The sequence below is a fragment of the Eptesicus fuscus genome, chromosome 13 (assembly GCF_027574615.1).
Source record: "Eptesicus fuscus isolate TK198812 chromosome 13, DD_ASM_mEF_20220401, whole genome shotgun sequence".
In the NCBI taxonomy this organism is placed as follows: Eukaryota; Metazoa; Chordata; class Mammalia; order Chiroptera; family Vespertilionidae; genus Eptesicus; species Eptesicus fuscus.
In genome coordinates this window covers 83,574,385-83,710,990 of record NC_072485.1, presented here as the reverse complement: position 1 = coordinate 83,710,990, position 136,606 = coordinate 83,574,385, and the positions used below count along the sequence as shown (strand labels likewise).

Genomic DNA, 136,606 nt, shown 5'->3' with positions numbered 1-136,606 from the left:
ACCCTGTTTTTTGCCACGTGGTAGAATGACTGATGAGAACAAATTCCATGACAAATCACATAAAAGCACCTTCTTCTGAAAGACACCCCAGACCACCTGCACACAAACCAGAGGAGGCCCCGCGCAGCCGGACGAGGGAGTTACGGACCCCAGGCCGGGCTGGAGGGGACGCGCGTCCATGAATAAGACAAGTGCACGGCAGTCCGGGCGGGTGCGCGTGGGGAGGGCGTCGGCCGGAGGAGCCGTGGCCACCGTGTGTCCTGGTGGCTGCAGGCGCTGCGTGGGGCATGCGGGGTGGGCCCAGGACTCGCACCTTCTCCGAGGGACTCCGCAGGCTGTCGGGGGGCGCCGGGCAGGGACCCCACTGCCACTCACACTCGTAGACATCGGGCGGGCGCAGGCCACGCCCCGGCACCCAGTGTAACAGAGCCACGACCCCGGGCAGGCCCGGCTGCCGTGACTCCCCCTCCCCCGCAGTCGGGCCCCATGCAGACGCGGGGGTGGGGGGTGCCTGGTGCACCCACACCACTCTGGTCGAGGGGGCACCCCCGCCCCCCAAACGGGCTCTCTGGCTTAGAAGCTCCGGAAACACAGGCCCCGGAGGGGCCGCCTGGCACGTTCCCGCCAACGGAATCCTGAGAAGACGCACCTGCTCCCGGGCTGTGCCTGCGCCCGCCCCGCCCACGGGACCCGGCCTGCAGGGCCGAGCCGTGCAGACGCCCCGCTGATGCCCGGCGTCCGGGACAGGCGGCGTGTTGCCTCGGGAGCTCCTGGGAGCCCGGCCGCAGCCACCTTGGCCTGGCACCGCCTCCACCCGCCCAGAGCCGCCCACACCCAGAGCAGGGGCCCGGCACCCCCACCACGCGGAGGCCGGCCCTGCACACGCGGGTGCGCCCGGGCTGGTGGGGAGCAGGTGTGGGCGTGCGTGCCCCTGCGCGGCGGCCGGAACTTGACCCCCGCACTTCAAACCTATCGATGACTCCTCGGTGAAGCTGGTACAACCCCCCATCCCCCAACTAAAGAGAAATCATTACAGGGGGGCAAGGGGGATAAGGACACATATGTAACGCCTTAATCAATAAAGAAAACATTACCTATATATATAAAAGCCTAAGCCACCATTATGACCGGTCAACCAGACAACCGGACGACCGGCCAGTAGCCATGATGTGCGCTGACCGTCAGGGAGCAGACGCTAAACACGGGAGCTGCCCCTGGTGGTCAGTGCATTCCCACAGCCAACCTCCCGCCCCCCTCCCCCCGCAGCCAGCTGGCCCAGACCCGATCGGGACTGGGAGAGCGGGCCCTGATCAGCCCAATTGCAGGCCAGGCCAAGGGACCCCACCTGTGCATGAATTTGTGCACCAGGCCTCCAGTAAAAAATAAAAATAAAGAAATCAGCCAAAACTGGTTTGGCTCGGTGGATAGAGCGTCGGCCTGCGGACTGAAGGGTCCCAGGTTCGATTCCTATCAAGGGCATGTACCTTGGTTGCGGGCACATCCCCAGTAGGGGGTGTGCAGGAGGCAGCTGATCGATGTTTCTCTCTCATCGATGTTTCTAACTCTCTATCCCTCTCTCTTCCTCTCTGTAAAAAATCAATAAAATATATTTTAAAAAATAAAATAAAATAAAGAAATCATTACCATGGCCTCTCGCCAGCATCGTGGCCCCAGGTGATGGGGAGCGTAAGACATTTTGGGGGGCTAGCAATCTGAATTTGTCTCAGTAACCTGCCTGCTGTTGCACAATCTTGCAAGCCAATAATTAACTCCATTTTTGAAAGAAAGTAGATTAGCAGCTGGACCTTGTACCTAAACAAGTGCACATTCCGGGAGTCCCTGCCCCTTCCTTAGTCATCTGGTCTCGCAAGAGCTATTTACCTACATACGGAAAGTCTACCAGGGGCCAATCCAAAGCCTAAGCCACCATTATGACCGGTCAACCAGACAACCGGGCGACCGGCCAGTAGCTATGATGTGCGCTGACCATCAGGGAGCAGACGCTAAACACCGGAGCTGCCCCTGGTCAAACCAAGGACGTAACAGCTGAGCTCGAGGGAGGTCACCGGCGCCATCCAGGGAGGAATTAGATAGGTTAACTATCGAACTGATTCCCGAGGGGGGGCTGTGAGAGTCCGCTACAGAAGCTGGTAGTTAGGAAACAGAAACTCAGGAATCTATACTAATAAAAGGGTAACATGCAAATTGGTCAGGACACCCTCACAGTGAACACTGAACAGCAGGCTGCGTGGGGCGACCAGGCCTGCGGGGGGCGGGGGGAGCAGTGAGGGGTGACCAGGCCTGCGGGGGGTGGGGGGGGGCAGTGAGGGGCGACCAGGCCGGGGGGGGGGGGACAGTGAGGGGCGACCAGGCTGGCAGAGAGGGGCAGTGAGGGGTGACCAGGCCAGTGTGTGGGGGCGACCAGGCCTGCGGGGGGCGGGGGGGGGACAGTGAGGGGCGACCAGGCCGGCAGGGCGGGGGGGGACAGTGAGGGGCGACCAGGCTGGCAGAGAGGGGCAGTGAGGGGTGACCAGGCCAGTGTGTGGGGGCGACCAGGCCTGCGGGGGGCGGGGGGGGGGCAGTGAGGGGTGACCAGGCTGGCAGAGAGGGGCAGTGAGGGGTGACCAGGCCAGTGTGTGGGGGCAGTTGGGGGCGACCAGGCTGGTGGGGGGAGAGGGCAGTTAGGAGCCAGCAGTCCCAGATTGTGAGTGAGATGTCTGACGGCCAATTTAGGCCCTATCTGGCCTAAACCAGCAGTCGGACATCCCCTGAGGGGTCCCCAGTTGGAGGGTGCAGGCTGGGCTGAGGGAAACGCCTCCACAAATTTCGTGCACCAGGCCTCTAGGATACACACTGAGTGGCCAGATGATGATGATCTCTGAACACATAATAATCTGGCCACTCAGTGTGTGTGTGCGCGTGTGTGCGCGCGTGTGTGTGTGAGGCCCGGTGCATGAATTCGTGCATGGGTGGGGTCCGGCCAGCCTGGCCAGGGGGAGGGGACGTGGGCGGTTGGCCGGCCTGCCTGCTGGTCGAACTCCTGGTCGAGGGGACAATTTGCACATTAGCCTTTTACTCTATAGGACAGACACTGAGTGGCCAGATTAGCATGCGTTCAGAGATCATCCTCATCTGGCCACTCGGTGTATAAGGAGGAAGTCTCATTGTCTGGGGTTCGGGATCCAGATCTTAGGGTCCCCTGAGCCAGCAGCACTGCTTTTCCTGAAACCTCCGGGTGTCCAACTGCCTCCTCTGTGCCAATTCCACAAACTGCACGTTCCGTAGCAAGGTGGGAGGACGTCGGGCCTGGCCGTGTCCTCCCCGCCACCCACCCTCCCAGCCCCGGGGTGGGGGGAGGGGAGTGTCACCATCCAGTCACCAGAGAGCCCGGGCAGGGGCCGCTGGGGACTGTGCCGTCCGGTGCTCGCCCTCGGCCACGGGCGCGCCCTGCGCGCAGAGCGTCCCTCCCCAAGCTGCTCCGACTGTGGGGCGGGTGCCACTTCCCTCCGGACCCTGGAACTCAGACTCCGTCCTGCCCCCGGCTTGACCCCTTCCCCCTTCCGGCCGGTGGGGTCTCCCCTCCCCCGCGCCCGCCGAGACCCACCGGTGTGCCCAGGAGGAGGAGCGGCGGCGGCGGATGCAGCAGCAGCAGCAGCAGCAGCAGGAGCAGCGGCGACAGAATGGAACTCCAGGCCATGTCACCGCTCTGGGCCAGGCGGGCGCTTCCTGCGCCTTTTAGAGGACGGTGACACGCCCGCCCCCCGCCCCCAGTCCACGTCACGTTTTGCAGCCAATCAGCCCGTGCCCACCCACCTGCAGAACTCGTCACCCCCCCTGCCCTGCTCCCGCTTGTTGGCGCCCTCTGGCGGCTGCCAGGCTCTCAGCACCGGCTCCCGGGCTCCCCGCCGATTTGTCACTTGTACTTCCCAGGGGGTGGAGGAGGCGCCCCACCCCCTCCTTCCCTGCGTCCCGGCACCCGCTGCACAGGGGGGCCTGCTGCCCCGGGCCCCATCCTGCCCCGGGCCCTGCATCCTCAGGGCCTCGGGCCCTCCCCCGGCCCTCCAGCCCAGACAGCGCCCGGCTGGCACGGAGTCTGCCCCCAGCAAACCCCTCATTCCCAGACCCCCCCCAAGAAGACAGCACGCGAGGTGTGTGTGCCTTTATTTCAAGGGATGGGGCACAGACGTGTCCCCGAAAGGGGGTGGGTGGGCAAGAACATGGATACAAAATCTGGAAAACGAGGCCATCAGCTCAGAGGGCGCGGCCACCAAGTTTAAGGCTCCGTGGGCCCCCACCTGTGCAGGTGCTCACACGCACACTCCCGTGGCACACGCACGCACACGTGGCACAGACACAGGAACTGAGGCCAGGCGCTGCCGAAAATATTGCAGCTGTGTCTGTTTGAAAAGTGTAGAGCCCTGGCCGGTGTGGCTCAGCGGATGGAACATCGGCCCTCGGACTGAAGGGTCCTGGGTTCGATTCCGGTCAAGGGCTGCAGGCGCCATCCCCAGCCCTGGTCGGGGCGCGTGCGGGAGGCGACCCGTCGATGTGGCTCTCTCACATCCACGTTTCTCTCTCTGTCTCTCCCCGCCCTCCCACGCTCCGTAAACATCAATGGAAAAACACGTGAGGATTAACAACAGCAAAAGCGTGGAGTGGGAGAACACGCATCCGCCAGCCCAACAGTCCCCGTGTCCCCGTGTGGGCAGCTGAGCCGCACCCGCGGTCACGTGTCCCCACCCGCCTGCAGGACCGGCTGCCCCCAGCAGCACACGGGCAGAGTAAACCCCACGAGCCGAGGCAGGGGGCCCCGGGGTCCCGCCCGAGGCCACTCCAGGCGACACGGGCAGGGTCTCGGGAGGGACAGCCTGTGCTTCAGGCCCGAGCGGCCCCGGCGGCCCCCGCTGGCTCCTCCACCTGCAGCCCGGCCGGGAGGGACCGTCCAGCCCTGGCAGCCCCCCACTCCCCCCACGCCAGCCCCGCGGCAGGTGGCGCTGCACCGGGAGCGAGAGGCGGGGCAGGAGCGGGCACCAGGCGGTGGCATGTGGCTGAGCATCCAGGCCGGCGCTGGGCGGGGCCCCGCCGAGAGGCCAGCCCCTCCCCGGAGGCGCCAGGTGGCCGCCGGGTCCCTCCTGCCGTCCTCCTGCTGCCGGGAGCCCTCTGTCCACGTGGCCGAGCTCGGCGCGCCGTCCTCCTGCCTCCCGGGGGTGAAGTGCTGGGTGCCGGGAAGGCGGCGGGCGGCGGGTCTGCAGGTGGCGCCGCTCCCGCAGGCTCTTACGTGAGGACGTGGTTCATGAGCAGCTGGCACGCCAGCAGCACGCACAGCAGGCCCCAGGCGCGCGGGCTCTGCAGGAGGCCCGGGGCCGCCGCCCGCCGCGCCCTCGCCGAGGCGCTGAGCATGGCCGAGAGGTGCCTGCAAGGACGGGGGGCTCAGCCAGGCCGGCCAGAGGGACGCTCACCCCCCTCAGGGGCGCTGCGCGACGGGGAGGCGTGAGGGGCGGGCACCCAGGGCATGCGCTCGAGGGACGGGGTCAGCGCCAGGGGAACTGGACCTCCCGCTCCCCCCCCCCCCACCCCTCTGATGGTGAGATGCGTCCACCCCCAGCGTCATGTGTTAGGGCCTGACCCCGGGACCTCAGATGGGACCCTTTTGGAGACGGCCTTTACAGAGAAGATTAAGGTCAGATGAGGTCACTGCCGGGGACAGCAGAGGCCAGGGCACCCACAGAGGGACAGGGCGGGGCCGCGGGGGCCCCGGGGAGAGGCTGGTGTGAGCCGTGTCTGCGGGACCTGTGTTAGGTGACCCTGGACACGCAGACACCGGCCTGACACGGAGCCTCGGGCGGGCGGACTGCGGCCGGCTCCGGGCTGTCCCCCAGGCCCCGGCCTTGTCTCCGGCCGCCCGCTGCCGGAAGCCGCTCAGAGGCCGGCGCTGCCTCAGCGGGTGCTCTGACTCACCGGGGCTCCGGCTCGCCCACGGCACCCGCACCCTCCTCGGCCCTGCACTGCCCAGGGCTGCCCAGCAAGCAGCCGGCTCCGCAGCTCACACAGGACTGACTCCCCGTGGCCGCCATGCGTGTCCCCCGCCCCCCCCGCCCTCGGGGTCCCGCCCTGTCCCACCTGTGCAGCTCCTGCTGGGCCTCCCGGACGGACAGCACGGCCTCGTGCAGCGCCTGCAGCCGCCCGGCCTCCTTCCCGCACCGCGGGCACGGGCTCTCTGGGGCGGCACCGCCAGCCACGGGACCGGGCACGAGGGGACACGCAGGGGAGGGGAGAACGGAGGGTGAGCTGGGATGTCGGGGGGCCAGCGAGTGGGGTCCCGGGGTGGTGCCCAGCTCGAGCCCCTGCCCGCCTCACGGGGGTCCTCGGGACAGAGCTATCAGGATGGGGGGGCAGGGAGAGGCGCGAGGGGCCTTTCAGGGGGCCCCCAGGCTCAGCTGCCCCGGGAGACAGAAATGGCCAAGGGGAGCTCACCACGGCGGAGGCGGGGACCAGAGGGCCACAGGCCGAGGGACACTCCCCCCCGCCCCCCGCCCCCCATCAGCCATGGGCACAGGACTGGGGAGCCCGCCGCCTGCCCACACCCTCGTCTGTCCTGGGCTCAGGGAGGCCCCTGAGGCCGCTGGGGGTGGGGGGTCGCCCTGGGCACCGGCCCCCCCAGAGGTGCCTTCCCACCTGCCCGCCGCTCACCGGGGACGAAGCTCGCGTCCTCGTCCGAGAGCTCGGGGCAGGACTCGGGCGTGGAGCCGCTGCTCTCCGTGGCCTGGCTGCGGCCGGAGGGCTGGTCGCTGGCCTTGCGGAGCCGCCGGTCGGGGCCCGGCCTCTGCGGGAGACGGAGGTGCTGGGCCGGGAGCGCCCCACGCCCACCGCACCCCACGGGGACCTGCAGCACGTGGGCTGGCCACGGCCCGCGTGGCACCGCGGAGGCCACGCCAGACGCCCCTCAGAAAGCTCAGCCGCCTGCACCTCCCTCCTTCCCGCCGCCCCTCAGGCCCCGGCATCTGTGCACACGCCGCCTCCTCCCCGCCTGGGCCAGTCCCGAGCCTCAGTTTCCTCCCCTGGGGAATGGGCCCAGGCGCTGACACCACGAGGGCGGCGCTGGGACCCGTGGGCTGGGCCTGAGTCCCGAGTGTCCAGGAGTCTCGGGTCCCCTGCTTGGCGGGGGGAGTGGTGAGTGGGTGACAGGGCAGGGGCAGAGAGGAGGCCAGGCGGGTGGGGCAGCCTGACTGTCCCCCTCGCTGCTGAGGACACCCCAGCAGGGCCCTGGGTGCTGACCTGGCGCCTGGGCCCTGGGCTGCCCCCCCGACGGGCCTGGGGGGGCTGGCTCTCCCGCTGCAGGGTGCACAGAGCCCCGTCCTGCTCAAACTGGGCCAAGTCCTTCCGGGGGTCCCAGGGGCTGCGGCTGCGGGGCCAGAGGGTGTCCGTGGGCGGGGGCCGCACACGGGACAGCGGGAGCCCCGATACGGCCCCGCCCCCTCCCTCGCTCCTCCGGGGAGCGGGAGCCCGGGGGCTCCTCAGGCCCAGGGCCAGACTGGCTGGGGCCCGGCCGGTCGGCCCATCACGGCCCCGCCCGCCTGCGCACTCACTCCTCGAAGCGGTAGCGCCACTCCTGGGTGGCGGGGTCCCAGTGGAAGAGCCGGGGCGCCCAGGGCTCCAGGCGCTGCTGCTGCTCCCGGGTCCGCTGCCGCTGCGCCTCCTCCAGGGCGAACTTCTCCCGCGTGGCCCTGTGCTGGTCCCCCTCCCTGATGGCCCTGGTGACGTGCCGCCACAGCCTGCGGGGGGGGGGGGGGGCGCGCTGAGCTGGGGCCTGGGCGTCCCCCCCCCAGCGTCGGCGGGGGGCTGAGCGCCTGCTCCACGTGATGCCCCCAGTGACAGGGAGCTCACTGCCTCTCGGCGCCGTGTCTCCTGGGACACTTCATAAAAATGAGCCCCATTTTAAAATTAGATTCAACAACCCGGCTGGGGTGGCTCAGGGGTTGAGCGTCGACCTATGAACCTGGAGGTCACAGTTGGACTCCCGGTCAGGGCACAGGCCCGGGTTGTGGGCTCAGTCCCCAGTAGGGGGCGTGCAGGAGGCAGCCGGTCCATGATGCTCTCTCATCATCGATGTCTCTCTCTCTCTGAAATCAATAAAAACATATTACAAATATATATATACACATACAGTATATACATATAAATTAGATTCAACAGCAGCAAAACCGTCCCGAGTTGCTAACGCTTATCCGTGCTTCCTGTGGATACGGGTCCTCTCTCCTGCAGACCAGCGAGGGGGGCACAGCCCGGGTGCGGGCAGAGGCCTCAGGACGCCCGGCGCGAGAAGCTGGCCTGGCGGGGAGCCCTGTGCAGCCAGCAGAACCCGGTTCAAACTGCGCCTCTTTCCACGCGCTGCGGAGCCCGGCGGTGTGGCTCAGTGGTGGAGCATCGGCCCGTGAACCGGGAGGTCAGGGCACCTGCCCGGGTGCCGACTCAACCGCTAGTGGGGGGCGTGCAGGAGGCAGCTGGCCCCTCTCTCTCCTCGCTCTGTCCCCGTCTCTCCCTTCCTCTCTGCGTCTGTGCGTACAGGTTTTCTCACACGTGAAGGGGCGGTCCCTGGGGGTCGGGGGGAGACACCAGTGCGTGGCCTCTGCGTGGCCCCTCGGGGAGCGCACCCCAGGCCCCGGGCACAGGCACGTGGCAGTGGAGACGGTACCACGTGGAGCAGTAAACGCGGGCTTTCTCCCCTGGTCCCTGCCCCAGCCTCCTCCGGGCGCGACTGTTCCACGAACAGACAACGGGTTCAGCGGGTCAGACCCTTCAAGGACGCGGTGACCTTGGCGAGGGCCCTGGCCGAAGCGCAGCCTCCGGGAGATCCCCGCCCACACCTGTCCTCCCGGCGGCTGGGGGGTGGGCGGAGGCCACGGGAGGCCGGGACGGGGCCTGCCCACAGAGTGCCCCACGCTACCGGTTCTAAGGCAGGCGACCACGCCACCCCGAGGCCGGGCCTTCCTGGGCCAGATGGAGCTCAGGAGAGCTGCCCTGGGGACCCCCCCACCCCCACCCGGCTTCCCCCTTCCCACCGCCCGCAGGGTCCTCCCTTGAAAGATAAGGACACTGCAGTTCAGAGGGTGTGACGTGGGAGGAGGCCGCTCGCTAGGCTCCCAGCAGGAAGCGGAACCTCCCCCGGAGACGGCGCCCTGAGGGGCACGGGGTCGGTCACCCCCTCCCCCCCACAGCTCACCTCCCCAGCAGGGCTGCCCCTCCCCCACAGGACAGCTCCCCTGGAGTAGAGAGACCCTCCCTCCCAGTGACAGCCCTGCCCACTGGGTCGCGCAGGGTCCGCGGGCGGCGGGCTCACCTCTCGGACTCCAGCTCCGTCTGCTCCTCGGGCAGCACCGTGCGCAGCTTCAGCCTCCGCCCGCGGACCTCGGGGCTCGGGTTCCAGAAGAGCTGGGGGCCCCCGCGCCCCTCCTCCCTGATGAACACTTCCCCGTCCTGCAGCAGAGGTGGGGCTCAGCGGGGCCAGGCCACCCCCACCCCCGGGCCAGGCCCCAGGGCGGCCTCTCACCCAGCGCCCCGACAGCTGCGCCAGCACCGCGTCCCCCGACGTGATCCGGCCCGAGATCTGGTTGATGCTCGCGCTGCCCCCAAAGAACGGCTGAGGGGACACGGCGTCCGTGAGGGCGGCCCCCCCACACCCCGGGCCCCCCCGTGGGACACGGAGCGGGCACCTCCGGGGGGACCGGCTCTCAGGCTGGTGGGTGCACAGGAGCCCAGCTGGGACGGGACCCCAGCCTGAGCTCAGGGTGCGGGGGGAGGGGGGCTGCCCCCCACGAGGGCCTGTGGGCAGCGCCTCCCGGGGGCTGCACCTCGGAGATCCGAGAGCTGCTCCCCCAGCTGCGTTTGCTCAGGAAACCAGCTCTGGGGCACCAGGAGGCCGGGAGGGGTGCCCCAGGCCGTCCGCTGCAGCCAGGACCCGGCCCCCACGCCCTCCGAGCAGGAGTGGCGGGGGCGGGGGTGGGGGTGGGGGGCGGCGCCCAGGCTACCTTGAGCTTGAACTCCAGCTCGGCCTGGAAGTTGCTCTTCTTGCACTCGATGGTCACCCGGCCGCCCAGCTCCATGGTCATCGTGCCGTACAGGATTCCTGCAGCACAGCGGCCGTCAGCGCGGCTCAGCCCCCCACGCGGCCCGGCGGGAGGACGGAGGACGGGAGGACGGAGGACGGAGGACGGGAGGACGGGAGGACGGGAGGACGGAGGACGGGAGGACGGAGGACGGAGGACGGGAGGACGGAGGACGGAGGACGGGAGGACGGGAGGACGGGAGGACGGGAGGACGGAGGATGGAGGACGGGAGGACGGAGGACGGAGGACGGGAGCGGCAGGGCAGACCACGGGGCGCGGAGCCGGGGAGCTGATTCCTCAGTGACCCCCCCCCTCGCCTCCGCTCCCGACAACGGGGTCTCCACCATGGCTCACGCGGGGTGCTCCACACAGGGGATGCCCCCCTTTGCTGGGTCACCTTCGTTCCCGCTACAGGCCCCGCCCAGCGCCGTCCCCGCCCCCGTAGCTTTGGGACTAACACGCACGGGACGGAGGCGCGAGGCAGGACTAAGCCCTCCGTCCGTCCGTCCGTCCGTCCCGGCCGGGGCACCTGATGGAAACACACAGCTCCGCTCCGAGACGCTGAGACCCGGGCCAAACCGGCTCCTTCAGGGAAGGCACAAACAAGGGACCCCGATAGCAAAAGGCGGGAAAGAGGGTCCCCGGCACCTGCCGGGCGTGGGCGGGGCTCTGTGCTGCCCGGGGCCGGGCCGGGCCGGGCGGGCGGGGAGCCCAGAGACCTGGACTCTCGGGGCGCCAGCACACCCGGCTTTCTGGTTCCGAGGCCTGAGGACGCACCTGTGACTGTGCAAATGCGGTAACTCTGTCGCGCACAGAACTACCACCAAATGGACCGGAAAGCCATTCCCAGGAACCAAAGTAAACCGACCGAAGGCCCGAAGGAGCCACAGCCTTGGGGAAACCCCACAACCGCACGCCCCAGAGGACGCCTTAGGGACAGGACACCCGGAGGTCCGGCCACGGGCTGTCCCTTCCCTGCAGGTCCGGCCACTCCGACCGCGTAAGGCGCAGAGTGACGGCTGCGAGGTGGTCGCCACAGAAACATTTCCGGCCCCGGCCGGTGTGGCTCAGTGGATAGAGCCTGCGGACTCAAGGGCCCTGGGCACAGGCCCGGGTTGCGGGCTCCGTCCCCAGTAGGGGGCGTGCAGGAGGCAGCCGATCCATCATTCTCTCTCATCATTGGTGTTTCCATCTCCCTCTCCCTCTCCCTTCCTCTCTGAGATCAATAAAAATACATTAAAAAGAAACATGTCCGTGTCGGGGGAAGACAGTTCAGAGGTCAGGACTCGGGCACTGACAAAGCGTGAGGATTCATGGTCTATTTCATATTTTTAAAAATGTATATACATATATATATATGTATATATATATATATATATATATATATATATATATATACATGTATATATATATTATTGATTTCAGAGAGGAAGGGAGAGGGAGGGAGAGAGAAACATCCATGATGAGAGAGAATCACTGATTGACTGCCTCCTGCACGCCCCACACTGGGGATGGAGCCTGCAACCCGGGCCTGTGCCCTGACCGGGAATTGAACCCTGACCTCCCGGTTCATAGGTCGAAGCTCAACCCCTGAGCCACGCCGGCCGGGCAAATAACGTGATTTTAAGGTCACCGTCACCAGGTGCACCCCCGGCCTCCACTCCCCCCAAAGCCTCCCTGGTGGTGAATGCGGTGCCTCCTAGTCCCTCAAAGACAGCAGCATCTTGGTCTCTCAGACGCCCCATTCCTCCCCCCGCCCCCCAATCAAGAGACTTCTACCCCAAAGCAATGCCAACCCAGGGACGGAGAGGAGACAGGGCTGCGGTTCAGAAGAAGCGAGAGGGAACCCGGGGAACCATCTCCGCGGCGCGCCGTGCAGGCCCCCAGAAGGTCACAGCGGGTCACGTGCTCTGGACGCATCGAAGCACCTCTCCCAACCGGCGGGTCCGCACGCCTCTCCGCCAGGCCGTTCAGCGTCCACCCGGGAACAGCCCCTCAGAGCCCAGGCCGCTGCTCACGCCCACGAGCCTCTCTCCCGCCTCCTGGGCGCCCCCATCTGGCCCCACGGGTGAGCCCTTGGCCTACGGTCGCCTGTCGCCCTGACCAGTGTGGCTCAGTGGATAGAGCGTCGGCCTGCGGACTCGAGGGTCCCAGGTTCGATTCAGGTCAAGGGCATGTACCTTGGCTGCGGGCACATCCCCGGTGGGGGGTGTGCAGGAGGCAGCTGATCCATGTTTCTCTCTCATCGATGTTTCTAACTCTCTATCCCTCTCCCTTCCTCTCTGTAAAAAAATACATGTTTTTAAAAAAGGTCACCTGCTGTGTGGCTCTCTCCCTCCAGACCCAAAACAAAACGGCTCGGAAGGAGGGACCCCAGTCGCGGAGGGAGGACCTCGCTGACCCTCAGAGCCCACAGGCCGGCCCGCCCTGCTGTCCGCTGTCCGCTGTCCTCACCTCTCCCTTCTAGGGCGGGCGGCCGCCTGCAGACGCAGGAGAACTCCCCTTCCTTCCGCTCCACGACTCACAGCCTGAGCCCACGGCCGGCTGCACCCCATCCGGGAACCGAACCGCCCCCTCGGGGCTGCCGGCCACACACGGGGCTCAGCCCACGGGGAGGGAATGCGACGCCTTAAACGCGCAGTGTCTCGTCCTCGCTACACGGACCTGACAATACGGACGGCAACGCACACGTGTGCTCGGACGCAGACCAACGCAGCACGCGTGCGGGGCGGGGGCGGGGGCTGGCCGCGGGGCGGGCGGTGTTGCCGGAGGAGCCCGCGTGGCGCTCGTGGCGCGCAGACAGCTCGTGGCCGTGGTTGGGAAGGGACCCTCATCTGTGGGTGACGCAGCGACAGCGCAGGTGCCCCGAGTGTGGGGAGCGCTCTCCACAGTCAGGCGGGGAGAGGGCGGGGTGCAGAGGAAAATGTAGAATGCTGTTTTGGGGAGACGGGGACAGGACCACGTGGGGGTGGGGGGGGGAGGGGGAGACCCGGGACCCAGCCAGGGGGAAGCGCATGGGCAACCAACTGGGCGGGAGGGAGGTGCACCCCGGAGCCCAGAGCTTTCAGAGGTGAAGGCCCTTCGGGCAGCTGGCAGATAACCAGTCACAAGGCCGCGAGGCGCATCGGCCAATCCCAAGGAGGTTGCTGAGGCAGATTCTGGGAAAGCACCAATCGGGAGCGAGCAGGGCATGTGTCCACCCTAAACTAAAAAGCACGTGCTTCCTCGCTCTGGCCCCCCAGCTCTCGCTTCCCCTCATTTCCTCTCCCGCTCCTGCTCTCCGGGGGGAGGGGGTGCCCTGGGTTCCTGTGGCAGGAGGTGGGCTCCCTGCACCCACGTGGCTCGGGGTCATGGGGGCCCCCACACGTGGACCAAGAGTTCGGTTAGCTTGGGTGCTGAGCTGCCGGCTGCACGTGGAGCGGAAGCTCCGGAATGTGTGGGGCTGGCCTGCTCCCGGACCGGCTCCTCGCAGTAAACTTCCCCTCCGCTGCGCCTGGCCGTGGCTCAGGGGTTGAGTGTCGACCTAGGAACCAGGAGGTCAGGGTTGGGTTCCCGGTCGGGGCACAGGCCCGGGTTGCAGGCTCCATCCCTACAGCGTGGGGCGTGCAGGAGGCGGCCGGTCCGTGATTCTCTCTCATCACTGACGTTTCTATCTCTCTCTCTCCCTTCCTCTCTAAAGTCAATAAAAGAAATATATTTTTTAAAACTTCAAATTCAGTTGGGAGGAATTATACGGTTGTGAAAATAGAAGGCATGAGGTATGAAGATTTGTTTTTTTTGTTTGTTTTTTTATATATATTTTATTGATTTTTTACAGAGAGGAAGGGAGAGGGATAGAAAGCTAGAAACATCGATGAGAGAGAAACATCGACCAGCTGCCTCCTGCACACCCCCCACCGGGGATGTGCCCGCAACCAAGGTACATGCCCTTTACTGGAATCGAACCTGGGACCTTTCAGTCCGCAGGCCGACGCTCTATCCACTGAGCCACACCGGTTTTGGCTGAAGATTTGTTTTTGAGGAAAAAAACAATTCATGCTTTTTCTCTGCAAAAATTAGTGATTCGAATTACGCTATGGTCTAGGGCCGTGGTCGGCAAACTCATGAGCCAACAGAGCCAAGTATCAACAGGACGACAATTGAAATTTCTTTGGAGAGCCAAATTTTTTAAACTTAAACCTCTTCTAACGCCACTTCTTCACAATAGACTCGCTCAGGCCGTGGTATTTTGTGGAAGAGCCGCACTCAAGGGGCCCAAGAGCCGCATGTGGTCTAGGTCAGTGGTTCTCACCCTTCCTAATGCCGCGGCCCTTTAATACAGTTCCTCATGTTGTGGTGACCCACAACCATAAAATTATTTTCGTTGCTACTTCATAACTGTAATTTTGCTACTGTTATGAATCGTTATGTAAATATCTGTGTTTTCCGATGGTCTTAGGCGACCCTGCTAGCGGTTCTCAGCCTGTGGTCGGGGGTCACCACAACATGAGGAACTGTATTAAAGGGACACGACATTAGAAAGGCTGAGAACCACTGGTCTAGGTACACGGTTTTTATGTGTGTTTGGTCTTCATGTGGTATGTGATTGTCTGTGTTTTACGTGTGGCAAATTTTCAGCCTCCAGATGGCATTACTAGGCTATATCTTTTATTGGCCTAATAATTAAAAAAAAAAGGATTAAACATGTATATAAATTAAGCAGAATTCTGTGGTCTGGACAAAACATTGAATATTAAAACCAGTTTAAGCCGAAACCGGTTTGGCTCAGTGGATAGAGCGTCGGCCTGCGGACTGAAGGGTCTCAGGTTCGATTGGTCAAGGGCATGTACCTGGTTGCGGGCACATCCCCAGAAGGGGGTGTGCAAGAGGCAGCTGATCGATGTTTCTCTCTCATCGATGTTTCTAACTCTCTGTCCCTCTCTCTTCCTCTCTGTAAAAAAAACAATAAAATATAAAAATAAAATAAAAAAATAAAATAAAACCAGTTTAAGTTTGATTAATTTCTTTTAGAGTTATTACCATGCAATATATGTTTTACTGACATTTACAAAGAGTTTTTGCTATAATCTTTTGGTTAAGTATATTTGACAATCTTTCCAAAGTTTAAACTTTAAGACTTTTTAACTGAGAGAAGACTCTGAGTCATTCCAATGGGCCCTGGAATAACTCAAGGATTTATTCTCTCTTCTTAAAAGATACGTTTTTAAACTAAATTAGACCTATTTAATATACTTGAAATTACGCGGGAAGCTGTCAAATAGAAATTAATAACTACGGTCTACTTATATACATGTACTTTGTTAAAATGGGTGTTGTGGAAATTTCAGTCTACTGGAGGAACCAAGATGGAGGCGTAAGGTAAACACCTATCCTGCGGCCTCGCACAACAATTTTAAAACTGCAACTGGAAGACAGAGCGGGCATCGTCCGGAACCACCGGAAAGCTGGCTGAGTGGAAATTCTACAACTAGAAGGAAAGAGAAAAGGACACTGAGACCCAGAGGAGCTGTGGAGGTGCGGAGACCCGCGTGCGCGGAACGGGCGGGCGGCTGAATACGCGCTGGCTTACTCGGCGCTCGGAGAGGGCGGGCAGCAAGCGTGCGGCTGGCTTTCTCGTTCGGGAGGAAAACAAAACCTCCCGACTGCGCTGAAATCCAGCTCCGGGTGAGACTCTGGGGACCCAGACTCATTCGGGGAGAAACTGGACTGTCTGGCAGCGGGCGGAACTCAGGGCGGCCTTCTCTCAGAGGTGCGCGTAGCCATCACTGTGGGACACGGAGACACAGGGCCCTCTTGGGGGGGGGGGGGCTGACGGGAAACCAAGGCTGTCTGCTCAGCCCTGAGCCTCCGCCCCATCCAAGCTGAGCACAGAAGCCCTCCCAGCGGAGACACAGCTGATCCTCATGGCCAATTGGCCTGGAGGTCAACCCCTCCCAGTGAGACCAACAACAATCAAGGCTTAACGACAACAAGACTGTGCACACAGCCCACAAAGGGGTGCACCAAGAGTGTCCACCTCAGGTAACTGGGGAGGCCGAGCCACTGGGCCCTATAGGACACCTAGCACACAAAGCCACCAACTTCCCATCAACTCAGGGAAGCAGCCAAAATGCGGAGACAAAGAGGCAGGCCACAAATGAAGGAAATGGAGTAATGTAAACAAATGGATATAGAGTTCAAAACCACGGTTATAAGGTTTTTCAAGAATTTCCTAGAAAAGGCCGATAAATTTAACGAGACCCTCGAAGATATGAAAAAGGACCAACTAGAAATTAAAAATACACTGACTGAAATAAAGAATAATATACAGAGACCTAAAAGCAGACTAGAGGATTGCAAGAACCAAGTCAAAGATTTGAAATACAAAGAAGCAAAACACACTCAACCGGAAAAGCAAAAAGAAAAAAGAATCCAAAAATATGAAGATAGTGTAAGAAGCCTCTGGGACAACGTCAAGCGTAGCAAAAATCAGAATTATGGGGGTGCCAGAAGGAGAGAGAGAGCAAGACACTGAAAACCTATTTGAAGAAATAGTGACCAAAAGCTTCCCCCACCTGGTGCAAGAAAGAGACTTACAAGTCCAGGAAGCGCACAGAACCCCATGCAGGCCTCCCCTGAGCTGTCGGGTCAGCATGTGGCCCTCAGGGGCGGCCGGCGTGGCGGTCTTGCAAACTCACAGACCTAAAGTCACCACAAAGGATGGCCTGAAATTAAACGTTAACTAAAGCAGTGACGGTGGGCAGTTCCGTCCTAGGCTGGAATCTTCCCAGACAAGGTCAACCTTTACCCTAACCGAGCCTGTCTGTCTTTTTGCATCTAAGATAACATTCCTGTGAAATGTCAGGCTAACGTGTAACTTCCCTTTTCCCGCCCCCTCGGGGCACAGCCAAATGCCCTGGGCGCCAGGACAGAGACCGCACATTCCTTCACTGTCACTGTCGTCCTGTTAATTGTGGACGGTTAACTATCCCGCACTCACCCACGTAAAAGCAGCAGGTGTCCATCATTTCACTTTTTATCCAATCCCGGAGGTGCCCCTCCGTGGCCTTCTCCCGCCTCCCTAATCGCTCACCAGTGGACTTCACGGAACCCACCTGCGTGCCTCCTTCGATGTCATGTATGAAACAAGGCGGAAGCCCGCCCTTCTCCGGAGCGTTATCCCAGGCCCCGAGATTCTGCTTCCCGGTGATCGTGGGCAGTTCGGCTCAGATAAGCTCACAACTGTCCCTTACAGGGTGGGATGTCTCCACGTTCACATACGCACAGCGACACGAGGAGACTGCAGACGCGGCCACGGAGCAAGGAGGAAGGACAGAAGGCGCGTCTTCCCGTTTCCCTGCTGTCGCTCCCACAACTTATGAGAAGCACCTGGGAGTCGAACCCCACGGCTGTGGGCCCCTCGGGTTCAAACAGCCCTTCTGCTGCAACTGGGGACAAGAGAAGCTACTCTCAAGGCTGCAATTTAAAATATATATATTTTTAAAAAATTGATTTCAGAGAGGAAGGGAGAGGGAGAGAGAGACAGAAGCATCAGTGATGAGAGGGAATCACTGACTGGCTGCCTCCTGCACGCCCCCACTAGGGAGCGAGTCTGCCATCCAGGCACGTGCCCGGACCCGGTCAGGAATGGAGCCCTGCCCTCCTGGTTCACAGGTCAACACTCCACCACCAGGCCGTGCTGGCAACCCACATTCTCACCTGCACCCCCCGCCTCCCTGCTGGTTCCACAGCTCAGGGGTACTGAGTGGAACGTCCCTCTCTCCTCCCCGTCAACAGGCCTCCTGCAAACTCTGTAACTTTCACTCCGAGCTCTTTCACAGCAAGCACGTCAAACTCGCGGCCTGTGGCCCACGATGGATATTTTTGTGGCCCGGCCAACGTAACGGTAAGAAACATTTCAATAAAAACTTCGTAACCTGATTTTTGCCATATCCTGTGAAACATAACCTATAACTATAAGAGGCTAATAGGCTAAGTGAACAACCATCCGGGTAATGACATCACGTAGCAACGCCCGGCTTCCTCTCCCTGGCGACCAGCCTCCTTGGGGTTTCCTCAGCCCAGGAACACAGCCTGCTTTACAGCCCGGTGCAGACATTTCACACTTTAACCAAATGCCTGTGAAGCATGTTCCCTGCCTCATCTCATTGGACCCTCACAGAAGTCCTGGAGCAGGTAGACAGGAGACTCGGCGGAATCCTATTTTCTTTTCATTAGCCGGAAAACGGAGATTTAGAAAGCTTAGAAACTTGACCCGACTGAGAAGAAGTAAGAAATGGTGGACCTTGAAAATGACTTTAGGTTTTCTCACTGCGCAGAATATAGTCAAAGACTGCTGCAGCTAAATATTTTACCCTTTGTTCTCCCTGCGTGATCTGCAATTATAATCTGCTTCGTGCTGGTATTTCCTGCTGTGTTGCTGACAATTACCTGTAAGAGAAGCTGGGGTGCTTCCCTGGGCTGGAAAAAGTTTAGCTAAATCAGAAAGCAAGTCTAATTAAGCAAGTTTACTCTATATCTGTAAAAGGCTAAGTTGACGCACACATGCACGATACATATAAAGCTCTCGATGGTGCCAATGGCATGTGTGTGTTTCGATCTGTCATTGTCGATCATGAATTTGGTTGACACTTCTATTATAGAGAAAGGGCGAATAGCGATATTAAAATATTTCTCCTAATTAATTTCATTTCAATGTGCATGAATCCGTGCACCAGGGCACAGTTATTAATAACGAACTACAATGTTCATTAATGACTGATGATTATAATCGTGTTGGATTCATTTCCCTTACTTGCAGGCGCACATTTCTCTCCACCAACACCAGCCGCGAATATTTAACAGCCGATGCCACATCATTAGTCTTGGACTGACTTGTTCAGTGTGCACAACAGGAAATATTTCGCTTTCGGAGAACGAGAAAAACAGGTTTATTTGCGTTACGCTTATTAATTTGTGCAGTTATTCAGCGTCTGGTAAGTTCATGTTCTATTATTCTATGCTAACGATGACTCGTTTGTTTCAGCCCTTTGTATTCACACGTCTCTATCAAAATAAACCTATGTTTTTGTTTTTTTTATTGCTTTCAGAGAAAGGAAGGGAAAGGGAGAGAGAGAAACATCAATGATGAGAGAGAATCATTGATCGGCTGCCTCTTGCATGCCCCCTGCTGGGGATCAAGCCCGAAATCCGGGCCTGTGCCCTTGACTGGACTCAAACCCGGGACCCTTCAGTCCACAGGCTGACGCTCTAGCCACTGAGCCAAACCAGCGAGGGCTTAACCTACGTATCTATGAACATGGACGCTTTTGTTTTTTTGTGGCTACATACACGTAAACCTTGTCTGGCCCGCGTCAGCCTTTGAGTTTGACGGGCTTGCTCTACGGGCTCGGGACGAATACCGCAAAGACACGTCCCTGGGACCGTGCCCGACTGTCTCCTGAAGAAATAACAAAGCGCCCCCCCGCCCCCCCCCGGTCCCCCCCCCCGCCCCAGGTCTGCTCAACTTCAGGCCCCGAGCCCCCCCTTCCTGGCCTGAGGCTCGAAGAGGAGGAGCGTTTTGTGGCCTCGCACTGACCAGCCAGGCCCCGGACGTAAACGTGAACTTCCTCTCTGCTTCCCTCTCCTCTCCGCTGTGACTTCTTCCACGGCCACGTCACTGGCCTCCCTCCCCTCCGCCCCCAAAACAACCCTAACACAAGGTACGAGAATAGAACGGGCTGGAAATGGACCCACGGAGAACGTTAGGGGAAAACCCACACAGAACACCAACACCGAACTCGGGGTAACCCACGTGGAAGGCCGGCCGACGATCTGGAACGCTCAGAGGCCAGAGGCAGGAGGGAGGCGGGGTGCAGCGACGGCTTCACACAGTGGCTCCTGATGTGGGGCGCACGCCCACAGGGGCAATGGGGTTTTTAAGGGGGGTAACGAGGAATGAGTTACTCACTGTGAGTTTTTGCATTTCCTGTGGTCCCCGGGGCCTCACATACAGCGTATAAATACACACTGTGACATATTTGTGCATTTCAGGTCTCTATTATATTTTGAAACATTACTTGCTATTTTTTCTTATCACTCCCTATTATTACTATTATTTTAAAATATATTTTGTTGACTTTTTACAGAGAGGAAGGGAGAGGGACTGAGAGTTAGAAACACTGATGAGAGAGAAACATCGATCAGCTGCCTCCTGCACACCCCCTACTGGGGATGTGCCCGCAACCAAGGTACATGCCCTTGACCGGAATCGAACCCGGGACCCTTCAGTCCGAAGGCTGACGCTCTATCCACTGAGTCACACCGGTCAGGGCACCTATTATTTTTTAAAACAGTTTCTCAGTGCTTTCCTCCTCAGGACTTCCGCTGTCCTGGCGTTCTTTGATTTTCCTCCTTCGTGGATGCCCTGTTCTGTGGAGGCTTGTTTGGACCAAGTTCATGGCCCTTTAGGCTTCCTCCACGTGAATAGGGGTTCGCTTTTTGAATAAGGATTATGTCACAGGGGGGCATCAGGATTTTAGAGACGCTTAGGTGGGCGTGGCGGGAAAAAGGTGGGGGACCCCTGGTTTAACATATCTAAGTCTAGAATAAACTGAAGGAACGAGGGTGAGGTGGTATTCCAAGAATAATGGCCAAAAAGAAAGAAAAAAGAAAAAGAAGAAGAACTAAAAAACTTCCAGACTTGGTCAGAGCCAGGAAACCTTATTGAGAAAGTTCAGACAAGCCCTGGCCGGGCAGCTCAGTGGGTCAGAGCGTCGTCCCAACACGCCAAGGTCATGGGTTCGGTCCCATCAGGCACATACAAGCATCGACCAATGAACGCACAGATCAGGGGAGCAGCAGATCCAGGTTTCTCTCAAATCAATACATAAACATTTTAAACCCCCCAAAGCCCTCAAACTGCAAAACTAAAAAAGTAACCCAGAGCCCTGGCCGGGGTGGCTCAGTGGACAGAGCGTCAGCCTGAGGACGGAGGGTCCTGGGATCGATTCCCGTCAAGGGCACGGACCTCGGTGGCAGGCCGGATGCCCAGCTCTGGTCAGGGCACCTGGGGGAGGCGACCCATGGCTGTGTCCCCCTCACATCGATGTTTCTCTGTCTCCCCCCGCCATCCCCCCCCCGCCCCGTCGGTTACGCAGGGGGCCCATGTGGCAAGGGCCTCTACATGTCTTAGGCCCGTGGTCGGCAAACTCATTAGCCAACAGAGCCAACTATCAACAGCACAACGGCTGACATTTCTTTTGAGAGCCACATTTTTTAAACTTAAACTTCTTCTAACGCCACTTCTTCAACATAGACTCGCCCAGGCCGTGGTGTTTTGTGGAAGAGCCGCACTCAAGGGGCCAAAGAGCCGCCTGCGGCTCGCGAGCCGCGGTTTGCCGACCACGGTGTTAGGCCGTCTGGAAACCCGGGGGGCTGAGCCCCCACGTGGCGCCAGCACCAGGGAGGGGAGCCAGCGCCGGCACCGACTGCAGCGGGCTCTGCGGCGGGAGCTCTCCGGCGGGTCCGGTCCCAGGCAAGGCCGAGGGAAGGGCTGGGGAGCGAGAGCGAAGGTTGGCGGCGAAATGACCACAGGTCAGTCCCTCCGCGGAGAGGACCGACCACGACAAAGACGCCCCGAGCTGCCGCGGCCCGAGAGGCGTGGAGGGACCTGCACTCCCAGCCGCCGTCAGGGAGCCGTCTGAGCGCCGCTGCCCTCTCAGTGCCCAGCTCCACGCCTGAGAAGACCCGCGGCTGTGGGGGGCGGGGACAGACCTCCAGGCGGGGAAACTAGTCTGTGGCTTTATAACGGCAAAAACACGGCACGATGCCTTTGTCCGAACCCAGAGCACGTACCGGGCAAAGAGCAACCCTGCCGTGAACTGTGGGCTTTAATTAATAACAATGTATTATTATTAATGTGGACTTTAATTAATAATAATGTATCAGCCCTGGCCGGGGTGGCTCAGTGGACAGAGCGTCGGCCTGTGGACTGAAGGGTCCCAGGTTTGATTCTGGTCAAGGGCACAGGCCTGGGTTTCAGGCTCCATGGGAACTCTATGTACTTCCTGGTTAATTTTTTTTGTAAACCTAAAACCTCTATAAAGAATAAAGTCCAAAAAAAAACAAAAACAAAAACAAAAAAAAGAATAAAGTCCAGCCCGGCCGGCGCGGCTCAGGGGTTGAGCATCAACCTATGAACCAGGAGGTCAGAGTTCGATTCCTGGTCAAGGGCACATGCCTGGGTTTCGGGCTTGATCCCCAGTGTGGGGCGTGCAGGAGGCAGCCGGTCCGTGATTCTCTCTCTCATGGATGTTTCTCTCTCTCTTCCTCTCCCTTCCTCTCTGTAACCAATAAAAATCTATTAAAAAAAGAAAAGCTCCATTAACTGGAAAATAACACAAGAAGCCCAAACCTGACTGCTCTGTGGGACTAAGACGCCAAAGACAACGGAAGATGCACAGGCAGCTCCAGAGAAAGCTCAGGTGCAACCGGCTGGCTGATGGGGAGGAGAGGGGAGGGGAGGGGAGGGGAGGGGAGGGGTGGGGAGGGGAGGAACACGGCCTGGGACGCCCTGCGGGGCTGAAGGTCCCGGAGGGTGAGGGCGGAATGGCCGCACCTTCCAGTAACCCGGCCGAGCGTCCACGGCCCGGACCCCTCCCCGAGGCGCAGCGGGCCCTCCCCGGGGACCCGGGGCCCTCACCTTTGCAGTGGGCGTAGGGCATGGTGAGCGTGTAGTCCTCGGCCCGGTGCAGGAAGGTGAGCGTGGCCTTGCCGTCCAGCAGAGCCGACAGCGAGTTCCCTGCAGATATGGGCGATGGGGCTGGTGAGCGGAGGGCCCCTCGGACCCGGGCCCCCCCCTCCCACCGATGCACGTGTGGCGGCGGCAGCCTCGCTCCGGCCTGGCTCGCCCTCTGACCCTCAGGCAGCCCTGCAGGGGATGGGGGGGCGGCTCCGCCTCGCTCAGGTTCTGAGGACTCCCCCACCCGCGTGGTCCCCGAGTAGGAGAGGCGGGAGGGGCGCACAGGTGTGTCCGGTCTTGGTGACCCCGAACCTGGGAGCTCCCCCTCCCCACCCCCCCACCCCCCGCCCCGTTGCCCGAAGGGAGGCCTCACCGTAGAACCGGGACCTGGCGGTGACGCTGCCGCTGATGCAGAAGCCGTCCTTCCGGTTGCTGACGTGGAAGGCGGACACGGGCGGGTGGTGGGACACCTGGGGGCACAGAGGGGGCTCCTGGAGCAGCCCCAGCAGCGGGCAGCCCCCTCCCTGCCCCGTCCCCCCCTCCTGCGCCTGGGCCAGGGAAGCCGGCCCGAGTCCGGGCCCCGACGCTCAGGGGAAGTGGGGTGCACGCCCCCGCCTACAGGCCCAGTCACGTGACGGGCAGAGAGGGGGGCCCCCGGGAAGCGTGCCCTGGGCTCAGAGCCCCCGCCCCCCCCTCCCCGCCCAGGCGCCGGCCTTGCCTGCTCCGCGACGTAGAAGGTGAGGCTGTGGGTCTGCGGGTGGAACCAGCTGCAGCGGAAGGTCTCCCCCAGGATCGGGTTGTAGGGCTTCTTGATTCCCTGCGGGACCCACCGGACGCGTGAGGCGGGGAGGCGCTTGTCAGGGGGTGGGGGGAGGAGAGGGGGGCGGGAGCGTGGACCCAGGGCCAGGCGGGGGGGCGTGGACCCAGGGCCAGGCGGGGGGGCGTGGACCCGGGGCCAGGTGGGGGGGCGTGGACCCGGGGCCAGGCGGGGGGGCGTGGACCCGGGGCCAGGCGGGGGGGCGTGGACCCGGGGCCAGGTGGGGGGGCGTGGACCCGGGGCCAGGTGGGGGGGCGTGGACCCGGGGCCAGGTGGGGGGGCGTGGACCCAGGGCCAGGCGGGGGGGCGGGGACCCAGGGCCAGGCGGGGGGGCGGGGACCCAGGGCCAGGCGGGGGGGCGGGGACCCAGGGCCAGGTGGGGGGGCGTGGACCCAGGGCCAGGTGGGGGGGCGTGGACCCAGGGCCAGGTGGGGTGCCCGCAGCCGAGGTCTCGGGAACGCACAGCCGGCACCTGGGAGCAGCCCCGCCTGCTTGGGGGACACTGCTTCCCGCTGGTGTCTCCGCCTCTGGTTCCGGGGGACCCGAGACCCTGACCCGGTCACCCTCCCCAGGACTCTGGGCAGAAACAGTGGCTTCTGCCCGGCCAGCGTGGCTCAGCGCTGACCTATGAACCAGGAGGTCACGGTTCAATTCCCGGTCAGGGCACAGGCCTGGGTTGCAGGCTCCATCCCCAGTGGGGGGCGTGCAGGAGGCAGCCGATCAGTGATTCTCTCTCCTCATGGATGTTTCTCTCTCTCTCCCTCTCCCGCTCCCTTCCTCTCTGACATCAATAAAAAAAAATTAATAAAAAAACAAAACAAGAAAACAACAACAGTGGCTTCTACTCGCCTGGCCCTGCCCCCTCCCTCCTCTTCTGCCGGGCTGGCCACCTCTGTGCTCCCCAAACAGTCCAATTCCCCCCCCCCGCCCCCCACTGCCGGGGGACCTAGGAGGGCTGTAGACGGGAGAGCCCTCCTTCCGGTCCCCATGTGGTCCAGCTCAGACCCCCGATCTGACGCCCTTCACAGCCCCCCGCCCCCCATCACTGTAGCTTTGCCTTCACCTCACCCCACAGACTGTGGGCTCCTGAGTGACAGCCACCGGCACAAGGCCCGGCCGCCACCTTCCCACCTGCCGGCAGCTTCCCATCATTCCTCCTCCCCAAGCTTCCCAGATCCACCTCCGAACTGACCCAGGTGCAACCCACGGCCCTGGCCCGGACAGCCTTGGAGAGGGGCCTCCCCCTCCGAGAAGCCCTCCCGGATTGCCCCCTCTGCGCCGACAGCCCCGGTGCTCCGTGCTGCTGAGTGTGTGCCCACCCCTGGCCCTGCGAGGGCTGTGGGTCCACCTCGGGGGCCTCGGGCAGAGCCAGGCGTCCTGGTTCCACACCCAGCCTGCTGGCTCACCCGGGCTGGCCCTGGACCTCCCTGAGCCTCAGTTTCCCCACCTGCACAGTGAATTGTGGAGCCAGAATTGTGGTTTCACACGGTGTTCCAGGGCACCCAGGTCTGTGGCAGGGGGAGGGGGGGGCCTGGCAGGGACGCAGGCCTCCCGGCACCCCCAGAGCTGCCTCAAAGGGCTCCAGGACTAGAAGCCGGGGCCCAGGGTCCAAAGCCCCTTTGCCGCCCCATGTACGTGGCAGCGGTTTCTTTCAGGGCCAGGAGCACCTTCGGAGGCCTGGCCAGGCCCGGGGACCCCCTGCAGCCAGTCGGGGCCTGTCCCCCACCTCTGAGGCCAGGGCCCCCCTGCAGCCAGTCGGGGCCTGTCCCCCACCTCTCAGTGCCCGGGCCCCCCCCCCTGCAGCCAATCGGGGCCTGTCCCCCACCTCTCAGTGCCCGGGCCCCCCCTCCTGCAGCCCGTCGGGGCCTGTCCCCCACCTCTGAGGCCGGGGCCCCTGTGGGCTGATCAGGACCCTCCGTGGCCGCGTGGGGTGGGGGTGCCCGGGGACGGGGTGGGGTGCCCGGGGACGGGGTGGGGTGCCCGGGGACGGGGTGGGGGTCCTCACCTTGGGCTTCTTGTAGAAGCCGGACAGGTACCACCGCAGCACCTGCTTCATGCGGCCGTAGGCGTCTTCCTCCAGCGCCGCCCTGGACGGACGGACAGACGGACGGACGGACGGACGGACGGACGGATGGATGGAGAACTCCCTCACTCCGCCTGGGCACCCTCCCTGCCCCTGATGCTCCTGTCCTCGCCCCAGGGGCCCGCCCTGAGGGGGGGTTCGGGGTACACAGAGGTGCTGGGTGGCCTCACCCCTGCCCACCTTGCTGGCAGGGACAGTGGGAGGAGGCCAGCCGCCCCGGGACCCTGCGGACACCTGGGTGGGCGGCAGGGCGGGGGCCAGGCGGGGGCCGGGTGGGGGGGGGGGCGGCAGGGCGGGGGGGCAGGGGGGCGGGGCCGGGCGCCCTCACCGGGAGAGCAGGTCGGCGTGGCAGTAGGCGTCGGAGAGCTTGCTGAGGAAGGAGCGGGGCTCCAGCACGAAGGTGGGCAGCGCCACGCGGGACAGGTCCATGCCCGGCCGCAGCTGCTTCAGCAGCACCCAGATCAGGCCCTTGTTCTCCTCCGACACCGTCTCCACCTGGGCCGCCTCGCCCGGCTGCGGGCGGAGGGCGTCAGGCTCTGGGCAGGGCCCGCGGGGGACGGGGGGGGGGGGGGGGGGACGCCAGGGGCAGGGGGCAGAGGCTGGGCTCTGGCTGGGATGTGGGTGTGGCTGGAGCCCTGGCCTGGGCCCCGGACCTGACCCCGACCCTGACCCCTTCCAGCTGTGTCTACCCAGTGGGCCCAGCCCCTCATACCTGCTGCCTCCTTCCTTGCCCACGGGCTGCCCCCCCAGCCCAGCCCATCTGGCCCCCCCACATCCTCAGCCCGAGCCTGGGGGCCCTCGCCAGCTCCCAGCATCCCCCCGAGTCCCTGCCCAGCCCCTGGGGCCCTGCGCGCTCCTCAGGGGACCCCGTGGCGGCTTCAGGGTGGGACAAGGTGCGGGTGACAGGGTGGGGGCTCGGGGGGGCGGCTCTCACCTCCCCCAGCTCCTCGTGGGCCTGCTCCACGTACGTGGTCCCTCGCGGGGCGGGGCCGCCGGGGGCCTCGGACAGGTCGCTCCCGCTCCCATTGGTCCGCGGGCTGTGGTCCTGGGCCTCGGGGTCCGAGTCCTCGCCCGCCTCCCGCTCCGACTTGTCCGAGAACGCGTCGTTCTCCAGGGAGGACCCGTTCAGCCTGGGGGCAGGCCCCGCGGCCCCTGGTCACGGGTGGGGCCAGGCACCCACCCCGCACCCCATCCCAGGTACCCCCATCCCAGGCACCCCATCCCAGGCACCCACCCCGCACCCCATCCCAGGCACCCCCACCCCAGGAATCCCCACTTGGGCGCCCCTCACTAGGTTTATTTTTTTAAAATATTTTAAAATTAATTTCAGAGAGGAAGGGAGAGATAGAAACTGCACGCCCCCACTGGGGATGGGGCCCCAAGCGGGGCTGTGCTCTGACCCGGAATTGACCTGTGACCTCCTGGCCCCTAGGTCACTGGGTTAGTCCCCGGGCAGCAGCGTCCGACACCACGGGCCCAGTTCACAGAGGAAGACACAGGCTCCCAGGTCCCCACGGAGCGAGGGTCGGTGCCCAGCGCACCCACACGAGGACACCCACCCACGAGTGCGGGGTCCGGGAGGGGACCCCGGGAGGGCTGACCCCACGTCCGCACCCCCACTCACGGGAACAGGTCCTGGTCGTGGATGGCGGCCGAGGGGAGCAGCCCGCAGAGCGAGGAGGGCGACCCGTCGGGCGAGGACCCGGGCTCCTGGTCGCTGCCGGGCCTGCTGGCGCTGAGCCGGAGGAGGCTGGAGCAGCGCAGGGCCAGCTCCAGGGCGTCCAGCCAGCAGCGGCCTGGGGGGAGGGGCTGTGAGCCGCCCACAGCCCAGCTCTCCACCTCCCCCCTTCCTCACCAAGGCGTCCCTGCCCCGGACCCAGAGCCAGGTCCCACCCACCTGGCTGCCCCGCCCCGGCCCCAGGGAGCCACCTCACCCCACCCCACCCCACCCCACCCCACCCCACCCCCGGGCTCCCTGATTCAGCTGCTGTGTGTGAGGTTATCAGCCTCTCTAACTGGGGGGCAGGTGCTACTGTCCACCTCTGCTCACGGAAACCGAGGCTGAGCGAGGTCCTGAGGGGCAGGCCCCTGGCCCAGGCCTGGCCCAGGACAGCAGGCTGCCTCCTTTTTTAAAAAAAATTATTTTTTAAATTGATTTCAGAGAGGAAGAGAGAGGAAGAGAGAGGGAGGGAGAGACAGAACATCAATGATGAGCCTTGGCCGGTGTGCTCAGTGGATAGAGCATCGGCCTGCGGACCAAAGGGTCCCGGGTTCGATTCCAGTCAAGGGCATGTCCCTCGGTTGCAGGCTCCTCCCTGGCCTGGGCCTTGGTTGGGGCTCATGCAGGAGGCAACCCATCGCTGTGTCTCTCTCACATCCATGTTGTTTCTCTCTGTCTCTCCCTCTCTCTTCCACTCTGTCTAAACATCAATGGAAAAATGCCCTCGGGTGAGGATTAACAAAACAAAATATCTACGATGAGAGAGAATCATGGACCGGCTGCCTCCTGCACGCCCCGCACTGGGGATGGAGCCCGCAACCCGGGCCTGTGCCCTGACTCAGAACCGAACCCTGACCTCCTGACTGGGACTCAACCACTGAGCCACGCCGGCCGGGCCGGCTGCCTCTTCCTCAGTGGAGGTGACCGGGCCTGACCGGGCCTGACCGGGTCCCTGGTCTTGAACCTACCGCAGGGTCACGGGACCTGCCGAGCAGGCGGGGACTCACCGTCCGACTCGGAGGCCGCCCTGAAGATCAGGTAGCTGCTGGGCAGGGGCTGCGTGATGGAGCCCACACTCTCGCCTCTGGGGCCCTGGGGGGCACAGACCCCGTCACCCGACACCCCGGGCAGCGGAAGCACACGCAGTCCTCGGCCTCAGACACACAGGCCCTTCCAGGCCTCGGGGTCTCCGGGCGGGGCGCTCTGCCCCCCACTTGCTGGCTCTGAGCTCCCCGACTTGGGGGCCAGAATCGGGATGTGCAAGTGCGGGAGGCCCAGCTAAACCGGACCCTCAGAGAGATAAGGAATTGTGGGGTTTGGGGTGAATCCTCGAGGGAGGATAATTGTTTTTCCCATGGATTTAGGGAGAGTGGAAAGGAGGGGGGAGGAGAGGAAAGAGAAACATCTATGTGAGAGACACACCAACTGTTTGCCTCCCGCCTGCCCCCCGACCGGGGACCAGGGAGGGGATTGAGCCCGAAACCCGGGTACGTGCCCTTGACCGGATCCAACCCTCGGCCCTTCCGTCTGTGGGTCGACGCCCTAACCACTGAGCCAACTGGCCAGAGTGACAACTACCTTTCTTTAAAAGCTTAAGCATATCCCCCGAGGTATTGGGGACATACTTATCCTAAAAGAGCTCCGTGTCTGTCTGAACCCATTTAACTGGCACCCCGTGTCCTGCATGGCTCCCCGGGGGCCCAGGACAGTCTCCCCTCACTCCCCCCCCCCCCCCCCCGAGTCCCCTCATGGCGCCCCGAGGGTCCTGCGTGCCTCCCGGGGGGCCCAGGCCGGCCCCCCCGACCCCCCGGCCCCCGCACCTTCACGGCCCCCCCGCCCCCCGGCACCTTCACAGCCCCCCGGCCCCTCGGTCCCCGGCACCTTCACAGCCCCCCGGCCCCCGGCCCCTTCACGGCCCCCCCCGGCCCCCGGCCCCTTCATGGCCCCCCCGCCCTCTGGCCCCCGGCCCCTTCACGGCCCCCCGGCCCCCGCACCTTCACGGCCCACACGGACTGGTCCAGCGGGTGGAAGAGCTTGAAGCAGAAGCCGTCCTTCTTGGAGGGCCGCTCCAGCAGCCGGCAGCAGCGCAGCAGGACGGTGCCCACCCACTGGCCCACGTCGGGCGTCTTGTAGATGAGCAGGGCGCCCGGCTTCAGCACGCACCACAGCTTGGTCCAGCCCTTCAGGGTCCCCCGGATCTGCGGGCGGGGCGGGCGGGGCGGGGTCAGGCCGGGAGGCCGGTGCCGGGGCCTCGGGGCGGCTCAGGGGCGGGCGGGGCGGGGTCAGGCCGGGAGGCCGGTGCGGGGCATCGGGGCGGCTCAGGGGCGGGCGGGGCAGGTGGGGCTCTGGCTGCGGGCAGAGCCTTTTACTTTTTTGATGTATTTTTTATGGATGTCAGAGAGGAAGGGAGAGGGAGAGAGGAACATCCGTGATGAGGGAGCATCATGGATCAGCTGCCTCCTGCACGCCCCCGACTGGGATGGAGCCCGCAACCCAGGCCTGTGCCCCGACCGGAATTGAACCTGGGACCCTTCAGTCCGCAGGCCGACGCTCAACCCACTGAGCCAGACCAGCCAGGGCACTTTGACCTTTTCAAAGTTCATAGGTCGTTCAAGCTCAGGGTCAGGCCCTCCCTGGGAGCGACTGACACTGAGCTGCGTCTGTGGCATGAGCCCCGACCGGACTCAAACCCGGGCCTCCCGGTTCACAGGCTGATGCTCAACCACTGAGCCACGCCGGCCGGCGGCTTTGTACATTTTTTTCTTTTTCAAAAAATATTTTTTTATTGATTTCAGAGAGGAAGGGAGAGGGAAGGAGAGAAACATCCATGATGAGGGAGCATCATGGATCGCTGCCTCCTGCACGCCCCCCACTGGAGACTGAGCCTGCAACCTGGGCCCCGACCGGGAATCGAACCCTGACCTCCTGGTTCACAGGTTGACGCTTAACCACTGAGCCACGCCGGCCGGCGGGTTTGCAGATGTCGGTGTTGGTCATTTCCTCTCTCGTTGTAAAAACGGGTTCACGTTTGTGCCCGATTTCTTATCCGTAGTTTTGTCGACACGTAGAAGGCAAAGGCGGCCGCACAGGCCCAGGGTCGCCGACGACCGGACACCTGTCAGGTGTGCCCCCCGCCCCCCGCACGGCATGGCGGGCCCCACGCTGGGGCTGCGGGAGCCACTGTTGCCTCAGCGAGGTCTGAACACAGGCCTCGCGCCCCAACCCTGGTCCTTTCTCACGAGTTCACCCCCTCCTCTGTGCCCAGGCCAAGGACTCCGCCGGCCCTCAGGGACCCCACCAGTGGGGCCCCACCCCCGGCTTAGGGGACAAGGGTCTTTGCAGACGGGGGCGAGTTTAGAAGAGACCACCCGGGGGAGGGGGCTCTGACCGGTGACTCCTCCTGTGCCTGGGACACAGAGGGGCTGGGGAGGCAGAGAGGCTGGGGAGGCAGAGAGGCCGGGACACAGAGAGGCAGGGACACAGAGAGGCTGGGGAGGCAGAGAGGCTGGGGAGACAGAGAGGCCGGGACACAGAGAGGCTGGGACACAGAGAGGCTGGGACACACAGAGGCTGGGACACAGAGAGGCTGGGACACAGAGAGGCTGGGGAGGCAGAGAGGCTGGGACACAGAGAGGCTGGGGAGGCAGAGAGGCTGGGACACAGAGGGGCTGGGACACACAGAGGCTGGGACACAGAGAGGCTGGGACACAGAGAGGCTGGGGAGGCAGAGAGGCTGGGGACACAGAGGCTGGGAGGCACCGTGGCCCCGGCCAGGACCCTGGAGCCTGAACTGGGGGAGCAGGGAGCCTCCCCGGAACCTCGGGGGGGGGGGGGAGCACGGTCCCGCAGGCACCTCAGTGTCAGGGCCTCGGCCTCGGGACCGGAGAACAAACTCTCTGGTTTGAAGCGATTGGTCAGGGCAGCCCCGGGACCCGGACACAGATTTGCACGAACAAACGCCTTCAACGGCCCGGCCGGCACGGTCAGGGGTGGAGCGTCGCCCTGTGAACCTGGAGGTCAGGGTTCGACTCCCGGGCAGGGCACATGCCCGGGTTGCGGGCTCCCTCCCCAGTGGGGGGCGTGCAGGAGGCAGCCGGTCCGCGATTCTCTCTCATCATTGATGTTTCTCTCCCTCTCTCTCCCTTCCTCCCTGAAACCAATGAAAACACATTAAAAGAAAAAAACACGTATCTATTAAAACAAATACACACACAAAACCAAAACCAACGCCCCGAACGGTCCCCTGAGCGGCTGAGTGTGCACGTCCCTGGGACAGTGCCCCCCCCCCCCCCCCCCCCGCGCCTACCTTCAGGCTGTCGGCCATGATGACCACGCGGGGGTCGGTCAGGGCGCTGAGCAGCTGCTTCGTGGCGCGTTTCTTCTCCTGCCGGTAGTTCTCCTTCTGCACCTGCTCGGGCGCCCAGCCAGCAGTCAGGGCACAGCCGGGCCTGCCCCCCCCCCCCCCCCCCCGCCCTCCCCGGGCTCCCGGCCCCGCCTGCGCCCACACCATTCCGCCCGGAGCAGGGGGAGGGGGGAGGGCCGGGCGTGGGGGTGGCGGCCTGGTCTGTCCCCTCCCCTTGGCAGGTGGGGGCGTGGCCTCACTGCCCAGGTGCCCATTCACCCAGCGGAGGACACACCTGGGCCCAGGCCCGTACCCACCTTGAGGGTTTCCTTCTTGGTGACCTTGGCCGTGGGGGACACACTTTCCTTGTCGGACCCATTGCCCAGCCCGGACTCCGCCTGCAAGAGACCCAGGGGCGGGGGCGTGGGCTGGGGCCGCCGAGGGCACGGCCGACGGAGCACTTGGTGGATCCGCGAGCAGGGACCCTAACACGCGCACACACTCACACACACACACACACACACACGCTCACGTGCACACACACACACACGCTCACATGCACACACACAGGCACACACACACACACACACACACAGGCTCACATGCACACACACACGCACAGGCTCACACACACGCACGCACCCACGGCAGCGTCATTCAGAACAGCCGCAAAGTGGAAGCAGCTGGAACGTCCCCTCTGATGGATGGACGGGCGGCCGTGGCCCACGGGCGCACGCAGCCCGGAGAGGGCGCGGCACTGACAGTGCCACCATGCGGAGGGGTCTCAGCACGGCCTGCTGGCCGCGAGCAGCCCACGTGAGGGACCACCCGGGGTGTGGCTCCCTTTACACGAAACGTGGGCGGATCCGGGGGGTGAAAGGGGCGCAGAGGTTGCCAGCAGCTGGGGGAGGGGAGGGCGGGGAGTGGTGGGTGCGGGTTTCCGTCTGGGGCGATGGAACGTTCTGGAACTGGACAGGGGGGAGGGGGCTGCACAGCGCTGTGGGTGCCCCAAATGCCACTGAGCTGTGCGCTTGAGGGTTAAACTGGTTTCATCTCCTTAACATAGAGAAGGTGCACACCCATACACACACGCACACACATATGTGCGCGCACACATGTACACATATATACGCATACACATGCATGCACACACACATGATTTAGAGTTCACCCCCAGGTGCTTGTGGGAACCGGGGTACAGAGCGCTCCCTTCTCTCCCCGCGCCCCCGACAGGGCACCGGCGGGTCTGGCCGCCCCCCGCCCCCCGCCCCCCGGGGCTTGGCTGGGACGCGGCTCCCGGCTGGTCCCGGCTCCCTCCCCGCGGCGGGAAGATGCTCAGGAGGAACGGAGCCGCCATGCGGGAGGTGACTCACTGGGCCTGGGACGCACCCACGGTCAGTGTTGGCGCAGGAAACGCGAACCTTAAGAGAGAAGTGACCGCTGTCCGGCCGGGGGACAGGGGCGCCGCCTGCGGCCTCGGCCGGGTCTCGCTCGGCCTGAGGAGGAGGGAACCCTGCGCCTGCCCCGGGCGGACGTGGGACGGACGCCGTGTGACCCGCTCAGAGGTCCCCGAGGCAGGCCCACAGACAGGAAGTGGGCGGCGGTGACGGGGTGGGGAGGGGACTGAGTGTCGGTTTGGGGGGATGGAAAGTTCTGGAGGTGGTGGTGACGGCTGAACCACATGTGAATGTAAATGCCACAAAGTCGCCCTGGCCGGTGTGGCTCAGCGGATAGAGCGTCGGCCGGTGTGGCTCAGCGGATAGAGCGTCGGCCGGTGTGGCTCAGCGGACAGAGCGTCGGCTGGTGTGGCTCAGCGGACAGAGCGTCGGCCGGTGTGGCTCAGCGGACAGAGCGTCGGCCGGTGTGGCTCAGCGGATAGAGCGTCGGCCGGTGTGGCTCAGCGGACAGAGCGTCGGCCGGTGTGGCTCAGGGGACAGAGCGTCGGCCGGTGTGGCTCAGCGGACAGAGCGTCGGCCGGTGTGGCTCAGTGGATAGAGCGTCGGCCGGTGTGGCTCAGTGGACAGAGCGTCGGCCGGTGTGGCTCAGCGGATAGAGCGTTGGCCGGTGTGGCTCAGCGGACAGAGCGTCGGCCGGTGTGGCTCAGCGGACAGAGCGTCGGCCGGTGTGGCTCAGTGGATAGAGCGTCGGCCGGTGTGGCTCAGTGGACAGAGCGTCGGCCTGCGGACCGAAGGGTCCCGGGTGGGATTCGGGTCCAGGGCACGTGCCTCAGTTGCAGGCTCCTCCCCGCCCAGACCCTGGTGGGGGCTGAGCAGGAGGCAGCCAATCGATGTGTCTCTCTCACATCGACATTTCTCGGTCCTTCCCTAACCCTTCCACTCTCTCTAAAAACCAAGAAGAAAACATCCTCGGGTGAGGATTAAAAATAATAATAATAATAAAGTAAACGCCATGGGCTGCGCACTAAAAAGGTAAGGGAGGGTCTGTGGTATCTATGTCACCGCCATTAAAAATATTCAAAAAATTATTCAAAATTCCAGACATGCGAATACATACACACACATACCCATACACACACACACACACACACACAGACCGTTACACCCACACAATCACACACGCAGGCACTTCCTGCCCCGGCCACAGCCCTGGCCGCGGTGGGAACGGAGGCTGGGCACCCGCTGCCGCTTCTGAGACGGACACGGGCAGACCATCCCCACGGACCCGGGCGCAGGCCGGGCAGGGTCCCAGGCAGGACAGGGTCCCCGAGGAGCAAGGCCGTGCTCGGGGCCCCAGGGCCGCAGGAGGACTTAGCCTCGGTCTGGGCTGCCCCCCAGCCCCGTCGCCAGGGCCAGAGCCACCAGCTGAGCGTCAGCGTGTGGGGCCCGAGACCCCGGGGGAAGAAGGGCCTGAAACCGCAGGTGGAGCCGGGCTCGGCCTCCCGGACGGATGGACGGCTCCGCTGCAGGGGGCACCACGGGCCTCGCTGAGGGGCTGCCTGTGTGTGGGGGGGAGTGTATGTGAGTGTGTGTGTGTGAATGAGAATGTGTGTATATGTGATCACATGTGACTGTGTATGTATGTGTGAGTGTATGTGAACGAGCGAGTGTAAGTGTGTGTGTATGTGTGTATGTGAGCGAGTGTGAGAATGAGCGTGTATGTGAGTGTGTATGTGAGTGTGTATGTGAGTGTGTGGGTGTGTATGTGAGTGTGTGTGTGTATGTGAATGTGTGAGTGTGTATGTGAGCGAGTGTGTATGAGTGTGTGTGTGAATGTGTATGAGTATGAGTGTGTATGTGAGCGTGTGGGTGTGTATGTGAGCGAATGTGTGTATGAGTGTGTATGTGAGCGTGTGGGTGTGTATGTGAGCGAGTGTGTGTGCACTTTCCCCAGGCGGCGCCCCTGCAGAGTGTCCCTGGCGGGGGGGACGCACAGGCTCGGCTGAGGGAGGAAAGGCTCACCCCGGGGTGTCCCTACGACAAAGGGCTGCTGTCGTCATGATTTTCTGTCCCGAACGCCACCTGCAGCCCCTTTCCCGGCTCCCTGCCCCCCACCCCTCCCCCACATCACCCCCACGTCACCCCAGGAGGGAGCTGTCACACGGCAGCCCTCCCAGCTTCTGTCTGGAATTCAACGCGGTCCCGTGCCATGTGCTGGGAGGGACAGGCTCCGGGGCCCTGCGTCCCCTCCTCAGCCTCCTGCTGCCCCTGGGCAGGCCCTCTGCCCGGGTCCCCCGTGGCCGGGCCCTCTGCCTGGGTCCCCGTGGCCGGGCCCTCTGCCCGGGTCCCCCATGGCCAGGCCTTCTGCCCGGGGTCCCCCGTGGCCGGGCCCTCTGCCTGGGTCCCCGTGGCCGGGCCCTCTGCCCGGGTCCCCCGTGGCTGGGCCCTCTGCCTGGGGTCCCCCGTGGCCGGGCCCTCTGCCCGGGTCCCCCGTGGCCGGGGGGCAACTTACCGGTGGCAGCTTCGCGGCGGAGCCGGGGGTCGGGGGCCCCTCCTCCCTGGACAGCGAGGGGCCGTTGTGCTCCACGTCCGTCCCTGCGGGAGAGCCGGGTGAGCCGGTGGCCGCCGTGGGGGGCAGGCAGCCGCTGGGAGGTGGTCGCACTCTGCCTCCTCCCCGCCTGGCGTCCCTCCCCGAGCTCCCCGCCCGAGAGCTGGGCCGGGAGGCAGGAGGGGGCACCGGCCTGCACATGCCCTGGCTGAGGCCCGGAGGCTAGAGAGGTCCCCCCTGACCAGCCCCCCCTGATTAGGCCTCCAGCTGATCAGGATCCCCCTTGACCAGGCCCCCCCCTGACCAGGCCCCCGCCTGACCAGGCCCCCCCACCCCCCCAACCAGGCCCCACTGACCTGGGCTGAGGAGGTCGAGCTCATTCTCGCCGCCGAGGAGCAGGGCCCGGGCGAGCCTGCGGGGCTCGGCCTTCTGGGGGGCGGAGGAGGGCGGGCACAGGGAGGAGCGGCGCCGCAGCAAGGCCTCCTCCCTCATGGCCTGGGCGCCGGGCGGCTTCTGCGAGGGGGAGGGGTCAGCTTCAGCCGGCAGGGCGCTGGGCCTGGAGCTGGGACCCCCACGGAGTCCTGAGGTCCCCGCGCAGGGGGCGTCAGAGGGGGGCCTGCAGGTCAGGGCGCAGCCCGTCCGGTGCCCTGTCTTTCTCTGAGCGCCCCGCCCCCGCCCCCGGCCCCACCCGACGGCCCTGAGGTGGCAGGCCCCACCCTGGCCAGCACCTTCCTTCCGGGAGGGAGCTCGGTGGGAACAGCCCTGGCGCAGCGGCCGCAGACCCAGGGCTGGGGGTGATCCACCGTGGCAGCCCCCTGCCGCCTGCACCCCGTCTAGCCCGCCCTCCTCGTAGGGAACGCCGACACGGAGAAGGCCCAGGAGCGCCCACAGGTGTGCGCCTGCAACCCGCGCAGTCCGGCTCTCACTCCAGGGCGAGCTTCCGCCCTGCCCGCAGCCCAGCCCCCCACACCCCTCCCGTCCCAGCAGAGGGAGTCCCCCCGCCCCGCCCCGCCTGCCTCACTCCACCATCTCCCTCACAGCCCGGCCCCCGGGGCGGGGAGGGGGGCAACGTGGACAGTTGAGGGTACCGACCCCGCCACTCAGCCGTTTCCTAGATGAGAAAGTCGCGGCTCCGGAGCCGAAGGCCTTGCCCTGTGGTGGCGCCTGTGGGAGTGGGAGAGCGGGGACCCCTCCCATCCCGTGGCCGGTCCCCTCCCACGTGCTCCACGCCTGCCGCCTCGCCTCCCGGGTGCGCCGGCCGCGCTTCCTGCCAGGCCAGGACAATGGCCACTTTCTCCCCGGCCCGGCCTCCAGGTGGGCGGCTGCCGACACAGCCTTCTCTGTGACCGGGCGGGCGGGCGGGCGAGCCGGGGGGCTTCGGGAGTGGCAGGGTGGCACGGGGTGTCCAGGGCCTGGTGGCTTCCCTCAGCAGCTCCCAAACCGCTGTGCCCACTGCCCGGGGCAGAGGGAGGGCTCCCGGCTGCAGCGAGGCCGGGCCAGCCCCCAGCCCCCTCCCTCGTCCCGTCCTGCCACCCGTCCTGCCACCCGTCCTGTCTCCTTGGCCATTTCACAGTTGGGGGAACTCATTCCTAAGAGGCTGGGACTTGGGCCCAAAGTCACAGCTAATTGGCAGTGCCCATGCTTGAGCCCAGGCGGGCTAATGACAAGGCCACGTACCCATCCATCCACCCATCTATCTACCCACCATCCATCCATCCATCCATCCATCCACCATCCATCTACCCATCGCTCACCTATTCATCATCCCTCCACCCACTGGCCTATCCACCTACCCAGCCTCCAGGCACCCACTCATCTCTCTACCCACCCATTCACCTGCCCATAACCCATCTGCCCACCCATCATCCACCCACCCATCCATCATCCATCAATCCATCCATCCACTCATCTACCCATCCATTCACCCATCCACCCATCTACCCATCCATCCATTCATCCATCCGTCCATCCATCCATCCATCCATCCATCCACCATCCATCTACCCATCGCTCACCTATTCATCATTCCTCCGCCCACTGGCCTATCCACCTACCCAGCCTCCAGGCACCCACTCATCTCTCTACCCACCCATTCACCTGCCCATAACCCATCTGCCCACCCATCATCCACCCACCCATCCATCATCCATCCATCCACTCATCTACCCATCCATTCACCCATCCACCCATCCACCCATCTACCCATCCATCATCCATCCATCCACTCATCTACCCATCCATTCACCCATCCACCCATCTACCCATCCATCCATCCATCCATCCATCCATCTACCCATCCACCCATCCATCTACCCATCCATCCACCCATCCATTCACCTGCCCATAACCCATCTGCCCACCCATCCATCCATCCACCATCCATCCATCTACCATCTATCCACCCATCTATCCATCCACCATCCATCTACCCACCCATCCATCCACCCACCCATCCATCCACCCATCCATCCATCCACTCATTGGCCTATCCACCTACCCAGCCTCCAGGCATCCACTCATCTCTCTACCTATCCATTCACCTGCCCATAACCCATCTGCCCACCCATCCATCTACCCTTCCATCCATCCATCCACCATCCACCTATCCACCCACCCACCCATCCATCTACCCATCTACCCATCCATCCATCCATCTATCCATCCATCTACCCATCCATCCATCCACCCATCTTCCATCTATCCACATCTCCCCATCAATCCTCCCTTCTCTCCCTCCCTCCTTCCGAGGCTCCTTCTAGCCAACCCCCCAGCATCTGATTTCCCTTCTTCCCTCCCCCTTCCTCCCTATTCACCCAATAATCAGACACTCAAATGACTGACTGAAGGCATGGAACAGATACCCACCAGTTCGAACGCGATACAGGTGAGTGCGGGGAAGCCCCGTCTCCTGTCACCCCAGCTCAGGGCCCCTGTGAGCCATCGGCTCAGACAGGGGGTGGTACCTCAGTGGCTAGTGTCTGCATGTTTCTTCCGAAGACACAAGTCCCTGGTCCTCCCGACGCCCACCCCTGGAGCACGGGGGTGAGGGCTGCCTCTACCGCCTGGCGGGCGGGTGACCTCTGTGGGGTCAAGGGGGGAATCTTCTGTTCATTGCAAAGTAGATCCCTCTCCCCAGCGGCCCTCGCTGGTGGGAGCACAGATGAGCTGCCATCTCCTGCGATTTCCGGGTTCTCCACCACCCTGCTCGCTCCGCCCACCTCACCCGTCACCCCCTCTGCCCAGCGCACGGCCCTCTATGTTCCTTGAAAATGCCAAGCTCCCCACTCCCAGGCGCCTGCCTCCCCCTCCGAACGCCCTCGCCCTCCTGACCAGCGGCCGGGCCCCCTGGAATCCCACAATTCCACGCGGAGCTGAGCACGACTCTTCCCAGTGGCTGCGCTCCTCTCACAGTGGGGACCCCCCCCCCCCCCCCGCAATGGACGTCCCGTTCCCTCGCACACTCAGTGGCTCTTTGTTAGCTCTTCCCCGGGCGGGGGGGGCGGGAAAGGGAGCCGTGTCTGCCTGTCTGTCCATGGCGTCTCTCGGCACAGAGCAGGGACCTATCACCGGCTTTGGGGCTCTGTACCCCCAGTGGTCCCGGGGTCCCGGGGTGAATGCAGGTGTCAGAGCAAAGGCCCTGGGCTTGCCCGGCCAGCATGGCTCTGTGGTTGAGCATCGACCTATGAACCAGGAGGTCACGGTTCCATTCCCGGTCAGGGTGCATGCCCAGTTGTGGGCTCGATCCCCAGTGTGGGGCGTGCAGGAGGCAGCCGATCCGTGATTCTCTCTCCTCACTGACGTTTCTCTCTCTCTCCCTCTTCCTTCCACTCTCTCTAAAACCAATACAAAATTATGTATATTTTAAAAAGGCCCCGGTTCCTTCCTCCTGGGCTGCGGCTCAGGTGGGTCCTCTGAGCAGTGGCCAGGGCCGCTTTGGGGGCCGATTTCCCCTATAATCCGGGGGAGGCTCCTGTCTGGCCGTCCGCCACCCCCACACCCCGCGTCATAGAGACAGGAGGGCCTGGGACCACTCTGACCACCCCCTCCCGGCCATCGCGCCCCCGGGGGCCTGGGGCCACTCTGACCACACCCTCCCGGCCATCGCGCCCCCGGGGGCCTGGGGAGCACAGCCGGGGAGCGGCCAGCCCTGCGTCTGAGGCCCTGTTGTAAGTGGGGTTTGCTCTGGGGCTGGCAGAGGCCAAGGCAGCAGACAAGTGTGGGCGCACCCCCTGCCCACAGTGCCCGGGGGCGTTCTGACCAGCGGGGCAGGCGGGCCCGGCTGTGCCGAGGGAAGTGGACGGGGCTCCTGGGCAGCGCCGACGCGGCCGGGGCCCCACGCGCCCACGCTGCCTGCAGGTGCACTGGACACGGACGCAGGGCAAACGCTCCGAAACCACAGGCGAGCCGGCGGGAGCAGCGTCAGGCGCCCCGCTTGCCTGTCCGCCCGCCGGCGCCACGGGGAGGTCGGCAGGTCCGGGAAGGACAGACAGCCACCGCGTCAGGGCCAGGCGCGGAGCCCGGGGTCGCTCGGTCCAGAAACTCACTCAGGCCCTACGGCTGGGACCACGAGGGCAGAGAAAACCACGCAGGCCCAGAGCCCCCGCGGTACCCTGCGCCCACCCTGCGCCCCGGCCCGCCACGAGGGTCCAGATAGCACAGCAGCCTCGTCACAGCGCCCGGCGGAACCAGGCCTGCGGGGACCTCCCCGACGCGTCCAGACTGGGGTTCAGGGGGCCTGGGGGGCTTTTTCAGGCCTTTCTGTGAGCGTTCCCATCTGACGCGCCGCTCTGAGAGGCGAGGGGGGAGCAGATCCCGCCATCCCGCCCCGGGGTGCAGAGGCCAAGGCCCCCGAGGGGACGAGACCAGCCGTGCCCAGGCCCCGAGGTGGCCCAGCCTCCGGCTCCCGCGCCCCCTGCACGGAGGGGATGCCGAGGGCAGACAGGAGAGAGGCAGGCCCGGTCCCGGCTGGGGCGTCCCCGGTCATGTCCCCGACGTGGCGGCTGAGTGGCGGAGCCGGGGAGAGAGGCAGGACAGCGACGGCCACACCTCGAGGTTCTCGGGCAGACTCAGCCAGGTCACGTGGCTGTGGGTGAGGGCAGGCCCCTGGCACCCGCCCTCCTGGCCTCCTGACCCACACGGGCCAGCAGCCAGCTCAGTGCCGTGGTGAGCAGCCGGGGCATCGCCCATGAGCCACTTCCTGTGCCGCCAACGCCCCAGCCGGGCTGCCTGGCGTGGCCCCTGTGCAGGCTGACCACCAGCGGCCAGACCAGCGGCCCCGCCCCAGCGGCCGCAGAGTTTGCTGTTTGAATGCTCTCGGGCCGTACGACCAGGCAGGAGTGGGGGCGGGGCGGGGGGGGGAGACGGTGTAGAGGGGGTGCCAGGAGCCCAGCCAGGAGTCGGGGACCCGCCCTGGGCCTCACGTCCACACCTGCAGCAGGACAGCGGGTTTGGGCCCCGGGCGACCTCACGCCCACGTCGGTGAAGCCCCTCCTGCCCCCGCCACCGAGGGCACGCCGACCTGCGTGCGTCCCCCCGGCCTGGCGCCACACGGCAGCAGGTGGGGGCAGGCATGTGAGGCCCCCTCCCCCTCCTGTCTGCCTCCCACCGTCCAGGGGCTGGGAGGATCCTAAACCTGGGAAGCAAAAGAGCCTCCCAGCATCCTCTCCATTTCACAGATGCAGTAACTGAGGCCGGACCCCGACTCCCAGCTCGTCAGGGCAGGAGGCCCCAGAGCCCCACATCGCCCCGAGGGAGGGGCCCGCCATGTCTGCGGAGTCGGTTCTGAGGGCCAGGGTGGCACGTACCCTGGGCTGGGCCCCCACGGCACGAAGCCCACTGCCTCCCTGCCACCCCCAGGCCTCCCGCCAGCCCCAGGGCCCGGACCACTCTCCCCACCCCAGGTCCTTTGCACGGTCAGCCGGCCCTGGGCTGCGAGAATCAGCTGTGGCCGACGCGGCAGCCGACCCACCGAGCACCCGAGTGCCTGGTCTGCAGGCCGCACCCTCCGAGTGAGGACTGCCTGCTCCCCGCCCGGCTCAGGCCTGGGGGTCCTCAGGCCTGTGCACCCGCGGCCGCCGGCTGGGCAGGCAGCTGGGGGGCGTGAGCAGGAGCCCCGCCTCCCGGGCCCTTCGGGGACCGCCACCACCAGGGCAGCCCCCGGGACCCAGGCCGGGCTGCGGGCGGGCGGCCCTCGGTCACGGCCTCCCCCTGCCCTCCCCCGGGCTCAGGGGAGACTGGCTCTGCCAGAAACCGTGTGTCTGGCGGAGAAAGCGGCCCTGCCCGTCGGTGGCACCGTGCCCAGCACCCGTCCGCGTCCCGCCACGGTGGGGACACGCAGGAGAGCCTGACAGGTGAGGGCGGCGACCGGCCAGCAGGCCCAGCCCCTTTGCTCCCTGGACCCCGAGCCCACTGTCTGCCCCCGCACAGCGCACAGGGGCGCCCAGCGTCCCGGTGAGACAGTGTGACCCTGAGCCAGAGACGTGGGGCCACATCGAGGGCCACAGAGACCAAGAAGGATGAGACACAAAAACATGCCAAGGAGAAAGGAAACGTGCACACGGCAGGGTGGCCACGCGTGTCTGCTCCACGCATGTCGCTCCACACATGTCCGCACGACACGAGGCCCACACCGGCGGGCACCCTCCGCCGGCCGGAGGATCGGGCACCACAGCCAGCAGCTGTTTCCTTTCCTTTCTTTTTAAAAAAAATAATTTGTATTGACTTCAGGGAGGAAGGGAGAGGGAGAGAGAGGAACATCAGTGATGAGAGAGAATCACGGACCGGCTGCCTCCCGCACGCCCCGCACTGGGGACCGAGCCCACCACCCGGGCCTGTGCCCTGACCGGGTATCGAACCCTGACCTCCTGGTTCCTAGGTCAACACTTAACCCTTGAGCCACACCGGCCGGGAAGGTGGCTGTTTCTTAAAGAGAAAGTGGAGTTTCCACCACTTTTCACATTGTCATTGATCAGAACCACAATGGCCAGCACGTCGGCCTTGACCCACGACCTCTCACACCCGACCCCATTGTACAGATGCTGAGGCAGCTGCCTGTGAGGTGCCTGGGGGTGTCGCTGAGATGTGGGTGGAGGGTCCAGAGGCTCACAGGGCCCCCCAGAGGCGTCAGGCCTCAGTCCGGCCTGTCCCCGGACACCGGCTCACGCTGTGAGTGACAGGTTCCGAGCAGGAAGCCCCTCCTCCCCGGCACCCGGTGAGCAGCAGGCCACAGCGAGCACCCTCACCGGGACCAGGGGACACGGGGCGCCTGAGGCCAACGCCCCTTTGCCTACCCGCACCTGTGGGGACTCCCCCGGAAACCCAGCCCGCCCTTGGCGCTGCCCCTGGCACCGATCATCCTAAAGTGCCTCCCCTGATTCAAGGGGCCACTCGTCCCAGCCCCGGGTGAGGGGGCTCAGGGGCTCCTGGGTCACCTGGGGTGAGGGAGGGGCCCGTCCTGAGACCAAGGACACCTCCTCCAGGCTGTCCTCTCTGACTGAGGCAGAGCCAATGAAGGAGCCAGGAAGAAGGCCTTGCCGAGCTCAGGTCTCCCTTCCGGCCCCAGCGTGGGAGAGAGAACCGCGGCCACAGGGAAGGTGAGCTCCGAGCCACCGCCACGGCCGGGTGTGGCCAGCGGGGTGGCTCACCCAGGCCCGAGGACACCGGGTCGCCCTGCTGCTGAGCTGGGCAGCCTCCCGGGGGCTGGGCCTGCAGAGCCCGGGCAGAGGGGACCAGGCTGGGTCTCTCACACTCCGTGACCCCAAGGGGCCTGGCGCGGGGCTGGACACGGCTCCTGTCTGCGGTCACCCAATGTGGGCTCGGAGGCCCGGCAGGGCGGTCCCAGCCCGAGGCCGCGGTCCGTGGGGAGCGCCTGTGAGCACTCGGCCCGGCGATGGCCCGGCTGGGGGGCAGGTCCTGTGGGGACGGGGTGGAGGGCCGTCTGTGAGCCTGAACCACACGCCCAGCGCACGCGGCCGTCCCACCAACAGCTGGACTTCGGGAAACTCGCCGCCAGGGAATCAAGTCCCGTGGGGTCCACGCGGGAGACGAGCCGCGGTGTTGCTCACAGGTGAGGACTGCCCGTCGGCAGGTGGTGGGGGGGACGCTGCCGGGGCTCGGAGGTGCCGAGTACCGAGTGCCGCAGCCACACAGAGCGGCTGGGGGCCCCGCCGAGGACGGGGGTGTCTGCGCGTGAGCCCAGGGCCCCGCCGAGGACTGGGGGTGTCTGCGCGTGAGCCCGGGCCCCGGGGCCCCTCGTCGCGTCGGAGCCTCCTCTTCCTGACTGCAGAGCCGTCTCCAGGCTGCAGGCAGCGAGGGGTGAGGGCACTGCACCCCAGGGGCGCACGAGGAGCTCTTGCCAGACCCCAGGACACAGGACAAGACGGTCTTGTCAGGGGCAGAGGGCGGGGCGGGGCGGCCCCAGTGCCCAGCCAGCACCCTGCAGACAGGAGGTGCTGACGAGTGCCCCGGGGTCCGGCCCAGGGCGCTGTGTACCCAGTAGGTGCTCAGTGACCACCGGAGGGCGAGGGCGCGCCCTCTCACCTTCACAGCTGCTCCGCGGGCAAGAACAGGTGGGGGGCGCCGGGCGGGGCGGGGACAGCGCCGGGTCCTCCTGGCGTCTCGGGGAGGGTGGGCTCCGTCCCCCCAGGAGCGCCACCAGGGGTGTGGGCTGACCTTCCAGAACCTTCCCCACTGCCTTCCGCTCGCCAATGCCGGGTGTGACCCTGTCCGGGGCCCGCACCGGCTGGAGGGCCGCTCTCCCCGGATGCCTCCCTGCCGGCAGCCGCCAAGGCAGGTGCGAGAGGAGGAGAAGGGGGCGGGGGGTGAGCACAGGGTCTGCCCGCCGCCGCGGGAGAGGAGACGGCCCTGGGCTCCGCTGTCCGCTCTGCCTTGTGTACAGTTTCCATGACGCAGAGAGGAGCGGCCCAGCCTCGCTGCCAAGGTCTCCCGGGGCTCAGCCTCCCTCCCGACGGCGCAGGGAGAATCCATAAAAGCCTTACGGGGCCGGAGGCTCAGGGGCTGGGCATCGACCTGTGAGCCAGGAGGTCAGGGTTCGATCCCCAGTGGGGGGCGTGCAGGAGGCAGCCGATCCATGACTCCCTCTCACCACGGGTGTTTCTCTCTCTCTCCCCCTCCCTTCCTCTTGGAAACCAATAAAAATATGAAAAGAAAAGGATCAGCAGAGAGACTGCGTCCCTCCGGGCACCAGGTGTCACGGCCGCGTCACGTGGGAGACCCCGGGGTGAGCCCGTCTCCTGGTGGGTGGCCTCTCCGAGCCCGGGTGCCGCCTGCGCTGGGGGTGGGGGGAGAACCGGCTGCCTCGGGCTGTCCTCAGGGCTGGAGACGGAGACGCCTCCTTTGAAAAGCCCTTCCTGGCATGTGGATCCCCAGAAAACCCACCGCCAGGGCCCCGGTCACCAGGAAAAGGGGGCGATTGATCGCCGACGCGTCCAGGTTGCCAGGTGCCGTGGGGAGGCGGGTTAGAAAGGTTTCCACTGAGCGCGGTCAAGTTCTTGGCGGCCGGCGCTCTGAGGGGGAGGCGGCCCCGGCGGACAGACCCCCGGCCCGAGGGAGCGGGTCCCCAGGCGGGCGCTCCACGGGGCCAGGCCGGCGGCTGAGGCCCGGCTCCGGGCTCGGGGGGCGGTGAGGAATGGCCGCCGGGGTCACAGGCCGAGCTAAACAGCCGGCGCCCTGTGCTCCCAGATTTAGAAAAAAACGGAAAAGCAGACACGGTTCAAAAATAACGGCCTGTCTTCGACCCGGCGTCTGTGAGACCGCGGTTAGAGCCCGGGACGATGGCAGCACGGAGCTGGGGGCCCAGCCCGAGACGGGGGCGCTCCCGAGTGAGGGGCGGGGTCCGCTTTGCACGGAGAAGCCCTCCCCACGACCCCCACCCCCACCCCCTGTGTTTGCTGCACTTGGAGCTCCCAGGACAGTGGAGGCTCTGGGTCTGAACCCACATAACATCAGCCTGGTCCCCTGGGGTCCCCTCCTCCCACGGGCGATGGGAGGGGCCGTGGCAGAAAGAAGGTTCCCCACCCTGTTACGTCACCGACGCGTGACGTCACGTACAGCCGGTTTCCGTGCCGCCCTGTGACTCGGCCTTGGCGGTTGTTTATTGTTCATCCTCACCTGGGGGTATTTTTCCATTGACTTTTAGAGCGAGTGGGAGGGAGAGGGAGACACAGAGACACAGAGAGAGACACATCTATCGGCTCCTGCGCACACGCCCCGACCGGGCCCGGCGAGTCTGCAACGGCGGGACATGCCCTTCGCCAGAATCGAACCCGGGACCCCTCAGTCCGCAGGCCGACGCTGTAGCCACGGAGCCGGAGCGGCCAGGGCAGGCGCCCTGTGCTTAATCGACTGAAGGCGCTGGTCACGAAGGGACCCCTGGGACCCTGGGCAACCTCTGTCCCGCGTGCCCGGCCTGAGACGGCTCCCTCCGGGGGGGGGGGGGGGCGGCCTGGGGTGTTCCCGGAGGACGGGGAGGGGGCCAGCAGGGCCTTCAGCCGGGAGACGCCAGGCCCTTCCCCACGCCCTCCGAGGCACCCCCCCCCCCCCGGGCCTGGGCAGGACCTGAGCCCCCAGTTCCCTGTGCATCCTCCTCCCCTCCGCTCCGGGAAAGGACACACACACACACACACACACACACACACACACACGTGAGCCGGGCAGCCACAGCACGGGCCGCGTCCAGCTGTGCACCGGGCGCCCAGCCCCACCCGGCCGACACCCCAGAGGAGCCGGACACAGCGCGCCCCGGGGCCGGATGGGGACTCCCTGGCGGTCCCGCAGGAGGCGATGGACGCAGCGGCGACTATTCACATGCAGCAGGGGCGGGAGCAGCCGGGGCCGGGCCGCCACCACAGCAGCTGCGGCCGCGTCTCTGCCCGCGGGACCGCGAGGCATCAGCAGCCTCGTCACGTCTGCACCGCAGCCAAGGAGCGTGTTTGTCTGTGGCTTCATCCACATAGAGCCACACCGCAGACACGCCTGGGAGCGCGGGCTGGGAGCCGCAGGGGAGGCGGCAGGAGGAGGCGGGCAGGGGGAGGAGGAGGGGGGGAGGTGGGCGGGGGAGGCGGGCAGGGGGAGGAGGGGAGGGGGAAGGCGGGCGGGGGGAGGCTGGCAGGGGGAGGCGGGCAGGGGGAGGCTGGCGGGGGGAGGAGGGCGGGGGGGTGGCGGGCGGGGGAGGCGGGCAGGGGGGAGGCTGGTGGACGGAGGCGGGCAGGGGGGTGGCGGGCGGGGGAGGCGGGCAGGGGGGTGGCGGGCGGGGGGAGGCGGGCAGGGAGGAGGCGGGCGGGAGGAGGCGGGCAGGGGGGAGGCAGGCGGGGGGAGGCGGGCAGGGGGGAGGAGGGCAGGGGGGAGGCGGGCGGGGAGGCGTGCACTGGGCGGGAGCTTTCGGCAGGCGCAGCGGAGAGAGCGGCCCGGCTCCATTGTCCCCCGTTCCTGGGTTTAAACCTCCCACGGTCATTGATCACGAATCGCACTTTTCATTAGTGACGAAGAGACGGTCCCTCCGGCTCAGAGCTCAGCGGCTTGGCAGCGCCTAACCCCGGCTGCGGCGGCAGATCCACATTCGCAGCCGGGCCCTGGGAGGCCCATTGCACAGGTGAGGAAACCGAGGCCGGACCTAAGGGACTTGCCCAGGGCGCCTTGGGAAGCGTCTGGGTTGGGCCTGGCGGGCGTGGCTCAGGGGTTGAACATTGACCTATGAACCAGGAGGTCAGGGTTCGATTCCCGGTCAGGGCCGAGAACGCCTGGCGGTGGCACATGCCCCGGGTACGGGCTGGGTCCCCAGTGCGGGGCGCGTGGGCGGCAGCCAATCAATGGTTCTCTCTCATTGATGTTTTTATCTCTTTCTCCCTCTTCTTCTCTGAGATCAATAAAAAGTAAAATTAAAATAAAAAAGAACTCGGGGCGGGGAGGGCTGAGGGGAGCCCACACAAGGCCACCCGAAGGGCAGGCTCCACAGGGAAGGTGCTGAGCCCGGGACGCGGGCCCCGGACGCCGCGGGTGCTGAGCCACGGGAAGGGCGTCCGGGAACAGCATCTGCGAAGGCAACAGGTGCCGGCCAAGCCCGGGGCCCCACCCCTTCGGCCCGCGGGCCCATCCCAGTGGGCAGCCCGACCCGGGAAAGCAGAGGGCGGGCCTGCCCGACGGAGGGACTCGCTCCCCTCTGATCCGACGGCGCAGAAACCAGCCAGCTGCCGGCCGCGTGGCCGCTGGAGGCTCGCCTGGCACAGGCCGGCAGCCGGCACCGCCGCCGGGGAGCGTCTGGCTGGGAAGCCGGCGGAGGGCGGCAGGCAGGGCTGCGAGGCGGGTCCGGGCGGCGGGCCTCAGGCCGGGCGGTGAGGGCTCCCTCCAACGTGCGCGCCCCCTCTCCGCCAAGGACAAGGGCCCGGGACGCCTGGGCGCCACCAGGGCCTGCTTTGGGGTCCGGGAAGCCCCTCGCCGCCCTGCCCGGCCCACAGGAGGGGGGTGAGGGGAAGCGGGGTTCTCTCGGGCCGGGCCGCAGGCGAGCAGGAGGCAGGGCGGTGTGTGTGGGAGCCCGAGAGGGGGGAGGGACGACGGGTGTCCCGCGGCTTTCTAACTCCTTAGTTTGTGGGACCTTCTTTCCGTTTGAAACGGGCCACGCGTGGGGGACCCTCACTGCTCCGGGGCTCGAGCTTCAACGCCAAGTCCCAGCTCCGCCCTCCCCAGCACCCCGAGGCCCTGCTGCGCGCCCGGCCGGGGCTAACGAGGCGGCCTGGTCCTGCCCCGCAGGGAGCTGCTCCAGAGGCGCCAGCACTCGCTGAAGCTCACCCACAGCGTGCGGGACCAGCGGGACGCCTCCCGGGACTGCGGGGCGCCTGTGCGGGCGGGGGAACCGACTCGGAGGGAGAGGACGCCTGGCCCATCGCCCTCGGCGCCCGTCCACCCGGGGCCCTGGCACCACCGACCCCTCGGGCCCTGGCCCCGCCTCTTCCCCTCCTTCAGCCCCAGGTCTGTACAGGGCACCGGGCCTGGGTCCGCCGCCTGCCCACCCAGCCCAGCGAGCGGGGACCCAGGCCGCCCGCCGGGCACAGGGTGGTGCGGGAGAACCTGTCCCACTCCTTCCGGGACAGAGTCACCTACAGACCCGAGGGGGCTCCTGCAGGGACCCCGCAGAGACGGGACACAGGCCCTCCCTGCCCCACGCCGCCCTGGCCACGCTCCATGTCCTGGCCACGCTTCATGTTCTGCCCACGCTCCGTGTCCTGCCCACGCTCCATGTCCTGCCCCACGCTCCACGTCCTGCCCCACGCTCCGTGTCCACGCTCCACGTCCTGCCCCACGCTCCGTGTCCTGCCCCACGCTCCGTGCCCTGCCCCACGCTCCGTGTCCCACGCTCCGTGTCCTGCCCACGCTCCATGTCCTGCCCCACGCTCCGTGCCCCACAGGGGCCGCCCTGGCCTTTAGGCTCCCCCAGGGGGGGGGCTCTGTCAGGCTCTGTCCCCCAGGGTTGGGGTGAAGAGCTCACCACCCCAAGGCCATGGGAGGATGGGGCTGCCACGGCCCCCAGGCCCCCGGGCGTCCCCCAAAGGGTGACGGAACTGGTGGCAGATGAGAGAACGTGCCACACCCCAACCCCCGTCCAATGAGATCCAGACGCTGCTCTCCCTGCTCCGACCAGCATCCCATGGCAGCGACGAGCAGCTCTCTGACCCCCTGACCCTGGATGTCCCGCCGGCTCCCTGGGGATGGGCCAGCCCTCGCCTACGGCCCTCGGCCCGCTCTGGCCTGCGTCCGCTGGACGGGCGTGACTCTGACGTGGGGTGGGGTGGGGACCTGGCCTTCCTGTGTCGGCTGCTGGGCGAGCAGAATGCACAGCCCCCAGCACGCAGCCCGGGGCCCTTTAAGCGGCTCCCGCCCACGTTCGCCCCGATAGACGGGCATACAAACCCCCGGGAGCCACTGCCGCAGCGATCGGGACGTGAGGCCGGGCCCTTTAACGGACCCTCTGCCGTCCTCACCCCACAGGCGGGCATGGGAGCCCTGCCTCGAGCTCAGCCACCCCCCTCCCCCAGCTCACAGCCCTGGGCCTCCCTGTAAGGCCCCTCCCCTGCCGTATGCGCCCAGTCAATGCCCCTGTGGCCCCTGCCCTCTGCAAGGACGCCCTTCCTTCCCGGGCTGGGGTGGGACGGGGGCAACGCGGAAGCCGCCGAGACTCCGCTCCTGGCAGGGCCAGGGAGGGGACAACGGCCTCGCTCCTCGGGCTCTGGGCCGGCTGCCAGGCCACCACCGCCTCTGCCTTCCCGGGCCGTGCCTGTCCCCATCCGCGGGGCCTACCCCCGGCTGCCAAGTGCCCCCTGCCGTGGACAAGGGAACGCGACCCCCGTCTGGTCACAAGGGGCAGCCTGGCCGTGGCCTGGGGGATGGGGTGTCCCCGAGAACCTGCAGGAATAGGCAGGTTGTGGTGCTTTAACCTCCGGCTGAGCCCTTCATCGGCCGGCCGGTCAGAGGGCCCGGGCAGGCTCGTCCACCTCCACTCGCCAAATAAAACGCCAGGTCCTCCCCCAGGTTAGCCGCTCTGCCCACTCCCCATCCCATTCAGGAAGCACAGGGCCGGGCAGGGAGGCAGTGTGGGAGGGAGGAGCTGGTGAAGCGGAGAGGGGTGGGCGAGGGGGGGGGCACGAGGGGGCGGAGATGCAGGAGGGCCACCCGGTCCCAGCCACTGACCTCCCTGGGCAGCAACAATTGTGTGCTCAGAGCACCTACTGCGTGCCAGCCCCCCGCCCCCAGCACACATTCAGGCAACAGGCGAACAACGACCGCGGTGGGAACAGCCGTGGGGCTGGCTCTGGCCGGGCTGCTCAGTCCTTCGATGACACGGCAGGTGGAGCCGACTTGAGAGGCGGTCAAAGCTGCTAAGCAGACACAACGCAGCCTCAGAACACGCTTCGGTCGGCACAGAGGGTCTCGGCACAGAGGGTGTCTCGGCACAGAGGGTCCCTCGGCACAGAGGGTCCCTCGGCACAGAGGGTGTCTCGGCACAGAGGGTGTCTCGGCACAGAGGGTGTCTCGGCACAGAGGGTCTCGGCACAGAGGGTCTCTCGGCACAGAGGGTGTCGGCACAGAGGGTGTCTCGGCACAGAGGGTGTCTCGGCACAGAGGGTCTCGGCACAGAGGGTCCCTCGGCACAGAGGGTCCCTCGGCACAGAGGGTCCCTCGGCACAGAGGGTGTCTCGGCACAGAGGGTGTCTCGGCACAGAGGGTCCCTCGGCACAGAGGGTGTCTCGGCACAGAGGGTCTCTCGGCACAGAGGGTCTCGGCACAGAGGGTGTCTCGGCACAGAGGGTGTCGGCACAGAGGGTCTCAGCACAGAGGGTCTCTCGGCACAGAGGGTCTCGGCACAGAGGGTGTCTCGGCACAGAGGGTGTCTCGGCACAGAGGGTGTCTCGGAGAAGGGACCTCTGAGTTCAGGTCAGAGCCAGCACCCTGGGAAGAGAGGGCATCCTGGGCAGAGGGCATCCCGTGCTAAGGTCCTGGGGCTGGTGCCCACGAAGCCAGCGGGCAAGGAGGTGAGAGCTGACAGGCGGCAGGGACCGGAGTCGGGGGTTACTCTGAGCCCACTGGGAGTCACAGGGGACTCTGAGCAGGTGGTGTGGCTCATATATATACATATTTTATTTTAATTGACTTTAGAGAGGAAGGGAGAGGGAGAGAGAGAGAAACATCAGTGACGAGAGAGGGACATTGATCGGCTGCCTCCTGCACGCACCCTACTGGGGAGGAGCCCACAACCCAGGCACGTGCCCTTGGCCAGAATCGAGCCTGGGATCCTTCCGTCCACAGGCCGACGCTCCATCCACTGAGGAGACGGGCCAGGGCGGCTTATGTTTCAGATCGTGGGGGCTGGGGGGAGGCAGAAGTGGGGGGGCCAGGACGGAGGGCCTGTGGGCCGGTGTGTCCTCCAGACAGAGCCTGGCGCTGGGGGAGAGCGGTGTGGAACAGGCTTGGGGGGCTGGGCTAGGCTCACTCTGCGATTTGCAAGAAGCCCTGGGGGCACCCCACATCCCTCAGAGCTGGCCAACCAGGCTCACGCCCTGCAGACGGGGGCTGCCCTCCCTGGCTCCATGGCCCAGGCGACCTTGGATGGCCCCGGTGACCTTGGCAGTTCTCCGCTGGACCATCCTCTCACCGCTCAGGGCTGTGACCCTGGATCCAGAGGTTCCCTCCTCGGGGTTGGGGGGGTCCCCTGAACCCCTGCCAGGCTGCCCCCAGCTCAGCCCTGCGACATGCCTCCCCTCGGGGGCCTGTCCCAGCCACCCAGCTGGGCAGAGCGCTGAGCCAGAGGGGTCACTGCTGTGTCTGCCCCCACGCCCGCCCTGGCCTTGGGTCGGGCCGGTCCTGGGCACACGGCAGGGCCCACTCCCCTGGCACAGGCGCCAGCACGAGCCCACACCACACCACACGCTCCGGGCCTGGCTTGGAACAGCTGTGCGCTGAGAGGACACGGCGACCCAACAGCCGAGTTCTCCGCCGCCTCACCGCCGTCCTGACCAAGGACCAGGACCTGCTCACGCAGCGCCCGGAGCGGCCAGCGGGGCGGACACGCGGGCGGACGAGGGGCTGCTCCCTCCCAGAGCTCGCCCGGCCCTGGAGTGTTCCCTCCACCGGCAGGCGACCGGGCACCGGCGATCCTCCCTCCCTCTGTGCCGGCACAGCCCCTGCCGGGCCGCACCCCGCGCCTGGCTCCCAACACGACGGTGCCCGCCGGCCCGCTGCCACCCTGCGAGGACCTGCCCGTGTGCGTGTCCGTGCACACGTGCGCCTGCGCCAACGTGGCTTCCCCACAGAACAGCGCGAAGCACGCGTCCCACAAACAGCCGCGGAGACGAACCCGGTCCCATCACGGAGCCCCTCCTCCCTCCCCACGGGAGCCGGTCCGTTACTCCCAGGAAGAGATTCAAAGGAGAAGCTGATCCTGGACACAGCACAGGGAACCCCACCCGCGGGGAGGGGCGGGGGGGGCTGCGTCCTGCGGTCTCCCCTCTGCGGGGTGGACCGGCCCCAGACACAGGGCCTCCCGTGGCAGCACCTGCACCGCGGCCCCGCCCCGGCCACCTGCTCTGTCACCTTCCTACACAGCCCGGCACCGCCACCCAGACCCCACGGCCCGCCCCGCCCCGCAGGGCACCGCCACCCCGACCCCACGGCCCGCCCCGGCACAGCCCGCCCCGCCCCGCACACGTGTGGGCAGACAATGGGACCGCAGACCTGGAGCCGCCCCAGGGGAGGCAGACGCCCCGGACGGAGCTGCTGTCTGCACAGCCGGTCAAGTTCAAGGAGCCGCCAGACCCCAGGCCAGGGAGGCGGGTACAAAGGCCTGGGCAGACAGCCCCCCGCCTGGGCCCTCCTGCCTGGGCCGTCCCGCCCGGCACACAGATCCCAGGGGGCACCAGCCCACCCCAGGCGGGGCCCACGCCCCCGGCGGTGCCCTGCGTCTGTCCCGGACCTGGTGGCTGTGCCAGGGGACGATGCCAGGGTCCACCCGCAAAGGGCACCCTGCGGGGGCCGGGCAGACGGCGGACACTCGCACCTGCTTCCTGGTAGGAAGTGAGGAAACCCGCGGGCAGAGCTGAACTCCAACCGGCGGCCCGGTCCCGCCCAGGCAGCCGGGGAGCCCCCCTCCTCCTGGGGGCCTGTCCCCACCCGGGAGCCACTGGCCCCCTCACTCCGGCCACTGCGGGCAGCCCGGGGCCCAGGCTGTGAGGGGTCCCCAGGGGCTGCGGGCAGCCCCCAAACCATGCCCCACGCTCCCCGAACCCCGGACCCTCCTGTAGGCGCTGGTCCCCAGGACAGTCCTCCAGGCTCCAAAGCTGTGGGGTCAGTGGAGGCGGCGCTGGAGGGGGAGCAGGTGGCCCCTCACCCTGTGGACCAGACACGGCGGCCGGAGCCCAGCCGGAGCCCGGAGGCCGCACCACAGCCCCGCCCCTCGGCACCGGGCGGCCGGGCTGGGGGCGCAGAGCAGACCGGCTCCCCGAGGCAGACCCGCCGCTCCCTCCGGCCGCACCGAGCGGGGAGCCGGGCTGCGCGCGCCGCTCCCACCGGGCCCCGCCCGCGCCCAACCCGCCCGCGCCGGCGACGGAGCCCGGCCCGGCCCCTCCCGGCGCCGCGGTCCCGGCGGGTCTCCGCAGCGCCAGCCGCGGTCGGGCCCGAGGGGTGTGCCCCGTCCCGGGTCCGGGCGCCGCGGCTCGCCGCTCCCCCCGCCCCGACGCTGGGCGCTGGCGGCCGGCTGGACGCTCCGGGGCCGCTGCGCCTCGGCCTGTCCGGCCCCCGCCCGGCCCTCCCGGCCCCTCCCGGCCCCCGGGCCCTCCCGGCCCCGGGCCCTCCCGGCCGACCCGCCCGCAGCGCCCCTACCGTGCGGGGAGCGGGGAGCGGGGAGCAGGGAGCTGGGCGCGGGGCGCGGGGCGCGGGGCTCGGCTGCGGCGCTTCCCGGGCGCAGGAAATGCCAGAGGACTGATCCCAGCGTCGGAGGGAGGGAGGGAGGGAGGAGGGGAGGGAGGGGAGGAGGGAGGGGAGGGGGAGGAGGGGCGGCCGCAAAACCCGGGCGGGATCGCCAGGAGCTGGAGCGCAGGGATCCAATCCCAGCCGGCTCTCAGCCCGCCCTCCCCTCCCCGAGGGACCCCATCCCTGCCCTCCCCTCCCCCAGGGACCCCAGCCCTGCCCCTCCCCTCCCCCAGGGGCCCCCTCTCCCAGGCGCGCTCCGGGGCTCACACTCACCCTCGCGAACACGGAGGGCTTTCCTCCTGAGCAGGCAGAAGACCATCTCCCCTGCGGCTGGGAGGAGGGGGAGAGCCAGGTGGTGCCCGGCCCCCAGCCTGTACCTCGTCAGCCCGCCCTCTCCACACCTGGCTGCAGTAACTTCCTCCCATTTCCCAGGCGAGCAGACTGAGGCCCAGGTGGTAAGCGGCACAGCTGAACTCGGCCCATCCCTGACTCCTGGTTGGGCTGGCCTTGGTGCTCTGGGCAGCAGCGGTGACCCAGGGGTGTGGCCAGGGTGGACGCCTGGTCCCCGCCGCCCTCCATGCTGCCCGAGGGCCAGCCCACCCCCGGGAGCAGCCCGCAGGCTTCGCGGACACTCAGGGCGGCTCCCGAAAGTCACGGCTGCGAACGCTTCGCCCGTCTCAGTCCTTTCCCGGCGGAGGCTGCGCTCACCCCAGGCCCCGCGTGCTCTGGAACGCAGTCGCTAAGGATACAAGTGGCGTGGCAGTCCCTGGCCGGTGGCTCAGTGGTTAGAACGTCGGCCCGCCCACCGAGGGGTCGTGGGTTTGATTCCCAGTCAAGGGCACATACCTGGGTTGCAGGTTCAAATCCCAGACCTCAGTCAGGGTGTGAGCTGAGCAGGAGGCAACCAATCGGTGTGTCTCTCACATCGATGTTTCTCTCTCGCCCCTCTCCTCCCTCCCTGCCACTCTCCTAAAAAATCCACGGAGCCCTGACCCGTGTGGCTCAGTGGATAGAGCGTCGGCCTGCGGACTCAAGGGTCCCGGGTTCGATTCGGGTCAAGGGCATGTGCCTTAGTTGCGGGCACATCCCCAGTAGGAGGCGTGCAGGAAGCAGCTGATCGATGTTTCTCTCTCATCAATGTTTCTATCTCTCTCCCTCTCCCTTCCTCTCTGTAAAAAATCAATAAAATATATATTTTTAAAAATCCACGGAGAAAACATCCTCGGGAGGATTATAACGCTGTGGCATTTATCGCCAGACCAGCACGTGCCTGGCCCCGAGGTCCGCGCTCTCCGCGTCTGACTCGGTGCGTCCCCTCCGCTCCCCAGAGGCGGGTCCCCGTCTCCACGTCTCCTCCGGGCGGAGTGCCCAGCTCCAGGCCAGGCAGCGGGGGCGTGGCCGAGGCAGGACCGCAGGCCAGGGTCTGCCCAGCTGGGGCTGTGTGACAGGGAGCCCCTGTCCTCCAGCCGGGTCCCCGTGACCTCCACCCGTGCCGTGGAGCAGGAGGTGGGGTGGGGGGACAAGCAGAGAGGCAGCGTGACCCGTCGCCCCTCACCCCACTCCGCCAGGGGCCCTGTGGGGTGATGTCTCCTGGGCTGAGTCACCCTCAGGTGTGGGCATGAGTAACAGCTGCTTTCTGCTGTGTCTCTTCTGCAGGGAAACCTGGGGCTCCCAGCTGCAATCCCCCGTGCGGCCTCTGGGTGGCGGGCACCGCCTGGGGCTTCCTGACCAGGCCTGCTGCCCGATGGCTCTGTCTCTTCTCTATGTCCATCTCTCTGTCTCTCTGTCCCTCTGTCCATCTCTCTGTCCCTCTGTCCCTCTCTCTGTCTCTCTGTCCCTCTGTCCATCTCTCTGTCTCTCAGTGGCTGTCTCCCTCACACACACACCTCAGCCCCTGGCTCAGGCTGACGCCTGGGAGTAATAACGAGGTGTAATGTAGTTTCCCGCCTCCCTCTTTTCAAATATATATTTTTATTGATTTCAGAGAGAAGGGAGAGGGAGATAGAAACATCCATGATGAGAGAGCATCACTGATCGACCGGCTGCCTCCTGCACGCCCCACCCTGGGGATGGAGCCCGTAACCCGGGCCTGTGCCCTGACCGGGAATCGAACCGCGACCTCCTGGTTCCTAGGTCGACGCTCAGCCCTGAGCCACGCCGGCCGGGCCCCCTCTCGGGGCAGCAGTGCTGGAGGACCGGGCGGGGCACCTGCCTTGGGCTGAAAGGCGCTCAGGCCCGGGGAGGCTGCCGTCCTGGGGGCGCTGGACACGCGCGGGGCTGAGCCGACCTGCTCGCGGTAACGGAGCCAGTCCTCGGAGGTGGCCCCGGGGCCAGCCGACAGCAGACGCCCTCTGGCCCTCCTGTGCGGGGCCAGCGCCCGCGTGGCATTGAGGAGGGCGCAGGGCCCAGGCGGGTGTTGCCGTGAGGTGGGGTGACAGGCCTGGGAAACCCCTCACCGAGGTCCCACGAGCTGGACAGTGCCCGGAGGAGCGGACAGGCCTCTCCGCCGAGGCTGCGCCCTCTCCGGCCTCGGGGTCCTGCGGGGCTGCCCGGAGCTCAGCGGGACCGCCTGCCGCCAGGACCGCCTGCCGCCAGGACCGCCTGCCCCCGGGACCGCCTGCCGCCGGGACCGCCTGCCGCCCCTCCTCCGGGTGGAGCAGCATCAGACTCGGGCCTGGGACTCCGTGGGGGAGGGGCTGGCAGCCTGGCTCGTGGGCACAGCCCTCCGGTGGCTGCCTCGGTCGCCCGTGGGCACGTCCCTCTCTTTTCCCCTCTAAGGTCACAGGGTCCACCGAGCGCCCTTCACTTAATTCCGTGGTCGGCAAACTGCGGCTCGCGAGCCATATGCGGCTCTTTGGCCCCTTGAGTGTGGCTCTTCCACAAAATACCACGGCCTGGGCGAGTCTATTTTGAAGAAGTGGCGTTAGAAGAAGTTTAAGTTTAAAAAATTTGGCTCTAAAGAGAAATTTCAGTCGTTGTCCTGTTGATAGTTGGCTCTGTGGACGAATGAGTTTGCCGACCGCTGACTTAACTGTCTGCAGAGACCTATGTCCCAATAAGGGCACGCTGCAGGGCTGGGGGTTGGGGCGCGGACACAGGCCGGTGTGTGTGGGGGGGGTGTCTGCGAGGGCCCTGGTTTCTTGGCAGCACCCTCCCTGCCCCCTCGGCCTCCCCCTCCCTCTCCAGGCCCAGGGCCAGGCCCCTCCTGAGACAGGGGTGTGGGGGTGCTTAGGCCGGACCAGGGGTGGCCCATGGGGCAGGCCTGCCAGGGGCTCCCAGGTCCCACGGTGGGCAGGGTTGAGGGTGGACCCTCCTCTTTCTTCAGGGCCCCCTGGGCTTTTGCTGCTTGCTGGGGCTCCCTGGCAGAGTGCACCTCCTTTCTTAGAAAGCCCCCCTCCAACCCAGGATGAGGGTCTCTGTTTGTGCTTAATGGCCTCTGGACACCCACTGCTCCGCGTCCTATCCTGCTGGGAACCGGCCCTGACAGGCTCCCTGCTCGCTCTCACTAGGGTGTGAGTGGCTGCTGCCAGCTTCTCCTGAGCCATCCGTGCAGAAGCTTTGCCCCTCACAGGAAGTCTTGACCCAAAAGGTAACCGTGGAGCGAGGGTCGAGAGGGAGGGATGCCTCACCCATCCCAGGAACAGCCCCGCAGGCCGCACCCCTCGCTGAGCCTCGGCCCCCATCTGCAAGGCGGAGACCTTATCACGCCGTCTGCGCCAGGGTGAGGAGCCTGGGGGACAGAGGCCTGTGCGGGGCGGGGCCCTGGGCCTGGTCGGGATGGTGCCTTCCGGTGCTGGGAGGGCCTGGTCCCTCACCGCAATCCCCGCTAATTCATCTCCCTGTCCGTGGTGGTCACTCTGTGGACACGGGTAGCCTCCGGCTCAGGCTGCCCAGCTGGGCACAGCTCTAGCCTCAGCACCTCCCCCCCTGCCCCCCCCAGCTCCCCCCACAGGCTCCTCCCTCCCCACCTGTCCCGGTTCCCACAGTGAAAGGATGGAGACCTACAAAACCCTCCAGTGGCCGGTCAGCAAACGCTTACCCCACAGTGACCCCTGCTGGGCGGAGAGGAAGTTGCTCCGGGGAGAAACGGGGAAGCTGGTAAAACCATCCCCTCCCGGGGCCAGAGCCGCCTGGCGGGGGCTGCCCAGCTGCCAGAGCCAAGGTGATGCCTCCAGGAGCCGCAGGGCCGCTGAGACGGGGCCTGGGCCACCAGCCCTGCCCGCACCTCGGTCTCGGACGCCCAGCCCCCAGGCTGTCGGAGAACAAACGCCTGTCGGTTAAGTGCCCATCTTAATCAGATGCACCCATTGTGCAGGTGGGAAGACTGAGCTCCCAGGGCTCTGATGGGGGTCTCCGGTGCGCTCACGAGGGGTGGCAGGCGGAGAGCCGGTGTCGGCAGGGCACTGAGGTCGGGCAGTGATTGGCCAGACCCAAGGAGGAAGGGAAAGATGGCTCAGGCGTGGAGAGAAGGGGGCATGGAGGGGGCTCACCAGCTGGGGATCCGGCCAGGCCTTGGGGACCCAGGATCTCTCCACCTCCTCCGGGGAGGCCTCCTGCAGCTTCCTGTCTGGCCCTGCCCCCATCCTTCCGTCCTCCCTGCTGGAGCTCTGGCTGAGCGTCCCAGGCTGGGTGGGCCGGGCTCTCCCCGCCCTCCTCCCGGGGTCTGGTGACGCGGGTGCGAAGTGGCTCAGCCCGGCTCCGTGACAGCACGCGCAGCCCCCAGCTCGGGGCTGGCACCGAGGCCTCCGCGGAAGCTCTGGGCACAGCCCTCGCCGACCCCGCGGGTGGCGGTAATTTGAAGCAGCTGACGGGCATCCGTGCCAGGAGCCTGCGCCACCTGGCTTTCTCCTTCACACCTGGCAAGGACGGCCAAGGCCAGGCCCGTGGCAACTGCGGCTGCAGGGAGCCCGCGGCAGCGACGGGGCGGCCCCCGGGCCTGGACAGCAGGCGCTGCTGCATCTGTGGCCGTGGCGTCCGTGGCCTCCGTGGCCTCCGTGGGCTCAGGCCAAGGGCGGGCACATCTAAGGGCGAGATGAGCAGCTGTGCCCTCTGAAGGCTCCGTGCGTCGCTGGGGGCGGGGCCTGGCAGCCATATGTCAGTCTGGGATGGGCATGAGGAGCTGGTCCCCCGTGGCCCACGGCTCCCGGGGTGGGCAGGGGCCTGACTGACGTGTGTGTGTGACAAGGACGAAGGATGTGCCAGCCAAGGACTGCCATCTCCTCACTCCGCTGAGGCGTGAGGCTCGCCAGCTGGCATCCAGGCTCCGAAGAGCCTCGGGACGTATCCGGGGTCACCCTGGCGCTGGGCACCCTGGCGCTGGGCACCCAGCAGGCCTCTCTGTCTGGCAGCATCAGGGGTGCCCACTGTGGGACCACGCACCCAGTCCCAGCCGGTGTGGGGAGGAGGCAGGAGCCGGTGGGCGCCCAGGCAGGGGGGCCCAGGAGAGGCCGGAGGCAGCGAGGGCCTGGGCGGAGGGAGCCCCGGGCTGAGGGAAGGAGTGACTAGAACATGGTGGGCAGGTGCCCGGGCCCAGGGACCCAGGGACGGGGGAGGGAGAGGCGGGGTCCTTGGGAAGGGAGGCAGGGACTCAGCCCAGAGGCTGCCCAGCCCCTCACTCTGCCCTGCTCCCCACCAGCCCAGTCTCCCCCAAAGTACCTGCCACAGCTCACAGCTTCCTGCGCCCCCAGGCCCCGCCCCCCCCCCCCGCCCACGTTCCCTGGAGGAGGAGAGTCCCTCACCCTCAGGCCAGGCTCTGGGAGGAGGCTCTCCTTCAGGGTCAGGCCCAGCAGCTGGGGCCCCTGGGAGGAGCCGGGAGGGACTGGGACCTTCCCCTCGGCGGCCCCCTTCCCTGGTTTGACGATCCCCTCGGCCCAGTCAGATCTCTCCCCGCACCCCCCCCCCACCCCCTGGCAGCCAAGGCAAGGGGCCAGCCAGGCCAGGAACCGCCAGAGGCTGGGGTGTGGAAGGACTGGAGCCGGGTCCCCGGGGGGCAGCGGGGGGACCCAGCCTCTGGGCCAGCAGACGGCTCCTGCCGGCACCGGGGTGCTGAGAGGCTGACTCCCCGCCGTGGGGCGGGCTCCTATGGGAGGTCTGGGTGCCTCCCCTGCTGGCCTCTGGGGGGGGGGTCCCACCTGCTGGGTGAGGGGCTCAGACCCAGGGCTGCTGCTGCAGAGCCCGGGGGCCCCCTGTTGGGACAGCCGCTGGGGGCGGAGCCCAGACAGACGCCCTGGCTGCGCACTGTGGGGCCGCGCGCCCCAGGCCCAGCGACGTCTCTCTACCTCGCCTGTGGGCACCGAATCGTGTGCCAACCAGCGACGCCTGCTCACCCGAGACGCACATCTGTCGGCTCTCGAAGGAGAGTGAGGTCCGGCCGGCGCCGCTCAGGGGCTGAGCGTCAACCCACAAACCAGGAGGTCAGGGTTCGATTCCCGTCAGGGCACGTGCCCGGTTGTGGGCTCGATCCCCATGGGGGGCGTGCAGGAGGCAGCGGATCAATGATGTTTCTCTCATCGATGTTTCTATCTCTCTCCCTCTCCCTTCCTCTCTCTCTAAAAGTCAATAAAAACATCTTTTTAAAAAGGTGAGTCGACAAGGCCGCGTCAGCATTGAGGATTCCACTGGACACCTGGTGACCACAGCCACACGCCCAGCGTCTGTCCCGACGCCGGGCACCCCACGCTCAGGGCTCATCTGATTCTCACAGAAACGACGAACGTCACGCTCCCATTTCACAGACGGGAAAGTGAGGCAGGGAAACCACGCAGGCCCTGCCCAGGGACCCGCACGGGGAGGACCGGGAGGTGAACCCGGGGTGATGTACCCTTCACCCCGAGCAGGCCCCGGTCTGACCCCAGGCCCATGGAGGGTTCTGGGCCAGCGATGCCGCCCGCGCCGGCCTCCCTCCCCCGTGCCCGCGCCGGCCTCCCTCCCCCGTGGCCCGCGCCGGCCTCCCTCCCCGTGGCCCGCGCCGGCCTCCCTCCCCCGTGGCCCGCGCCGGCCTCCCTCCCCCGTGGCCCGCGCCGGCCTCCCTCCCCCGTGGCCCGTGCCGGCCTCCCTCCCCTGTGGCCCGCGCTGGCCTCCCTCCCCTGTGGCCACGCCAGCTTGTTACGTAAACACCAGTGAAGACAGTGCCTGCCCGTGGGGCCGGGTCCCTGGTGGGCAAAGAGGCGGAGCTTCCCCCGGCACCTGCGTGGACCCACAGCTCCCACCGACCTGAAGGCTTGGGGGGGGGCTTGGGCCACCACGCGCCCCTGAAGTGCCCTGGGGGAGCCCCTAGAGCCTCAGTCCGAAGGGCTGACCCCGCTGCTCCCTGTGACGCCGGCTCCGACCCCCAGGCCAAAGGTCAGCTCCCCCTCCGGGCCCTGGCGCTGGGGTGCCCGATGCCGCCCAGCTTTGTCCCCACTGTGCCGCGGCCGTCGGCGGACATCACAAATACCTCTCACGTCTGTTTTTTCAGAAAGTACGTGTCGTGGGCAAAGAAGGCAGACACACGGGCGCTGGCGAGGGGAGAGGGGGCTTCAGACCCGGGAAGGGACAAGCGGGGCCGCTTAAGTCCTACCTCCTGCCCCCCTGCCCCCCGGGGGATCCCTCCCCTCCAGGGGGCGCTGGCCTGCGGCGGGAGGAGGGACGGGCGAGCTGGGGGTGCAATGCAGCGGGCTCTGCGGGGGCATTGCAGGGCCCAGGGCAGACCCGGCCCTCTGCACAGCACCGGCCGGCCGGAGGGGCGTGGAGTCGCAGAAAACTCGCTCCTGCCGCTCCGGTCCCAGCCCCCTCCCCCCTCCCGGCTGCACCGGCCCCTCCTCCCGGGCACAGCCGCCCCACCCCCCACCGGCGGCGGCGCTCACCGTGCAGCAGGGCATGAGGGGCGGCGGCTCCCCTCCAGGCGGGTCCTCGGCGCGCGGAGTCTCTGCTCGGCTCTGCGGCCGGGCCCCGGTGACCGCCAGCGGCTGCCCAGCCCGGCTCTCCTCCGGGACCTGCGGCTCCGTCCCGAGCTGGCGGGGTGCGAGGGGAGGGCCCGGGTCGCGGTGCAGGAGTGAGGGCAGGGGACCGGCTCCCAGCGGGTGGAGGAGACACGTGCCCCCGCTGGACGCACAACTGCCCCCGCCCCCCGCCCCCCGTGCTTCTGGGGAGCTGCAGTGTCCGCGGGCGCCTCCGCTGCCTCCCGCCTCCGCGGCTGCGGGCTGCGGGCTGCGGGCTGCGGGCTGCGGGCTGCGGGCTGCGGGCTGCGGGCTGGGCCGGGTGTTACCTGACTTGCCTCCGCCCGTGGGCAGGCTTGCTTAGGGGTCACAGTAAGAAGCACCCCCAGGAAGACCCTCCTGCCAGGGCACCCCCTCCCCACCCCCGCCGTGGCCTCTCCCTGCAGCCGGAGTTGGGGCAGAGCTCGAGGCACAGAGAGGGTGGGGCAGGCCGGACGCACAGCACATCCTGGGGCAGGGCTCAGCGGATTGCAGGGTCCCCCCACTCCCGGGGCCAGCACCCCCTCCCTCACCCCCTCAGCCTAGTGCTGCGCCCCCTGCTCGGCCCACCTCCCGGCTGCCGCCTGCCCTGTGGGGGTGGGGGTGGGGGAGGGTGGGGTGGGGGGTGGGGTGGGGGTGGGGGGCTCCCCCGGCGCTGTCCTGGGAAGCCTGAGACCGCAGGCCCCACAGCCTCCTGCTGGGGCGGGGACAGGCTCCTCGTCTGGGGTGTCAGCTGCCGACCCTGGTCCTCCTCGTGGGTGTCTGCCTCCCGGGTGCCAGCCTCTCCCTGACACACCCCTTCCCCGCTGGCCCCCCGCTGCAGGCTCAGGGCTGGGGTGCTCCGAGGGGCGGCCTGGGTGCCCTGCACACTCTCCTGAGCGGGACCCCCGAGCCGCTCCCTCACCCACATTCTCACATCCAGGTGGAGGCAGAACGCCTACAAGGCGATGGCCTGGGCTGTGTCACCATCTCCCAGAGCTGCTGGGTGACCCACCCCACCCCTGGGCAGCCCCTCAGCCTCTGTGCCTCAGTTTACCCTACCTCATGAAGACGGGTCATCTCCCCCCCCCCCTCCTCAGCCTCACTGAGCACCAGGCAGCCCAGGGCCGGTACAGGCAGTAAGTACTACGGCCCGTGCTCACCTGAGCTTGTCAACGGGTGAGTACCTGCCCAGGAGGCTGGCTCAGGCCAGGATTTAGAGACCTCTGAGGCCAAAGCCGTGGGCGTGGAGACCTGCTCAGTGAGGGAGGCTCCGTGTGTGCGTGGGACGGGGCGGGGCTGAGGCTCACGGAGGCGCACGTAGGGCAGGCAGGGACCTGAGAGGCGCAGAATGGACGAGGGGTGGGCGGCTCCTCCCCCTCCTTTCCCGTCTTTGGCAAAGAGGTGGGGAAGCCTTGAGGAGGAGGAATGAAGATGACGATGGTGATGGTGGTGGTGGTGGTGGTGGTGGTGGTGATGATGGTGGTGATGATGATGATGGTGATGATGGTGATGATGGTGGTGGTGGTGATGATGATGATGATAATGATGGTGATGATGATGATGGTGGTGATGATGATGATGGTGATGATGGTGGTGGTGATGGTGTGGGTGATGATGATGGTGGTGATGATGGTGATGATGATGATGGTGATGGTGGTGATGGTGATAATGGTGGTGATGGTGGTGATGATGATGGGTGGTGATGGTGGTGATGGTGTGATGATGGTGGTGATGATGGTGGTGATGGTGTGATGATGGTGGTGATGGTGTGATGATGGTGGTGGTGATGGTGGTGATGGTGGTGATGATGGTGATGATGGTGATGGTGATGATTGTGATGATGGTGGTGATGATGATGATGGTGATGATTGTGATGATGGTGGTGATGATGGTGGTGATGGTGATGATGGTGATGGTGATGATGGTGATGATGGTGATGATGGTGATGGTGATGGTGGTGATGATGATGATGGTGATGGTGGTGATAATGGTGGTGATGGTGATAATGGTGATGATGATGGTGATGGTGGTAATGGTGGTGATGGTGGTAATGATGGTGGTGGTGATGGTGGTGGTGGTGATGATGGTGATAATGATGGTGGTGGTGATGGTGATAATGGTGATGGTGGTGATGATGGTGGTGATGGTGGTAATGATGGTGGTGGTGATGGTGGTGGTGGTGATGGTGGTGTTAATGATGATATAATAGATTAACAGAGGTGGGTGCTATGCCAGGCACCTGGCGTGAGGTGCATCACTGACCCGGGCTGTCCTAGAGGCCTAGTGGCTCCCCCACTCCCGCTCAGAGTGGCAGCCGGAGCCACGTTTATCCTTGAAAAGCTGCTCCCCTCCTGGCTGCTGGCCCTGGAGCCCACTTCCCCCTGTCACTTCCCGCTCTGACTGGTAACCAGTTACCCTCGCCCAGAGCGCGTGCCGGGGGTGGAGGGTCACACCGCGAGGGCAGCAACCCGTCCAGCGTCCAGCGGGGCTGCCTGCGCCGGGCTGGCCCTCTCCCCGCAGCAGACGCCCAGCGGCCCCCTAACGAGCCGCTAATGAGGAGGCGGCCCTGCGGCTGCCCGAGCTCCGTCTGTCTGCCCGGGCTCCCTGCCCTCTCTGGCCAGACAGGGCCTGGCTCCCCACAGGAGCCGCCAAATGTCCTTAATCGGCTCCGCAGCCGCCCCCGCGCCTCCTGCGGGAAGCCCTGCCCGGCCATTAGCCCCGCGCCGGCCACCTGCCGCCCCGGGACCGGCTGCTCCGGAGCTGCGGGATGTGGCTGAGACGGGGGCGGCTCCCGGAGCCCCCAGCCGGTGCCCAGCATCCCAGACGTGCTCACCGGCAGAGGGGGCCTGGCCCGCGCGGCCCACGGAGGAGCGGAGGCAGCCCGCCCTGCCGGGCCGTCAGGCGGGTGCGGGCTCACTCCGCCGGGGAATTCAGTGCCGCGTTAAACGTGGAGGAACATCCGTGACGTCCGTCGAAAATGGAGCTCTCCCCGTTCTCTCGAAACACGGGCTCCTGGGCCTGTTTTCCTCAAAAAAAAAAAAAAAAAAAAGGAGCAAAGGACGGTTTATCTCGCTCTTCGTTCTGGAGAACAGACGCGGAGGGGGCGGAGCCCCTGGCTCAGCCACAGGTGACAGCAGACAGCCCCGCCCTGTGGCCTGGCGACGGGGGAGGCCGGCGTGACATCCAGGCGGCCAGAGTCTGGACTTTAAAGCGCAGTTTCCGGTTACCCAGTGCCGGCAACAGGGAAAGGGCCGCCCGGTAAGCGCCAGCCGGTGCCCATCTGCGGCCCGTGGCGCCCGGTGGGCTGGGCTGAGCAGGGCCGTGCCCACTGCAGAGCCGGGAGGTCTCGGGCCTGAGGGCGTTTGGAGGCGCTGGGCCTCTTCTCAGAGCCCCCGGCGGGGCGCCCGCGGGTGGTCACATGTAGGCAATGTGGGGGGGCTCCGGCCGCGGGGGGAGGCCAGGACCCCAGGCCCAGCGCCTCCCTGGGCTCCGAGCAGTTTTCCTCCAGGTCCCACATCCGTCCGCTCCAGCCCTCGGCTCCTGCCCGGGCTGCCCGCGCCCTGAGCGGTGCCCAGAGCTGGCTCGGAGCCAGCCCCTCCGGGCGAAGGAGCAGCCGGGGCCTCTCCTGGGGCGGGAGCGCCCCCCCAAGGCGCCCTGGACGGAGAAGCCAGCGCCACAGCCAGCTGGTCCACAGCTCCGTCCCGTGGACGCCCCACAGGCCACAGCCCGTCCCTCCACGGTGACTGCATCCGGGTGTCCACGCCCCGGCCCCGGTGTGGCCCGAGGAGGCGGCACCTTTGGGTGACTCGGTCTCGAGGTCCGGATGCGGGCTCCGTGGGGACAGGCGCTCCCGCCCGTGCCTGGCAGGGCGTTGGCGTGAGGGGTTGCAAGGGTCTGGGATGGCTGCCCTCTGCCCTCTGAACTCTGCCCTCTGGGCTCTGCACGGAGCCACCTGGGCCTTCCCATCCCCCATCTCCTCAAGCTCCAGGTCAGGGGTCAGGACTGGGCAGGCCAGGAAGGTTCCAGGTCCCAGGACCAGCTGGTCAGACTCCATTCAATTTCAGCCGCACCATCGTACAGCGAGGAGCTGAGAACCTCCCTCTCCGCCAGGAAGCTCCCGGTGTCACGGGACAGACAGACAGACACAAGGACCGAGGCCCGTGGCCGGGCGGGAGGTCCGAGCGCGAGGCCGCAGAGCCGCTGGGCGGGAGCGGAGCCTGGCAGGCTGGCACACGGCGCTCCGTGCCGGACGGGAGAGGCGTCCTGTCCCTGTGGCCTTGGGGCCGGACTGGCCCTCAGTGCCCCCGGGACCCCACGCTGTGGGGCGGCTTGCTAGGGGTGCCCAGCCGAGCCCGACCCGCGCCAGCCCCGCCAGGAACAGGATGCGCAGCTCGGTCGGTCGGTCGGTCGGTCGGGCTCAGACTGGCGTCCCCGCACCCCAACTCGCCATCTGTCTGGGCAGCTGCTGGTCACACGCCCAGACGCTGCCCGCCTGTCCCCACGCGCACGCCCAGTAGGGGCCCCGCAGGGGGCCCCGCAGACATTTCCTGGGGCGGGAGGATGGGCTGACCCTTGGCACCCCTCCTCTGGAACTGCCCCCCCCCCCGCACCCCATTCTGGCCTTCCAGGAAGGAGGCCACACCCTCCTGGGGGTCTGGCAGGACGCATTAGGGACAGAGGCCCCTCTGGCTCCGCTCCCACAGCCCCCCCCCCCCCCCCCCCCCGCTGGCACCACCCAGGCTAAGGGCGCGTCTGGGAGACAAACGGGGGGGGGGGGGGGGGGGAGTCGGCCGCGCGGGTCCCGGGGGGAGAACACCTGCGAGGTGGCGTCTCGGGTGAAGTGTTTCCTTCCAGCTCCTCACGCCCCCCCAGGTCCCGACAAGAACCAGGCCGACGGCTCGGGGAGAGAGCGGACTTTATGGGGCCTCCCTGGCCGCCCGCGGGGCGCACGGGCGTCTCCATTTGGGTGAGAACAGGCTTGTCTCCGTCCCGTTAACAATCAACGTGGCTGCGCGGTCTGCGCCCAAACCGCCGGCCCGGGGTCCGAAGCGCAGCGGCTCCTCTCAGCGTGTCCTGCGGGGCTGCGTGTCAGGGCGATGACGGCCGTTTTAAATCGGAACCACAGGAGGGGGTCGTGCTGTGACCGCTGGAAAGTCCCAGTCTGTCTGTCTGTCTGTCTGTCTGTCCACAGGAGAGTCAGGGACCGCTGGAAAGCACGGCTTCTGGGTTCCACCGTTACACCTCTGTCTGTCTGTCTGTCTGTCCACAGGAGAGCCAGGGACCGCTGGCTGGGCGGGGCGGGGAGAGGTGCGCAGAGGATTCCGGGAGGGGAGGGGCGGGGGGGCGGGGGAGGGCGGGGCTGGGCAGGAGCACCCTCCAGGCAGCAGGGTGACCAGAACGCTCGGTCCCTGGGGGTGGGGCTGGAAGGGGGCGCCCCTTGTCCTTCGGCAGTGACCCCACTTTGGGATGCAGTTGGTGGGGAAGCAGCCCCACCTGGTGGCCAATGAGGGGACTGCGGGGAGGCCCTGGAGGTGGCCACCTGGGTGTTCTGGGACCTGGGGGTTCTGGGACCTGGGGTTCTGGGACCTGGGGGTTCTGAGACCTGGGGGTTCTGGGTCCTGGGAGGGCTTGGTGAGGGGTGAGGGGTGAGGCGTGAGGGGTGTGGGAACCCCTACACGGTGGCCATGGGCAGGGCCAGCCCCCCGGGCCCCCGCGGGGCGCCGTCCCCCAGGGCCCTCTGCAGCACGGCCCGCAGCGGCTGGCGCGTCCCCGGCTGCCGGCCGGCCGTGAAGTAGAGCAGCGGCCTGGCGCTGGCGTGGACGCAGGCCAGGAGGGTGGCCAGCGGCGGGAAGGGGGGCAGCAGGAAGCGGAGCAGGGGCCGCAGGCTCCAGTAGAGGACGAAGGGCAGCCCGCAGAAGGCGAGCAGCAGCGCCGAGCCCAGCACGGCGCCGTAGAAGCGGGGCCGCGGGCGCGGCGAGCAGCAGGCCACCCAGAGGAAGAGGACGAGGCCGGCGCCGCAGGCCCCGCAGGCCGCCGCCAGCAGCCAGGCGATGCCGGCCGCGTGGAGCCGCACGCAGGCCCCCAGGCGCGCGCCCCCCCGCAGCAGGCCGCAGGCGTCGGCGGGCAGCAGCACGGCGGGCGGGGTCAGCGCCCACAGCAGCCCGCACACCACGCCCGACGTGTGCCGCGGCCGCCAGCCCGCGCGGCAGGCGGGGAAGACCTCGGCCACGCACAGCTCCAGGCTGAAGGCCGCCAGCAGCCAGAGCCCCGCGGCGAAGGCCAGGAAGACGACCACGAAGTACAGGGAGTCCGGCGCGCCCAGCGCGGCCTCCGCCGCCGAGAAGGCCACCTGGCCGCCCAGGAAGAGGAAGTCGGCGGCCGCCAGGTGCAGCGCGTAGACGGCGAGGGGGCCCTTCCGGATGTGCAGGCCCAGGTGCCAGAGCAGCAGGCCGTTGCCCAGCAGCCCGCCGAGGCCCACGGCCAGGCTGAGGTAGAAGACCACGCGGGTGAAGGTGCGCCACAGCCCGAACATGGCGGCGGAGCAGGCCCCTGGGAGGAACAGAGAGCCGCTGGCATCGCGCCCCCGGTGGGGAGGCGGGGCGGGGCCCCATGTGCCGTGTCCCCGGGGCAGCCGTTGGACGGCTCCCGCTCGGGGCCACCCTCCGGTGAATTCCGAGCCTCCGGCCTCACGGGCGGTGAGGCGGCCAGTGCCTCAGAGATGAAGACGGGCCGGCAGCCCCGGCCGGGGTGGCTCAGTGGATAGAGCGCCGGCCTGCAGACCCAAGGGCCCTGGGTTCGATTCCGGTCAAGGGCACACGCCCGCGTTGCAGGCTCCTCCCCGGCCCGGGCCCTGGTTGGCGTGTGCAGGAGGCAACCAATCCGTGTCTCTCACATCGATGTTTCTCTCTGTCCCTCTCTCCCTTCCACTCTCTCAAAATCAATGGGAAAACACCCTCGGGGGAGGATTAACAACAAAAAAGACTGGCCAGGTGGGGGGCCCTTCCCCATCCCCTCCTCCCCCTCCCCCGCCAGCCGCCCAGCTAGCCGCGCACAGTGAGGGGGGTCCTGCACAGTGAGGGGGGGCCCTGCACAGTGAGGGGGGCCCTGCACGGTGAGGGGGGGCCTGCACAGTGAGGGGAGGAACCCTGCACAGTGAGGGGGGCCCTGCACAGTGAGGGGGGACCCTGCACAGTGAGGGGGGACCCTGCACAGTGAGGGGGGCCCTGCACAGTGAGGGGGGGCCTGCACGGTGAGGGGGGGAACCCTGCACAGTGAGGGGGGGCCTGCACAGTGAGGGCCTGCAGAGGCCGGTGGGGGGCAGGTCTCTGCAGGTGCGGGGCACCGTGGGGACCACACGTGTGGGACCTTGTCCAGGGCCCTGAGCGGGGAGCCTGGGGCCAGGGCCAGGGCCGGCCTCTGGGGAGAAGCTGACGCGGTGTTTGCTGCCGGCCGGTCCAGCAGAGGACGTCCTTCCAGGGGGAGCTGGGCCCCCAGGACCCACCGTCCTTGTTCTCGGCCCGGAGGGGTCAGCTGAGGGACCATCAGGACTCAGCGGTGAGGTGAGGGGGGTGTGGGGGAGAGGGCAATGGGGGGAGAGGCAGAGACAGACAAGGATGTAGAGACACAGAGACAGAGAGACACAGGGAGAGAGAGACAGACGGGGAGGGAGAGGCACAGAGAGGGGGCACAGAGGAAAGCCCACTGGCACCCCTGGGCACCCCTGCTGGCCGTGCCCCACCGAGTCCCCTTGTCCCGCCCCCCCACTTACCTGGGTCCCACCTCCCGTGAGGCCCCGGGACCTCCCGTCGGCTCTGAGCCCTGCCTGGAGCACACCCCGTGTCTCCTCACCGCTCCTTCCCTGTGGCTGGCCCGGTCCCCAGCGGGGGTCTCACCTGGCCCCCTTGGGCCTTGCCCTGAGATCAGCACACAGAGGTCCTCTCTTGGGGTGCAGTGAGCCGGCTTGGCCTCTGGTGTCGTGGGGTGACTGCGCTGACCCTCCCCCTCTGGACCTGTTTCCCCAGTGTGTACCGAGCGAGCTGACCAGCCTGCCGGGCTGTCCTGGGAACGTGTGTGTGTGTTGGGGCAGGGGGCTCTGCTCCTGGACGGAGGTGAGGGGGGTGAGGGGGGCATGGGGTGGTCCAGGTGGTCCCCAGAGCTCTCAGGTGGGCGCACCTGCCCCCACACCCTAGGAGGACCCGGAGCCCTGGCTGTAAAAACTGCCCTTAGCCCGGCCGGCGGGGCTCAGGGGTTGAGCAAGGACCCAGGAACCAGGAGGTCACAGTCCGATTCCCGGTCGGGGCACAGGCCCGGGTTGTGGGCTCGGTCCCCAGTGGGGGGCGTGCAGGAGGCAGCCATCAATGACTCTCTCTCATCATGGATGTTTCTCTCTCTCTCCCCCTCTCCCTGTCTCTCTGAAATCAATAGGAAAATACATGTTTTTTTAAAAACTGCCCGTCAGTCGGCTTCCCACCCCCTGCCTCCCTCCCCGTCCCGCCATGTCCCTCCCCAGGGAAGCCGGCCCGTCCTCAGGTCTCAGCCCAGCGGGGTGAGCGGGGTGCTCCTCACCTGGGGGCAGGTGCGGGCGCGGGGGCGCTGAGCTCTCACCTGCTGCCTGGCGCCTCTCAGAGCAGCTGGGCCGCTGGGCTCACCCGGCTTTAATCCTCCCCCCCCCCCCCCGGGGCCCGGCGGGCTGGCCGTGGGCCTGGGGCCAGTTCCCTGGAAGTGGGCGGAGGGAGCTCCCCGACCGTCCTCGGGGTGAGCTCAGAGGAGCTGTCCGTGGCCCGTCCTTCCCTCCCTCCTCAGCCGGCTGGACCGCGGGCTCCAGCACACGAGGGCCCCTCCCCCGGCCACGGGCGGGGCCACCCCTGCCAGGTGGTCCCCGGGGTGAAACCTGCTCCGGCCCTCGGGCTGGGTGTGGAGGTGCGTGTGAGCCGGGGCTGTGGGCACGGCCTGACCCTGCCTGCCTGTGAGAATGCCCTGACCCCGGGACCTCAGTTTCCCCCCCTCCTTGCCTGACCGATCACGGACCCGGGGCACCTGGCTCGGGACTGGATCTCGCGATGGGTCGGTGGCCGGTGCCGCTGTGGGTGGTCTGCAGGGGCTGCCACGCCCTCCAAGACCCCGCCCCTTTACCGCCCACCTGCCACCCTGCCTCACCCCCGGGTCCGTGCCCACGGGTCCTCTGGGGTTAGAACGCTTTTCCAAGTTTTGTCTGCAGAGCTCCATACCCTGAAGGTCCCCGACGAGGGGTCCCCATCCCGGGGCTGCGGGGGGCTGTGTTCTGTGGCTCCCGGGGACCCCAGCTCATCCGCGAGGACACAGGTCCCGAGAGGGTGTCTGTCCTCACGTCGTGGGGGTGGCTGCCGTCTGTCACACGTGCCCGGGACCCGCTCAGCGTGCTGGGGGCGCCCCCGCCTCCAGGTGGCCCCGCCTGCCCGGCCCTGCTGCTCCCTGCGCTCTGGTCCCTGCACGCGCCCGGCTGTCCCCTCGCTGCCGCGCGCCGGCCTCGGGCACACGGAGCTCCCAGCACAGCACCCCCGCCCCCCCCCCCGCCCCCCGTGTCGGCAATGACGGCAGCACACCGTGTGGCCTGGCTCCCGGGCTGCACGGCCCGAGGCGCGTCCCTGTCCAAGCCCAGCTGCGTGGTTGGAGGAAGGGTCTTCGCGGGAGGAAGTGAGGGTTCTGGGACGAGGTCACTTGGGGCCCAGGTGCACCCGGGACCAAGGACGAGTGTCCTCGTGAGAGAAGGGAGAGGAGACGCACAGGGAGAGGCAGGGGGCTCGCAGTGGGGGGTCCCGGCGCCTCGCCCGTCTGGGGAGGGCTCGCTGGAGACGGGGTCTCCATGTTCACGTTGTCAGGAGGCACAGCACCCACCCGGACGACGGTCCCTGAGACAGAGTGTTACTCACGGTTCTCGGAGGACCCGCCACGGGACCCGCCACGGGACCCGCCACGGACCGCCGCAGGGGAGCCGGCTGGGCTGGGCGGAGGCAGAGGGGCGGCCGTGGGGCGGGAGCCGGGCCTGGGGTGCCGGGACCTGCCCGGGTGCGGCGGCCAAGGTCGTGGCCCTGAGCACGAGGAGGAACCGGAGAGGCGGTCGGAGGTGAGGGCTGAGCCCGGACTGGTGGTATTTGAAGGCCTTGCCCTGCAGTGGTTTTTATTTCTAGGAACTGGTCTGCCTCAGAGGGGCCGCCCCACAGCCCGACCACAGCATCGGGGAAGAGAGAGGCGGGGGACAGGAGAGAGAGGCGGGGGACAGGAGAGAGAGGCGGGGGGCAGGAGAGAGAGGCGGGGGGCAGGAGAGAGAGGCGGGGGACAGGAGAGAGAGGCGGGGGGCAGGAGAGAGAGGCGGGGGGCAGAAGAGAGAGGCGGGGGACAGGAGAGAGAGGCGGGGGGCAGGAGAGAGAGGCGGTCGGCACGGCAGGTGCTGTGGGCGGCGGGGCGAGGGCGCCCGGCCTGAGGCTGGGGCCTCGCAGCCCCCCTACCCTCCACTCCCAGGTTGGGGTCCCGCACGGCCCCTCCCCCGGGGCTGCCTGCCACCAGCAGGGCAGAGGGGCCTGGCCTGGGGTCTCTGTCTCCCCGAGCCTCAGTTTCCCACGTGTGAGGTCTAGGTGAGGCCACGCATGTCACACGCTGGGTCCGTGCCCAGCACCCAGGAAAGCCTGGGCTTGTGCTGTGAAGAGTTTAAAGAATGAGGTGAGGCCCTGGCCCGTGTGGCTCAGTGGGTGGAGCGTCGGCCTGCGGACCGAAGGGTCCCGGGTTCGATTCCGGTCAGGGGCACGCACCTCGGTTGCAGGCTCCTCCCCGGACCGAGCCCTGGTCGGGGCTCGTGCAGGAGGCAGCCCATCGGTGTGTTTCTCTCACATCGACGTTTCCGTCTCTCCCTCTCTCTCCCACTCTCCCTGAAAATCAATGGGAAAAGGTCCTCGGGTGAGGATTTTTAAAAGTGAGGTGTTCCTGTAAAAACACCCCTTCCTGAAAGTCTCCAAGCTCAGCCGCTGTAGGGAGGCGGGAGGCGGGAGGCGGGAGGCGGGAGGCGGGAGGCCGCTGGCTGAGAGGCCCCTCGGCCCCTCTGCAGGAACAAGCCCCGCCCAGCGCCCCTCACCGCCCCGCCCCCGCCCCCGCCCCGGGATGAAGGGTTCGAGGTCATGAAAAGAAGATAATCCTGCCCAGCCGGCGGGGCTCAGGGGTTGAGCGTCGACCTATGAACCAGGAGGTCAGGGTTCGAGTCCCAGTCAGGGCACATGCCTGGGATGCGGGCCCCATCCCCAGTGTGGGGCGTGCAGGAGGCAGCCGACGGATGATTCTCTCTCCTCATTGACGTTTCTCTCTCTCCTCCCTCTCCCCTCCTCTCTGAGGTCAATAAAACATATGTATTCGTATACCAGGATATAAAGAACACTTGGGGAGAGGTCATGCTTTAGGTTGAACGTTTTTGTTGTGTTTTCCCAACTTCTTAGATAACTAAATAGTTGAGGCGTGAGCTTGGCCTCGCCCAATGAAAAAAACATCATCTACAACTTGTAGCCAGAGTTGGGGGGCGGGGGGGAATGTGGGCGCCTCCCCTGGCCCCTGGTCCACAGGCCCGGCTGCCTCGTGTCCTGAAACACACGGCCGGTCCAGGCCGCGTTCCTGCAGGTCCCCTAGGGGGGCCCACCCTTCCCGGGAAGCCTGGCTGGGGGCCTGTTCCTGGGACCCTGTCCCGGCCGGCCCAGCCCGGCGCCCTGGGGCCCGGAGGGGGCTGGGGAGGGCTCCGCCCCTGGCCCTGGCGGCTCCTTGGACCTGAGCTGCCCCCTCCCGCCCCCCAGCCCTGACCAGGAGCCAGGTGAGGTCCCCGGAAGGGGCTGCCTTGTGGCCTCGCCGTCAGGGGAGGTCCACCGTGGGTCCCTCATGCCTCTGGGGGCAGCACAGGAGCTGCAGGCTCGGGGGTCAGAGCAGAGGTCAAGGCTGTCCTTGCCTGGTGTCCTGGGCCCAGGCTCCGCCCAGCGGGAGGACAGCCCTCCCCAGGCCCCGGGTCCTGGGTCCTGAGGTCTCCGGGACCCCAGGAGGGGTGCTGAGCAGGCAGATCCCGGCAGACAGAACACCGGCCCCATCGGGCACACACCAGCAGCCCAGACGGAGCAGGTGGGGGTGGGCTCAGTTCCCATGGGGACCCCACAGGACTCTGCATTTCTGGGGCTCCTCAGGGAAGCCGCTGCAGGGGCCGATAGGAGGCGTCAGGACACCCCCAAACCCCTGACACGAGGGTGCACCCTCTGGGAAGGATGAGCTCCTGAAGGTCACTGGCCGGGGTCTGCCCCACAAGGCGGGGGGCGGGTGCAGGGAGCAGGCGGGGGCCTGGGCTCTGCCACCTCCGGTCTGAGCGGCTGAGGGACCCCGGAGCCCCGTCGCCCCGGAGGGTTTGCTACGGGGCCTGCGCGGCGGCGGCGGCGGCGGGGCTCGCCTGCTTCGGGGGAAGTGGACATCCGCCCCGAGAGCAGAACTTGAGGCCACTTCCTCTTCGGGGTCTTGTTTCCCCAAACTGAGTAATCGAGGTTGACCATCTGTCCTGGGGGTGTGGGGGGCGGGGGACTGGAGGTTCCCCTGCGGGGGTGCAGGCCCAGCCACGCGGGGCAATGACAGCATGGCGGGGCCGCTGACCCCCGACCCCTCACCCCTCACCCCAGACTCTGGAGAGCAGGCCCACGCACCGGGGACCGGGGACCGAATGCCCTGCGCCCCGTCCGGGCAGGGGCCTCCGGGAGTCAGGTCACCTTCGCGCAGAAGCGGGGCTGGTCCTGCTCGGCCCGTGGCCCGAGGGGGCGCTGGGGTGCACGGGGCTCGGGCCCAGGACGCGCTGGTTCGGGCGGCCCATCCTGAGCCCGGGGCGCAGGCGCCGTGTCCGGGGCCGTGCCCGTCCCGCTCTCCGTCCTCGGGGCCCTGTGACCAGCGGAGCGACCGCCGGGCACCGTCCCCACGGGAGCCACGCTTTGGGCGGAGGGTTGTGTTTCTCCAGCTCCTGAGCTCAGCAGCCGAGGCGCGAGCCTGGCCGCACCCGCAGGTCCCCTAGGGGCCCCCTTTCCTGAACCCTGTCCTGGCCGGTCCTGCCCGGGCTTCCTGGTCCTTCAGGGACGAGGGGGGCTCTGCCTCTGGCCCTGGGCGGCCTCCCTGCCTGCCCCAATTGGGAGCCACGTGAGGTCCGAGGGGTGCAGCCACGTGAGGTCAGAGGGGTGCAGCCACGTGAGGTCCTAGGGGCGTGGCCACGTGAGGTCAGAGGGGTACAGCCACATGGAGTCCGAGGGGAGCGGCCATGTGGGGTCCAAGGGGAGTGACCACGTGAGGTCAGAGGGGTGCAGCCACGTGAGGTCCTAGGGGCGTGACCACGAGAGGTCAGAGGGGTGCAGCCACGTGGAGTCCGAGGGGCGTGGCCACGTGAGGTCAGAGGGGTGCAGCCACGTGAGGTCCTAGGGGCGTGGCCACGTGAGGTCAGAGGGGTGCAGCCACGTGGAGTCCGAGGGGCGTGGCCACGTGAGGTCAGAGGGGTGCAGCCACGTGGAGTCCGAGGGGCGTGGCCACGTGAGGTCAGAGGGGTGCAGCCACGTGAGGTCCTAGGGGCGTGGCCACGTGAGGTCAGAGGGGTACAGCCACGTGGGCTCCGAGGGGCGTGGCCACGTGGGGTCCGAGGGGCGCGGCCACGTGGGGTCCAAGGGGAGTGACCATGTGAGGTCAGAGGGGTACAGCCACGTGGGGTCCAAGGGACGTGGCCACATGGGATCTGAGGGGCACGGCCACATGGGGTCCAAGTGGAGTGACCACGTGAGGTCCGAGGGGCGTGGCCACGTGAGGTCAGAGGGGTGCAGCCACGTGGGCTCCGAGGGGCGTGGCCACGTGGGGTCCGAGGGGAGAAGGCCAGGTGTCCTGCAGGCGGACGAGGATGGCCCGCGGCCCAGCGTCCTCTGTGGCTAAAGGCCAGCGCGAGGCTCTGCCCGGGCCCAGCGGTCGGTGCCCAGGGCGGGTGCCGTGTGAGCCGTGCAGAGTGAGGGGTGTGGGCTGCGGCTGGGGGTGCAGGTAGGCACACCAGGCTGGGGCCGGTGGGGAAGAGGGAGGGGGTGCGGAAAGACGGGGCAGAAAGGGGGAGGCGGCGCCAGGGGCTGACCCCTCGGACCCGCTCCCCGCGCCTGGACGAGGCTGGTCAGGCCCTCAGCCCCACGCCGGCTGCCTGACCCCTCACCCCTGACCTGGCCTTGTCTGGGGCAGACCCAGGGCCGTGTCTGGTTTGCAGGAAAGGCCGCCGGTGACCCGGTCACTCAAGGCGCCTCTGCGCGGCTTCCTGCTGATAAGAGCCGGGTTCCCAGGCCGGGGCTCCCCGGGCGGCGCGGCCCATAGGAGGCGGGAGGAGGCTCGGGGCTGCCCGCGGCCCTGCACACGCGTGGACCTGGGCCCTGACCTGAGGTCAGAGACTTGGTTCATCCCCCCAGCCGCCATGCTGGCAGATGTTAGACGGGAGGGAGCAGCCACGGCCTGCAGTAGGGCCTATGCAGTGTGGCTTCTGCCCTCTCTCTCTCTCTCTTTTTTAACGTATTTTACTGCCTTCAGGGAGGAAGGGGGAGAGAGAGAGACATCAGTGATGAGGGAGAGTCCCTGACCGCTGCCTCCTGCAGCACCCGGGCAGGTGCCCTGGCCGGACTCGAACCGGGGCCTCCTGGCTCCTGGGTGGACACTCGGCCCCGAGCCAGCCGCCGGCTTGTGCCTCTGCCCCGATGCTTCTGTGGTCGGGACATTTCCAGACGAGCAGCTGGGGGAGGTCCGGGCGCCCCTCGGTTGGCTGCTGCGCGGCCTGCGGCCGGGAGACTTACCAGGTTTAACCAGCAGCGTCCTGCGGCTGCTCCAAGCGGAAGCGGCACTCGGACCCGCACCCCGGCCTCGGAGCACGCAGCGCCCACGATTCCCCTCGGAGGGGCGTGGAGGCCGCTCCCTGCTTTGCCGGCGACGGTCGGGATGGGCCCGAGAGGCCGGCGCTGGGCCGGCTGGCAGCGCCGCCGCCGCTGAGAGAGCCGGGCGCCCGGTCCCCGCGGCTCACACCACCCTCTTCTCACCGGGACGCTCGGGGCCTCAGAACCTCCTGAGAGCAGCCCGGTCCCGGGACGGCCAGTGCTCCAGGAATGTGCCCGCGGCAGCCCCTTCCCGCCATTGGGTTCGGTGCCACCTCACACCTGCCCTCACTGTCACTCACGGTGATGGCGTGGCACCAGGTACCGATCACCGTGACGCCAGCAACGCCGGTCCCGCTGGGGTTCTTCCCACAACCGGGCCGAGGGTGACACCTGAGAAGCAGACGCCACAACTGTCGGCAGAGCCAAGGGCCCACGGGATCGAGTGACCACGCCTTCTTGGTCCCACGCAGTCAGTCCCCCCCCAGGTTCCACAGCAGGAGACGTGGTCCCTCCCGGGGCCTGGGAACGTGGCGCTTCCCGGCCTCTGGGTGCCGGGCGGGCCTTATTCCCGCCGGGAAAGCTGGGGTGTCTCGCGGCAGAGATCCGGGGACCCCTTCCTGGCGGCCGCCGTCTTCCGCCCGTGCCCCGTTGCTCTCAGCCTGGGCCCCTGGGCTGTGGGTGTCACTCGCATGGAAGGAAACAGGGGGCGCCCCGCTTCCCCTTCTGTGGTCAGGAATCGTGAGACGGGGGAGCGTGTCCAGTTAGATCCGACGTGCAGCCAAAGCAGGCTTCCGGGGAAAGTGATTCATCGGCTCCGGCTCCTGGGAAGCCTGAGGGAGATGGGCGGTCTGCAGCGGCCATTCCCCCCCCGTCCGTCCCCTCCACGGGGACCCACGGAGCCGTCACCCGGGCCACGGGTGAGGCGTGCTCCAGGGAGGGCGCCTGTGGGTGCCGGGGGGCTGGCTGCTGCCTTCCAGAGAGAGAAGAGCCTCTCTCTCCCTCTTTTCAAAATTTACTTATTTTTATATTTACTTATTTACTTGTTTTTGGTTAATCCTCACCTGAGGATACTTTTTCCCGTTGACTTTTAGAGAGAGTGGAAGGGAGCGGGAGAGACAGAGAGAGACACACATTGATTGGTTGCCTCCTGCGTCCCCCGACCAGGGCCAGGGATTGAGCTGCAACCCAGGTACGTGCCCTTGACCGCCCTTGACCAGGGAGCAAACCCAGGACCTTCCGTCCGCAGGCAGACGTTCTAACCACTGAGCAGCACTGGCCAGGTCACCTTTGTGGAGAGCGGCTACAGCGTGTGGACAGGTCAAGCCTCGGACTAATGAGAGGGCACGGTCCTCTCGTGGCAAAGCCACGTGCAGGTCCCAGCGTGGAGGGCAGAGCCCTCCCAGCACAATTACAGCAAAGGCCGTGGCTGTCAGCTCGACCTTGTGGTCCGAACCGGAGGTCCAGGAGGCTCAGTGATGTGGCTGCGGGAGGTGCAGCAAGTGCTGCCACAGCAAAGCTTGACAGCGTCCAGGTGCGTGTGATTGAGTAGATTCGAAACCGCGAGAACGTCGTAAACACCTCGACCACGCCCTTCCTTTGCCGAGTGGGATCCGGCTATAAAATAAAGACCCAGCGTGCAGGCCGTGGCGCCGTCTCTCCATCCGAGAGTGGTGTCCCACCTTGCCCCAGCTTTATTCTCTTGTCTGTCTTCTTTAATCCTTCCCCGTGCTCACCCCCCCTCAGGTTCACCCCTGGCCCTGCTGGTGCGGCACACACCTCTAGCCGCTCTGCCTCATCCGGGGTCATGACCGCCTGCCTTTCCCCTGCGCCCGTGTCTGCGTCACGGCTGGCAGGTGCTTTCACTTCAGGCGGGGAGGGCGGAGGGGGTGCGGCGGCCTGAGCACCACGCCTGTCGGCCGTCACGCAGCCCGGAGGACGGCATCTGTCCCGGCAGGTTCAGGTGCTCAGACATGACAACGGCCAAGGAACCCGTGAGGGAGGGGAGCCCCTTCAGAACGGGGGACGGTGCCGAGTCAGGAGCGAGGGGGAGGAGGGGAGACGGCGGGAGGGGGAGCAGCGGGGAGCACCGTCCGGGACCCTGCCCGGCCTCCATCCCACCTGGTCCCCGTGGGCCTGGGACACGCAGGGGCACGCAGACAGAGACCGGGAATTAGAAATCGCCTTCTCTTTATTTCAGCCTTTTTTTTTTTTTTAAGGAATAGACTTAAAGGCCCCTCTCCCTTGAAACACGAAACGAGACTTGTTGATGCCCCCCCTGCCCGGGGCAGGGAGCGGCTGGGCTCCTGCTCAAGGTCACCAGCCAAGGTCACCAGCCAAGGTCACCAGCCAAGGTCACCAGCGGGGCGGCCGAGTCAGTCCACGCCGTCCAGGTCCTGCCGCTCCCTCCGCTCCAGCTGCAGCACCTGGAAGGAGGAGCCGTGAGCACCCGGCGTCCGGCCGGCGTGGACGACCGCGCTGCGGGCTGGAAAGCGGGTGTCGCACGGCACCGCCAGGTTCTCCACGTGGTCGGACAGACGCGGGCACTGCCTGAGGGGGGGACTGCCGGTGGCCCCGGCTTTCCCTGGCGTGGCTTCTCAGGTTTCACGTCTGCCCGTCTTCGGGGTGCACGGCCTCCGAACCCCATTCCTGATCTGGGGGACCACCGCTGGGCGCATCAGGTGGGGGCCAAGCCCCGCCTCGCACTGACTCCGTGGGGGGTGGGGGGCGCGTCCTGTGCATATGGGACGTTGAACGGCATCCCTGGCTCAGCCCCGGGCCGTCCCTGGGCAAGGTCACCGCTAGCCGCTGCCGGACGTCCCCTGCTCCAGCCTCAGTTTACCCCTCAGAGATGCCCCCCGTCACCAGGTTGAAAGGGGGCTCCCCCGGCCCCACGTCCTCTAGCTCAGCGGTGCCCTCACCACAGCGTCTCACGTCCAACGTACCCTGAGCTCATTATCTTTCTCCGGCCACCGATTACCACATGCACTCGGGGAGGGGGGGGGAGGTGTCTAACTGCGGTCTGTCTGTCTGTCTGTCGTGGAAAAGGGAAGGAGGGGAGGGCCTATACCTCCTTTTCAATCCTCACCCGAGGATGTTTTTTATATTTTCATTTTATGGGGAGAGAGGGAGGGAGGGAGGGAGACATCGATGTGAGAGAGAGACATCCATCAGTTGCCTCCCATACGCGCCCCAACCAGGGATCAAATCTGCAACCTGGCGTGTGCCCTGACCGGGCATTGAACCTGCGACTTTGTGCACAGGATGAGCCGCGGGCCAGGGCCCTAGCCCTGCTTTCTGTTGTTGACCCTCACCCGAGGGTGTTCCCACTGGTTTTTAGAGAGAGAGGAAGTGGGGGGGGAGGGGGGAGACAGAGACACATCGGCCTGACACACACAAACTGGTTGCCTCACCCAGACCAGGCCCGGGGATCGAGCTGCAACCGAGGTCTGTGCCCTTGACTGGACTCGAACCCAGCCCACGGGCTGATGCTTCGACCCCTGAGCCTGGGGCCAGGGCCCTGTGCCTGCTTTTTTTTTTTTTTTTTTTTTTGGTTAACTCTCACCCGAGGATATTTTTCCATTGATTATTAGAGTGGGAGAGGGAGGGAAGGACGGAGAGAAACATGGATGTGAGAGAAACACATCCATTGGCTGCCTCCTGCACACACTCTGACCAGGGCCCAGGCCGGGGAGGAGCCTGCACCCGCGGTTCGTGCCCTTGACCGGAATCGAACCCGGGACCTTGTGGTCCACAGGCCGACGCTCTATCCACGGAGCCGCCCGGCCAGGGCCTGTGCCCGCTTTTTAAGTCGATGTCACTGACCGTCCCCGGTTCTGTTACTAATCAGGAGAAGGACGGACAGGGGGGTCCAGAAGCTGGAGGCCCGTCGTCCAGGCCGACAGTGACCGGCCCCGTGTCCACCCGCGAGGGCCGGCGCTCATTCTGGGGAACGCGACGCCAGGACCACAGCCCAGCCCGGAGCGTGCCCGCCCGAGCCTCCGCCCCCGTCACCTGGTTCTCGATGCGGCGGAACTGCCAGGGCCAGCCCACGTGGTAGAGGAACGGCCGCAGGTCGAACCTGTGGTCCTCGGGGCTGTAGCGCTCGGCGTGGTAGGCGGGCGTGAGCGTGGTCATCTTGTGTCTGTTCCCGGCGTACGTGGAGAAGAACCGCTTCACCTTGTCGGCCACCTGGCGGGCGAGGGAGGCCCGGCGCGTGGAGACCCGAGGCCGGGGCTGGGCCCGTCACCCGGGGCGGCGCCCGCTGACCGTCCCGCCGCCTCGAAGGGCCCCGAGGCGGGAGAGGGCAGAGCCGGCACTCGGGGGCGGGCGGGGCCGAGCTATAACCACGGGTCCCGGCAGCATGGCGGAGCCCGGAGCGGGTCGGAGGCCCTGGCCGCCCGCTGCCCGGCGGGGCTGGGGGGACGGGTTTGCAGGCTGCGGCCCTAACGAGTCCGACACAGGCCGAAAGCGGCGACGCTCCGACCCCCGTCCGCGCGCTCCCCACGGAAGGGGCGGGCGCCCGCTGCGGGGGGTCAGCCCCTCCCGAGAACGTGGCCGGGGCCGAGGGAGGCCGCGCGGTGGGAGCTGGGACAGAGCGTCCTGGTTTGAGCTCACACTTGCCCGGCCAGTCAAACCCGGAGCGTCGGGTGGCCACCTGCCCGCCCCCGTGGAATGTCGGGGGTACCTGTCGGGGGGTGCAGACGTCCTTCCACAGGTGGACGAGTTTGCAGAACATGCTGTAGGGGCCGGCCTTGGCGATCTTCCGGAGCCTTCCGAAGACGGACAGCTCGGCGTACGTCATCCCCATGTCCTCCTGCGGGCGGGGGCGGGGGCGGGGGCGGGTCAGGGGCCGGGGCGGGGCTTCCCCAGGCCAGGAGCGACCAGGCCTCGGTCCCCACACCGACGGCCGAGGAGGAGGCCACTTTCAGAAAGCAGGACGGACCAGCCCGGGCCGGGGCTCGGCGGTTAGAGCCAAGTCCCGATCGCCAAGGGCGCGGGTTCGGTCCCCCATCAGGGCACACACGGGCGTCAACCAGGGAACGCACCGATGAGCGGAACGCAAACCCAAGTTCCTCTCTCGCCCTCTCGCTTCTCAAATTAACCCTGAAAATTAAAAACAGCCCCCGCCGGGTTGGCTCAATAGATAGTGTTGGCTGGAGGGTCCTGGGTTTGATTCCAACAGAGAGCACAGGCCCAGGTTGTGGGCTCCATCCCCAGTGCGGGGCGTGCAGGACGCAGCCGATCAATGATTCTCTCTCATCACTGATGTTTCTCTCTCTCCCCCTTCTTCCTTCCTCTCTGAAATCAATTAAAAAAAAAATGTTTTTAAAAAGTAAAAATTAGTTCGGCTGGTGTGGCTCAATGGTTGAGCGTCGACCTATGAACCAGGAGGTCAGGGTTTGATTCCTGGTCAGGGCACAAGCCCGGGTTACGGGCTCAATCGCCGGTGGGGGGTGTGCAGGAGGCAGCCAATCAATGGTTCTCTCTCATCATTGATGTTTCTCTCTCTCTCCCCTCTCCCTTTCCCTTCCTCTCTCCAAAATCAATAAAAAAATATATATTTTTAAAAAAGTAAAAATTGCCCTAACCAGTGTGGCTCAGTGGATAGAGCCTCAGCCTGTGGACTGAAGGGTCCCAGGTTCGATTCCGGTCAAGGGCATGTACCTTGGTTGCGGGCACGTCCCCAGTAGGAGGCGTGCAGGAGGCAGCTGATCGATGTTTCTCTCTCATCAATGTTTCTAGCTCTCTATCCCTCTCCCTTCCTCTCTGTAAAAAAAATCAATAAAATATATATTTTTAAAAAAGTAAAAGTTAAAAAGGACGAACCAGACATGTGGCTTGGAGGACTGGCGCTGCGGCCGCTCAAAAGAGACGTCCCTGCCCTAAGCCCCAGCACCTGCAAATTGTGAGTTTATTTGCAGAGAGAGTCTTGCAGGTGCAATTAAGGATCTCGGGATAAGATGAGCCTGGGTTTGAGGTGGTCCCTACGTCCAGGGAGGGGTCCTTATCAGAGACGGGAGAGGAGGCAGAGGCGGCCGCGTGGCGACGGGGAGAGGCCGAGGCTGAGGAGGCAGGAAGGCAGGAGACAGGCACGACCACAGAGGACACGGACGTCGCACGCGGCGAGCTCCCTGGTCCTGACAGAGCGGGTTACGAGTCGCTGACAGGCGTTTGGAAACTCACAAACAGATGCAAAGTAAAATCCGTCCTACACAGCACACAGGTCCAGGGAGAGCCCGCGGAGAACGCGAGCGCATCCGGCAAAGGGCGAAAACGAGGGCCCTGCACGGAGCAGGGGCTGCGGGGAGACGGGTCGCGCTCAAACACCTGCCCTCAGGAAGGGGCCGGACGACCTCAGGAGCAGGACCTGACCCCACCCCCTCCCGCCCCCTCCCGCCCCCTCCCGCCGTGGAGGAAGGAAATCACGGGGTCGGCGCGGAATTCATTGAAACAACAGAAACGTGGAGAAAATGGACCGTGTAGCCGCCCGCACGGCTCAGTGGGTGAGCGTCGACCTATGAACCAGGGGGTCACGGTCCGATTCCCGGGAGGTCAGGGCACAGGCCCGGGTTGCGGGCTCGATCCCCAGTGTGGGGCGTGCAGGAGGCAGCCGATCAATGACTCTCTCATCCTTGATGTTTCTCTCTCTCTCCCTCTCGGAAATCAATAAAGATAAAAAAAGAAAATTGTATTTCTAGACACTGGCAAGGAGCCCCCCAAAAACAAAACTCTAAAAACAATTCCATTTTCAACAGGACCCAAAAGAACCAACTACTTAACAAGGGAATTGGACAAAACAAGCGCAGTCCTACTCGGAAAGCTGCAAAACGTCGTCGGAAGGGATTAACAAGGTCTCGCTACTAGGTGTACCGGTTACTAATGCGGATTAACCACTAACTGGTTAAAAATTCGGATTTAAAAAAAATTTTTGGATTTTGTAATCAAAGAAAACACGATAATTTCAAGAGAAACATCAAAAGTGCTTTGTTCACAGTAATGTCCATCGCTAGCTACACATTCCCCCATCTTTCAGGTAATCTGTGGATACCGTCCCAATAGAACTTTTCTTGTTTTGAGGCAGACCATTCAGAGACCCAATTTTCCACTTCGTACGTTTTGAAGTGCTGCTCAGACAGTGCGTGTGCCATCGATCGGGACACGTGGTCATCTGAAGGAGCGAGGTCTGGTGAACACGGCGGGTGGGTTCATACTTCCCAGGCAAGATCCTTTAACGTGTCTGTAACTGGTTTTGAAGGGTGTGATGGTGCGTCATCACGAAGCAAAATCACTTTGCCGTGGCTTCTGGCCCATTCTGGTCATTTTACAATCAAAGCGTGGTTCAGACTGATTATTTGTTGTCGGTAATGATCAGTATTAACGGCTTCACCTGGTTTGAGAAGCTCATAACACACCACACCTTCCTGATCCCACCAAACGCAGAGCATTGTCTTCTTTCCGAAGCGATCTGGCCTTGCAGTCGATGTCGATGGTTGACCTGGACCAACCCATGATTTTGTGCGTTTGGGATTCTCCAAATAAATCCACTTTTCATCGCCAGTCACAATTCGATGCAAAAAAGACTTACTTTCGTGCCATTGAAGCAACATTTTACTGATGACTTTTCGGTTTTCCATTTGTCTTTCGCTCAGTTGATGTGGCACCATTTTCCTTCCTTTAAAATCTTTCCCATTGCTTGTAAGCGATCGGAAATTGTTTGCTGAGCAATGTTTAATCTTTCTGCAAGTTGTTTTTGAGTTTGACACGCATCTTCATCCAGTAACGCTTGTCATTGTTGGTCTTCAAACTTTTTCTGTTGACCTGGATGTTCTTTGTCTTTCACATCGAAATCATCACTTTTAAAGCGTTTAAACCAGCGTTCACAAGGATCTTGAGATGGAGCATGTTCACCATAAGCTTCCCGAAGTATACGGTAACTTTTTCTTCAAAATAATGAATGAAAACTTCCCGCAAATGCTTTTTTTGGCACGAAATTCGACATTTTTAAGCGTAAAAATATCTATGATGTTAACACCTTCAGAAAATTTGACATATGAAGTTTTGAAGCTTGTTGTCAATACAACAAAATAGCACACATATCAAATCGCATGTATATCAACATACGTGTAACCCCATCGATTGAAAAAAATCCGCATCATTAACCGGTGCACCTGGTAAACGGGAAGACGCCCGGCCCTGCGCCAGGAGGCCGGGCCGCGCCAGGAGGCGACGCGCTCGCCAGGCAGGTCCACGCTGGCTTCCCTTTTTCTGGCAGAAACAGACACGCTGATCTCAGAATTCACGTGGACACTCTAGGGGCCCAGAATTTCCAAAATCATCTTGAAAAAGACCCGAGGTGGAGACCCCGCACGTCCCGGTTTCCAAACGCGCCAACGACAGAAGCCACAGCGTGAAGACCGGGCGGGACGGGCGTGAACGGGACGCACAGGCGGTCGGGACAGAAACCGGAGCGAACCCTCCGTTTCCGCCGGCTGATCCCCAGCGTCGCTGCGATGAGGCAGCAGAGGAAGCACAGCCCCTGCAGCCAGTGACGCTGGGACGGGGGGGGGGGGGGGGGCCCTCTGCACCCCTTCCTCACGCCACTCCCAGCAACGGACGGGGCCACAGACCTGAGCGCGAGGCCCCCCGCTCCGGCTCTCGGAGAAGAAACGGTCACGGTGCCCCGAGGGGCTGCAGCCGGACGCCAGCTGTCAGGGAGGTGACCACAGGCCCGGCCACGCCCTCCGTGCCCGCTGCAGCCGCAAACCGGAGCGTCAGGAAAGGCCGGCCGGGATGGAGGGGCGACAGTCTCCTGTGAGGTCGCCCGCAGAAATGCAGACACGCCCCACGCCGTCCACCCCTCCCTCCCCACTCACCTCGCCTCTCCCCTCCTGCCCACCCCCGGACGGCCGAGTCCAAATGTCAGAGGCCCGCCGTGGCCCCCGCGCCCGGCTCCCAGGCCAGACACCCAGCAGTGGAGCCGGTTCCCCGGGGCAGGAGGGGCCGCGACGGAGCCCGGCACACACACGCCCGCGCAGGGAGACAGACACACACGCCCGCCACGTTACCTCGTCGGTCTGGGACACCTGCCCGTCGGCCAAGGGCTCCAGCTCGGCGGTGGCCGGGGCGGCCAGGATGCTGCGGACAAGACACAGGCGCGTCAGGGCGGCCGGACACCAACGACGTCACCAGGTCCCACCAGGCTCTGCGCTCAGCACGGGGCGGACGGACGGACGGACGGACGGACGGAGCAGGGCAGGGGGTGGGGACCAGGCGGCAGGTGCCTGATTGGGCTGGAGCCAGGAGACTGGGGAGCAGGAAGGGAGGGAGGAAGGAAGGGGGGCCCGGTCGCGGGACCCCGAGTACCGGCGGGAGGGAGATGTGTTCAGGGCCGGGAGCTGCGGGCGGCGGAGACAAGGGAGGCCGGGGCCACGTGGGACGTGTGCCGGCTCAGGGCCCGGCCCGGGCCGCCGGGGACCCACCGCTGCAGGGCGGGGAGCTGGAAGCGCTCGACGCAGAACTGGACGAAGACCCGCAGGTCCGTCTTGCTGATGCCGCCGATGGGGTTGATGTCGGCGCTGGAGCAGTCGTACTTGGTCAGGTAGCCCAGGAGGCTGCGCGAGAGAACGCGGGGTTCCGTGCGGCCGACCCGCGGGCTGCAGAGTCCCCCGCGTGGGGGCCCGGCCTCTCCGGGGCCCGTGGAGCCAGGGCTGGGCACCCCCCGTGCGTCTCAGAGTCAGCGGACGCGGTGGGAACGCCGCTGTGGCGGCCCTCGCCCTCCCGGACCCGGGTGCCCGGGCCCCTCGCCGCGCCCGCGGGGCACACACACCTCTCGTCCACGTTGGCGGACCCCAGCACCAGCAGCCCGCCGGGGGCGCCCCGTGCCCAGAGGCTCAGCTGAGCGAAAAGGTAGGCGATGACCATCCGGAGCCGAGCCTGACGGCGGGAGGGGACGCGTCACCGTGTGCCGGGCTCGTGCGGGGCCCGCGGGCCTAACACAGGTCCCGTCGCGGCTCGAGAGGCCGCCCACGCAGCCCCTGCAACACGGGGCAGTCGAGGCTCTCGGCTTCCCAGCTCCGGGAAGGCGGCGTGCGGGCGCCCTGCCGCGCCTCCTGGGCTGCCCGTCTCCGAGGGGCCGTGTCAGAGGCGGGAGGGCCCAGAGCCTGGGGCCGAGTGTTGGTGGCGGGACGGCTGCACAGCGGCCGGGAGGGATGTGGCCGCCCCGTCTGCTCCCTTCACACCGGCCTCTAGAGGAGCGGAGGCCGCCACGTCCAGCAGAAGGGGAGAGGCCGCTCCGAGCAGCCGAGCTCAGGGCAGCCGACCCGCGTCCCGCTCCCCGGAGGCAGCCACTCACCGAAGATGCAGAACACACACTCACGTTGTGCACACACACACACACACACTGTGCACACTCACACACACACTGTGCACACACACACTGCACACACACACTGCACACACACACACACTGTGCACACACACACACTGCACACACACAGTGCACACTCACACACTGTGCACACACACGCATACTCACACACACACACACTGTGCACGCACACACACTGCACATACTCACACACACTGTGCACACACACTGTACACACTCACACATATACACACCGTGCACACACACACACTGTGCACACACACACCCATACACCCACTCTTGTGCACACATGTGCACACACACTCACAGCCTCACCTCACTCGCACACTTTCAAACGCACACACATGGTTTGCTCACACACACTTCACCCATGCACCCCTCAGACTTGCTTACTCTTGCACACTTACACTCACATGCCTGCTGTCTCGCACCCTGACCCTTACACGCTCACACACACACACACGCACACGCTGACTGGGCCCCGTCCAGGAGGCCGCGTGGTCAGTGTCTCCGGGCTCCCTGCGGCCGCAGCGGGGACGGGCGGGCTGGGAGGCGCACCTGCACGTTCTGCAGGGCCAGGTTCTCCTTGCTGCTGCCCCCGTGGGCCGCGAACAGAGGCCTCTTCCCCGTCACCAGGCTGAAGATGCTCATGACGGCCGTCACGGCGGGGTCGATGCTGAGGCCGATGTGGTGGCTGGAGAAGACGGCGGGCGTGAGGGGCTACGTGCACGTGCGCGAGGGGTGGGTGTGAGGGGCGTGTGTGCATGTGCGTTAGGGGTGGGTGTGAGGGGCGTGTGTGCGTGTGAGGGGTGGGTGTGAGGGGCGTGTGCACGTGTGTGAGGTGTGAGGGGCGTGTGCACGTGTGCACAAGGGGTGGGTGTGAGGGGCGTGTGTGCATGTGCGTTAGGGGTGGGTGTGAGGGGCGTGTGCACGTGTGAGGGGTGTGTGCACGTGTGTGAGGGGTGTGTGCACGTGTGTGAGGGGCGTGTGCACGTGTGTGAGGGGCGCGCCTGCGTGTGCACGCGGTGAAGCACACACAACACAAAATCCACGCCGACCGTTAGAAGTGCAGGCTCAGTGGCATCTGGTGCCTCCGCAGTGCTGTGCAGTCACCACCTGTCTCGCTCCAGAACTTTCCATCACCCCGAAAGGAGACCTGGACCCCCAGCTGTCTCTCCCCTCGGCCTCCAGCCCGAGGACACCTCGTCCACTCCCCGTCCCTCTGGCCCCACCTCTTCGGTCACACAGGGCTGGCCCCTCCGTGTCTGGCTGACCTCACGGCCCAGGGGACCGGACGGTGCGCTCCCTGTGAGGCGGGGCCGTGCGTGGCCGTGACTGACGCCGGGACGTGGCGCCCCCGGACCTGAGCCGGCACCGGTCCCCTGGGCACCGGCTGCAAGTGGGAGCACGGCAGCCTCGCGGAGCTCAGCACACGGCGGGCAGTGCCCCCCCTTTCCTGAGAGGCAGAGTGAGGGGCGCTGCAGGACCTAGTCGCCCCCTCTCTGGAGAGAGGCCGGTCCCCGCCTTCCTCAGGCACAGGGGGCGCCGGGGCGAGGGCAGCACACAGCCCTCAGCCGGGCCCGGGACCGGGGCGGGAGGGCGCGGAAACCAGGCAGCTGGGATGCGGGGACACGGACACACGGGCTCCCGGGACCGGCTCAGACCGCGAGGCAGTGACCCCTGCTCGACCCTGGATGCTGCTTCGCCACAAACGTGGTCACGGCCCCGGCCCGGCCGCCACCGGGGACCCCTCACCTTCCGATCTGCCGGGCCAGCTCCTGGGCGCGCTCCCTGGTCTCCCGGGAGGAGTTCTCGCTCGCCATGTAGCAGGTGGTCAGCAGGCGCCCGCAGAGCTCACCGGGGTCCTGGGGGGTGTAGCCGGCCTCGCTCACGAGCGCCCGGGCGTCGGCCAGCACCTCCTGATCTGAAAGCCGCCGCAGAGGGTGGCCGCGGCGTGCCGGGCACGGTGTCCGCGGAGCCGGGCCCCCCTCCCCGCCCCCCCCCCCCCCGTCGCCCCGGGATCTCGTCACCCGAGCAGCATCAGTCACCCCCGCCTTTGGTTGTGTCTCTAAGGGGACCCGATGTCGAGGCAGACGGGGAGGGTCTGAACTTGGGCTGCCCGGCCCGAAGCCGTGCGCTTGGCACCGGCCACACTGACACACAGCTCGGCCGGCGTCTGAGTCGCGGACGGCACCTCGGCCAGGACCCAGGAAGGGACCTGAACGGCCTCGCTGTCCCGGCCCCGACCCCGGCACGGCGCTGTGACCGCTCAGCACGTCCGCAAAGCCCCCTGCATTCCGGGACTTGGTTCTCCTCGGCTCCGCCCACGGGCAGCGAGCGGGGACCCGCCCCCCCCCAGCCTCCCTCAGCCACAGGTGCCACCTACTTCCGTTCCTCACGGCCTCGCAGACCTGGCGGCACATGGAGTACACGAGGCAGGCGGTGGCCGCGCTGTCCAGGCCGCCACTCAGGGGCAGAAAGAACCCCGCCTGCAACGGGCCAACCAGACGCAGCCTGAGCCCAGCCCCCGCCTCCCCCCGCCGCCCCCGCCAGCCTTGACGAGCGCCCACAAAACGGCACGGGCGCCCCGCACCCCACGGTGGGCCCCGGGGGCAGGGCCTTCCACGGGGGAGCGGCCGAGGCTGACGCCACGGGCATCGGAGACGGCCTGACCCAGGGCTGGCCACACACGGGGCCCCGCCTCCGTGCCCTGCGCCCGGCGTGCAGACCGAGCTCCGACCCCGCCCCACGGGGAACGCTTGGCGTGGGCTGCGCTTAAAAACCAAACGTCAGGCGCGGCTCAGGGGTGGAGCCTCGACCCAGGAACCAGGAGGCCAGAGTTTGATTCTGGGTCAGGGCACAGGCCCGGGTTGTGGGCTCCATCCCCACTGTGGGGCGTGCAGGAGGCAGCCGGTCCGTGATTCTCTCTCATTGTTGATGGTTCTCTCTCTCCCTCTCCCTTCCTCTCGGAAATCAATAAAAACAAAACAAAAAAAAAAACAAAAACTAAAATTTAAAATACAGTAACTATGCATCTAAAGAAAACAAACAGCCAAACAAACAATCATGAGCCTGCATGGAACCGACGCAAACCAGAGAGGAGGAGGGCGGCGCGGCCCCGAGGTCTCACCTGTTGGCTTCGTCTCAAAAAATCCCAGAGCCAGCAAGCGGGTCCGAGGCTGGGGAGCAACAGGGGAGTTAGGTTTGGGATTTGGTGCCTGCATGGGGGGGGCAGGTGCCTGGGGGGAGGGACGGGGGGGGGGGGAGGTGCCTGGGGGAGGTGCCTGGGGGAGGTGCCTGGGGGGAGGCACGGGGGGGGAGGTGCCTGGGGGGAGGCACGGGGGGGAGGTGCCTGGGGGAGGGACGGGGGGGGAGGTGCCTGGGGGGAGGTACGGGGGGGGAGGTGCCTGGGGGGAGGTACGGGGGGGAGGTGCCTGGGGGGAGGTACGGGGGGGGGGGGAGGTGCCTGGGGGAGGGACGGGGGGGGGGGAGGTGCCTGGGGGAGGGACGGGGGGGGGGAGGTGCCTGGGGGGAGGTACGGGGGGGCAGGTGCCTGGGGGGAGGCACGGGGGGGGGAGGTGCCTGGGGGGTGGTACGGGGGGGGGGGAGGTGCCTGGGGGAGGGACGGGGGGGGGGAGGTGCCTGGGGGGAGGTACGGGGGGGAGGTGCCTGGGGGAGGTATGAGGGGGGAGGTGCCTGGGGGAGGCACGGGGGGGGGGAGGTGCCTGGGGAGGCGGGTCAGGGAGACCCGCCCGCAGCACTGGGCCCCGTGGACCTGGTCTGTCTGAGCCCCTCACTGAACTGGTGGATTTTTAGTCTCGAAACAGCCCGGCCAGGGCGGGGTGCTGCCATCGCCCCGTTTTGAAATGGGGAAACCGAGTCGCCGAAGGGAGAGGACAGGGCCTTTGTCCCGAGGTCTCAGGGGGAGCTCGCTCAGAGCTGGGGTGGCCCCAGGTGCCGTGGCTGCAGCGTCCGCACCGTCGGCCCCAGGTGCGTGGCCGTCCCCTAACCCAGGGCTCCCGGGCGGGTTCCGAGAGCCAGCCCGCCCACCTGATCTCCTCGCCCACGCTGTGGTACTTCCACTCCACCGGCTCCGACAGCGGCTGCAGCAGGTCCTCGTGGCACGAGAGGGCGAAGTCCACCTTCACGCGGGGGTAGGGGCTCGCCCTGCTGGCCTGCGGGTGGGGTCAGGGCGGACGGTGACCCGGTGCCACGCTCAGGGCCCCGCACGGGCCGCGCAGGGCTCTGCCCGCCAGCGGACGCACTCGCACCGCAGCGGAGACCCTTCCCACCCCTGGACGCCGCGATCGGAGAGGCCGCCGCGCCGTGGCGGCGGGAGGTGGAGGGAGGAGCCCTCGGACGTGCACGCCCGGTGGGGATGCAGCAGGGGCGGACGGCGGGCCGCTCCTCACAGGTTAACGGTAGAAGAGCCCGTGAGCCAGCGCTCGGGCGGCTACACCCCCGGTCGTCCCGGACACAACGTGGGAGCAGCCCACATGCCCGACTACGGACGAGGCACAAACAGCGCGGCCCATCCACGCCGTGGCATGTCCTCAGCCAGCGAGAGGCGTGGAGCCCCGCACACGCTGCCACATGCGTGGAGCGTGAAAGATCCTGCTCCGTGGGAAGCCGTCCCAGCACACGGTGAGCCCTCCACACGCTGCCCGGACAGCCGGAGGTGAAGGGTCAGGGTTCCCTTTCGGGGTGTTGAAATGTTCCAGCCCGGCCGGCGTGGCTCAGTGGTTGAGCATTGACCTATGAACCAGGAGGTCAGGGTTCGATTCCCGGTCAGGGCACAGGCCTGGGTTGTGGGCTCCATCCTCAGTGGGGGGCGTGCAGGAGGCAGCCGGTCCATGACTCTCTCTCCTCATGGATGTTTCTCTCTCTCCCTCTCCCTTCCTCTCTGGAATCAATACAAATAAATTTTAAAAAAAGAAAAAGAAAATGGGGGTGGGAGCAGCCGGGGAGAGGTCAGTGGGGAAAAGGAGACGTATGTAATACTTCAAACAATAAAGAATTTAAGTTAAAAAAAGAATCGTTCTAACCCTGACGGTGGTGATGGCTCACGGTCTCTGCAGGAGCACACGGAACCACGGACCGAGCGGGCAGAGAGCTGTGGTCGGGCCAGACCCCAACGAAGCTGGTATTTCTTTAAAGAGTTCTGGGTCTCGGGCCAGTGCCCTCCGGGCACCCACGCACCGCCCTATCAGATCCCCACGCTCCGCCCTATCAGATCCCCACGCTCCACCCTATCAGAGGCCCACGCACCGCCCTATCAGATCCCCACGCTCCACCCTATCAGATCCCCACGCTCCACCCTATCAGATCCCCACGCTCCGCCCTATCAGATCCCCACGCTCCACCCTATCAGAGGCCCACGCACCGCCCTATCAGATCCCCACGCTCCGCCCTATCAGATCCCCACGCTCCGCCCTATCAGATCCCCACGCACCGCCCTATCAGATCCCCACGCACCGCCCTATCAGATCCCCACGCTCCGCCCTATCAGATCCCCACGCTCCGCCCTATCAGATCCCCACGCTCCGCCCTATCAGATCCCCACGCTCCGCCCTATCAGAGGCCCACGCTCCGCCCTATCAGAGGCCCACGCTCCGCCCTATCAGATCCCCACGCTCCGCCCTATCAGATCCCCACGCTCCGCCCTATCAGAGGCCCACGCTCCGCCCTATCAGAGGCCCACGCTCCGCCCTATCAGATCCCCACGCTCCGCCCTATCAGATCCCCACGCTCCGCCCTATCAGAGGCCCACGCTCCGCCCTATCAGAGGCCCACGCTCCGCCCTATCAGAGGCCCACGCTCCGCCCTATCAGATCCCCACGCTCCGCCCTATCAGAGGCCCACGCTCCGCCCTATCAGATGCCCACGCTCCGCCCTATCAGAGGCCCACGCTCCGCCCTATCAGAGGCCCACGCTCCGCCCTATCAGATCCCCACGCTCCGCCCTATCAGATGCCCACGCTCCGCCCTATCAGAGGCCCACGCTCCGCCCTCCGGGCACCCACGCTCCGCCCTATCAGATCCCCACGCTCCGCCCTATCAGAGGCCCACGCTCCGCCCTCCAGGCGCCCACGCTCCGCCCTATCAGATCCCCACGCTCCGCCCTATAAGGTGCCCACGCTCCGCCCTATCAGATCCCCACGCTCCGCCCTATCAGATGCCCACGCTCCGCCCTATCAGATCCCCACGCTCCGCCCTATCAGATCCCCACGCTCCGCCCTCCGGGAGCCCACGCTCCGCCCTATCAGATCCCCACACTCCGCCCTATCAGGTGCCCACGCTCCGCCCTATCAGGCGCCCACGCTCCGCCCTATCAGATCCCCACGCTCCGCCCTATCAGAGGCCCACGCTCCGCCCTATCAGATCCCCACGCTCCGCCCTATCAGATCCCCACGCTCCGCCCTATCAGAGGCCCACGCTCCGCCCTATCAGGCGCCCACGCTCCGCCCTATCAGGTGCCCACGCTCCGCCCTATCAGAGGCCCACGCTCCGCCCTATCAGATCCCCACGCTCCGCCCTATCAGAGGCCCACGCTCCGCCCTCCGGGCGCCCACGCTCCGCCCTATCAGATCCCCACGCTCCGCCCTATCAGATCCCCACGCTCCGCCCTATCAGATGCCCACGCTCCGCCCTATCAGAGGCCCACGCTCCGCCCTATCAGATCCCCACGCTCCGCCCTATCAGAGGCCCACGCTCCGCCCTATCAGATCCCCACGCTCCGCCCTATCAGATCCCCACGCTCCGCCCTATCAGATCCCCACGCTCCGCCCTATCAGAGGCCCACGCTCCGCCCTATCAGATCCCCACGCTCCGCCCTATCAGATCCCCACGCTCCGCCCTATCAGAGGCCCACGCTCCGCCCTCCGGGCGCCCACGCTCCGCCCTCCGGGCACCCACGCTCCGCCCTCCGGGCGCCCACGCTCCGCCCTCCAGGCGCCCACGCTCCGCCCTATCAGATCCCCACGCTCCGCCCTATCAGAGGCCCACGCTCCGCCCTATCAGATGCCCACGCTCCGCCCTATCAGAGGCCCACGCTCCGCCCTCCGGGCACCCACGCTCCGCCCTATCAGATCCCCACGCTCCGCCCTATCAGATGCCCACGCTCCGCCCTATCAGAGGCCCACGCACCGCCCTATCAGATCCCCACGCTCCGCCCTATCAGATCCCCACGCTCCGCCCTATCAGATCCCCACGCTCCGCCCTATCAGATCCCCACGCTCCGCCCTATCAGAGGCCCACGCTCCGCCCTATCAGATCCCCACGCTCCGCCCTATCAGATCCCCACGCTCCGCCCTATCAGATCCCCACGCTCCGCCCTATCAGATCCCCACGCTCCGCCCTATCAGATCCCCACGCTCCGCCCTATCAGATCCCCACGCTCCGCCCTATCAGATCCCCACGCCCCGCCCTATCAGATCCCCACGCCCCGCCCTATCAGATCCCCACGCTCCGCCCTATCAGATCCCCACGCTCCGCCCTATCAGATCCCCACGCTCCGCCCTATCAGATCCCCACGCTCCGCCCTATCAGATCCCCACGCTCCGCCCTATCAGAGGCCCACGCTCCGCCCTATCAGATCCCCACGCTCCGCCCTATCAGATCCCCACGCTCCGCCCTATCAGATCCCCACGCTCCGCCCTATCAGATGCCCACGCTCCGCCCTATCAGATGCCCACGCTCCGCCCTCCGGGCGCCCACGCACCGCCAGGTTCCGGGAGGACATCTCGGCCCGGTAGCTCCTGACGTCCTCCAGGTCCAGGGTGGCGGTGAGCACCTCCTGTGGGGTTGGAGGACAGTGAGGGCCTCGTGCCCGCTCACCTGTCACGGACCCAGTTAACAGGCGCCCACTGCACGGGTGGAGCCCTGTGGCCCCGGACGGGCGATCGGGCCGGCGCGCCCCGACGCTCACGCGGCGTCCGCAGAGCCGAGTGGGATCCTGGGCACAACTGAATCCCCGTCCGTTTGGGGCGATCACAGCCACTGTCCCCCGGCTTCACGCACGGAGGCGGGAGTACAGTCTCAGGGCCTTTCCACCTCCAACCCTCCCTGCAACCCGCCCCCAGCGCTCCAGGCCCCCCCACCCCTCCCTCGGACTCATCCCAACCCGCCCGCCACATGCTGGGGGGGTGGGGGCGGGGCCAGGTCGCCCCCTCTCGTTACCACAGAGCCTCCTCCTCCCACAGCCACGCGGGGTCCCCGGCCGCCCAGCGCCACTCAGGGTGCTCCTGGCGGTGCGTGTCGGGCGGGTGCAGCGGGCGGAGGGGAACCATCAGGCAGGCCCCCCAGGGCCCCCACTGGACACCCCGGTTGTGGGGGGACAGAGGAAACGGCCTCTGGACGAGCACCGACGGGAAGGGCCCCGGCGGCTCCCACGCGCTCTCACCACGTCGTCCAGCGAGAACTGGGATCCCTGCGCGAACACGGCGCCGTTCATGGCGATCATGGCGCAGCCGTCGTAGTAGAGCCGGTCCCCGTCGCAGCCCTTCTGGTTGGCCAGCAGGTAGATGCCGCCGTTCTGGAGGGCAGGCCCAGCGGGTCGGCGAGGTCCGTGCCGTGGCCGCCACCGGCCCGCAGGCTGCAGACCCCACCCGCGCCCGCGGCCGTGTCCTCGGCAGGAAGCGCGCGCACAGGAGGCCCACAGCCTGCGGCCACCCCGCACTGGCCTTCGGGGTCCCAGGCGGGACTAAGCGTCCACGTTCCCCCAACAGCCCCCCAGAGGGCGCTGGCAGCTCCCAGTCAGGAGGGGACACGAAGGTGCCGAGAAGACAGACCCCGTGACGAAGCCGAGGTCCTGACCCAGCTCAGCTGAGGCACCCCGTCCCGCGAGCCCCCCAACAGCACGGCCTCGCTGTCGCCAGCAAGATGGCAAACGGCCCGGCCGGCTGGCCCGGCCACGCGCGTCCACCAGGGACGGAGAGGTGGCCGGCGGGGTTCCCGTCAGGGCACACGCACAGGCTGCGGGCTCCGTCCCCAGGAGGGGGCGTGCAGGAGGCAGCCGGTCCTGACGTCTCTCTCTCTCCCTTTCTCTCCAAAGACCAATAAAGACGTATTTTTTTAAAAAAAGAGTAAACGTGGGGATGGTCCCGGCTCCACCACGAAGCCAACGGCAAATGCTCAGCCCCGTTCCCGCCCCGTCACTTGTCCCGAAACACCGTGCCGTGGGGGAGGGCGGGAGGCGGGCGCTGGCGGGGGAGGGCGGGAGGCGGGCGCTGGCGGGGGAGCCCCCAGGCTTGACCACCGTGTGCCCGGGCCCCGCTCCAGAGGGGACGTCACAGCGCCTGCCTCGCAGGGTGGATGCCAGGGCTGAACGAGGCCGGGCAGGCGGCCGCCCGCCGAGGAGCGAGGCCGCTTGCTGAGCGCCGGCGGCCGCACCAGCAGGACCGAGTGGCCCTCGTGTGTGGCCACGCCCTGTGCCAGCACCGGGTCGGGCGAGTGCGAGACACGGCGCCCGGCCCTGTGCACGCGTGCTCCAGCGCCCCGCCCGGTGCCTACCTTGGAGGTGGCCATGGTGACCAGGTCCACCCTGGTGTGGGCTTTGCGCAGCACGTGGTGGCTGCCGGAGGCGTTGGTGAAGATCTCCACGCCGTCCAGGCCCATGGCGATGTGCGGGCTGCGGGCAGAACCGGTGAAGGGGTGAAGAGACTGCTGTGCCCCCAACCCGCCTCCCCAGCCCCGCAAGCTCCCGGGCGTCTCCCGTCTCCACGGCCCAAGGCCGGGACTCCGGTCGGTCACCAGTCCCCGCGCTCCCGGCTGGCCGGACAAGGACGGGCTCCGGAGACGCGGGAGGCGGGCGGGCTGACCTCTGGGGCGTCCAGAGCTCCTCGCAGATCTCGCTCCCGATGCAGGTGTCCCGCGTGGCCAGCACCGCGTCGCCGAACGGCACGGTTTCCTGCGGGCGGGACGAGAGCACGGGACCGTGGCCGCCCGTCTGGGCTGCGTGCTGCCCTAGGACTCCGCGCCCCCGGGACCGTCACGGGACCGCCGTTCTGCTCCGAGCCCAAAGCGCCCTCCGCTGGGAGCCCTCCCAGCCCAGGTGGCCGGCGCGGCGGGCCCCTCCCTGCGGCCCCTCGGGGCCTCTGGTCACACGTTCACCAGCCGGAGCCGAGCTGGGAGCTGCCCGGAGCTCACGTGACTGCAGCGTACGGGATCAGCTCTGCAAGTGCTCGGGCGCAAAGGGCCACGTCACCACGGTTACGCCGACAACAGCTCTCCCTCGCCCAGGGTCCCTCCAGGCTCCCCCCGCCCGGCGCCGAGCGCTCTCTGCCTCCTGTACGCGTCCATGCGCCTGGCACATCACGAGGAAGTCGCCCATCCCCGGGTCAGAAACGGCCGACGCCTCACGGTGGTCCTGTCACTGTGACTCACGTGAGGGCTCCCGCCCCACGGCCCCCACCCGCCTCGAATGGCCACATCGGAGCGAGAAGCGCGTTTTATTCCCCGCAACTCACCTGCTTGGTCACGTCCTGGATCATCCGAGGGAGGAAGTACTCCTCCGTCTGCCTGCAAGGGAAACAGCGTGGACCTGAGCCGCGCTGGTCACTGACGCCGCTCTCCCTCTCCCTTCCTCTCTGAAATCAACAGAAACGTGTTTAAAGAAGAAACGCGGAGGCGAGACCCCAGGTGCCTGGAGACAGGAGCAAGGGAACCGGACGGGGAGCCGGGCACCGGGCAGCGCGAGGGGGTCTGGCTTGTTATCGGGCTCACGGAGCTACTGATGACGTTTAAAATCAAATCCGTCGATCGATCAATAAAAGGCTAATATGCAAAGTGTCCTCTCGGGAGTTCGACCGGGAGTTTGACTGGGAGTTCGAATGCTCGCTGTGACGTGCGCTGACCACCAGGGGGCGGCGTGGAATGAAGGAAGTCCCTGGCCAGCAGCCAGCAGCTGGGGAAGGAAGGCCCGATCGGCCCGATCGCCGGCCAGGCCCAGGGACCCTATCTGTGCGGTAATTTTGTGCACCGGGCCTCTAGCTCTTATATAAAAAAGCAAAGTAACTGAACTATATACAGGAACAAACCACTGGGTGACTCTCACAAGCATCCTGCACGGGGGCCAGCTAGGAAAGCGCGCGTGCACGCATGACTCCGCGTGAGACCCAGCGACGGAGCCCGTGCTGGGAGGGGCCCCGCCCGGGGGCAGGAGGTGCGGCGGGAGGGTCCCCTCTGCCCGAGGGTGCCGACTGCTCCAATGCACTCCACCGCCAAAAGCAAAACCGCACTCTGTATTGTACGTTATTCGTTATTCGCACTGCGGTGAGCAAGTGAAGCGTTGTTTGATATTATTCCTAAGTTCTAACTTCTCTTGGTTAATCCTCACCCGAGGATCTTTTTCCATTGATTTCTAGAGAGGGTGGAAGGGAGAGAGACAGAGAGAGACACATCGATGTGAGAGAGACACATCGATCGGTTGCATCCCGCACGCACCCCTGACGGGGGCCGGGGATTGAGCCTGCAACCCAGTCTACCCCAGGGGACATGTGACCACATGTCTGCGACCTCCTGGTGGTCCCAGCGGACGGAAGTCAGGTGGCGGCCAGGGAGGCGGCTCACGCTTCCCGGGGGAGCACAGCCCACAGGCGCACGGTCCCGCCCCAGCAGCAGGGCTGGCGTGGAGACACCGACACAGGCACGCAGACGGGCCGGGAGCGGGCGGGGGCGGCTGAGGCCTGACAAACCGGCTGCCATTTCATCAGCAGCATCTCCATGCCAGGGGCCGGGGCCGGAGCTGTGGCCGAATCCCGTGGTCTCCCTGCGATCCGGACGGTGGCCCCTCCGGGTGAAGACGCCTCACAGACCCCGAAGGACGCGCCTGCGCGTGGGACGGGGACCCACCGGCTCCGGGACCACGGGGTGAACCAGCGCAGCTCGCGGTAGTTCCCTTCGTTGGCCAGGGCCATCTTGGGTCTGATGAGCAGGATCCGCCTGCAGGCCGGGGACAAGGGGCCCCTGAGGCCGCAGGCCCGGCACGAGGGGCGGCCACAGCCCGCCCGCCCCGTCGCGGAGGCTGACGCCCAGCAGGCATCGCTCCGCGGGGCTGCGGGGGGCAGTGGGGAAGCCCACCCTCCCCAGGGCCCAGGGCCCCCAAACCTCACCCGGGGTCTCTCTCTAACACCCCAAGGAGCCCGTGTCGGGGGGCAGGGGCCGGGAGAGGCAGCGTCACTGGCATCGCCCGCCTGGTGCCCAGGACGCCCGGGGACGGTCGCAGCCCCCGGAGCCGGCCACCCACCTGTTGAGGAAGATCACCCGGCAGTTGTAGCGGACGTTACGGTGCATCACGGGCCTGCGGGGAGAGGGCGCCCCACTGAGCACCCCGAACCCACCCGTGCGCTGCAGAGACCCCGTGACCAGCGGTCACAGCCAGAACGAGGACGAGGGGGAGGACGCAGGCGCGCCGATGCGGGGAGGGGGGAGCGAAGCCGGCCATGTTCACGGGAGACGGGGCAGAGCTGAACAGACGCAACCAGGCCCACCAACCGGCTGTCAGCAACGTGTGGCCCAGACCCCCACTGGGACAGCGCCCGGCCAGGGCCCACCACGGGACCTCCAGCTGTGGCCTCTCTCTGCGCTGGCCCGCCGTCACGCTGTGCGCACTCACATGCCCACGTCGCAGAGGATGTCCTGAGTGACCGGAGCCTCCAGGAGGGCGGCCAGCACTTGCAGAGAATGCAGGAGGGTGTCCGACTCGTAATAGTGGTCCCAGCACCCGTAGCCGCTGCCGAGGGAGGGACAGAAGGTGAGGCGGGGACAGGGGGAGCAGCCCACGGGCCGGTCAAGTCAGAGCGCCCAGGTGTGGCCCAGGTGCGCGGCTGGGGACACCTCCCTGCACCCCTCCCCGCCCCCCGCCGTGTTCCCGAGGTCTGCTCTCACCATATTTCCAGCTCTGGGCCCAGCCTGTACCTGGCTCCCTTCTGTTTGGCGATTTCGATGCCTACATGGACAGAGAGGGGGCCAACGTCAGCACCCACATGGGCGAAGGCACCCACCCCTGCTGAGGAGGTGTGAGAAGACCCAACCAAGCGACGCACGCCGCGCCTGGCGACCTGCTGGCCCCGACGCAGGTGGAGGGCATCTCCGACCCGCTTACACCGGCAGGACCTGAGACGCGGGCAGCGCCGCACGCTGACCCTGCCCTGGGCGGAGGAAGTCGCTCCCCGGTCACTTGTCACTTATTAACGAGCGATGCGATGCGGGAGGCCCCGCCCGCAGGGAGAGGGCAGCATGGAGGCACCGTGAGGGGCAGGCACCATGAACCCTGGGCTAGCCAGCAGCTCCCCAGGACAGCCGGAGAGGCCAGCTGTGTGCAGGCGGCTCTGCGCCCCCGCCCCCCCAGATCCCAGGACAGATCTGAGCTCTGACGAGAGGACAGGTTGGTGCGGAAGAAAACAGAAAGGACGAAGGCTGAGGCGCCTGGCCGATCCGGCGTCCCCGCTGGAACCGTTCCCGTTTTCACTGCTCCGGCAACCCTCCTGCCCAGCAGCTCGTGCCAGACAACCTGCAGGGCCACCCCGCAGGGCGCCCAGGGCAGGCGGGCAGCTCACCCTCAAAGGGGGGCCAGCACAGGCGGCGGCCACGGTGACCCCACCGCCTGGCCACAGCGCCTGGCCTCTCAGCCTGCGGCCCCGCTTTCCTCCACTTCCCTCTGGCCGCTCCTCCCAATGCCCACCCCCAGGTGGGTCCTCGGGCACCAGGGGCCCCCACGGAGGACAGTCCCTGCACCCTCTCCCCTTCCAGCCCCCCAAGGGCAGCTTAACTCGGATATGACACGTGGGACCCCAGAGACATCTGAGGGCAGGAACGCCCCAACGCCCCAACCCCCCTCGGCACTGGCGACCAGACTTTCCTTACCGGGTGTGCGCGCCGCGGGTCCCAGGCACCGCACGGCCCCTCCCCCCACCATCCCGGGGAGGACGCTCCCGCGTGGCCGCCGCCACCTCCTCCCTGTCCCCACGCCCGCGGCCGCGCTGCTCCGGGCCGGGCTGTGTGTCCAGGGCCAGCCGGGCGGCCAGGGGGTCCTGGGCCCGCCCCTCCGGCCCCCCAACCCCCGCTGCCCCGGACTCACTTTCTAAAAAGCGGGTTTTTTATTATTTCTGCTACGACTCACTCTTTAGGATCCGGTGCAAATTGCCCTCGAAGTCCAGAGCCCACTGGTTGAGCGCGCAGGTGGCCACGGTCACCTTCCGGCCCATCCTGTCCCGCGGCTCCTTCTGCCGGGCCTTCCCGGGGGCCCGCCCCGCCGGCCGGGGGGAGACCGGACCCCGCCCCCCGCGCCAGGCCCCGCCCCCGCGCCAGGCCCCGCCCCCAGCCGCCGCCGGCGGACCGCGGCCGCGCATGCGCAGGGGAGGCCCCGCCCCTGCAGGCTGACGCCGGCCCCGCCCCCGCCCGCTGCACCCGCGGCTCGCACGCTGGTCGCCAGGTCCCGGGGCGCCGGTGTGGGGCAGCCTGCCCGGGGTGCACGCCCCTCTGTTCTACCCCCACCCCCCAGACGGCGCCTCCGTTGTTACCGGAGGGGGCGCGGAGCTGCAGGGAAGATTTCCCAGTTCATCCCGGGGGAGGAGTCTGTTTGTTAGAGGGGGGCGGCGCGGCTGTCCGTCGCTCCCCTGGTTGCAATCTTGGGGGGCCCATAGAGTTTCGGAGAAAGACAGTGGAGGCCATGCCGAGGAGAGGCAAGCTGGGGAGAGAGCGCGCGCTCCCCGTCCTGAGGTTCTCTCCGCGGGTGGGCACCCGGGAGGTCTCGGGAGGGTCTCAGCAGAGCCTTTACTGGGTGCCAGGGTGCCCTTCGGCGTGGGGACCCACCGAGGTGGGTGTAGAGGGGGCGGGCCAGTCTCTGGTCAGTGTCATCTTTAAAGAACGTCATGGAAGAGGGGCCAGGACTGTCTGGAGCCAGCATGTCAAACTCCCCACAACAAAGACTTTTGCGGCCTGGCCAATATAACGGTGTGTAAGAAACGTTTTTGTTTTTTAATATTTTTATTGATTTCAGAGAGGAAGGGAGAGGAAGGAAGAGATAGAAACATCAGTGATGAGAGAGAAGTACTGATCAGCTGCCGCCTGCACGCCCCCTACTGGGGATTGAGCCCGAAACCCAGGCATGTGCCCTTGACCAGAATCGAACCCGGAACCTTTCAGTCCACAGGCCGACGCTCCAGCCACTGAGCCAAACCGGCCAGGGCTGTAAGAAACGTTTTGATAAAAATTTTGTAACTTAATTTTTACAATATCCTGTTATACATAATTATTAATAACAAACTACAATGTTCGCTAACGACTGATGATTATGATCGTGTTGCATTCATTTCCCTCACGCGCCTCACGCGCAGGCGCACATTTCTCTCCACTAATAACTAAGAGCGAATATTCAGCAGCCGACGGCCACGTCCTTAGTCTAGGACGGACTTGTTTGGTGTGAGCAACAGGAAATATTTCGCTTTCGGGAAACAAGAAAAATAGTTTTATTTGCATTATGCTTATTAATTTGTGCAGTTATTCAGTGTCTGGTAAGTGAATGTTCAAGAAAAAATATTGATTTTTATTAAAATGTTCTATTATTCCATGCTAACGATGACTCATTTATTTCAGCCCTTTGTATTCAGCATGTCTCTATCGAAATAAACCCACGTTTCTATGCAAATTGAAGCTTTTGTGTTTTTTTGTGGCCCACATCCACTTAAACCTTCTTTATCTGGCCCGTGTCAGCCTTGGAGTTTGACGTGCTTGGTCTGGCGTGTACATTCTTTGCTCCTAAGTGTCCTTGGTCAGGGGAAAGAGACTTTGTGATTCAGTAGCTGGCAAGAGCCGGCGTTAACTGCTGGGTGGCCGGGTGAAAGGTTGACCCGGTCTCAAAGCGTCACTTCATAGGTTACTTATTAATCCCGAGAGGAAACATGGAGGCACAAAGCACCCGCACCACGCAGTCCACCTGACCCTCGGCCGGGGGTCACAGTGGCATCGTGCCGCCTCCCGCTAGGATGCAGGAGACGCGACATCCTGTATGCAGCACGCGATCCTGACCCGGAGTGCGCAGCCTAAATGCACGGGGAGGAAAACGGCCAAGCCCCACGCCAGACAGCAACAAACACCGGTCGTGGCTCTTTAAACTGTCCTGTCACGGAGGACCGGAAAGAAGACTGGGCCCGCTCTAGGTTAAGGAAGGCTCGGGGGCCATGACAGGAAGCGCACCTGTGGTTTCCTGGTAGGATCCTGGGTGGTTTTTTTTAAAAAAAGCTAGAAAGCACCGCACTGGGACATGGGGGACACGGGATACGGACAAGATATTAGATGCCAGCGTTGCCGTGATGGTAACTTCCTGAGCGCGCCCTTTCATTTCAGCCATGTAGAAGAATGCCTTCGTTTTTAGGACATGGATGCTCATGTGTTTAGGATAAGGTGACCAGGTCGTCCCGCTTTTGGCGGGACAAAACCGATTTTTAACAATTTGTCCCGCGTCCCACGGCGTTTTAAAAAAGTCCCTATTTTTGGAAATTAGCGGGACGATCTGGTCACCTTAGTTTAGGAGGGAAATATCACCTGCAGCTAATTCATCCTGCGGGGGGAGAGGGGGGTCACACACACACACAGCGGGGAGGGGAACGATGGATCTGCGGAACCTCCGGGGACGGGCGTCCCTTCAGTGTATACTCAACTGGTTGGTTGGTTTGACACTTTTTCAAAATTAAAAAAAAAAAAAAAACTGCAGAAAAAACAAGGGCCTCTGTGAGGAACACAGAAGTGCCACGCAGATCCCTCTGACACCCCCGATGTAGGAAGCGGGGTCCTGTGGGCACCTGCAGCTGCCCACCTCTCTCCAGGGCCGCCTGGTTGAACAGCGGCCTAGCTCAAGGTCATGCCCTTGCAAGGATGACCCGTGTCCCGTGACGGAGGGTGTCCCGTGACGGAGGGTGTCCCGTGACGGAGGGTGTCCGGTGACGGATGGAGGACGGAGTGCATGGTTAGGCCATCCCTGCCCAGGGGGCGGCTCTGAGGGGCTCTCTCTCTCTCCATCAGAGCTTCCCACGCGTTTGGCCACAGCCGAGGGGCGTGCTTGGCGACTTGGCTCCCCCCCGTGCCCAGCCACGCGGCGTCCTCCCTCCCGTCTCTGCACAGGGCGATCAACACCGTAAAGTCCAGGCCCGGCCCCCTCCGGGGACCGGCCTGCGATGGCCTCACCCCGCTCCGCACCCTCCTGGGGCCGCCTGTGGCCCCGCCCACCCCTCCGCGCCACCCACCGTCGTGGTGCGAATGCGAGGCAAGACCACTGGAGCCCAGACCAAATTAAACCGAGGGAGCCTTTACGGCCGGCCGGCGCTGTTCCGCCTTCCAGACAGGGAGTCAGAGAGCAGCGGCCCTTTGTGCAAGACCACCTTGTGTTTTTAATATATCTTATTGATGTTTTACAGAGAGGAAGAGAGAGGGAGAGAGTTAGAGACATCGATGGGAGAGAAACATCGACCAGCCGCCTCCTGCACACCCCCCACGGGGATGTGCCCGCAACCACGGCACATGCCCTTGACCGGAACCGAACCCGGGACCGAACCCGGGACCCTTCAGTCCTCAGGTCGACGCTCTATCCACTGAGCCACACCGGTTTCGGCGGCAAGACCACCTTTTTTTTTTTAAGAGAGGTGGAGAGAGTTGGGAGTGGCACCAACTCCTGTGGGAAGCTAATACACTTTATTTTATTTTATTTTTATTTTTTTATTTTATTTTTTTAAATATATTTTATTGATGTTTTACAGAGAGGAAGAGAGAGGGAGAGAGAGTTAGAAACATCGATGAGAGAGAAACATCGACCAGCTGCCTCCTGCACACCCCCCACCGGGGATGTGCCCACAACCAATGTACATGCCCTTGACTGGAATCGAACCCGGGACCCTCCAGTCCGCAGGCCGAGGCTCCAGCCACTGAGCCACACCGGTTTCGGCAAGACCACGTTTAAGCACATTAACCACATCCTGTTTTTGCAGAGTAAGCAACCAAGACAAACACTGTCAGGCCAGGCCGTGGGCCATGTTCCTCACAGGGCCACCCTGTCCTCCCGAGAGCGGGCGGTGTGCCCTCGTGCAGGCTGGTTTGTGAGGTGCCAGGGGAAGGGGCCATGAGACCACAGCTCGAGGCCTGGCCTGGCGTCAGCACTGACAACCCTCTCTGGGGCACAGTCCCCGGCCTCTCCGGAGCGCCCCCAAACCCCCTCCCTAACAGCCACCTGACGCCCCTGCACCTGCCGGACTGTCTATTGGTTACTGCCTCCGCCCCAAGCAGGCGTCGTGTTTGTTTTGCACCGGGACCGGGACCCTGCAGCTCTGCATCTGCTCGCGCCTCTGAAGCCCCACTGGCGGAAGGGGAAACTGAGGCATGGGGGTTGACGTGTTCCCCGCCGCAGCCCCGTACCCCGCCCCCGGGTGCCCGGCTTCCCGCCCTTCGCGGGGCAGGGCGTCCTCGGGGCGGTCCCCGCCCCCCCGCCGTCAATCTCGCGCCCCGATCTCCGCGGATTGGCGCGTGCGGTGGCCCGGAGTCAGCTCAGGGGGTGGGGCGAGGCTCTGCGGCCAATCGCGGGGCGCAGGGACGCTCGGCGCGCAGGAGCCGCCTCCGATTGGCCGTCCGCCGCACCACGTTAGCGCGGGGGCGGGGCCCCGGCCGGCTCGGATGGCGCGCGTCCCGGAGGTGGCGGGTCAGAGGCCGCCGGTGAGCCGTGGGCTGCGCAGGTGAGCGGACCGCGCGCGGTGCCGGGGCGGGAGGCGCTGCGCGCAGGTGAGGAGGGGCCGGTGCCGGGGCGGGGGGCGCTGCGCGCAGGTGAGGAGGGGCCGGTGCCGGGGCGGGGGGCGGTGCGCGCAGGTGAGCGGGCCGCGCGCGGTGCGGGGGCGGGGGGCGCTGCGCGCAGGTGAGGAGGGGCCGGTGCCGGGGCGGGGGGCGGTGCGCGCTCGGGTGGGCCCGGGGGCGGTGCGCGCAGGTGAGCTTGGGGCCCGGGTTCCGGAGCCGCGCGCAGGTGTGGGGGGTCGCGCGTGGCCAGGTGAGGAGAGGCCGGGGTTCGGGGCGCCGGCTGGCTCACCCCAGACGGCCCTCCGGGGACGCCGGGTCCCCCGGGTGTTGGGGAGCGCGCCGGGGCGGAGGCGGGGGCAGAGCCCGGTGCGTGCCTCCTGGGCCGGTTGGCCCGCTTCTGCCCGGGCGGACGCGGCTCTCGGTCTGGGGAAATCGAGGAGCTGCTGGAAGCGGGGAGAGGCGCTCACGGCTTCACGGAAAGGGGCGATGGCGGGGGGAGGCTGTGGGTCTCCCTTCCCAACTCCTGACATAACGGCCGCGCCTCCTTCCTGGACACGGTCACTATGAGGAGGGTTTTTACGGGTCTGGGAAGGTTTCTGACCGAAGGCCCAGGAGGGAGGGGACGGCGAGATGAGGAACGTTTTATCCAAAGGAGCGTGTGACCTGTCGCTTCCCGGCGTTTCCCGGCGCCAGGCACCTGCTGGACGCTTTGGGGTTGGTTCTCAGGCATCGGCACCCATGGCCGCCGCGGGAGCCCAGGAGCTCGGGCCGGAGAGGCCGGGCCTCAGAAGGTGCAGGAGGGCGGCGGGGGCGGGTCCGGGAGGATGGAGTCTCCACCTGCAGACACTTTGCCTCGGGAGAGCCAGCGGGCGTGCCGGCGAAACGCGGCCACATCCGGAGCCGGTGGACGACTTCTGACACAATCCCCGCGCGGTTTGGGGCGGGGGAGGCGGAGTGGCAGGTTCGCAGAGTGAGCCTGTGTGGCCGATGCTGCGTGTCCGGGCAGGACCGAGGGTTTGAGTGGGAACGGGGTTTGGAAAAGGAGGACGGCGTGTGGGTGTGTATTGGGCAAGAGCTCGGGAAGCCGCGTGGGAGAAGACAGGCCGGAGTTCACCAGTCCCGGGTGGGCTGGGGCGGGCGAAGGCGCGGGGCCCGCGTGTCTGACCTTTAACCTCGTGTGATCCTGAGCGTGTCTGACCTTTAACCTCGTGTGATCCTGAGCGTGTCTGACCTTTAACCTCGTGTGATCCTGAGCGTGTCTGACCTTTAACCTCGTGTGATCCTGAGCGTAGACGGTCCGGCTTCTCAGAAGCCGAGCCCTGAGCTGTCTTTCCTTCCCCCTCGGGCACCTGCCCACTTCTGGAGGCCGCCCAGGTGGCCCGGCCGGGACCCCAGGCCAGGACCCCAGCCCTGCCAGGGTCAGCCGGGCCAGCGCTCCGCGGCGCCAAGCTCAGAGGGGCCGCACGCCTGGGAGCGTCGGGCGAGTGAGGCTTGGGAGGGCGAGTGGGAGCCCAGGCGGTGGCCACACGGCCTGCAGAGGGCGGGGCGGAGGTGGGGCGGCTTCAGGTGAACCCCAGCATCACCCCAACAGTCGTTCTCACCGTCCCGCGGGGACAGGTGACCCACAGTGAGAGCCACACGAGCTGATAAAACAAACACCCTTTTTGTGGTTAGATGACTTGGTTAGACAAGTACATTTCCACCAGAAAACTAGGCAGAGAGCGAAAAACTCCGCTGTGTCCGTGTAAGGATTTGGTCCTTGGCTTTTTAAAGAGTCTCTCACGGCGGACTGCCTGGCAGCCCGTCCTCGGCCGCGTTCCGTGGGTGGGCGTGCCCTCCACACCTGACCTCACCGATCGTCCGCAGCCGCTGCCGGCATGTCCCGTGTGCACAGCACCCCCCGCCGTGGCTCTCACCGCCGCAGGTTCGCCGGCTCCTGTGCGTGGCCCGAAGCTCCCGGGGCGGGGGGGTGGGGGGTCTGCCTGGCCTCCCCGAGCAGCTGCCTCCCCCTCGCGGTCCTGGATCTTGTCGTTGGTGCCGTCCGAAGTCCAGTGCGCAGCTGCCGGTGGTTCCGTCTGTGCCACGCCTTCCGCGGACTCATTCCCGGAGCAGGCTGCCCGCCGTCCCGATGGCCGCGTGTGCGGGGCCGGGCCTGGCGGGTGGGGCTCCCGCGGTTCCAGCTGCACCCCTTTAGGGAGAGGGACGTGTTCACCTGGGAGACGGGCTGTGGTGCCAGCGGCCCAGGCCCGAGCGAGGACCCGGGAGGCCACAGGGGGCGGCTCGGCAGGTGCTCAGAGCTCCTTGTTGTCCGGGACAGGTTGTGGCACCCGCCGACGGCCCCACAGCTCGTGTCCCTCTACGTCCGGCCATCCCCGCCGATGGCCCCACAGCTCGTGTCCCTCTACGTCCGGCTACCCCCCCTCCCTCGCCGACGGCCCCACAGCTCGCGTCCCTCTACGTCCGGCCACCCCCGCCCCACCGACGGCCCCACAGCTCGTGTCCCTCTACGTCCGGCCACCCCGCTGACGGCCCCACAGCTCGCGTCCCTCTACGTCCGGCCACCCCCCGCCCCGCCGACGGCCCCACAGCTCGCGTCCCTCTACGTCCGGCCACCCCCGCCCCGCCGACGGCCCCACAGCTCGTGTCCCTCTACGTCCGGCCATCCCCGCCGACGGCCCCACAGCTCGTGTCCCTCTACGTCCGGCCACCCCCCCTCCCCCGCCCCCACAGCTCGCGTCCCTCTACGTCCGGCCACCCCCCCTCCCCCGCCGACGGCCCCACAGCTCGTGTCCCTCTACGTCCGGCCACCCCCCCTCCCTCGCCGACGGCCCCACAGCTCGTGTCCCTCTACGTCCGGCCACCCCCCCTCCCCCTCCCCCGCCCCCACAGCTCGCGTCCCTCTACGTCCGGCCATCCCCGCCGATGGCCCCACAGCTCGTGTCCCTCTACGTCCGGCCACCCCCGCCGACGGCCCCACAGCTCGTGTCCCTCTACGTCCTGCCACCCCGGAGAGGCAGTGTTCGGGGGGGTGGCGCACACCTGCCAGGCTGGGTCAGGAACGGCGGCTTCTGTCGTGTTTGCTGGGGCCTCGCTGGTCCCCGGACCGCCCCCTCCCACGGTCCTGCAGCCCCCGCGCTGTGGGGGCGCCCAGGCTAGCCCCCGGGGACCCTCTGAAGAGCAGCCGCCCCAGGACACCCCCAGGCATGGCTGCCTGGCCAGGTTCTCCCCCAATTCCCGACCCACAGGAACCATGAGAGGTGATAAGACGGTGTGAGCCACTACTGAGGGGTAACCACACACGGAGAGGGGGCTGTGGGCGCACCCCTCTCTCAGGGCCAGTGGGAACCCGGACCCGGCTGAACCTCCCGGGCCCGCATGACCCCGCAGTGGCGTCGATGCCCAGTTAGCATGGTCCCCGGGGAGGGTGGTGTTGGCACCCAGGTAGCCCTGGTGATCATGCTCTTAGGGGAACTCTGACGAGGGTGGGGGTGGGCCCTCAGCACCCCGACCTCATTTCCGTGACGAGTGGGCGGTGTCCCTTTCGGACGGGAAACAGGCCTCGCGTCCGAGTGCGAGTAGGTGCTCCGGTCACACCGGAACCCCTCGTGGGGCAGGTCGGCAGCAGGAGGGGTCCTGCCGGGAACGCGCAGCCTTGGCGGTGACCCTGGGCCTCCTGGGCAGTCACCGCCCCAGCCCCGTGGTCCTGGGTCTGTGGTGCGGCCCCGCGTTCCTACGCCCTCGGGACGCCCCGAAAGCTGCCATGGGCCCGTCGTCGTCGGTGTGGTTGGTCCCAGCAAACACTAATAAAGGACGGATGTGTCTGAAACCAACGGCTCAGCAATCAAAAACATGTTCTTTTTAAGCATTTTTACTGATTACAGAGAGGAAGGGCCGGGGAGAGAGAAACATCCATGATGTGAGAGAATCATGGACCGGCTGCCTCCTGCACGCCCCACACTGGGGATCGAGCCTGCAATCCAGGCCTGTGCCCTGACCGGGAATCAACCAGACCTCCTGGTTCCTAGGTTGATGACGGCTCCGTTAGCTTTTGTTTCTGGAGCTCAGATTCCCATTGAGGGAGCCTGTCGGGGCGCCAGGGGGTGCAGGCAGCCCCATCGGTTTCCGTGGCGCCACTCCTTTGCCAGGTGGGGTACACGCACCCTTCCTTAGCTTCAACTATGACCTCAGAGCCTCGTGTGCGTGGGCATCGTGCCTGGACACACCAGGAAGAGCGTGGGGTCAGCGGGCGTGCAGAGCCAGCTACCCGGCGGCTCCGTGGCGTGCCGCTGGGCATGGCACGGGGGAGGCTGCGGCAGGAGCGCGGGCTGCTGGGCGTGAGTCCGCAGAGAGCACGCCTTTGGGTCTGTGGCTGCTCCCAGGTCTGCATCTGCCTGTTTATTTTATTTTTTTGTTAATTCTCACTGAAGCATCTTTTTCCATTGATTTTTCAGAGAGTGGGAGAGACAGAGAGGAACATCGATGTAAGAGAGACACTGATTGGTTGCCCCCGCACGGCCCGGACCAGGGCCAGGGATCGAGCCTGTAACCGAGGTACAGGCCCTTGACCAGGAATCGAACCCGGGACCCTTCTGTCCGCAAGCCGGTGCTCTCTCCACTGAGCCACACTGGCCAGGGCTTCTGCCACGGGAAGGCTCGTGTCCACGGTGACCCTTCAGGAAGGCCTCCATCCCCCCCCCACCCCGTTGTTAGTACTGGCTGTTCGGGCCCGGGTGTGCTGGGCAGAGCCGCTGCGGGTGAGGGGGGCCCTCCACGGGCCTCCTCCGATGGTGACCCCGAGCGAGCGTGTGCCCGCACGTGTTGCAGCTGTGGCCTTGAATGCGTGTCCCTTGGGCCCTGGAAGGTCCGCTCCCGAGTGTCCCCCGCATCTCTGTCCCTGGCAGGACTGTGCGCGGCGGGGCCTCTGCAGGAAGGGGAGCCGTGCTGCCGGGTCCCGTGACGAGAGGCTGGCGTGAGCGCCGCGGTGCGTGGCACAGGCAGCGACCTCCCCGCGGTGAGAAGTACGACCGCAGGTGCGTTCACCTCCGTGCCGGCTCCGGTCTGAGTCCCGCCCCCGGCAGCCGTCCACGGTCATGGATGTGACACGTGTGTCGCCCGGTTCGGTGTGTAGGACCCAGGTGACCCCTGGGCGCGTGAGCTCTGTGCCCGCTCAGCCGCGGAAGGCGCCCGCCCCATGCCGCGCTGAGGCTGTTCCGACAGCAGTTGCCTCCCGTTTCCCTCCGCCGAGGGGTCTGCGCCTCGTCCTCAGCTGCTTCCCCCCAAAGCTCCAAGGGGCTGCCCTCCGTGCAGTCGCTTCCTGCGCTCGGACACAACCGCGGTCGTGGTTCCCAGCCTCCCTCCCCGCCTCCCTCCCTGGGCCCTTCTCGCTCCGATGTGGGCGGGGACCCGGGGCCTGCGGCAGCGCGTGCAGCGGGGAGCGGGCAGGAGCCGTGGCACAGGCTCCGTCCTCGGCCAGAAGGGGCTCTGCTGGCTGTCGGAGACGAGCAGAAGCGGGGAGGCGAGGGGGGCGGTCCCAGGTCCCAGGAGCGTCTGAGCTGGGCTGGCCTCCTCCCTGGGGGGACTCTGCCACCAGGACACGGTCGGTGGAGAGACGGGGAGAGGGGAGAGGGACAGCCCTGCGGGCCCCGATCCTGGCGGCAGCGGCAGGGAGAGGTCTGCGCTTTGGGGGACCATCTGAGCAGAGTGTCTCCCTCCTCAGGACTCATGGCGGCAAGATACCGGCCCAGCGCCCCCCACACCAGTGCTGCCGGCAGCGGGGCCGCGGCCCAGGGGCAGTGGGGCCGCGCCTGGTAAGGATGCTGCCGTCTCCCCGGCCGGGGACGGCGTGGGGGTGGGGAGGGGGGTGTGGGGGGGGCGGCCTCGGGCCTGTCCTAGGCCATCTCGGCATCTCCTGTGGAGGCCGAGGAAGGAGGCGCTGCTGTGAGTGTGGCCAGGATGGACAAGAGGAGGCGGAAACGCGCTCACGGGTGGCGGGCGGGCGCCTGGCTCTGACGCCGCTGTCCTGGGTGTTGGGACTGAGGGCGTCCCCCACGCCCGCAGCCACCTCGCCACATCCAGACGCTGGGCCCTGGGCTTCCCGTGGGTGCCCCGAAGTGCCCCCTGCGTGGCCGGAATGTGCCCGTGGAGGGGCCGCCTCTCGGAGGTGCCGGCTGGCGTGGCCCAGAGCCGTGGTTGGGAGGGCGGGGGACGGCCCGGTGACCGGCCGCCTCACCGCCGCCTCTGCAGGGAGGTGGACTGGTTCTCGCTGGCGAGCGTCCTGTTCCTGCTGCTGTTTGCGCCCTTCATCGTGTACTTCTTCATCATGGCGTGTGACCAGTACGCCTGCTCGCTCACCGCGCCCGTGCTGGACCTGGCCGCCGGCCGCGTGCGCCTCTCCGACATCTGGGCCAAGACGCCGTCCGTGACGAAGGAGGCCGCCCAGATCTACGCCCTGTGGGTCTCGTTCCAGGTGAGGCCTCCCGCGGCGGGTCAGGCGTGTGGCGGGGTCAGGTGCGTTACGGGGTCAGGTGCGTGGCGGGGTCAGGTGCGTTACGGGGTCAGGTGCGTGGCGGGGTCAGGCGCGTGGCGGGGTCAGGCGCATGGCGGGGTCAGGTGCGTGGCCGGGTCAGGCGCATTACGGGGTCAGGTGCGTTGTGGGGTCAGGCGCATTACGGGGTCAGGCGCATTACGGGGTCAGGCGCATTACGGGGTCAGGTGCATTACGGGGTCAGGTGCATTACGGGGTCAGGCGCATTACGGGGTCAGGTGCATTACGGGGTCAGGTGCATTACGGGGTCAGGCGCGTGGCCGGGTCAGGCGCATTACGGGGTCAGGCGCATTACGGGGTCAGGTGCATTACGGGGTCAGGTGCATTACGGGGTCAGGTGCATTACGGGGTCAGGTGCATTACGGGGTCAGGTGCATTACGGGGTCAGGCGCATTACGGGGTCAGGTGCATTACGGGGTCAGGTGCATTACGGGGTCAGGCGCGTGGCCGGGTCAGGCGCATTACGGGGTCAGGCGCATTACGGGGTCAGGTGCATTACGGGGTCAGGTGCATTACGGGGTCAGGCGCATTACGGGGTCAGGTGCATTACGGGGTCAGGTGCATTACGGGGTCAGGCGCGTGGCCGGGTCAGGCGCGTGGCCGGGTCAGGCGCGTGGCGGGGTCAGGCACATTACGGGGTCAGGCGCGTGGCGGGGTCAGGCGCGTGGCGGGGTCAGGCGCGTGGCGGGGTCAGGCACATTACGGGGTCAGGCGCGTGGCGGGGTCAGGCGCGTGGCGGGGTCAGGCGCGTGGCGGGGTCAGGCACATTACGGGGTCAGGCGCGTGGCGGGGTCAGGCGCGTGGCGGGGTCAGGCGCGTGGCGGGGTCAGGCGCGTGGCCGGGTCAGGCGCGTGGCGGGGTCAGGTGCATTACGGGGTCAGGCGCGTGGCCGGGTCAGGCGCATTACGGGGTCAGGTGCATTACGGGGTCAGGTGCATTACGGGGTCAGGCGCGTGGCCGGGTCAGGCGCATTACGGGGTCAGGCGCATTACGGGGTCAGGTGCATTACGGGGTCAGGCGCGTGGCCGGGTCAGGCGCGTGGCCGGGTCAGGCGCGTGGCGGGGTCAGGCACATTACGGGGTCAGGCGCGTGGCGGGGTCAGGCGCGTGGCGGGGTCAGGCGCGTGGCGGGGTCAGGCACATTACGGGGTCAGGCGCGTGGCGGGGTCAGGCGCGTGGCGGGGTCAGGCGCGTGGCGGGGTCAGGCACATTACGGGGTCAGGCGCGTGGCGGGGTCAGGCGCGTGGCGGGGTCAGGTGCGTGGCGGGGTCAGGTGCGTGGCGGGGTCAGGTGCGTGGCGGGGTCAGGCGCGTGGCGGGGTCAGGCGCATGGCGGGGTCAGGTGCATGGCGGGGTCAGGTGCATGGCGGGGTCAGGTGCGTGGCGGGGTCAGGTGCGTGGTGGGGTCAGGTGCGTGATGGGGTCAGGTGCCTTGCGGGGTCAGGCGCGTTGTGGGGTCAGGTGCGTTGCGTGCCGGCGGCGCCTTCTGCCGGGGTGGCAGGGCTGTTCGTCCTGGCAGCGCGTCCCCGGGGCCCAGGTGTGCCCGGCCGCCTCCTCACGCAGAGGGTGCCCCACACACCCGCCCGCGGTGGGAGCCGCCCGAGGCTGGGGAGGGGCCGCTGGGTGGCGGGGAGCGGCGGACCTGGGAGGAGTAACCGCCCCGCGTGGGGACCTCAGCCCGCGGGGCCTGCACATCCGCCGCCTCGGCCAGCAAAGCCAGGCCGGGGCCCCGCCAGGCCGGGTGGCTCAGGAGACTCTCCCGCAGGTGCTCCTGTACGTGGCGCTGCCTGACGTCTGCCACAGGTTCCTGCCCGGCTACGTGGGCGGCGTCCAGGAGGGCGCGGTGACTCCCGCAGGTAAGGCCCGGCTCAGCCGCATCACACCCCCGTCCCCTCATCTCCGGCCTCCCCTGCTGCTCCCGGCCCGAAGGCCTCTCACTCACAGCGGCATGTGCTCGCGGCTTCCCCGGCACCGGCCTCACGGCACCAAGAGCAGCCGGGGCGTCCCGGGCCTGAGGTCGAAGGTTGCGTTCTTCAATGGAGGGACCTGAGAGGCCGCCGGCCCCACGGCTGGTGCCAAAACTGGGCGAATGGAGCCTCTCCCAGCCGGAGCACCACGTGCCCAGCACCACGTGCCCACCGAGGTGTCGGGGCAGGGGTGGGTGTGGATGGGGTTTTTGGGGGGAGGCTGTCTGTCCATTTGTCCCCCACGGTCTCCAGGAGCCCAGGGCCCGGCAGGGGGATCCCACTGGGTCCAGAGGGCGGGGCGTTGTTCCCCGAGTCCCACAGGGCGTCCCCACACGCTTCTCCAGCTCAGCCCCAGTCTGCCGCAGCCTCTGGTTGTGACCGAACCGACGAGGGCCCGTCCACCTGCCCGCCCGCCGTGCAGCAGGCCGGACACCGAACCCTGAGCTCTGGGGAGAAACTGGCGGTTTATTGGCAGGGCGCCTCGCCAGGAGCCCAGGAAGCTATGGCTTAGACAGTGGTCGGCAAACTGCGGCTCGCAAGCCACATGCGGCTCTCTGGCCCCTTGACTGTGGCTCTTCCAAAAATACCACGTGCGGGCGCGCACGTACGGTGCGATTGAAACTTCGTGGCCCATGCGCAGAAGTCGGTTTTCGGCTCTCAAAAGAAATTTCAATCGTTGCACTGTTGATATTTGGCTCTGTTGACTGATGAGTTTGCCGACCACTGGCCTAGACCCAAGCTCTCTATGGTTTTTAATGAAGGTTTTTAAAGGCAAGATCGAGGGGTGGGCGTCGGGGGGCGTGGAAGGCCATTGGCTAGTTCTCTGCGCGCCGCGCGGCTTTCCTTGCCGGCTGTCCTGCTCCTGGCGTCACTGTGGCCGGGCGATGTGGCCGAGGAGCCAAGACTGCAAACACCGGTGATTGCATCAGGGACGCCATCTTTTTAAAATACACAAATAACTTTTATTGACTTCAGAGCGGAAGGGAGAGGGAGAGAGAAACATCAGTGCTGAGAGAATCATTGATCCGCTGCCTCCTGCACGCCCCCCACTGGGGATGGAGCCCACAACCCAGGCATGTGCCCTGACCGGGAATCGAACCGTGACCTGGTTCATAGGTCGACGCTCAAGCACTGAGCCACGCCGGCCGGGTGTGAGGCCATCTTTAGAGCAAAAGGCAGAAACCTAACATCTTGTGGCCTTAGTTACCGCGAAGCTGTCATTGCCTGGTGCTCAGCGAGCTCCACTCCTCTGTCAGGCAGGCACAGCGCCCTCTAAACCTCTCTCCGGGGCCGTGCCTTGCCGGCAGGCCCCCAGGGCACGCCAGCACCCCTTCTTCATCTTGACTGTGAGCTGCGTGCGTGGCAGCCAAAGCAATGGGACAGTTAGTGGACGCCGACACCTGCCCCTCCACTCTGATCGGACCCTAAACCTGATTACTGTTGGCGCCGGTTCCGTGGCCATCGGGGAAGCAGAACCAGGGGAACCACCTGGGCCCCGCCTCTCCCCAGACCGCAGGTGGGGGTGCACCCTGGTGTCCTGACTGGGCCTGGGGTCGCCGCCGAAGCCGGCCGCGCTCAGGGCTGGAGTCTGGGTGCCCGAGACGAGGCCCCGAGCGCCCGTGGGACTGAGCCGGCTGCCGTCGGCGGGAGCACGCTCTGAGGTTCCGGTCTTGCCTCCGCAGGGGTCATCAACAAGTACGAGATCAACGGCCTGCAGGCCTGGCTCATCACGCACCTGCTCTGGCTCGCCAACGCCCGCTTCCTCTCCTGGTTCCCGCCCACCATCATCTTCGACAACTGGATCCCGCTGCTGTGGTGCGCCAACATCCTGGGCTACGCCGTGTCCACCTTCGCCATGGTCAAGGGCTACCTGTTCCCCACCAACGCCCGCGACTGGTACGCCCCGCGCAGCTGGTCGCGCCGAAGGGGAGCGCACGTGCCCGCCGTGGCCTTGTCTGTTCCTGGGACGGGGCTGGTGGAGCCCGCGGGTTCCGAGTCCTTGAAGGAGAGCTTCATGGAACTGGGTTGGTCTGGGAGCATCCTTCCTAATGTCCGGTGGCTTCTGCCCTCGGGAGGATGCGGGAAGGGCCCGGCCTGCCTTTGGCGGCTGGGTCAGGGGAGCAGGCAGGTGGGGAGGCGACTTCTGTCCGCAGGGCGAGGACAGCGCTCTGCCTCTTTCTCCGGAACGTCAGTGTGGCCGGAGCAGTCGTGTGAGGAGACTTGTCATTTCAGCAGCTTCCCACGGAGAGTCCTTCCTTTCCCAGGGAAGCCTGGGGTTGCCATCAACCCATCCACCCATCTCTCCATCATCCATCTCTCCATCCATCATCCATCCGCCCATCTCTCCATCATCCATCTCTCCATCCATCATCCATCCGCCCATCTCTCCATCATCCATCTCTCCATCCATCATCCATCCGCCCATCTCTCCATCATCCATCTCTCCATCCATCCATCTCTCCATCATCCATCACTCCATCCATCATCCATCCGCCCATCTCTCCATCATCCATCTCTCCATCATCCATCCGCCCATCTCTCCATCATCCATCTCTCCATCTATCATCCATCCGCCCATCTCTCCATCATCCATCTCTCCATCCATCCATCTCTCCATCATCCATCTCTCCATCCATCATCCATCCGCCCATCTCTCCATCATCCATCTCTCCATCATCCATCTCTCCATCCATCCATCTCTCCATCCATCCATCTCTCCATCATCCATTTCTCCATCCATCATCCATCCGTCCATCTCTCCATCATCCATCTCTCCATCATCCATCTCTCCATCCATCTCTCCATCATCCATCTCTCCATCCATCATCCATCCGCCCATCTCTCCATCATCCATCTCTCCATCCATCCATCTCTCCATCATCCATCTCTCCATCCATCATCCATCCGCCCATCTCTCCATCATCCATCTCTCCATCTATCATCCATCCGCCCATCTCTCCATCATCCATCTCTCCATCCATCCATCTCTCCATCATCCATTTCTCCATCCATCATCCATCCGCCCATCTCTCCATCATCCATCTCTCCATCTATCATCCATCCGCCCATCTCTCCATCATCCATCTCTCCATCCATCCATCTCTCCATCATCCATTTCTCCATCCATCATCCATCCGCCCATCTCTCCATCATCCATCTCTCCATCATCCATCTCTCCATCCATCTCTCCATCATCCATCTCTCCATCCATCATCCATCCGCCCATCTCTCCATCATCCATCTCTCCATCATCCATTTCTCCATCCATCATCCATCCTCCCATCTCTCCATCATCCATCTCTCCATCATCCATCTCTCCATCCATCTCTCCATCATCCATTTCTCCATCCATCATCCATCCGCCCATCTCTCCATCATCCATCTCTCCATCCATCCATCTCTCCATCATCCATTTCTCCATCCATCATCCATCCGTCCATCTCTCCATCATCCATCTCTCCATCCATCCATCTCTCCATCCATCATCCATCTCTCCATCCATCATCCATCCCTCCATCCATCATTCATCCCTCCATCCATCCATCCATCTCTACATCCATCCATCCTTCCATTCATCCACCCATCCATCCATCCATCCATCCATCCATCATCCATCTCTCCATCCATCATCCATCCGCCCATCTCTCCATCCATCCATCTCCCCATCATCCATCTCTCCATCCATCATCCATCCCTCCATCCATCATTCATCCCTCCATCTATCCATCCATCTCTACATCCATCCATCCTTCCATCCATCCATCATCCATCCTTCCATCCATCCATCATCCATCCATCCATCCATTCATCCATTCATCCATCTATCCATCTATCCATCCATCCATTCATCCATTCATCCATCTATCCTTCTCTCCACCCATCCATCATCCATCCATTCATCCATCCATCCATCCATCCATCTCTCTATCCATCCATCTCTCCATCTATCCATCCATCCATTCATCCATCCATCCATCTCTCCATCTATCCATCCATCCATTCATCCATCTATCCTTCTCTCCACCCATCCATCCATTCATCCATCTATCCTTCTCTCCACCTATCCATCCATCCATCATCCATCCATCCATCTCTCCATCCATCCATCATCCATCCCTCTCTTCATCCCTCCATCTCCATCCATCCGTCCTTTTCTCCATCAATTCACCATTCACCCCAGCCCCCTCCCATTTTCACCCTCCCTCCTCCTTCCCTTGTCCCTCTTCCTCCATTCATTCACCAGCAGATGTTTGTTGGGTTCTCATAGACAGGCAGGCAGCGGGGCTTCAGGCATGAAGAAGATTCTTGCTCCTGGGGGAGGGGGTGCTTTCGTTTTGGTCTGGGGCCCAAACAAAACCCAAGTGTGTTTCCTTCACGTCTGACGCCCAGGCCCTGGGGCGACGTCCGGACGGTGGTGCCCAGTGTGGTGTCAGCTGGTGAGGCGGCTTGTGGCTCAGGGAGACCGCGCGCGGCCTTACGGTCACAGCGCCTGCCGCAGACTTCGCACATTTCCTGTCCCCTATCCTGAGGGCGACGGACAGGACGCGGCTTCTGTGATCGGCACGGCCACCCCCGTGTGCGCAGCGAGGTGTGCGTACCTCACGGTCTCCGCCTGCGGGTCTGGGCGGAGTCTCTGGTCGCCCCTGGAGAGGCCTGTGGGGTCAGGTGACCAGGCAGCTGACGGTGAAGGAGCTGGTCAGCGAGGGGAGACGTGGGCCGGAGCCTGCACCCGGCTCGGGGCGCGGTGCCTTTTTCACTCCGGGTCTTGGCACCCGAGGTCACTTCCAGTCACACGCGTGGCTGTGGACGGAGCACAGCTTCAGTCCACTGAGCGTCTCGCCCTCCCCTGTGCTGGCCTCGGGGGCCCTGGGGAGGAGGCGGGACACCTGGCTGCAGCCCAGGGAGCCCTAAGCCCGGTGCCTGTCGCGCGCCCCGGCCCGGGGGCTGCCTGGCGCTGCTCTGAGGCTGCCGTGCTCGGCTGCAGGGACGGCTGGGGCCGCGGGGGAGCGGGAGGGCGCCTGTTGCGTGTTCTCCGAGGCTCATGCCCGCCTCCGCCCAGATCCCCTGCCCCCTCGGCACACGGGGGGCTGAGCGCACGTGCCCGGCGCCCGAAGGAGGCCCCGGTGTGCCCCGCGGTCCTGGACCGATGGTGTCCTTTCGTTCCATTTTCTAGCAAATTCACGGGCAACTTCTTTTACAACTTCATGATGGGCATCGAGTTCAACCCCCGGATAGGGAAGTGGTTTGACTTCAAGCTGTTCTTCAACGGGCGCCCCGGCATCGTGGCCTGGACTCTCATCAACCTGTCCTTCGCGGCCAAGCAGCGGGAGCTCCACGGCCACGTGACCAACTCCATGATCCTGGTCAACGTGCTGCAGGTACCGTGTGGCGCCAGCGGGAGCGCCGCGCCTCGGGGCACGGGGTGCAGGAGCCCACCCTCCCGCGTACGGCGTGTAGTGGTAGCTCCGGCATCGCCGGCCGGTGCCGCCCTGGCCGTGTCCCCAGGGGACGCCCGCTACGGGCTCAGGTGTGTTCTGACCACTCTGGGCCCGTGAGTGGTCCTGGCCACGTCACTTCGTGGCCTCCAGCGGTTCCCACTTGCCCCGCCCCCCGGTCGTCCCGGTGGGTGTCAGGTGACCCCCTCAGGGTGGGAGTGCGAGCGTGTTTGTGCCTCTGACCCACCTGTGTGCATGGACGTAGGTCTCCTCCACCCCGTGGGCCACAGCGTCACCCGCTGTGCTGGCCACGTGATGTCCATCGTGGTGCAGCGGGGACCGCTGGCAGGGCTTACGCTGAGCTCACCCGTGGGCAGTGATGTGCCCCTCCTCCCTGGAGGCCCCGAGCCTGCCACCCTGAGCCGCCCCCCTCTGCTGCAGGCCCCACGGCCTGGCCGTACCTCCCCGGACGCTGTGGGTCCCTCCTTGTCCTCTCGGAGTTCGGACTCTCCTCTCCGAGGACAAGACTCTCCCCAGGTCCCAGGCCGGGAGGCAGTGCCGGGACAGCCCAGCGCAGTGGCACATGACACGCAGCCCAGTGCCCCTCCCCTCCGCAGGCAGTTTTCAGGGCTCTCCGCCCCCCCGTTCCCCCCCCCCCCCCGCGGGTGCAGATGGCACACGGCCGCTCTGTCCGCAGGCCATCTACGTGCTGGACTTCTTCTGGAACGAGGCCTGGTACCTGAAGACCATCGACATCTGCCACGACCACTTCGGCTGGTACCTGGGCTGGGGCGACTGCGTGTGGCTGCCCTACCTCTACACGCTGCAGGTGAGCGTGTGGCTGCCCTACTCTACACGCTGCAGGTGGGCGTGTGGCCGCCCTACTCTACACGCTGCAGGTGAGCGTGTGGCGGCCCTACTCTACACGCTGCAGGTGAGCGTGTGGCGGCCCTAATCTACACGCTGCAGGTGAGCGTGTGGCCGCCCTACTCTACACGCTGCAGGTGAGCGTGTGGCCGCCCTAATCTACACGCTGCAGGTGGGCGTGTGGCCGCCCTACTCTACACGCTGCAGGTGAGCGTGTGGCCGCCCTACTCTACACGCTGCAGGTGGGCGTGTGGCCGCGACAGAGGACGAGGGGCGTGGGGGTGGCAGCAAGAGCTGGTGTGGCCTCGCCAAGGACAGTCAGCCACACCGCGCTACCCCGGGGGCTCGGCTACAGCCCGCGTTACGTGTGTGTGTGTGTGTGTGTGTGTGTGTGTGAGATACGTGTGTGTATATGCGTGTGTGTGTGACAGAGATACGTGTGTGAGATACTCGTGTATATGTGTGAGATATGCATGTATATGTGTGTGAGATACGTGTGTGTGTGTGTGTGTGTGTGTGTGTGTGCGCGTGCACAGATAGAAGACAGGTAGGTAGACGCGCCGTTTGTGCGTTTACACTTGATGCCAACAAGCCTCTAGGAAGGTGACTATTTGCAGAAGAGGAAGCCCAGGTAGATAGGCAGGCAGGAGGGGGACGGAGCTAGGGCCTGAACCCTGCCCCGCCTGACCCTGACCCCTGACCCCGCCTGACCTTGACCCCGCCTGACCCTGCCCCCGCCTGACCCTGACCCCTGACCCCGCCTGCCCCTGACCCCGCCCCTGCCCCTTCCTGCCCCTGACCCCGCCTGAGCCTGACCCCTGCCCTTGCCTGCCCCTTCCTGCCGCTGACCCCGCCTGTCGCCCGCAGGGCCTGTACCTGGTCTACCACCCGGTGCAGCTGGCGGCCCCGCACGCGGCGGGCGTGCTGCTGCTGGGCCTGCTCGGCTACTACATCTTCCGCGTGGCCAACCACCAGAAGGACCTCTTCCGCCGCACGGACGGGCGCTGCCTGATCTGGGGCCGCAAGCCCAAGGCCATCGCCTGCGTGTACACGTCGGCCGACGGGCAGCGGCACCACAGCAAGCTGCTGGCCTCGGGCTTCTGGGGCCTGGCCCGGCACTTCAACTACACGGGCGACCTGCTGGGCAGCCTGGCCTACTGCCTGGCCTGCGGCGGCGGCCACCTGCTGCCCTACTTCTACGCGGCCTACATGGCCGTCCTGCTCACCCACCGCTGCCTGCGGGACGAGCACCGCTGCGCCAGCAAGTACGGCGGGGACTGGGCGCGCTACACGGCCGCCGTGCCCTACCGCCTGCTGCCCGGCGTCTTCTAGAGCCGCCCTGGGGCCGCCTCCCTCCCCGCCGCCAGAAGCCTCCGTCTCCGTCTGCAAACTGCCAACGTCAGCGCGTCCCTCCCGGCCCCCGGGACGCGGGGTTACAGCGCGGCCGGCTCTCCTGTCCGAGTCCGAGGGCGGGAGGGGACCGCGCCGCTCCCGCTGAGGTTTCTCCGCTGCGTGGGCACGTGGCTGGGACGCGTCCGGGCCTGGTCAGGACGGAGGTGGCTCTTGCCGGTTATGGGGGGCGGGCACGCCCGTGACCGTGTCCCCGCTTCGCCCCAGAGCCGCCCCGCTGCCTGCCCTGGGCCGCGGGCTCCCTCTGTGTCTCGTGCAGCCAACACGGCGCTGGCGGCGGCGGTGAGTCACCGTGAGGAGGGGCTCCGGGCCCAGGGTGGGTGCCCTTTGGTTTCCGTGTGCTCACGCCTGCCAGGGGTGGGGTGACTCGGAGCCAGGGTGCATGCCCGGACCCGACGTGAGGTCCCAGTCCCGGGCCGAGGCGCCCAGTGCCTGACTCCCTCTGGAGCCCGCCCGCCCGCCCTCCGGAAGGGCGTTCCTGCTCGCCCGGGCAGCCCAGCGCAGGCGCCCACCACGCGGGGCCTCCCCGTGCCTCCAATGAGGTGTGACCCCGGCCTTGGGCAGGGCACCCCCTCTCACCCCTGGGTATTCTTGAATCTTGGCGTCACTGCCCTAGTAGAGAATTAATTCTTTATATTAAACTTTCCAGGTTAAACTTCTGTGTGGTTTCTGACTCCCCGTGGGCCGGGTTTGGGGTGGTGTGACGCTCCCGTCTGCCGGGGCGCCTGTGCTGGGCCTGGGGAGATACCCCAGCTTGGCCGCCTGCCCCCCAGCAGGTGAAGGGAGACGCCAGCCAGTGGTGCCCGGCCCACACCCCGCCTGGAGGAGCGAGGAGTGGGGCGAGGTGTGAGCTCCGTGCCCACGCCCTGGACGGCGAGGAGACAGACCCGGGGGGTGGGGGGGGGGGCGGCGCCCCTTCAAGTCAGAACAGGCTGAACCAGGACGGGGTCCCCCGCCCCCCCCCCGGGGATGACTGCAGAACAGTTTTCCAACACCAGTGCCCCCAGCCCAGCCCAGCACCGGGGCCCATGCCACAGCCAGCCGAGTGACTCGAATGCCAGCCGGGCCGGGCAACTCTGCCCCAAGGGGCCCCGAGGTACGTGGACCCCCCTTTCTTCTCCAAAACCGAAACCGAGCAGGAGGCAGTCCAGGCAGCGAGCGCCGGCAGGAAGGAGCCCGCCTGGTCGGGAACGGGGAGGGGAGGGCGTGGAGCCCGGGCCCAGGAGACCTGCTGGGTGAGGGTGGGGTCCCAGAACCCACTTCCTGGACCTCTGCCTCCTGGGCCTCCTTCGCTCGAGGCCCCGCCCACCTGCCCCAAAGGAGGCTGGGAAGCAGGAGAGGGGTGAGGAAGGGCCAGCTGGTGTGTATTTAGGGATCGCTTCTCAGGAATCTCCCCCTCCGCCTCCTCCCCCTCCTCCTCTGTACCATGGCAACCAGGGCCTCTGGGGGAGCGCCTGTGAGCTGGGCTGAGTTGGGGGGAGGTGGGCTGGGGGTAGGGACCTCTGCTCCCCTCTCTGAGCCTCAGTTTTGGCATCTAGAATATGGGCCCACAACCCAGCTGTCAGCTCCTGTCAACCCAGGTGCTCGGGGAAGCGAGGCCCCGGCTGGACTCAGGAGGGGGAAGGCGGAGGGGAGGGCGGGGCGGGGGAGGGCCCTGTACCATCCTGCAGGGGAGGGGGCGGCTCAGCCAGGCAGAGAGGAGACCCTGCGGAGTCCCTGAGCCACGCGGCCTGCACTTCCCACCGAGCAGCTGCCCGCTGTGCCCACTGCACTGTCCCTGCCCGGGAGCCCGGGGGCGGGAGGCAGGGCCGAGGCACAGACACAGGGATGGGTCTCCCGGGACCCTGCAGCGAGAGGTCTAGGCCAGTGGTCGGCAAACTCATTAGTCAGCAGAGCCAAACATCAACAGGACAACGACTGAAATTTCTTTTGAGCGCCACATTTTTTAAACTTAAACTATATAGGTAGGTACATTGTTATTAACTTAATCAGGGTCCTCCTAAGCTGGCCTTTGCTAAAAACTCAAGGGGCCAAAGAGCCGCATGTGGCTCGCAGTTTGCCGACCACAGGTCTAGGACAAGCACGTCAAACTCAAAGGCTCACACAGGCCGATTGAGCCAGGTCCACGTGTACGTGGGCCGCAAAAAAAAAAAAAAAAAAAAGAAGCTTCAATTTTCATAGAAACGTAAGTTTGTTTTGATGGAGACATGCTGGATACAAAGGGCTGAAATAAATGAGTCATCGTGAACATAAAATAATACAGCACCGAACAAGTCAGTCCAAGACTGATGACGGCCGTCGGCTGCTAAATATTCGCTGCTCGTATCAGTGGAGAGAAGTGTGCGCCTGCGCGTGAGGCGCGTGCGGGAAATGAGTGCCACACGACTGTAGCAATCGGTCATTCGAGAACGCTGTAGTTCACTATTAATGATGTGTGACAGGGTATTGTCAACTGAGTTACGGAATTTCTATTAAAAGGTTCCTTACAGCCCTGACCGGCCTGGCTCAGTGGATAGAGCGTCGGCCTGCGGACTGAAGGGTCCCGGGTTCGATTCCGGTCAAGGGCGTGGACCTTGGTTGCGGGCACATTCCCAGTAGGGAGTGTGCAGGAGGCAGCTGATCGATGTTCTCTCTCATCGATGTTTCTAGCTCTCTATCCCTCTCCCTTCCTCTCTGTAAAAAATCAATAAAATATATTTTTAAAAATAAATAATAAATAAATTTTTTAAAAAGGTTTCTTACTGTTATTTGGGCGGGGCCGCAAAAACATTCGTGGTGGCCGCGTGCGGGCGGCGAGTTGGACATGTTTGCTCTAGGGGTCCCCCCGCCCAGCACAGGACTCAGCGGTTCCCAGGACCCAGCCAAACCCCCAAAAGGAGGGTCTGTTTCCTGGGGCTGCCGCTCCGATGACTGAGCCTGGCCGGAACCCACAGGGACACGTGCTCTCCCCGATCCGGGGCCAGAACCTGAAATCAGGGTGTCGGGGCTGTGCTCCCTCGGGGGCTCCGGGGAGGGTCCTTCCTGCCTCCTCCGCTTCTGGGGCTCCTGGCCGCATCCCTCCCACCTCCACGTGGCCCCGCCCCCTTCCACGTGCCCGTGCTCCTGAATCACGCGGCCCTGCCCCTTGTCCACGTGCCCACTCCTATGTGATCACGTGGCCCTGCCCCCTGTCCACGTGAGCACTTGCGGCTGTTGGTTGGCCCAGAACCCCAGTTAGGTGCCTCTGGGCAGCTGACCTCTTTGTCCCCACCCAGCTGCGAACCTAGGAGGAGTCCCGCTGCCTAGCGGGGAGGGCCTTGTGTGGGGACCCCCGCCTCGTCCTGCCCCCAGGGCTGCCGACTCCCCCCCCCCCCCCCCGGGTCCTGGGTCCCTTCTGCCAGGGTCATGGGCTCCAGGACGAGCGAGCTACAGGCAGGCAGGTCAGCAGCCGCGCCAGGTCCTGGCCACACGCACCTTCCGGAAGTGTGAGTCCCGTCTTCTCTCCGATTTCCCTCTTCAGCGCCGATAGGCTCCATTGTGAACTTGGACCTGCGGCCCCAGGACGTGACTAGAGCCTCATGGTGGCAGTCGGGCTGGAAGGAAATGGCTGCGGGATGCGTGGCCACAGCAGCCCGGAACCCGCGGCCGCGCTGTAGTGAGATGCCGCTCGCTGTATTGAGATGCCCCTCGCTGGGAGGACCCGCCAGGAGGGAGCGGCCTCCACGCCACGGGAACCATCCCAGACCCATGGGTCGGAGAAACTAGGGGAGGTCTGGCCCTGCCGTGGCCTCGGCAGGTGTCTGAGGTCACAGCACCCACGTTTCTCCCGCGGGTCCCTCCCTTTGGTGCCTCCGTGAACCCCAGACGGGCCGAGCGCCTCCTGCTCTGAGGAGAGTCTGGGCAAAGCTGCCCCTGGGTGGGGGGGTGGGGGGGTGGCGGGGGGTTCAGGGCAGGCGGGAGCGTTACTGCCGGTGGGTCCCAGGGGCCCTGAGCTGGTGGGCGGGACCCGCTGAGGGTGCTGCACGGGAGGGTTGGAGGGCTGTCGTTCTGCCCCCAGCCCCTCCCCGGCTCCTCGGTCTCTGAGTCACCGCCAGGAGCAGGGCGTGGCACGGACGTGTCTGAGCAAGTGGAGGACGGGCACCCTGGCCGCTGGGAGCTGTCATTTCTCCGGCTGGGAGGAGGCCTATGGGAACCCCTTTCACGTCCGTGTGGTTCCGGGTTCCGGTTCCGGGTTCGGGTTCTGGAGAAGGCCGCACACAAATGAAAGGGACTAGAAAAGCATTACTTTGGGGACTGGGGGCCAGGCCGGAGCCCACCGCCAGTGGGAGGACTACGCCCTGCCCCCCCTTTTATTCAGGGGTGGGATCCACCCTCTGCCATTGGGCAGGGGATCTTGTCAGCGAGGATTTACGGGATCGACTATTTGGTGGGGAGGTTGCCGCGGTAACCCTGGCCTCTGTTAGACCGGGCGTGGCTGGCTCTGACCTGGCAGAGCTTCAGGGTTGACCAGCCTCGGGGTCCCTTGTCCGCAGCTCTCTGACCAGTGAGACAGGGACCCGTGTCCCCACGGCCTTTCCTTTCTTTTTCCTTTGTTTGGTTCCCCTTCACTTGAGGGTGGATGTTTGGGGGGAGCCAGAGGGAGGGAGGGAGAGACCTGGATGTGCTGCCACCGGCGTGGGCCCCAAACTGGGACGAGAGTTTGAACCTGCTGCCAAGGCCTGAGCCTTGACCAGGAAGCAGGGAGGGGGGGGGGGGTGGGGGGAGGGAGGGGGTGGGGGGGTGGGAGGGGAGAGATGAACAAAGACCTGTGTGCACCGAATCGTCTTCCCCACCAGAAGTGTGTGCATTGACTTGGTCCCTTCCAGCCCCCAGAGGCCGCCCTGCTGTGACCTTTCTTATCTACAGCCGTGTCCGTTCACTGTTTACAAATAAACACTTTAAACACCAAAAGGACACAAAATGTAGGTGACAATTTAACACAAAGGAAGGGGAATATACAGTAAAGAACGCTCCCAGGACAAGACCCTGAGGCGTTAACAGAGGGAAAGGGACTCCGTGGCGCATTCTCTCTTGTTTTCACCCGAGAGACGGGTTTTCAGGGTGAGCAGCTCATTGTTGGGGGTGGGAGACGTCCAGCGTTGAGGTCCCACAGGGCCTGGGTTTCTGCTGTCCCTGAGGGGGCGGCTTCGGCTCTGTCCCCGCTGGTTGGGGAGGAGAAGGGCGAACCGTGTGCTCTGAAGTGTCCTTGGCTGAGGGGAGATGGGTGGGTGAGGTGGCTGCAGCCTGCTGGGCATCTGACCTGCCGCGCCGGCCGCACCGCTGTGTCCTGGCTGCTCCGCTTCCTGTCCCCTCGTCCCGGCTTTCTGCCCGAGTCTCCACGCTGTGCCTTCCACGCCGTCTCCTCGCTCTCCGGCGGCCTCCCCTGCAGCCTGGCGCTCCTGCCCAGCACCCAGCGTGGTCCTGAGGACGCCACTCCAGGGGCTCCCAGTGGGGGGGGGGCTCTGGCTGGATGGTGTCCCTCCCCCTGAGGAGCACTGGCCCCGCCCACGGACACCCTCTGGCCCTGCAGCCACAGCCCCTGGAACCCCGGAAGGACTTCCCCAGTTTGAGCAGGACGGGGCTCTGAGGCCCCCCACCCAGGCCCTCTGGGGGGCAGCCCAGGGAGGCGGAGCGCAAGGCTGGGGTCCCGCTGCCCTGAAGGACCCTGGACCGTAGACCTGTGCTGGGGGGCCTCAGGTGTGTCCTGGGAGGGGGTCGGTTCCCTGGGTGCCCCACCACACAGCTGTCGGGGAGCGGTGGCTTCGTCATTTCCACGGCCTGGTAACGTGCAGAGACGACTCGAATGCAAACGCCAGGCACAGGGATTGGTGTCTTCTCACCGGAGAGCCCGCCCAGGCCTGGCATGGAGGCCGCACGGGGGGCGCCGGGCGTGCCTGGTGGTCTGACTGCACCCCGACCTCCTGCACAGGCCACTATGTGGAGGAGCCGTGCAGCAGCCCCCACACCCGGAGCGAGTGTGTGGCGTGTGACACGGGGACGTACATGGGACACGCCAACGGCCCGCGGTCCTGCCGGCTGTGCGCCACCTGCCGCGAGGGTGAGTCCCGGCCCCTCGAGTCTTGACCTTGACCCCGAAGCCCCTTTTTATTTTTATTTTTTAAAATATAATTTTATTGATGTCAGAGAGGAAGGGAGATGGAGAGAGAGAGAAACATCAATGAGGAGAGAGAATCATGGATCGGCTGCCTCCTGCACGCCCCCCACTGGGGATCGAGCCAGCAACCCCGGGCATGTGCCCGGGAATCGAACCTGAGACCTTTCAGTCCACAGGCTGATGCTCTATACACGGAGCCAAACCAGCCAGGGCAAGAATATATATATTTTTTTAAATTAAAAAAAAAAAAGCGTTTTCCAAAGGCCTAAACTTGAAGATAATCCAAGAAAGAAAAATCAGTGGGAAAAATATACTGGAGTGATGATTAACCAAATAAATAAATAGATAAATAAGTGGATGAATGAATGAATGAATGAATAAATAAAATCAGTAAAACTATAATTAAGAGAGAAAAAGAAAGCGACTCTGAGGAGTGGAGCGGTGGACAGTCTCACGTCCGCCAGAGCCGGTGCCGCACGTGCGGGCGCAGGGCAGCGGGGACTCCTGGCCGAAGGGAGACGTGGGATCAGGGCCAGCCCTCGGAAGGAACATTGGGGTGCAGTGGGTGACGTTCCCATGGGCCTACGCCACTCCCCGCCCGCCCGCCCGCCTCCGTCAAGACCGGGCCCGCTCTCCCCGTGTGTCAGAGCCGGGGCGTGTGCAGTGGCAGAGATGGCGGGGTAAAGTGACACGTGACTTGGCACAGTGCCCCCCACGGAGACCAGCCCGGTGCCTGACCCAGCCTTCCCCCTCCCCCGCAGATGAGGAGATGGTGAGTGACTGCACCCCGACACGGGACCGGCAGTGCCGGTGCAAGACCGGGGAGTACTACTGCGACTCGGAGCACTGCCCGGAGAGCTGCTACCGCTGCACCAGGTACCGCCTCGGGCGCGGGCAGCCGTGCCGCCTGGGTCCCCGCGCCCGCCCGTGGCCGGTCTGCCGCGGTTACGCTGCGGCCCCCTCGGGGCTCCCGTCCGGAGCCTGGTAGCACCTGCCGCGTGGAGGCGCCTGCAGAGGAAAGCAGGCCCACGGCCTGGCTGTGTCCACCGGGCCGCCCTCGGGCCGGGGCTCCGTCCACCCCCGGAGCCACCGCCCGCCCATCCCTCCAAAGCCCCCGGGGAGTCGGGCACAGAGGCCAAAGCTCAGGGACCTGGGCGGGTCCCCGAGGGGGGGAGGGCGGGGGCTGTGGGAGACAGCAGAGGCCCGAGGAGGGCGGGCAGGTGGGAGCCATCGACGGTTCCAGAGGGGCAGCTCCGGGCGGGGGAAGGGCAGTGCGCACCGCACACGTCCCAGCTGAGCGGCCGTCCCCGCAGCCGGAGGCCCTGGTTCGGTCACAGGCGCCGGCCTGGGGCTTCACAAACCTCGGGAATAATCTCTCCCAGCCCCGCAGCCGGAGGCCCCACACCCAGGTGCGGCCGGGCGGCTCCGCGCAGGCTCCGGGAGGCCCTTCCTTCCTCCTCGGCTCTGGGTGGCGGCTGAGGCGGCCCCGGCGCTCCTCCTAGACCTGCTGCTGCGACCTCTGCTCTGTCTGCGTCGCCGCCTCCTCCTGCGTCTCTGCGCTGCTCTCTGCAAACCGTCCCTCTTAGAGGAGGCTGCTCACGGGGAGGCCGCTCTCCGGGATGGCCGCACTGAACGCCATCACGCACACATTTCCGGAGCAGGTTCATCCTGGGGTTCCGGGTGGGCCTAGATGGGGGGCCTTCTGGGGAGACATGACAGAGGAAAAGCGCTAGCAGAATAGCTCCCTTTTTAAAATAAATGGGTTTTAATTGATGTCAGAGAGGAAGGGAGAGGGAGAGAGAGAAACGTCAGTGATGAGAGAGAATCGTGGACCCGCTGCCTCCTGGACGACCCCCGCCGGGGATGGCGCCCGAAACCAGGAGTCGAACCGTGACCTCCTGGTTCACAGGTCCCCGCTCAACCGCTGAGCCCCGCTGCCCACAGCCGGCTGGGCTGCGGTGACAGTTCAGTGGCTCTGAGCCCCCACCTCTGTCTCCTCGGAAACAGTCGCATCCGCCCATTAAACAGCAGCTCCCCCATCCTCTCCCTCCCCCAGCAGACCCTGATCTGCGCTCGGTGCCAGGTTCCCCCAGTCCGCACACGCCACGGACACGGAGTCGTGTGGCCTGCGGCCTGCGTGTCTGGCTGCTGCCCTTCGGCAGCGTGTCCTCAGGTCCTGGCTGAGTGTGGGACCCGGGAGAGCTCGGGCGGCTGATACCCCCACGGAGGTCGGACTGGGCCCCGTCCTGAGTCAGTCGCCTGTTCGTGAACTTGGGCAGAGTTCCTCATGAACCCGCCCTGGAGCCGAGGCCGTGGTGCGAGGAGTCCTCAGGGCGGTGCTGGGAGGGAGAACAACGGCCTCGCGGCGAGCCCCGACCTCCCTGTCAGCGAAGCTGCAGACACCTGGAAGGAAACACAGAGCCCGGCGGCGGGCTCGGCGGGTGAGCCTCGACCTATGACCCCGGAGGTCACGGTTCGATTCCCCGTGAGGGCACAGGCCTTAGCTGTGGGCTCGATCCCCGGTGGGGGCCGTGCAGGAGGCAGCCGACCAGTGATTTTCTCTGGTCATTGATGATTCTGTCTCTCCCACTCCCTTTCTGAAATTAATAAAAATGTCCACTTCGTTAAAAAGAGAGGGGAACGCAGAGGGACGTGTCCTGATGTCAGGTTTGGGTCCCGTGGGTCCCCGGGGACACGGCCTGACCCGGGACGTCCCTGCAGGGGGACACGAGAGCTCCACTTCCGCCAACTCTCACGTGGCCCGTGAGCCCCCCTGAGACCCGGCCCCTGGGCTCCGCGTGGGGGCAGGGTCAGCGCTACCTGCCCTGGGGGTGCCGGCCCCCAGGAAGGCTCGCGGGCTGAGCGGGCCTGCCCCCGGCCTCTCCCCAGGGCCCGTCCGCTGGGCCAGCGAGTGGAGACGCGTTTCGTTGGTTTGTCCTCCTTTTCTCGGAGTTCGTTTCGTTTTAGGGTCCACATCCCGGGGATGCGATCCCCAGGGTCTATCTCCCCGGCTACTCAGCCCCCAGCAGCGCCTTCGGCCCATTCACGCTCTTACCCATGGCAGGAAGTCCTTGTTAAGGGTGAATAATGTTCCCGTGTGCATGCGTGTGCATGCATATGTGTGACACATGTGTGCATGCATATGTGCATACATGGGTGGCCTGCTGAGGCGTGTTGTTCCGCAGGGACCGCGAGCAGGCACCGGCTCCTGTGGGTCGCGGGCTGGCTCTCCTCGGCGGCGTTGGGGGCCCTCGTCATTCTCTACGTCAGGAAACCCGGAGGCGGAGGGGGCCCGGCGGCCCGCGGCTGTCTCCTTGCAGGTGGGCCCTGGAGCCGGGCATTGGACGGGAGGCAGTGACACCCGGGCAGGTCCGGGCGCCGGGGAGGACAGGGCTGGGCCTTTGCTGCCGGTTCCTGGGGCTGAGGGACGGGCCTGGCTAGATTGGGGTCCCTCCTGAGCCATGGATGGGTGCCAGCGCCATCTCCCGGGTGGCAGCCATGGCCGAGGCCAGGGTGTGGGCAGGTCTGTGGGGCAGAGCCCGGGGCGGCTGAGCTCGGGCGCTGGCTCCTGGCAGGTTCTGGAAGCAGAAAATGGGGACGAGGCACAGGGGCCCTTCCTGCAGCTTCCATGATTGGGGGGGGGGGGGTGATCGCTTGTGGAGCCACCTCAGCTCGGAGGGACCCCCCGGCACCTCCGTAACCACCCGCCATCTGTCTCCCCAGGATGTGTCTCCCCCGGACGCCCTTACCGAAGGGAAAGCCTGGTGAGTGCCGCCCAGGCCAGGCCGCCCCGCGCGGGGAGGAGGCGGGACCCACTGCAGCTCCAGCGAGGCCCTCGCTGCCCGAGCGTCAGCCGAACACGAGCCGAGGGCCTGAGCTGGATGTGCCTTAGTCTCTGGAGGGCCCAACCCACATGGGGAAACCGAGGCACCGAGGCCCGCGGAGCCAGCCGTGAGGCCAGAGCTGAGACCAGAGGCGGCCGGGCCCCACTGAGCGTGGGGTCTGCGGGCCCCTATCCTCTTGTGGGGGCTCCCGGGCTGACCCCCTGACCCTCGTCTTGCCTTTCCAGGTGCCTGAGAGCTCAGGGCCCTTCGTGTCATCGCCTGAGACCCGAGATGCAGACGCTCCGGTCCCCAGGATGGGGGCGCGCCGCCTGCCTGAAGATGACCTGGACATGGCGTCCGAGCCCCTGATCCTCCCCGGGGCCCCGGAGAGCCCGGCGGGGGTGGATGGCCCGTGGCCGGAGGCGGAGGCGGGTGACGAGGCCGGGCCCCACGCTGGTCACCACGGCCTGACCCTTCTTCACCCCCCGCCCCCCCGGCCTGAGGGTCAGGCTGAGGTCCCGGTGGGTCGTGTGGGCGCAGAGGGGCCACGTGCTGCTGCTGAGGAGCCCGGGAGGCCCGCGAGGCCGCCGTCCCGCCTCGGAGACCAGGTGGCCACACAGGACGGTCTGCAATCAAAACGTTCCCACCCCGGCCGGCGTGGCTCCGTGGTTAGCGCGTCGGACTGTGCACGGAAGGGTCGGAAGTTCCATTTCCGGTCCAGGGCTCGGACCTGGGTTGCAGGTTCACCCCTCACCCCCTGTCAGAGCCCCTGGGTGAGACAACCAGTCGATGTGTCTCTCTCTCGCCCCCCTCCCTCCATCCCTTATACCCCCTTTGGAGACTCCATGGAAGACACATCCTCATCAAAACGACAATGAGGACCCGAGCGTAATAAATGTAACTCCAAACTAAAAAAAAAACAAACAAACAAAACCCAAAAAACAAAACAAAACAAAAAACAACAATGAGGTACCACCTCACACCTGTCAGAAGAGGATGCGGAGAAAAAGGAACCCTCGTGCACTGCTGGTGGGAATGCAGACTGGTGCAGCCACTGTGGAGAACAGTATGGAGTTTCCTCAAAAAACTAAAAATGGAACTCCCATTTGACCCAGTGATCCCACTCCTGGGAATATATCCCAAGAAAATGGAAACACCAATCAGAAAGGATATACGCACCCCTATGTTCATAGCAGCACAATTCACCATAGATGAGATTTGGAAACAGCCTAGGTGCACGTCAGCAGATGAGTGGATTAGAAAACTGGTACATCTACACAAAGGAATACTACGCTGCGGTAAAAAAGAAGGAATTCTTACCGTTTGCAACAACATGGATGTAACTGGAGAGCATTATGCTAAGTGAAATCAGCCAGTCAGAGAAAGATAAATATCACATGATCTCACTCATTTGTGGAATATAATGAACAACATAAACTAATGTGCAAAAACAGATCCAGAGAAGCATCAATCAGACCGTCAAACCTTAGAGGGAAGGCAGGGGAGGGTGAGGGTAAGGGGGAGAGATCAACCAAAGGACTTGTATGCATGCATATAAGCCTAACCAATGGACACAGACAACAGGGGGTGAGGGCATGAGTGGGGGGGTTGGGGGATAATGGGTGGGATAAGGACACATATGTATTACCTTAATAAAGAAATTTAAAAAAATATATATCCTAAAACGACAGTGTTTGTGGCCTGGGCCCCAGGTTGGCCATCTCGACCTACCATGAAGGTCTGAGCCCCCGATGGAGGTCTGGGTCATGGGAGGACAGATCGGCCAGAAAGGGAGGTCTGGGCCCCAAAGGGAGGTTTTGTACCTCACATGGACATCTGGGTTATGGAATGGTGGTCTGGGTTACAGATGGACATCTAGTCCCTGATACAACACTGGATTCTCTTTTGAGGCCTGGGCCCCAGGTTGGCCTTCTCAGCCCCGCCAAGGCCTGGGACCCGGATGTAGGTCTGGGTGCTGGGAGTTAGATGTGGTCACTAGTGGGCGCTATGGGCCCAGGTGGGAGGTTTGGGTCAAGGGCAGGGCCTCGGGATGATGCAATGGTGGTCAGGACTAGCCTGGATATTTAGACTCCAATAAAGGAACAGGCACTGGGTTCTAGTCTTGGTCCCCAGAATGGCCTGGTCCTCGCCATAAAGGTCTGGGACCCGGATGGAGGTCTGAGCCCCGGATGGTCCTGGGAAGGCAGTTTGGCCAGGGAGGGAGGTTAGGGCTCTGGGGGGTCTGGCACCTCATCTGGACATCTGGGATATGGAATAGAGGTCTGGGTTGCACATGGAGATCGAGTACCCTGATACAACACTTTTCGGTTTTTGTGGCCTGGGCCCCGGGTTGGCCTTCTGAGCCCCTCCAAAAAGGTCTGTGACCCAGATGTAGGTCTGAGACCCGGATGTAGGTCTGGGTGATGGGAGGAAGGTGTGGTCACTAGGGGGCACTATGGGCCCAGGTAGGAGGTTTGGGTCAAGTGCAGGACCTCTAGATAATGAAATGGTGGTCAGGACTAGCCTGGACATTTAGACTCCAATAAAGGAACAGGCACTGGGTTCTAGTCTGGGTCCCTGGAATGGCAATCTGGTCCTCGCCATAAAGGTCTTGGACCCGGATATGGTCTGAGCCCCAGATGGAGGTCTGAGTCCTGGGAGGGCAATTGGACCAGGGAGGGAGGACTGGGTCCCGGGGGGCGGTCTGGTACCTCACCTGGACTCTGGGTTACGGAATGGTGGTCTGGGTTACAGATGGAGAACTACACCCCTGATACAAGACTGGATTCTGTGTTTGAGGCCTGGGCCCCGGGTTAATCTTCTCGGCCCCGCCATGATGGTCTGGGACCCGGATGTAGGTCTGAGCCCCGGATGGAGGTCTGGGTTCTGTTAGGGTCCTTCGGGCCAGAGAGGGAGGTCTGGGCCCCGGAGGGCAGTCTGGTATCTCCACTGGAAAGCTGAGTTATGGAATAGTGGTCTGGGTTACAGATGGAGATCTAATCCCATGATTCAATACTGGATTCGGTGTTTGTGGCCTGGAACCCGGATGTAGGTCTGAGCCCCCGTTAGATGAATGGGTTCGGGGAGGATCGTTCAGGCCAGGAAGCGATGTCTGGGCCCCGGCGGGGGGTCTGGCACCTCACATGTTATGGAATGGTGGTCTGGGTTACACATGGAGAACTACACCCCTGATACCAGACTGGACTCTGTGTTTGAGGCCTGGCCTCCAGGATTATCTTCTCGGCCCCGCCATGATGGTCTCGGGCCCAGATGTAGGTCTGAGCCCCGGATGGAGGTCTGGGTACTGGGAGAGAAGTGTGGCCATTAGGGGCCGCTATGGCCCCAGGAGGGAGGTTTGGGTCAAGGGCAGGACCTCGGGATGAGGACATGGTGGTCAGGACTAGCCTGGACATTTAGACTCCAATAAAGGAACAGGCACTGGGTTCTAGTCTGGGAGACCGGAATGGCGTTCGGGTCCTCGCCATAAAGGTCTGGGTCCCGGATGTACGTCTGACGTCCGAATGCAGGTCTGGTTTTTGGGAGGGCATTTGGACCAGGGAGGGAGGTCTGGGCCCCGGGGACCGGTCTGGAACCTCACCTGGACATCTGGGCTATGGAATGGTGTTCTGGGTTACAGATGGAGAACTACACCCCTTCCTGTTCGAGTGGATTCTGTTTTTGAGTCCTGGGTCCCGGGTTAATCTTCTTGGCCCCGCTATGATGGTCTGGGACCCGGATGTAGGTCTGAGCCCGGAATGGAGGTCTGTGTCCTGGGAGGGCAGTTCGGGCCGAGGAGGGAGGTCTGAGCCCCGTGAGGCGGTCTGGTACCTCACCAGGACATCTGGGTTATGGAATAGTGGTCTGGTCCCCCGATACAACACTGGATTCGGTGTTTGCGTCCTGGGCCCCGTGTTGGCCTGAGCTGCACCACCATGATGGTCTGGGACCCGGATGTAGGTCTGGGTGCTGGGAGAGAACTGTGGTCACTAGGGGGCGCTATGGGCCCAGGTTGGTGGTTTGGGTGAAGGGCAGGAACTCGGGATAATCAAATGGTGGTCAGGACTAACCTGGACATTTAGACTCAAATAAAGGAATAATCACCGAGTTCTAGTCTGGTCCCAGAATTGCCATCTGGACCTCGTCATAAAGTTCTGGGACCCGGATGGAGGTCTGAGCCCCGAATGGCGGTCTGTGTCCTGGGAGGGCAGTTCGGGCCCGGG

General features: G+C 65.6%; 4 protein-coding genes and 1 long non-coding RNA gene across 7 annotated transcripts; 2 read left to right on the top strand and 3 right to left on the bottom strand.

The window, feature by feature from the left end:
• Nucleotides 1-4,164: 4,164 nt before the first annotated feature.
• Nucleotides 4,165-54,207, bottom strand: OSBPL5 (oxysterol binding protein like 5). Its single transcript, XM_054725489.1, has 22 exons — nucleotides 54,113-54,207; nucleotides 36,088-36,244; nucleotides 35,696-35,778; nucleotides 32,104-32,184; nucleotides 31,751-31,852; nucleotides 29,439-29,642; nucleotides 28,452-28,536; nucleotides 27,349-27,520; nucleotides 26,659-26,854; nucleotides 26,053-26,237; nucleotides 25,647-25,728; nucleotides 23,543-23,641; nucleotides 23,198-23,294; nucleotides 22,786-22,884; nucleotides 10,026-10,123; nucleotides 9,548-9,637; nucleotides 9,338-9,474; nucleotides 7,587-7,772; nucleotides 7,276-7,402; nucleotides 6,691-6,823; nucleotides 6,121-6,217; nucleotides 4,165-5,413 (listed from the first exon to the last, which is right to left on the bottom strand). Exons 2-22 carry the CDS (start codon nucleotides 36,221-36,223, stop codon nucleotides 5,275-5,277), a joined length of 2,628 nt encoding a protein of 875 aa, XP_054581464.1. The 5' UTR covers nucleotides 36,224-36,244; nucleotides 54,113-54,207; the 3' UTR covers nucleotides 4,165-5,274.
• Nucleotides 54,208-67,810: 13,603 nt separating this feature from the next.
• Nucleotides 67,811-68,671, bottom strand: MRGPRG (MAS related GPR family member G). Its single transcript, XM_054725849.1, has one exon. The coding sequence runs from the start codon at nucleotides 68,669-68,671 to the stop codon at nucleotides 67,811-67,813; it is 861 nt and encodes a 286-aa protein (XP_054581824.1).
• Nucleotides 68,672-79,250: 10,579 nt separating this feature from the next.
• On the bottom strand, nucleotides 79,251-101,669 carry NADSYN1 (NAD synthetase 1). Its single transcript, XM_054724873.1, has 21 exons — nucleotides 101,557-101,669; nucleotides 100,323-100,383; nucleotides 100,051-100,167; nucleotides 99,682-99,735; nucleotides 99,288-99,377; nucleotides 97,904-97,955; nucleotides 97,256-97,344; nucleotides 96,948-97,065; nucleotides 95,839-95,970; nucleotides 95,158-95,232; nucleotides 91,489-91,613; nucleotides 90,569-90,617; nucleotides 89,825-89,927; nucleotides 89,194-89,362; nucleotides 87,997-88,132; nucleotides 86,878-86,984; nucleotides 86,531-86,662; nucleotides 86,117-86,186; nucleotides 81,736-81,864; nucleotides 81,063-81,239; nucleotides 79,251-79,474 (listed from the first exon to the last, which is right to left on the bottom strand). The coding sequence occupies exons 1-21, from the start codon at nucleotides 101,639-101,641 to the stop codon at nucleotides 79,424-79,426; spliced, it is 2,121 nt and encodes a 706-aa protein (XP_054580848.1). The 5' UTR covers nucleotides 101,642-101,669; the 3' UTR covers nucleotides 79,251-79,423.
• Nucleotides 101,670-106,096: 4,427 nt separating this feature from the next.
• On the top strand, nucleotides 106,097-123,088 carry DHCR7 (7-dehydrocholesterol reductase). 3 transcript variants are annotated; one of them, XM_054724875.1, is made up of 8 exons: nucleotides 106,097-106,153; nucleotides 111,925-112,015; nucleotides 112,452-112,674; nucleotides 114,516-114,606; nucleotides 116,400-116,613; nucleotides 119,891-120,095; nucleotides 120,850-120,981; nucleotides 121,887-123,088. In XM_054724875.1, exons 2-8 carry the CDS (start codon nucleotides 111,930-111,932, stop codon nucleotides 122,349-122,351), a joined length of 1,416 nt encoding a protein of 471 aa, XP_054580850.1. In that variant the 5' UTR covers nucleotides 106,097-106,153; nucleotides 111,925-111,929; the 3' UTR covers nucleotides 122,352-123,088. The 3 variants fall into 3 exon arrangements, with proteins under 3 accessions (XP_054580850.1, XP_054580849.1, XP_054580851.1); XM_054724874.1 differs by lacking the exon at nucleotides 106,097-106,153 and adding an exon at nucleotides 106,391-106,398; XM_054724876.1 differs by lacking the exon at nucleotides 106,097-106,153 and adding an exon at nucleotides 111,170-111,238.
• An 8,488-nt stretch (nucleotides 123,089-131,576) lies between these two features.
• Nucleotides 131,577-133,586, top strand: LOC129151233 (uncharacterized). The gene is made up of 3 exons (XR_008557966.1): nucleotides 131,577-131,642; nucleotides 131,748-131,882; nucleotides 132,632-133,586. It is a non-coding gene; the product is annotated as an uncharacterized LOC129151233 (long non-coding RNA).
• Nucleotides 133,587-136,606: the final 3,020 nt, after the last annotated feature.

Excerpts from the sequence above, each read along its gene's own strand:
- OSBPL5 (XM_054725489.1), bottom strand. The coding sequence starts at position 36,223 with ATGAGGGAGGAGGCCTTGCTGCGGCGCCGCTCCTCCCTGTGCCCGCCC. Across the intron at positions 25,729-26,052 it reads CACGCCGACCTGCTCTCCCG|GGCGGCGCTGGAGGAAGACG; the intron begins GTGAGGGCGCCC and ends CCGTCCGTCCAG. Across the intron at positions 9,638-10,025 it reads AGCTGGAGTTCAAGCTCAAG|CCGTTCTTTGGGGGCAGCGC; the intron begins GTAGCCTGGGCG and ends GTGTCCCCTCAG.
- MRGPRG (XM_054725849.1), bottom strand. The coding sequence starts at position 68,671 with ATGTTCGGGCTGTGGCGCACCTTCACCCGCGTGGTCTTCTACCTCAGC.
- NADSYN1 (XM_054724873.1), bottom strand. The coding sequence starts at position 101,641 with ATGGGCCGGAAGGTGACCGTGGCCACCTGCGCGCTCAACCAGTGGGCT. Across the intron at positions 88,133-89,193 it reads CTGGCCCGGCAGATCGGAAG|CCACCACATCGGCCTCAGCA; the intron begins GTGAGGGGTCCC and ends CGTCTTCTCCAG. Across the intron at positions 79,475-81,062 it reads TCCGCCGCATCGAGAACCAG|GTGCTGCAGCTGGAGCGGAG; the intron begins GTGACGGGGGCG and ends TCCTCCTTCCAG.
- DHCR7 (XM_054724875.1), top strand. The coding sequence starts at position 111,930 with ATGGCGGCAAGATACCGGCCCAGCGCCCCCCACACCAGTGCTGCCGGC. Across the intron at positions 116,614-119,890 it reads CCCACCAACGCCCGCGACTG|CAAATTCACGGGCAACTTCT; the intron begins GTACGCCCCGCG and ends TCCATTTTCTAG. Across the intron at positions 120,096-120,849 it reads TCCTGGTCAACGTGCTGCAG|GCCATCTACGTGCTGGACTT; the intron begins GTACCGTGTGGC and ends CTCTGTCCGCAG.